General features: G+C 38.3%; 1 protein-coding gene across 3 annotated transcripts; it reads left to right on the forward strand.

Moving 5' to 3' along the window:
• The first annotated feature begins 14,312 nt into the window (after positions 1-14,312).
• Positions 14,313-82,316, forward strand: Mbnl3 (muscleblind like splicing regulator 3). 3 transcript variants are annotated; one of them, XM_070039717.1, is made up of 9 exons: positions 38,140-38,145; positions 46,529-46,693; positions 61,501-61,692; positions 63,211-63,447; positions 67,187-67,337; positions 69,181-69,216; positions 71,853-71,947; positions 72,867-72,940; positions 74,606-82,316. In XM_070039717.1, exons 2-8 carry the CDS (start codon positions 46,640-46,642, stop codon positions 72,921-72,923), a joined length of 822 nt encoding a protein of 273 aa, XP_069895818.1. In that variant the 5' UTR covers positions 38,140-38,145; positions 46,529-46,639; the 3' UTR covers positions 72,924-72,940; positions 74,606-82,316. The 3 variants fall into 3 exon arrangements, with proteins under 3 accessions (XP_069895816.1, XP_069895817.1, XP_069895818.1); XM_070039715.1 differs by lacking the exons at positions 38,140-38,145; positions 72,867-72,940 and adding an exon at positions 14,313-14,675; XM_070039716.1 differs by lacking the exons at positions 38,140-38,145; positions 69,181-69,216; positions 72,867-72,940 and adding an exon at positions 14,315-14,675.
• The last annotated feature ends 61,863 nt before the right edge of the window (positions 82,317-144,179 follow it).

Here is a 144,179-nt window from a genome sequence, read left to right on the forward strand (position 1 = left end):
CCAGTACCTGATGTTCTGAAAGCGGCCCCCTGTGTCTCTGCTGTGTCTCTGGGGCTCCCACAGCCCCCACCGGGCCGGCTGGCCGGCGGCTTGGCGCACTGCCGCGCGGCCAGTAAAGGTTGGGGGAGGGGTCTTCGCTTTTCTCTGTTCTGAAATTCTTCTCTTTCTCTCTTTCTTTTTTTGTTATTCTCTGCCTCTGGTTTTTCTCTGAGTGTTCGTCTTTTTGTTGTTGTCGGTCTCTTGGGGAGATTAAGCGTTGGAACTCGAACTCTCTTTTTGGTTGGAGAGAGCTGTGGCGTTTCCCTACTGCCCCGTCGCCATCTTGGTCGTAACTCATCTCTACTAGTTCTAAGGTGTTAGATTCTATCTCCCAACTCAATTATAAGCTCATTGAGAGGGGAGGCTGTCACACAAAGGCTAAAACCAATGGCATACACATCACATACAAGTGAGTGTTCACACACCTCCTGGTTCAGGAAGTTATTCCTTCTCTGATACTGTGATTAAAAAAATGACCGGGCTAGGGCTGTACCTCGGTGGTATAAGGACTTTCCTAGCATGCATGATGCCCTGGGTTCCTTCTCTAGCACTACAAAGACAAAGGAAATAAAAAGATTGACTCGGCATGTTAAGCATTCCCATCCAATGTGACAGAAACCCAGTGAAGGCGAAAGCACCACGAAGTGAAAAAATTCAACATGGTGTCAGAGTACCCAAGCTCCCAGAAGGCCCTTCACTGTGCTGAGCTAAAATGTATTGCTCTAGCTTTCATGTGTAGATCCTTCTGCAGAAAGTGAAAATGTTCCTCTTTAGTCTTTCTCATTTTGTACCTATAAAAGGAGTTGGATGGCTTCAGAGAAAATACATAGCAAATCATTTAAAAATATTAGTCATCCTACAAGAATGAGATGGGGGCTTATCAGATAGCTATTTCCATATTGAATAAGATGAGCTCTGGTGATTTATTTCAGAAGCTCTTAATGTTTACTTTTTATGAGACAGTGTTGTAAGTGCTTTATAAATATTAACTCATTTCAATCTTCAAAAGAGCCTCATGAAATAGAGACTTATTAATACCACTTTATATCAGAGGAAACTAAAGTGAAGATTGTTTCTGGAACTTACTCAAGGTCTTTTGATTAGTAGGTTAGAGATGGAATTATGAACAAGTCCTCCTGGCTCCAAAATCCGATTCTTAACCACTGAGCTCGGATATCTTTTATGGGTTTGAAAAGAAATTAAGGACATTTCATTGATTCTTAAGTTCTCATAAATAAGTACCCAGCTGTTTAAGGTGTCAGTTTTTTCAGACTCATCTAAAAGTGTATCTACCTTTGAACAGATCTGGAAAAGGTACTGCTGAAAGACTTAGAACGATACTATTTTATTTTATTCAGCATAGGCCACCTTGAAACACTATACCTTTATTTTAATGGTAGGAAATTTCTGCCTATTGAATTAACTGATACTGCTGATGTCTGCTTAAGTCTTGCTGTAGTCTCTAAGGATGCCATTACATCAGCTCTGTCTCTGTCCCTAGACTGGCTGTTTGCTTTTTTTTCCATCTAGGTCTTTTGCACTCACTTGTCCTCATTATTTAAATATTTACTTTGCCCAAAGTCAAGCCTAAACACTGAAAAAGAATACTACATTTTACAAGTTTTTAATTTTTTGGTTAATTCCTAACATTTCCATGTGTAATATTTATTCATGTTAGGATACCAACATACTGAAATTAAACATTAAGCAAGTTGCAAATCTAAGCCTTTCAGCTTTGAAAGCTTTTTTGTTGTGCTTGTCCTAGGACTTGAACTCAGGGCCTGGGTGCTGTCCCCTAGCTGTTTCACTCAAGGCTGGCATTCTGCCACTTGAGCCACAGGCCTGCTTTTGACATTTTGCTGGTTAACTGGAGTAAGGATCTCATGGACATTTCTGCCTGGGCTGGCTTTGAACTTGTATCTTCAGATCTCAGCCTCCTGAGTAGCTACGATTACAGGTGTGAGCCACCAGTGTCCCAGTTTGTTTTTAATTGAAAAATGAATAATATCAGCTTGGTGTCAGTGGATCACAGCTGTAATCCTAGGAACTCAGGAGGCTGAAATCTGCGGATCACTGTTTGAAGCCAGACCGGGCAGAAATGTCCATGACATTCTTGTTTTACAATTAACCAGCAAAATGCTAAAAGTAGACCTGTAGCTCAAGGGGTAAAGGATAGTGCCCAGGCCCTGAGTTCAAGCCTGGGAATCAGCACGTGTTCACATGTGTCATGTGAGCATGCTCTAGCTCTCTCCCTCTCCCTCTCCCTCCCTCCCACTCTCTCTCTCTCTCTCTCTCTCTCTCTCTCTCTCTCTCTCTCTCTCTCTCTCTCTCTCTCTCTCTCTCTCTCTCTCTCATATACACATAAAAGCAGTATATAACATCTGAATTCCTAAAATAATGTCATTTACCACTCAGATTTTCTTCTGGAAATGTGTTTGAAATATTAGAATGGAAGCCATGTTTGTACTTTAGCATCTTGTTATGTACTACCCTGAGTTGATCCTTAATAAACATTTATTGAAGCAATGTATGAAATTTTAATCATGTATACCTACTACTTATAGGCATTTAGTAATTACCTATGAGTTATCTACACTGAACAGTTTAGAGATTTTCAGTTACCTACCTGTTGGTTAGGAGCTAACTCTGACCTTTTAGAATGACTTCAACTTTAGAATTATTATCATCCTCATCCTTCACTAAATGCATCTTATTTGACTTCTGACAAAGCTGATAACCTGAGTTATGTTGTTGCCATGATCTTTCATATAAAAGCTTGCAGCTTGAATAACTTTAGGGGAGCAAGTGTTTAGTAGCGTACATCATTGATAATACCATCCATATGAGGACTTTAAGGGTTTAAGCTCAATTTTATGTCAGTGTGATTTGAAGTTTGTATTTACTGAGAACCTTTATGATCTTTTGTGGAGTTACATGATTACTTTAAATAGAATTTAGGCCTTTTGGTTCCCTTCATGAATATATTGAGTTATATGGCTGCCAACGTCAATCATTTAGATCACTCAGTACATGGTGATATAGATGATGCGGTGTTAATGTTAATTTCCATGGCCATATGTACAGATGATGATAAATGGATGAATGAAGCATGGTAGTTGAAGTATAAGATTTTATTTGCTTTGATAAACATTCCCATCACCTCAATATAAATGTAAGTTCTCTCTCTAACTTAGCAGCATTTGATTCTTTCTTCCTTCCATTAGGAGAGAGGTAGCCATTTGGCCATTTAAACTGAGATGATTTTTTGAAATGCTTCTTTACCTGAAAGTATCTTCTTGCTGGCCATATATGTTGCCTCTTTTGTGGTGCAAACACATTTTCTGATTGGTTCAACTTCAACATTTCCCTGGAGTTTAATTTTTAAGTCCTGGCTTTCTTTGAAGGCTCTTAATCAGTCTCAACCACAACCTTCTCGGGTCAACAATCTTTCTTAGTTTTCCTTTTCTATGATTTGCATACTCTTAAGTTTTGACATAATAAGCTTAAAATTAGAGAAAGTTTAGTTTTTGAAGGCACTGGCAACTTTGTTGGAGTATCATAGCTTTATAAATTTTTTTATAATATCTAAATCTTGGTTTGATGTTTTCACATTGATTGGATAGCGGGGTTTTTTTGTTTGTAAATTTTATTTTTTATGTTTCATTTTTTTTGTTTATAAGTTTTATTAGTGAGGGTAAGATTTACTGTCCCCAAAGACTTCTATGCTTGCCTTCTGGCAGCTGGATACCAGATTTCTGGACCACATGCTTTTTTCATTGGGTGATTTTAATCCCAATGTGTCAAGCATTTTCTAACTTCTTTCTCATGCATGAGAAGACATGCCTTCCAAACTTGAAGCAATTCACAATCCTTTTGGTTCTGTGGAAAGGGAGTATATTCTGCTTTCATACCTTTATCACAGGAAGCTGGGAAGAAAATTGAGAACTTAGTTTTTACTGGTGCTTATGACTCTGTGATGATTTCTGAGAATGTTACGTGTTTTAAAAAAACTCAGTAGAACTATTTTGTAACAAATCTCGTTTGTGAAAGACAGATTTTGTTTTTTTTTTTTTTTTTATTTGTAGTACTAGGGTTTGAATGTGAGGCTTTGCACTATGCTAGGAAGACACTATACCAGTTGAGTCACTCCACCAGCCCTTTTGGTTTGATGATTCTTTTAGATAGGATCTTGCTTTATACCCATGGTGACCTTGGCCATAATCCTCCTATTAGTGCTGGCCTTAAGTCACACTTTTGTCTACCTCCCAAGTAGCTAGAATTTATAGGCTGCAGCTACTATGTCCAGCAATTTTGCTGTTAAATTCAACTTCAGCATTGCTCCTTAATAATATGGACCTCACAAATGTTAGGAATGATTGAATAAAATGATGAATATAAGATGCTTACAATAGTGTCTGACACAGAGAAAGAGTGAGATAAAGTTAACTATTATTATTGCTATCATTTTAAAATCTTTTAAATTGTAAAGATGTTGTACAGAGGAGTTACAGTTACATAAGTAAGGAAATGAGTATAACTCTTGTTGAACATTGTTATCTCCTCCGCTCTCATTTCCTCCTGCTATCCCTACCCCCCATTATTATTATTATTTTTTTTTTTGCTGGTCCTGGGGCTTGAATTCAAGCCTAGGTCCTGTCCCGGCTCAAGGCTAGTGCTCTACTACTTGAGCCACAGTGCCACTTCTGGCTTTTTTTGAGTGGTTATTTGGAGATAAGAGTCTTCCAGGGACTTTTCTGCCAGGGCTGGCTGTAATCCTCAGATCTCAGCCTCCTGATTATAGATGTGAGCCACCATCACGTGGCTCAAGTTAACTATTATTAACAAATATTCAAATTAGTTAACCAAGATATTAGCTTTTAACTACTTCATAAGAACACATTAAAAAGTATTCTACAAGGAACACTCTTAGGGGAGGAACCCAAAGAAAGGCTTGTCTCCTCTGAATATTTAAAATACCATTTATTGAAATGATTTATGAGAAATGGAAATAGGTTTTTACTGTTGTTTTTGCCTTTTCATTTCTTTTTTTTGGGGGGGGGGTCCGGTCATGGGGCCTGAACTCTGGGCCTGGGCGCTGTCCCTCAGCTCTTCAGCTCAAGGCTAGCGCTCTACCACTTAAGCCACAGCACCACTTCCGGCTTTTTTCTTTTTGCTTATGTGATGCTGAGGAATCGAACCCAGGGCCTCATGCATGCAAGGCAAGCGCTTTACCACTGAGCCACCTTCCCAGCCCGACCTTTTCATTTCTTATCTTTTAAGTAGGGGCAAAAGGGGACACAGAAATGGAGAGAGGAAGGGTGAACAAACGCAGTCTATGGTATTCATGGTGGAAAATAAACTGCAACTTGTGGGAAGAGACAGGTGGGAGAAACTGGGGGAAAGTGAAGGAAGGGGTGATATTGCCCCCCCCATAAAATGCACATATGAAATGGTAACTCTTCTGTACATCACCTTAATAATAACAATAAAATATATTTTAAATATACTCTTCAGGCAAATCTATCATCTTCATAGTGTTTTAATGATTATTTTGGGAATCTTATAGTTACACTTGGAATCCTACTCAATAGAATTCTCAACATTTCAGTTGGTTAGAAATTAATATAGAAAATATTTTTCATGAGATCACGAGATTTAACTAGAACTGAGAAAAATGGGTTCTCAGAGTCTTTTTGGGGGGGGGGGTCTGGTCTTGGGGCCTGAACTCTGGGCCTGGGTGCTGTCCCTCAGTTCTTCAGCTCAAGGCTAGCGCTCTACCACTTGAGCCACAGTGCCACTTCTGGCTTTTTTTCTTTTTGCTTATGTGGTGCTGAGGAATCGAACCCAGGGCCTCAAGCATGCAAGGCAAACGCTCTACCACTGAGCCACCTTCCCAGCCCCCTCACAGTCTTAAAGTTAGTAAAAGGGGAAAGTGTATAAAAACACATTAATGAGAAATGTGCCAGATCTTGAAAATATTAATTGGCAAGAGTTAATAACCATGAGGGGTCAGATGATTCTAAGCAGGTCATTTAACCTGGAATCTAAGAGAAAATAGACAAGGGATTGAAGGAATGGCTCAGTTGATAGAACACTAGCCAATGAGTGAAAGCTTCAGGTGTGGAGTTTGAGTCCCAGTTTCAGATATGAAAAAAAAGAGAGAAAGTAAACAGAATTATGTAGATCACAATAAAAAAGCAGAGCTCAAGCTTGAACTGTAAGCAATTGGAACTGAAGTATGCGTACAAAGATGGCACTGTTCTATGAAATGAACAGGCAGTGTCAAGAAAGTAGCATTAAAATCAGTGGAAAACACAGACCTCCAGAGATCAATAAGTCTTTATAACATCAGAAGCAAGGGATTGCCTTTCCCCTAAGGATTCAGAGCTGCCCAAAGCACCCTTCTGGTTTTCAGGAGTGTGAAAATATCTCCATAGTTTGGAATTATGCACCAACACGGATGGGAATTGCTCATGAAAGGAACCAAATGAACCAAGACAATTAGGTTAAACATTTGGGAGTGTGCTTACCCATTCTGAACACAAATTGCCAAGATATCAGATGTGATGAAATTAGATCATGTGCTCTTCATGTGTACACTAACATTTTTCAGGCATGTTAACCAAGTAGATGAACCCTTTCCAGGGCTCTGCTCAAAGTTAAAGCAATCAATAGAGGTGACTTTGTCTCACAATGGCTTCCATAACTCTGCTGTGAGCTTCTTAAGAGTTTGTTGGAGTGTTTCAGTATTTGTTGAATACCTAATTTGTATACCCCCTTTTTAAAAACTTGAAGTCTGGATTTAATTTATAGGCCTTGAAAAAGTAGGTACAGAACTTAGTTTTCCATTTACTGAGGTAAACCACACTTAAAACGGCCAAATTTTTATCATATACTCTTTTTCATCTTTTCTTTACCTTTGTTTCTTTACTTGTGTGTGTTGGTGTGTGTTTTACACTCAAAAGATAGTTGAAAAGCAGCCTATTATAAACATTCTTCTAAACTTTTCTACAAAGGAAAGTCTGTGTTCTCGGTCTTGCATAAATCACTTGAATATGAACCAAAAGTAAAATTCTTACTTTAGGAGCCTTTAAAGGAAGATAACTTCAGCTGAGGGCATGGCTCAAGTGACACATCGCCTTCCTGCCAAGCACAAGTTCCTGAGTTCAGATTCCAGTACTGCTAAAAATGAGGTGGGGGATGGGAGAACACTGTTGAGGGGAAATAGGAAACAAGATTCGGTATTGTTTGGGATCCCATTATGTCACTGCTTTTCCGACAGCCACCAGCTTTCCAGGGAAATCAAGACAGTTGATTTAGATACACACTTCAGATGTGTGTGTATACGTGTGTGTGTGTGTGTGTGTGTGTGTGTGTGTGTGTGTGTGTGTATGTGTGATATGCATGTGAAATAGTGCTTCTAAAGGCAGTGATTTCAGACACAAAGTCTTGTATATATCCTCATTAGTTCCCTTTCCCAGGACCCTGCTTGTAGGCCTCCTGAAAGGTTTACCATGCATCTTTGAAATCAGGGTTCATTTGAAAGTCCCCAACATTTTCATTTTCAACCACAACACTTTTTTTCTTGGTCCTTTGACTACTCTTATAAGTGTCCCAAATGAAGAGTAGATGCTTTCTATTAAGACTGAGAACCCAATGTTATCGGCTTTCACACCATGATGAATTCAGGTAAGGATGCCCTCACCAGATGCTACTTACCCTGATGCTGAATCTCTCTAGTCATCCTTCCTGAGTCACATGTTTGATGAGAGAGGTACTGGGGGCATCATTCAATGGGAAACCACCTGAGTATTATTTATGACGCTATAAATTTGATCCTCAGTACTGCAAAAAATTATTTGGGTGAGTTAGCAGGGCCCTTGGGATATTTATCAGTATTTAAAGGATAAACATTTAGGTATGACTTTTGATTATTATTTGGTAACCTGTAAGGGCTTTAGGTGTTGGTATAAGAAGGGTGTAGACAGTGAATGTTCAAACAAATCTTACCAGTGAGCACATTGATTTAAAAAAAAATCAAGTAAAGTTAATACTTGTTTTGGGTGGAGATGCTGGTCCAAGCTCCAAAGTAGAAATTTACAGGATGCCCTTGTGTCCCCAAAGATCACTACATAAAGTTAATCCTTGGTGCCAGGTGATGTGGCTCATTGCCTGTAATCCTAGCTACTCAGGAGTCTGAGATCTGAGGATCACGGGTTCAAAGCCAGCCTGGGCAGGAAAGTCCATGAGATTCTTATCTCCAAAATAACCACCAGAAAACCAGAAGTGGCACTGTGGTTTGAGTGGTAGAGCACTCGCCTAGAACTGAAGAGCTCATTGACAGCTCCAGGCCCAGACTTCAAGCCCCACAATCGCCAAAAAAAAAAAAAAAGTTTGTCCCTGGTATAAAGTTGTTCTCTATCAAAAAGCTGACAGAAAAAAAAATCCTAGTGAAAACTTAAATTACATTTTAACAAGGATTTTTCATTATAGATATTAAGATTAAAAAACAGGACTACATATGGTACTACATGCTCGTAATCTAAGTTGCTTGGAAGGAGAGACAAGAGAATCCAGTTTCCACGATAGCTGGTCAAAAGTGAGTGAGACCCTCTCTCAAAAACAGGCCAAGTGTGATGACTCACACGTATAATTACAGTTCTATGGGAAATAAAGGTAGGGTTGCAGTTTAAGGCTGGCCTACACAAGAGCATCACTACAGTGATGATCAAAGGCACCTACTTTTCTTCCCTGGCCTTACGCATGAACTGACATATGTAGGTCATTTCATTGCTTGGACTTTGCTGTGTTTTGGAAAAAACATATAAACTTTCTTTTTAAAAATTTTGTTTCATTTATTTTTTCAGTAGATGTACAAAGGAGTTGCCAGTTAACAAAGCAACTTATGGCTACAATGCATCTTATCCCAGGAGTATTGTTTTAAAAAAAATGGCCACAAGGCTATAAAAATGATGAAAAATTTCTGCAATAGGCAAAATCTCCTTATTTTTGCAGCCCTGTTGTTTCTGGGCAGAAGTCTTTCGTTTACTATAGGATGCCTGTGTGGCTAGAGCTATCATCTGCAATGCCTCCCACCTTACCTATGCCTCTAAGTATATGCAGGGGTGGGTCATGAACTACAGCATGAGAAGAAACCAGGCCCAAATAAATTTGAAATCACACGGGCTTTTAAATCTTGTCATGGTGCCAGTTCAAGCAGTGTGACAGGTGTGGAAGACATTTGGAGAGCCAAACTCAATGGCCACAAGAAATTCAGAAGTCATGTAGATATTAAGCAAAGTATCAAATGGAAAGAAAGAAATCACTGTTTTCATGGTTTCTTTGGGAGTTTGACAAATGCATTTAAAGGAATGCCTGTTCAGTTGTGGGCTTGAATTTGGATGCTAAACAGTGTGTGTGTGTGTGTGTGTGTGTGTGTGTGTGTGTGTGTGTGTGTGTGTGTGTGTGTGTGTGTGTGTGTGTGTGTGTTGGTACTGAGGTTTGAACTATGGGAACTCTTTTTTTTTAATTGTGAAAATACTATACAGAGGGGTTACGATTACATGGGCAAGGTAATGAGTACATTTCTTTGAACTCTGGGACCTCGTGTTCCTTGCTGGCACTCTACCACGTGAGCCACACCACTGATTCTGGCTTTTTGCTGGTTATTTGCCATCCTCAGATCTCAGCCTCCTGAGTAGCTAGGGTTACAGGCATGAGCCACTGATGCAAAAATAATATATTTGTGATCTTTGGGACCAATCAAGCATGGCTGTGTTTCTATGTGATATACAGGCTTTTGGAGGGAAGGCAGAAGAAATAAGATCAAGAAAGTATGTGGGGAAGTGTGTGGGGAAATGGGGACAAAAATAGGTATTGATAGTGGCTTTTCAAACAGTTCTGGAACAAATTCATACTTACATTAGTTCAGTACAAAAATTCCTTCTCTGTTTTACCCTCAAACTTTTCTTTCTTGTAGTGTGGTAGTAGAGGTAGTGTGGTTGGAACTCCAAGCCTCACGCTTGCTAGACAGACATTGAGCCATGTTCCCTAGCCCTCTTTTTGCTTTAGTTATTTTTTAGATATGGCCTCATTCACACTTTTTGCCTGGACCCAGCCTCAGACTGTGATCTTCCTACTTATGCCTCCTGTGCAGCTGAAATTACAGGCATGTGCCTCCTTGCCTAGCTTGTTGGTTGATATAGACTCATTTAATGTAATCCTCCCAATCTCTGTCTCTGGAGTAAGGGGAACCACATCTAGCTGGCCCCTACTTTGACGATGAGAAAAAAATGTGAATTCTTTAAAATCTATAGTCTAATTTTTCAAAGGCTATACTAGGCAGTGAGTATAATATATATGTACATTTAAGAGTTTATAGTTTCTTTATGTCTTATCTCATAGTCTCAGACATGAGCAATATTTTGAAGGCTCAGATTGTGAACAAATACTCTACCTGTGCAGGGTATTCAAATCCAAGACAGGTGACTAAAACTCTTAACAGCTTAACGTTTAATTTGAACGATGTTTTTTTTGATCCTCTACCACCTACACAAAGCTATGCAAGTTAAAATTCCTTCAACGTTCTCTACCTCCATTTTTCTATGTGTAAGGTGAGACCAGTAGTGTCTCTCCAACAGAAATTCAAAGAGCAAGAAAACAATGTGAGTAATTTTGAGGTGTTTCTTTTGGTGACTCACTTCTGTAAAATCATGTCTGGGTTCAGACTATTAAGTGACAGTACCTGGGTTTCCACTCACAGTCAACTAGAAGCTTGTGTTTAAGCTGGATATTTAGTGTTCACTTCCTTCCCTTCATAAACACTAACCATCATATTCCACTTACTTGATGATGTCACTGATCTATTTCAATGAACATAAGAAGTTCCACAGAAGTAGAGGACTGATCAATCTTGGGCAATGTCTTCTTAGAATAATGTCTCACACCTGGTACATAGATGATCACTCTTAGCCCAACCCAACTGAGGAATGTTAACACAATAAAGAAGCAAAATGGGGAAGGAAACCTATGTACTCTATGGAAATCATTGGTTTCCTTGTTTATAACTCCTCTGGAAGATAAGAAATGCCGACTCCTACATTTTCTGTTGAGATTTATGCATGAGACTCAGTCAGAGGTTCTAGCCTAGTCATGACTTAACCATTCAGGGTTAATAAGGGGTCAAATTGTAATTTTACTTTGGTGGACTTCATTTCCTTCATCAGCATACTCAACTTATCACTAATGCTTTAGGGTGTGTGTGTGTGTGTGCGTGCGTGTGCGTGCGTGCGTGCGTGCGTGCGTGGGCGCGGGCGCGGGTGCACGTGCACACATGCTCACATGCGTGCGCCAGTACTGGTACTGGAGCTTGAAATCAGGGCCTGTCTCTCTTGGGTAGCTATTTTGCTAAAGGCTGGCAGTCTACCACTTGAGCCACACTTCCACTTCCAGTATTTTTGGTGGTTAATTGAAGAGAAGAGTCTCAAGGACTTTTCTGCTCAGGCTGGCTTTGAACTTTGATTCTCAGATCGTTACCTCCCATGTAGGTTGGATTACAGGCATGAACCACCAGTGCCCAGATTAGAGTATTTTTGAGACAGCATGTACAAGGCCTTGAGTTTGATACCCAGCACTGAAGAGACCAAAAAAAGGACTGGAGTATTTTTGAGAGCTCCAAAGATGAATGCAACTCAAGTATATGTAGACGGAGAATACAATAAAGTAAAAATACACAAAGGCATGGCAACTTTCCATGCTCTACATTGGGGAACTATAAATTATAAAAATTAAAATTTCATTCCTGTACTTAAATCCAAGGCTATGAAGATAAAGCTGTACTGTTCCCAAAATAACATTGATCTTAAGAATACAGGGAAATTGGGTACCTCCCCCTGATATTTTTCATTTTTAGTGTTTCTCAAGCATTATTTTGACCAAGTACCCAAGTTATAAACATTGATAGTGTCCATTTGTTTAACCACACTTGATGTTAATAAAGACTTAACAATTTTCTAATATAACCCTATTGCTTTTCCCATCCTTACACCAACTCCTTTTGTTGTTGCATCTAGTCTCTTTCAGATGCAGTGCCCCCAAATACTTTCAGTCAAAAGGAAGCTATGTACTGGCTGGAACTGCACTGAGGAATTGGCCAGGGTCCCATCTGAGGTTAAAGGCTCCCCCTGACCAAAAAAACCCCCTTCTTCCCCCATTCTTTATGTTACATAAAATGAATGGCCAGAGGCCAGTTCCTGCTTGCATTTTTCATTGGTAAAAGTTCAAAATTCAAGTCTATTATTTATTATCTGTTTCTATACTTGACAGGTCTTGGTAGAAAAGTCTCCTTCCAGATCCTCACTGTTTATGTGCTGAGCAAGACTTCCACCCTCATATATATATATTTCTTCTTTGCTTGTTTTTCTTTCCCATGTGTTTAGTTGTGGGATTAAACTTGAATGTAAACTTACAAGCTCCTAGAATGTGCTCTTGGCAGAGTCCTTTCCTTAACACACTAAGCCAGTTACAGTCCGTAAACTGCTTTACTCTTGAAACTTAACTAAAATTACTAAGAAGGTTTTATGTCTATGGAGAGTCTAAGAAAGCTTGGGGTAGCCAATCATATCGCACAGCAGACATTTTTATTGTCCTGTATCTTTAGATTAAAAAAATATATATAACCTTACTGAGGAACAATTCACAGACTATCCAATTTATTCATTTAGAGTGCATAGTTCAGAGAATGTGTTTTAGTATATTTAAAGACTATTATCATCGCCACTAGCTCATTGCAAAACTTTTTTTTTGTTTGGATGCCAGCACTGGGGCTTGACCTTGGCCTGAGCATTATTCCATAGCTTTTTCACTCGAGGCTAGTTCTCTAGCATTTGATCCATACCTCCACTTGTAGCTTTTTGCTGGATCATTGGAGATAAGAGTCTCATAGACTTTCTTGCCTAGGCTGGCTTCAAACTGTGATCCTCAGATATAATCCTCTTGAGTAGCTAGGATTACAGGCATGGACCACCAGTGCATGTATCTGTTGCTGGTTGACCCAGAGTTCAAGTGTGAACCTTCAAACTTTCCAATATTTAATGTATTATTGAGCTATGCTTTGTGCTTTATTTGTGCGAGCCAAATTCTTCTGAGTTGTTCCAACTTCCTTTCATATAGTAAGAAATATTCTCAGCAAAAACACTCTAGGATCTTCTCAAGTATTTTTTTAACTGATGAACATTTTCTATTTCCCTCTCCACCCTAACTCCTATGTAGTGAGCCTACAGCTAGTTATGACATGATGGTTAGATGTAATTAGCAACAATGACACTTCCAGTACAAGTACAAGTCACCTTTCACAAGTGGAGACACATTAAGTGGGATTATTAATACATAAGGGCCCATCATGTTAAGCTATGGTCTTTTTTGCACCAAAGCAAAATTTGACAGTAAAGTAAAAATGATAGTTTTTAAACAATCGTTTAAAAAACTGGGCCATTGTCCACTTTTGTACTCCAGCAGTAAATCTAAGGAGTGGTTTCCTTCTGTTCTGTAGTTTTACACTGGGAAATGCTCCTTTTACTGACAATCGCTTAACTATACTGTGTTGTACTGTCTGTCTGAAGATGCTTCCTGCTTTGTGAAAGATATGGTTGCTTTTCTATCCAAATCTAGAGTTGGTAATGGAAGCATTGTAGTGTTTTAGCTAATTTCATTTATCTTTTTCTTGCAGGTTCTGAAAAGTGCCTTTTCTGAAAACTCTGCTGCTTGGATTCTACTCTAGAGCTATCTCTTTTCAAACCCCTCTTCCATACACCCTCCCCTGTTCCCCTACCAAACTGGTGTGCTTGTACTTGACTCTTAGCAACTTGTCCATTTATTTTTTTTCCTGTGATTCTCAGTTGTCTTAGTCATTTCCCCTCCCCCTGACTTCGAAGCAAACTGTTGTTTTTAAAAAAAAAAATTTAGATAACATCCTGCCCACCTTTATTCTTTCAAGCTATGAAATAAAGAGAAAGACTTTTTCTTTCCCTGATCGGAGACCATTCTACAAATTGAAGGGCAGCCAGCAGCATATGTTTTTTTTTTTTTGTAAGAATAATTGAAAACATCAACTAGACAGCACAGAATTCTTTTGAAAGTCTGCCAGTTATTTGAAACAAATTCAGCAAAGGAACAAAATACAACATTCGATATCTTAACCTTTACAGTTTGCCTTCTTAAAGAGTTGGTCTCTAATTTGATTTTTAGTTCTTGTGATAAAAACCTTGATTTCATAAGTTACTTTTTTTGGTTTGACTTGTTCAGATTCGACTCAAATAAAAACCTAAGTGCTAACAAGTAGACTGCACCAAAGCAACCTGTTCTCGCTTTCACATTTAGCTCAAGTTCATTTTGACTCCTTTACCAATCCATAGTCATACTGTCCCAAAGAGGGTACACTGAATTGTAATTTTGCTTTCAATATGACGGCTGTCAATGTTGCCCTGATTCGTGATACCAAGTGGCTGACTTTAGAAGTCTGTAGAGAATTTCAGAGAGGAACTTGCTCTCGAGCTGAAACTGAGTGCAGGTTTGCCCATCCGTCAAGAGTTTGCCACGTGGAAAATGGCCGTGTGGTGGCTTGTTTTGATTCTCTAAAGGTGAGTGCCATCTAAATGCACATGATTATTTCAATGTGTTGATTTTTATGTTTTCTGAAATGTGATGTAATGAATACAGTTAATAACAGTATGAAATTGGTAAGCTTTTTTTTTATTGTCAAGGTGATGTACAGAGGGGTTACAGTTACATAAGTTACTCCTTCCCTCTATTACCCCCTTCCAAGTTGTACAGATCATTGCATAGGTTCCTCCTTTGTCCTTTGTCTCACCCTTTTTTTGTTCCCCTTCCCTTTCCTAGTTCAGATAAACATATATATAATACCTAGGATAGCAAAATCAAACACAGTGACAATAGGGTTTTTTAAAAAGGGGACATGTAGACTTCATATTTGTAGAACTAAGCTTATTAAAAGCCCCATCTACCAAAGCCTACTTAGGGAGATAGATATATTTAAAGGATAAAAAAAAATTTTAGATAACATCCTGCCTAGCTTTATTCTTTCAAGCTACGAAATAAAGAGAAAGACTTTTTCTTTCCCTGATCAGAGACCATTCTACAAATTGAAGGGCAGCCAGCAGCATATGTTTTTTTTTTTGTAAGAATAATTGAAAACATCAACTAGACAGCACAGAATTCTTTTGAAAGGATAAAAATTCAAGATTTTGGGCTGGCATGCAGCTCAATGGCAAGGTACTTGCCTAGCGAGTGCAGCATCCTGGATTTGATCACCAGTACCAAAAAAGAAAAGACAAGAAAAAAATACAGCTAAAAAATCAAGAATTTTTGTAGGAGGAAAGGATTGCAGCCTTGCTATCCTTTAGCTTTTTTTTGTATGGGATCTATACTTTTTTAATACAGTCATCAAAATCCTCTTATTACCCAGAGAAGAACGTTAGTGAATTACAATATATTTCTTTTTTTTTTTTTTTTTGGTCAGTCATGGGGCTTGAACTCTGGGCCTGGGCGCTGTCTCTCAGCTCTTCAGCTCAAGGCGAGCAATCTGCCACTTGAGCTACAGTGCCACTTCCGGTTTTCTGGTGGTTTATTGGAGATAGGAGTCTCACGGTCTCTCCTGCCCGGGCTGGCTTTGAACCGCGATCCTCAGATCTCAGCCTCCTGAGTAGCTAGGATTACAGGCGTGAGCCACCAGCGCCCGGCTACAATATATTTCTTATCCATATTGTGAAGACACATTTGATAAGGACCAGTCAGATTTTGGGGAGGTCTTTAACTTAATCCTGCTGCTACAAAACTCGGTTCCTTTAATTTTCTTCTTGAACTCCTGAGTGGTCACCTTCAGATTTGTGAGTATCTTTGTAAGGAAAGGCCTACTGCCAAGATCATCAAAGCTGAATATTCCATATTCAGTAGAGTATAAACAAAAAGATGAGGTCAGAGCAAGTGTTATGTAGAGTAGGATACATGATTTTCAAATAAGAGAACATACTGATTTTCATGCTTTTATCCATAATTACCCTCAAATTAAATATAAAGATGTACATATGCAAGCATAGAAGCAAAAACTGGATTCTTAGTTTAACTAATAAGATTTGCTATGATGTATTTGACATTTGTTTCAAAAGATGTCGACATCAATTAAGCTTAACAAGAACCTTTTCAATTCTTTTATATTGTTTTACCCTCATCGTGACCAGTTTTACCTCATTATCATTTTTATTCATGGCTACTTGCCTACTGGAGATGTATCCCCTCATGTAGGAGTTTCTCAAATGGTATACAACAGGTTGCGTATTCCTTATCTGATATGCTTGGGACCAGAAGTATTTCAGATGTCAGAGTTATTCTGATTTTGGAATATTTTTATGCACATGAACTATGTTGCGCCTATGACCTGGGTCTGAATCCGAAATTTTTATGTCCTACACAATGCAAACACTGAGGATAGTTTTATACAATATTTTTGGTGCAATATTTTTTACAGCAGCTATTACATGAGGTCAGTCATAGAATTGTCTACATGTGATGTCATGACGGTGCTACAAAAGTTGTGGATTTTGGAGCATTTAGGGTTTTCGGATTAGGGATGCTCAGGATATACTTGAGACATTACTTTTATTGCCTTATGGTTACTTGTTTTTATTGTAGACCATTCCAATTCAATAATGGAAATATGTTGTAGTAAAGATTAAGATAATTACTAACATAGAAACATCTCTGAATTGCTTTTTTTTTTTTTGTCAGTCGTGGGGTTTGAACTCTGGGCCTGGGCACTGTCCCTCAGCTCTTCAGCTCAAGGCTAGCGCTCTACCACTTGAGCCACAGTGCCACTTCCAGCGTTTTCTGCTTATGTGGTGCTGAGGAATCAAACCCAGGGCCTCAGACATGCGAGGCAAGAGTTCTACCACTTTCCCAGCCAGTTCTTTGCAGCAGATATTCTGTCTAAAAGGCTTATTTTGTTTTCTTCATTTATGAATCATTGGGAGTTCATCTGTATTTATTTTCTGTATTATTACTTCAATCTACTGCACTAAGCAGAGAGTTAAAGTAGAAAAAACACTGAGCTACTTAAAGGGAAAAAAGGTGACTTCTTTTATTCTGCCCATACACAGGGTCAGGCCATATACTGAGCTTTTTGCATGTGTTGCTTCAAGAGGTCTTGGATATAATTCCAGCACTACTGTGTCTGATCTTTGTCTCTTTAATCTCATATATTTTAAGTCATGTTATTTCTAACCAATAGAAATGCCTTTCTTCTCTGCCTAACTTCCTGGATTATTATGGAAAATCCAGAGATAAAATGTATCAATACAAAAGTGAAATAAATGAGAAATTATCTTCATGAAGTATTTAGAGATTCTGCAAAAAAAAAAAAGGGGGGGGTTCTATTTAGTTAGGGCTTATGATTTAAACCTACAACCTAATGTCCCAAATGAACATGCCAAATATAATTACTTTGTGTGTGTGTGTGTGTGTGTGTGTGTGTGTGTGTGTGTGTGTTGGTAATTCTTCAAGCCGTTTCGAAGTTCATGAATTGTTTCCCATTTTTCTCTGATGCCTGGAAAGACATTCTATATATAGAGACATTCTATATATAGAGAATTCCTTAACATTGAAGATTCTGTCTTTCCAGGCATCAGAGAAAAATGGGAAACAATTCATGAACTTCCTAATCATTGATATCTTTTAGGTCAGTGTTGTCATTTAAAAAGAAAAGAGTAGCCGGATGCTGGTGGCTCATGGCTGTAATCTTAGCTACTCAGGAGGTTGAGATCTGAGGATCACAGTTTGAAGCCATCCTAGGCAAAAATGTCTAGTAGACTCTTATTTCCAGTTAACCACCAAAAAGCAAGAAGTGGAGCTATAGTTCAAGCGGTGGAGTGCCATTCTTGAGCAAAAATTGCTAAGGGACAGTGTCTAGGCCTTGAGTTCAAGCCCTAGGAGAGGCACACACACAAAAATTCAAATACTTTGAAGAAAATAAAAGGGAAGACAATTGTTTACAAAATGTATGCTGTACTTGAAATCTTGGAAAATGTTTAATTCAGACACTAAATAGATAATGGCTAATGGATATAAATAAGCCACTTAAATTATTTAAATAAGCAGTCTACTACTCATTGTATGTAGTGTTTTTAAAAATAATTTTTGTATTGTGTTAATACATTGATGACGAGTCACACAGGATAAAAATGATTTGCATAATTTTTATGCTCTCTGATTTTACCTGAAAACCCTAATATTCAAATATATAAAGACTGTCAAACAGTTATTTAACTTGCCATTTAGATAACACACTCCTTAGAGTTCCATGTCTGCATAAAGCCTTTATATCTCTCCTTCATATCATTTGTTATCCATAATGTGCATGAAAGGTATACTAGATTGAGGGTACTTGACCTATGTAGATTGTACTAATGTCATATCTGCAATACACAAAGGAATGTACCTCAGTGGGTACTATAGCTTAAGCTGCTACTCTTGAGTTTGTATAATTGAAGCACCATTGAAATTCATCCATGTACTAGTTTTTGCTTCCATGAGTGGTTAAATAACTGAGGCAATCATTTGATGAGTTTCAGGCTGCAGCTTTTGTTTTCTCTTGTTTTGTTTTTGTAACGATTTATTAGCACTAGCTACTCTACCAGAGGATGGTTCTTTGCCTTCATAATAGATAAAATAAGTACAATGTCTCTCACTCATCTCATAGTGAGGGAATGTCACGAAAATAGGAAGGGTGAGCCAGATGGTTGATTGTGCATTGAGCTGAGCTGCTGTGCCTTATCAATGTTGAGTATTTAGTTATGAAGGTTGCACTCGTTTCAGATCGAAAATCTAAGCCATGAGCCAGATCTACATTCGTTTCCAGCTACACAGAAGTATCTCATGTCATTTTGGTATGCAGCTGCTTTTGACTTGATTGCCTTGTCTGCTTAGCATAATTTATTTCAAAAGTTTCTTTCAAAGTATCATTTAATCCATTCTGCGCTGATTTCTTGATAGTTACAGTTTGCCATTGATCTAGATTGGCATTTTTAGTGTATAGGTCTTAGCTTAAACAAAGGAATGTTGCTTTTAAAATAAAATCAATTTTTATGATTGCTTTCATAGTCAACTTACCCACCTTCAGCAATATTATGAAGTCTTGAACCTTCCATTCCATATTTAAGATAGTGTGTGATATCAGCCAGCTGTTATCCAGGAAGAATATAAATGCTGTCATTACTTTATAATGACAGATCAAAACTCATCATGTCTCCCACTTTGGGTGGTTTTGTAACAATTATTTCCTAGTTAAGTCAATGGCAGCTAGCATAATCAGAGAATAATCATATCAATTCATATACATTCCTAAAAAGATAAGAGACATGCATATAAAAAGCAATCCACATTTTTGTGGCTATCATCATTGTTGGTGGTGGTGGTGTTTGTTTTTGCTTTGGAGTTTTCTTTCTTATGGGGATGTGCATAAAGGGAGGAAGAGTAAACAAATGTAGTCATGCTATTTAGTAGACACTAGGTGGAAAATGACCTATGTAACTTATGAGCAAGGACGGGAGGGGGAAAGTGAAGGAAGGGATAACATTGTCCAAAAAAGAAATGTACTCATTACCTGACTTATGAAATAGTAACCTTGCTACACAACACCTTAATAATAAATAGAATTATTTTTTAAAAGCAATCCACAGGGGCTGAGAAGGTGGCTCAGTGGTTTAACGCTTGCCCTGCATGCATGAGGTCCTGGTTGGATTCCTTAGCACCACATAAGCAGAAAAAGCCAGAAGTGGCACTGTGGCTCAAGTGGTAGAACGCTAGCCTTGAGCTGAATAGCTGAGGGACAGCGCCCAGGCCCAGAGTTGAGGCTCCATGACCGACAAAAAAAAAAAAAAAAAAAAAAAAGCAATCCAGACTATGCCTTCAAGCATTATCTTTGATCAAGACATGAGAAAGCATTGAAGGGATATAAATCTATCCTTTTAGGTAATAATTGGCCCCAGTTGCATTATTTTCTGTGTTTGCACTACTAGTCACAACAGTTTTCACTAATGTAAAATTTTACTTGTTTTGACTGGGGATGCATCCTAGGAATAAAGCATTTGCCTAGTATGTGTAAGGCTCTGGGTTTGATTCCTAGCATTGCCCAATAAACAATCGACTATTTTTGACTGAATATTGACTCATCCCTTGAATATTGACTCATCTCTGTTTGCTAAGGTAAAGTTTAATAGAAGCTAGACTCCTAGCAACATAATCCCCAGGGTCACCAAATTACACAGACTTAGAACCATTTATAAGCTCCATCAGAGAGATGTTGTGCAGGTAGCTGCATGACAAAGACACAGAAGCAACCTCTGTCATCCTTAGAGTCCAGGAAAATAACATCTTACTTAAAGATTTTTATTGTGTGTGATACTGGAAATGGCCTTTACTGATTAAAAAAATGTCAGCACTCTTTGGGGCATTTCAAAATCTCTTTGGAAAGAAAATAGGATTCCTACAAATACTCAAATAAATATATATTAATAATTCAGCTTTACCTATTTAGCCTTTTTCTTTTTTTGAACTGGTTACACTTCTTGCAAAGCTACAAAATTTAGAGTAGACAATTCCTGTATACTCTTTGCCTAGATTTCTCTGATGTTAACAACTTACCTATCATAAATAGCACTGTTATCAAAGTTAGGAAATTAACGCTATACAACAATCTGAACTAAGAACTGTATTTGAATTTGTCCAGCCTTTTCTCTGAATGTCCCTTTTCTGTTCCACAATGCAGAATCTCCCATTACATCTTCCCATCATGGCACCTTAGTTCCCTCTAGTCTTTGACTATTGCTTAGCTTTTCCTTGCCTTTTATGATCATGAAGGAAGGGACATTCCACAGAAGAACTGGCCAGTCCTTAACTAAAATGTTGTGGTCACAGACATTAGAGAGAAAAATGGGTAAAATTCAAAATAAGTTCCCAGTTTAAGAGTCTTTCTTGTATGTGTGTTAATTTCCTGACTTTTGTCATTGTGCCATACTTATGAAGGTTTATAATAGTAAAGGAATATGGGTATACAGGGATTCAATGTATTATTTATACAACTTAAAAAAGTTTAAGCTGGGTGCCAGTGACTCACCCCTGTAATCCTAGCTACTCAGGAGGCTGAAATTTGAGATCACAATTCAAAGCCAGCCGGGAAGGAAAGTCGGTGAGACTCTTATCTCCAATCAAGCACCAGAAAACCGGAAGTGGCCCTGTGGCTCAAGTGGTAGAGCACTTGCCTTGAGCTGAATTGCTCAGGAACAGCGCCCAGGTCCAGAGTTCAAGCCCTATGACAGACAAAAAAAAAAAAAACCCATTAAGTCCAGAATTATTTCAAATGAGTTTTTGAGTGGAAGGGAAGGTAGTGAAATTCAGGGTCTTGGACATGCTGCACCCAAAAACTTCCTCTGAGCTACATTCCCCACCAAAATAAAATGCTTCTTTGAAATTACCATTTTTCATCTTATATATCCTGTCTTTTAAGGCTCAAAAATATTACTTTTCCTTTTCTATTTTCTTTTTTAAAAAGTTCAGGTACAGTGTTAAGAAAACTTTAGGCTAAGGATTTAGATTAAATCATAGAACAATCACCTAATATGTGCGGAATCCTAGGTTCCATCCCTCCAAAACATAAATAAAGCCTTGATAGCCTGGATTTTCATGTAATGACAGATTCTGGAATGGTCTCCAGCAGCTCAGTGGGTCAGATAATTCATTTTAAAAAGTGCCTTTAACAGCACCGCAAAATGAGCCAATCAGAAATTGTGGCTGTTGAAGGAAGACCATTCCATCCAAAACTTTTTTGTTCCATTTATAGATGCAGAAACTGAAGAGCTAGTGGGGGAAGGCCCCTTACCCAAGGTCATATATGCAGTTTTCAAAGGACCTTGGAGACTCCACTGTGCTCATCATTTGAGTCTGTTTTGGAGAAGGAAATTGAGAAAATATCAAAAGTAGCTATTATTTCACTAAACGAAAGTACCAAACTACTTTTGCTGATAATGGTCATGTTGTTTCACATGACGTTAGGAAGCATTACCTGTGGAGTTGTATTGTACTCATTTACTTTTTGTACTTAAAAAGAGGGGGATTTGGAGGAGGAGAAGCCAACGTTTCCTTTCTTTTTTCTTTTTCTTTCTTCCTCTCTTTTATTTTCTTTCTTCTTCTTCTCTCTTTTTTTTTTTTTTTTTTTTGGTTTCTTGTAGGGCTTGAACTCAAGGCCTAGGTACCATCCTTGAGCTCAAGGCTAGTGTACTACTACTTTGAGTCACAGCTTCACTTCCAGTTTTCTGGTAGTTAATTGGTTGATCAGAGTCTCACAGACTTTCCTGCCCTGGCTGGCTTTGAACCATGATCCTCAGATCTCAGTCCCCTGAGTAGTTAGGATTACAGGCACAAGACATGAGCAACATTTCCTTTCCTAATCACTTCCTTTTCTATTGTGTTATGATCATCTATTTATAATAATATTTTTTCTTATTACTTTTTATTTTTATTGATATTATAAAGGCGATGTACAGAGAAGTTATATAAGTCAGTTGATAAGTCCATTTCTTTTTGGACAATGTCTTTTAAGTTAGGGTTCATGGGCAATTAATTGATAAATATTTGCACAATTTATCCTGAAAAGGAAGTAAAAGAAGAGATGGTTTGTGGTTAATCACTAAATGGCAGAACCTGGAGTTATCTCTGCTCCCTTGTCCATCCTTCTTCTCAAACACTGTGTTATTGAGTTAGATGTCCAAAATTGGGAGTTATTATAACATAATTCTCTCTGATGTTTTACTCTGTTGTGTGCTCATTAGTTCAATGCCCTGGCCAGCTAGGGAGGTATCTGTCACAGATAAGCTGAAAATATTATAGCAGCAGGTCAGCCTCATAACAAGTCAAATATTTAAGAAAATAACTTGGCCTCTAACTCCACTTTTTACAAATGTTCTTTTATGGGATTGTAGCTCAAGGTCATTTTTCCTCCTTACAGCCAAGTTGCAATTGGGCATCTGGTGAGGAAATACTCAGGCTAAGGTTAGGAATGTATTCCCTAATCAGAATTTGATAATACCACCCCCCTTAAGGAGGAGAGATTCAAACATCTGAAGCCTAAATCTCTAAGTTTTATGTCAGTTCTTTTGTTTTGAAGAGACTCTTGCATGTTAGAGAAATACATACATAATTCTGTCCTTATTAGAATAACTATGGGAAGTTGTTTCAAATATTACTCTTGTCTGTATAAGACTTTTGTAAAATGTAAATACAAGGTACTTCTGAACATCTGCAAACAGCAATTCATTTTTCTAAGAATACAACTTCATTTCTTGTTCATTTTGCTCTAACAGAGTAGCATTTTTCTCTGATCATCCTTGAGTCCATCCTGTTTTTATCTTCTACCTCAGTATGCCATTTGACCTTTGACCTAAGAAGTTATATATTTCAGAGGAATCTTAGCCATCTGGTGTTTTCTCATGTGTAAATAATCTTGTCATTTTAATCTATACTTCTTTCATAAAAGATGTCTTCTGTTTCTTAAAAACTGGTGTTTTGTTTTCTCTATTTAGTCCAGATTTACCATCCAACTTTTATTTTGACACCTTTCATTCTTACCTTCAGGGTCACGTTTTATTGCTAGAAGTAATTAAGCTTGCAACTCATGCTTTCTTGGTGATGGTTTCTAACAAGACAGTAAATTATTTCATTTGTTTGTCCATCTTTTATTTTCTAAATGGTCACTCATATTGTGGATTACAGGCATGTGCCACCACACATAGCTTTAGAATCCCCTTTTTTCCCCTCTACAATGTTGTACTGTCTATCCATCTTTTATGTGCTTCATAATACAATGCACAGATAACATTGTAGCTGTACCAGCGATCTCTTACACACATTGTTTTAAGACTATATTCCATTTTCTTAAAACTTGGTGTTACTGTGTATGAGAAATAGTAACACTGAACTAAATAATTTGAGGAATTTAGTATCTCCATGTTCTTGTTTTAAAGATTGACCAAATACCTATCTCAGAATTGTTCTGCTGTTGATAAGGTACATGCTTAATCACAGGCTTAAGTAAACTCACATTTTCTTTAGCTTTCATAAAAATGTAAGATCTACAGTTTCTGCAAATTCCAGATTATTTCATTTTTACTGAGTAGGAAAGCATGCTATATGGAAACAAACTCAATTTTAAGTGGAACTGAAAACATCTGAAACCATGCCCATCTTCATTCTTCCAACATCGCACTGGTGGAGGAATGCTTTCATTTTGTAATATTGTCTTACCAAAGTAGCCTGAGAAGTATCCTTGATAATTACCTCTTTCTTGGGTACATTTCAAATGTAACCGCTAAAATATTTGCTGTGAAAAATGGTATTGGGGAGTGTCATAAAGACATGAAATGTGGCCTTGTAATAACAGATGTAACAAAGGCTCCTTGTGTGGCCTTTAAGTGATGGAAATCCTACAGCCTGTGTTTCTCCACAACACTTCATTTGTACACTGTTAGTTGTGGTTTGCTACACAGATTTTTAAAAATAAATATTAGGGATTATTTAATGCTAATGTTAAATCCACTATGCATTCCATATAACATTCAGTTTCCCAAAGTAACAATTTATTCAACACGCATTTCTTGAAACCTATTGCCACTTAAACACAAGGCTCCATAGAATATAAAGTTGTACACGCTGTACATAGAAGATAAAGTTGTGTAAGTCTGACTTCTTAGTATGAGCTTGCTTCTGTTTAGTGCCAGAATCCAAGTATATAAACTTGGAATGAATAAAGACCAAGGGAAAGGGCAGTGACTGGGGTTACATCTAACTGTGGGATTTAAAGATGGAGCCATGGGAAAAACACTATTTGAAGAAGGAAAAAAGTAGACATTCCAGAGCGATACAGTGTTTACCTAGCATGCATGAAGCCCTGAGTTCGGGTCCTCAGTACCACATAAACAGAAGAAGCCAGAAGTGGTGCTATGGCTCAAGTAGTAGCACACTAGCCTTGAGCAAAAGCAGTTCAGGACAGTGTCCAGGTCCTGAGTTCAAGCCCCAGGATTGACAAAAAAACAAGTAGACATTTCAGGCTGAGGGCATAAGCTAAGCAAAGACAGAGAGATAGCTGAGTGTTAAGTCCTCCAGAGCACTGCATGGAGCTTGAGTTGCAGGACAGTGGACTGTAAGCCAGTATAGAGTTTGGACTTGTATTCTGTAGTTCTGAGAAATCCAAACATTGTGAAGCACAGATGATGAGGTAGTTGATATTCTACCGGATTCCCCAGTTTCTGGGTTCAACTTAACATTAGGTTGCTTTCACTAAGTTGCAGTTACTAAAAATTTTTTGAATTGAAGTTTCAATTTCAAACATTTTAGAACAACAAAAGAACAAAACATCAACAACAATAATGCTGATCGCAGCCAGGCACCAGTTGTTCATGCCTGTAATCCGAGCTAGTTAGAAGGCTAAGATCTGAAAATTGTGGTTCAGAGTCAGCCCCAGCAGGAAAGTCCATGAGACTCCATCTGCTCTATGTTTCTACCATTTAAATATGGGTGAAAACTATAAATGTATCTGTGTGCCAACTTTCCTTATTCAACCACAATTTAACCTAGATTTGATTGCTGGATTTTGCAAATGTAATTCCATCCCGATAATCCTAGAAGTGTTCTTTGTCCAAATGTTATTGGATGTCCTCTAAATGTTGCATTTTGTGTGCTTTTACCTTAGGTAGAAATTTCAAATGTTTGCTGAGTGGCTTTATTAAATATAATTTTAAAAAATAGTGTGGTAATCTAAGTAATATTCAAGATTTTTTTTTGGCCTTAAAATGTTGGAGATTGAATTTGACAGAAGATGGGTAGCCAGTGAATCGAGGTATTCTTAGAAACATGATTAGTTCTAATAAGGCATTCTGAGTCAAGTACAAGGTCATATTCTGCAGAATAGGGCTTTATAAAATAAAAACATATTTAAAGTTCATTCAACAACATGCCCTAAATGTACAGTGATATTTGGTAATCCTAAAGTCTGAACACAGAAACCCCAAGAAATACTCGAACAGAGAAACCCATCCACTGACACTTAAAAAATGCTCTCAAACCCTGCAATTTAGTCCAAACAATTTCCTTTTACAAGAAATAGAAAAAAAATTAACTGATCTTAATTTTAAGGAATTTTAAGGAAGAGTTCCTAGGATTTTGTGCTATGTCTTCTGTTTGTAAAGTCAGTTCAGCAATTAACCTTAGTCTTAAATTTGAAGTTCTTAATAACATTATTCTCATCAATCCTCCTTCCCATGTGTCAGTCTTGCTCTTTAGGCTCACTGTAATGATCTTATTGGAATGTTATTTTTGTTATAAGTCATTCCCAAGCCTTTTGGAAAAATATAATTGTATAATTAGTAGCAGAGCCTGTTAGTCAAGAAAGGGACTAATTCTATTTCTGGATTTCTTATTCTAGTAAGCTATCTGAAAGGTTTCCACCTAGACATCTAAAGATGTCCAACTATTCCACTATTAAAAACTGGGGATCTCAGTTTAAAAGTAGGTTCCCAGTGCTATTTAGGCTTATCATTAGACAATGTATACATGAATCACGATATCACATATAATTGTAACCCATTAATTTTGTATGATTATGTATCAGACTAAAATAAAAATAAAGAAATCAACTAAGTGCAGAAGAGACAAATCTTAATGTAGATAGAAAAGAATAGGAGCTCCTTGGAGCTCCTTAAATGGACGTTTATTTTCTCCACAATGAAAAAGAGGAGAGTGGTAGAAGAAAGAAAGGTCTGGGTTCAATCGTTAGCATAGTGGAGAGAATAAAAATAAGCAAATCAATGCTGTATCAAATATAGTTTTGCTTGTTGTCTTGCTGCGGAGTGCAAATGGTGAACTTTGTATTCAGAACTTGCTTGGAGGGTTAGTAACCTATTGATATTTAGGTTCTGACTGTCCATGTGGCCAGTATTGAATTGTTTGTTCATTTGATGTGAAATAAATTTTCTCCCTTGTAGCTCATATTTTTCCAGATACCTGTTTGGGAGCAGATGTGAAGGGATAATACTTACAAATGATTGGGGTTTCTTCAGTGAGTAAAGAGCATTTATTTGATGGGAGATCTTCTGGGAATTGGGTTCACTTAAATCTGGGTCCATAGCAAACATGTAGAAAAGCACGGGAAAGGCAGACAGAGGAAATGAAAGCAGCGTGTAAACAGAGCTCTCCTACCTTTAGTTGCAGTTACAACTAATAACCCTATGTCTATAAGCAGAAAATGAATGTTTCCTAGGAGTAGTTGCAAAGATTGTGAGAATCCCAATCTTTTTTATTTTTATTTTGTAGTCAGCCATCTGGATTGGCCTTCTTTTACATGAATATGAACACCCTTACTGATATCAGAGACATGGAATAAAGACATCCGAGTCTCTTTACAATGGCCCTTAAGAAACTGAACTATTAGTAACGTAAGAAGATGCTCAGGAAATAGCTGAATAGATGAGTCATTTCTAGTGCAGAGATTCATATAGAAGTTCACAAAAATGTGGTGACAGACCAGCTTCATGTGGCTACCTGTTAGAAATATAAATTCTCAGATTTCAGCTCACACTTGCTAAAGCAATGGCCTTTTCTTTTTCAACAATGCCACCTGAGGATTCTGATGAACTTTAAACTTTACGAATTATATGCATAGACAAAGCCATAACAGTTCTGGAGGGTGTTGATGGAAGTTGATGTTGCAAAGGTACAAAATTCTTAGTACTTTCTTGTTCAACCAGTACCCCTTTCTTCTTTACACCTGTTCAAAATGGCCCCATTCTAATTTTTTGCTTCTTTCTTTTTTTTAAATGTTTTTATTGTGAAAATACTGTACAGAGGGGTTACAGTTACATGAGCAAGGTAATGAGTACATTTCTTATTAAGCATTGTTGCCTCCTCTTTTGTTTTTTCCCCTACCATCCCTTCCCTCCCACCTCCACAACTACACTCCCCCCATCCTAAATTGTAAAGTTCATTTTTCTTTTTTTTTTTTCTTTTTTTTTTAATTTTATTTTATTTTATTTGAGAACATACTGTACAGAGGTGCTACAATTACATGGGCAGGATAATGCATACATTTCTTACCAAGCATTGCAGCCTCCTCCTTTGTTTACCCTTCACCTCCCTTCCCCGCCTCCCCCCTCCCCCCACCCAATTATACCCCCCTCCCCCATCCAATTATACCCCCCCTCCCCCCCCTCACTGACATTGTAAAGCTGGTTTTGACATGACATTTTGTACTTCTCATTGTTGCAACAGGTCCACCTGAATCCTTAAACGACTTGTTTGTCCCCATCTCCTCCACATGTTATACTGACATCAAATATAGTGAAAGCGGGGGTTACACTGTGGGGGAGGGACATACAAAGCAACAAAGAAATAATCTTATAAATGCGTTAGAAACACATGCATGAAAGAAATGAAAACATTAAAATACATATTTAAGGGTTCATTTTCCTAACATCACATTATCTGACCTTTTCCGCTTGACTCAAACCTATACTAGATATTGCAAATAAGGGAAACCATGGGACCTATGCTTCTTTGGGCCTGGCTTACTTCACTTAATATAATTTTTTCCAAACCTTTCCATTTCCTAACAAATGGGGAAATGTCATTCTTTCTGATGGAGGCATAGAATTCCATTGTGTATATATACCACATTTTCTTGATCCATTCATCTACTGAGGGGCATCTGGGTTGGTTCCATATCTTAGCTATGGTAAATAATGCTGCAATAAACATAGTTGTGCTGGTAGCTTTAGTGTGGTCTTGTTTGTAAACATTTGGGTAGATGCCCAAAAGTGGGATTGCTGGATCATAGGGGAGATCTATGTGAAGTCTTTTGAGGAACTTCCATACTGCTTTCCAAAGTGGTTGAACAAGTTTACATTCCCACCAACAATGAAGTAAGGTTCCTTTCTGTCCACATCCCCTCCAGCATCTGTTGTTGTTAGAGTTCTTGATTTTTGCTGTTCTAACTGGAGTGAGGTGATATCTCAATGTTGTTTTGATTTGCATTTCTTTTATGGCTAGGGATGTTGAACATTTCTTCATGTGTCTATTGGCCATCCTTCTTTCTTCTTCAGAGAAGCTTCTCTTTAAGTCTTTCGCCCACTTATTTATTGGGCAGTTGTTTCTTTGAGGATTTGTTGTTGGGTGGTTTAATTTTTTGAGTTCCAAGTATATTTTAGATATGAGACCCTTGTCCGTTGTATGGCTAGTAAAGATTTTCTCCCAATCTATGGGCTTTTAAAGTTCATTTTTCAACATAGTGTCTTGTACATCTCATTGTTACAATGGGTCAACCTGTATCCCTATTTAAACATTTTTTCCTTCCCCTCCACAAATTATACTGGCATCAAATACAGTGAAAACAGGGGTTATACGTTGGGGGAGGGACATACAAAGCAACAAAAAAAATCACATGGTACCTTATAAATACATTAGAAATAGCAAGAAAGAAAGAAAGAAAGAAAACCACTTGTGTCCCTATCTTGGGGTTCATTTCACTTAACTTCATCTTATCTGGTCATATGTACATAGCTTTTAACCTTTTCTACTTGTCCCAGACATATACTAGTTATTGCAAATAAGGGAAACCATGGGACCTACGTTTCTTTGTGCCTGGCTTACTTCACTTAATATAATTTTTTTTCCAAGTCTTTTCATTTCCTAACAAATGGGGCAATGTCATTCTTTCTGATGGAGACATAGAATTCCAGTGTGTGTGTGTGTGTGTGTGTGTGTGTGTGTGTGTGTGTGTGTGTGTGTGTGTGTGTGTGTGTGTGTGTGTGTGTATACACATCACATTTTCTTGATCCATTCATCTACTGAGGGGCATCTGGGTTGGTTCCATATACTTTCTTTTTGTTTTTGTTTTTTGTGTATGGTAGTAAGATTAAAACTCAGCACCTCCACCTTGCTAAGTAGCTGGTCTACTACTTCAGCCATGCACCTGCCTTGTGTTTGTGTTCATTTTTTTCCTTTTTTCTTTTTCCCAGTCCTGGAGCTTGAACTCTGGGCCTAAGCACTGTCCCTGAGCTCAGTTAGCTCAAGGCTAGTGCTGTACCACATTGAGCCATAGTACTATTTACAGCTTTTTCTGTGATTAATTGCAGATAAGAGTCTCACAGACTTCCTGCCTGGGCTGCCTTCCAACAGTGATCCTCAGCTCAGGCTCCTGAGTAGCTACGATTATAGGCATGCCCCACCCATCTACACCCAGCTCTGTGTTGATTACTTTCAAGAGAGGGTCTCACTTTATGCCCAGGCTGGCCTGGATTGTGATCTTATTTGTGCTTCCCTTAGTTGCTGGAATGACCAGCATGTGCCCACTGTGCCAGCCACTGGTTGAAATGGAGTCTTGGGAATTTTTAGGGTGAGAGTGGCCTCAAATACCCAAATCTCTTCCTCTCAAGTAGCAACGATTGTAGAGTTGAACTACCACACTTGACTCAAATGGCCCATTGTGGGACTTGTTGTTTATAATGCAATTTCGTAGAAGAAAAAGGATAGAAGACTTAGATATCCTACAGAAGCCTGTTTTATTTCTCTGTACAAGGAACATCATAATACTTACTGCCTGAACAAAGGCTATGAGAGGTATTGCATGAAAGACAGCAGTTTAGTGCTATACAATTCAACATTTCTCAAAATCCGTTGACTTCACAACCTTTTTGATGTAGATCATGTGGAAATTTCTCCTGGAATATTATATGACAGATGTTTGGGCAAAATCTTGTTGGTGTCTAATTGTGTGAAACTGGAAAGAAATATTATTTTGGGTATTTATTTCCTTTGGAAAAAATAGTGACTTTTTGCACCATCAAGGCTCTATTGTAGATGTTGCTACAATGTGATTACAAATTAATACGCAGAAAATTTGAGGATAAATTGTATATATATATGTATGTATGTATATATGTACGTATATCTAATGCATTTTTATATTAGATGAGTCAATCTTGGCCTATGGAGAAGGAAAATAGAAAAAAGGAAAACAAAAATGAGTTAACCATTTATAAACAGTTTATTAAATTTTATTTTTGAGTTAGCATACATAATTGTATGAGTATTTCATTGTGATATAAACACATTTTATAATTAGGTTCAATTTTATTTTTATGTAAGTAGCATTTAATTATTAGTATTTTAAGCACCATTATCATCCTCTCTTACAGTCTGTAGTTTGCTTTATCTTTCTAATTTTTAATATATTTTAATATATTTTTATATTTATTTATATATATTATATTTATTTATATATTTATATTTATAATATATTTTACTATATTTTAATTTTATTTTTATTTTTTTATCTTTCTAATTTGCCGAGAACTGTAGACATGTCTGACTTTTGTCATTTTAACATATGTTGTAAATAAAATATAATACAAATCATGGGAAAGTTCCAACAAAATCGGCACAAGAGTGTGATGTTCTATGCTTTTTATATAATAAAAATGTTTTGAGTGTTTTAGTTCATTTTTATTCTAAAGTGAATTTTTATTCACTGAATTCTTCCTGAGGTGTCAAGGGTGGAACCTGGGGCTTTTCATTCCACTACTGAGCTACCTGGTACTAAATTTTGAAGAAAGAAGCTTGTAATGGTAAAAGAGCAACTCTTGATTAGATAAACCAGTCCTGGTTTGTTGTCAGTTGAAACAGGAGTGGAGTTAGAGATGTAGCTCAGAGTAGAGCACTTGTTTAGGATGCGAAATGCCTTGGGTTCCTTCTCTAGTATTAAAATAAGCCAGAAGTCTGGATTTGGGGGTCGGGACGTGGATCAAGTGGTAGAGCCCCTGCTATTTTTTGCTAAGTTATTTCAAGTGTAAACTGAAAGTGTTCAGAAAGAAATGTACTCAGTCAAGTGCTGATGGCTCACACCTGTAATCCTAGCTACTCAGGAGGTTGAGATCTGAAGATTGCAGTTCAAAACCAGCCCAAGCAGAAAAGTCCCCATGAGACTCTTAATTCCAATAAACTACTCATAAAAATCCAGAAGTGGTGCTGTGGCTCAATTGGTAGAGCACAAAGAAGCTCAGGGACATCATCCAGGCCCCTGAGTTTAAGCCCCAGGACTAGCGGAAAAAAAAAAGAAAAAGAAATACACTCCTTTCCTTACTTATATAACTGTAATCCTTCTGTACATCACCTTTACAATAAAATTTAAATTTTAAAAAAAGCTTAAAGCTTGGCTGTACTTTTGTATCCTCTGGCCTTTCACCTACCATCCCACTAAGCTGTGAGATATTGACTACTTAACAGTAATTTCAACTTCTAATAAGAGATGTGTCCTTGGTGTTTCTATATTTATATAAATGCATTCCCCTTATGATAATTAGTATTACTTACATAATCAAGATCTATGCACATCTTAATGCATTACATTCTTTACACGGGTAAAGTGCTACAAACTAGGAATAATTTGTCAGACTATATTTAATCATCAGTGTTTCAATTTATTACAAATAAGTAATGATTAAAATAAATATACTTTTTCATTTGGTACTATTTTATTTTTAAAGCACTAAATATTACTATGTTCCTATATTCTTCGGACCTACGTATGAAGTATGTAGATAGAGACAGAAATTATTCTTAGAGAAGTCAATGAACAAGATAGAAAAATAATTTACCCATGACTAAAATAATTAGAATTCAGAGCCCTTGGATTGTAGTTTATTTTTCATAAATATTAGAATGCATTTGGAAGTGGTGCTGTAGCTCAAGTGGTAGAGCACTAGCTGAAGAGCTAAGGGACAGCGCTCAGGCCCAGAGTTCAAGCCCCTGACTGACCAAAAAAATAAAAATAGAATGCATTTATGGAAAATGTAATACATTATATATTATAATTTAATATATAAATTTTATATATTTAGACATTTTAAATGAAATACATTTTATAGATTTTATAGTATCTATTATATAGCATATATCACATTTTATACAAAATGTATATATTTTTAATATATATTTATCTTGGAACAAATATATTAGAACTCAGAGTATAAATAGCCTCTGCATTAGCTTCCTGTTACTGAGACAAATCACTGAGAGAAATCAACTCAAAGAAAAGGTTGATTTTTGATTCCTGGTTTCAGAGGTTTCAGTCCATTGTTTCTGGGCTTTTATGCCTGTGAGGAGACAGTACATCATAGCCAAGTGGGGATTAGTGGAAGAAGTTACCTTATGGCAACCAAGTAGGTGGTATGTGTGTGTGTGTGTGTGAGAGAGGGGGGATGGGGGAGAGGGAGACAGAGGGACAGAACAAGAGAGAGCAAGTAAGCCTGAACCCAGAGCCCAATATCTCCATCAGGGCTACGTGACCAATGACCTATCTCCTCTAACTAGGTTCTGCCTCCCCTGAAGTCTCTACTACATCCCAATAGCGACACCATCTGGCTTCAACACTTGAGCCTTTGGGGGATTTTGTATTTCTACACCCTCGCAGTCTACAACTTTGTTCCAATTGATTCATGAAACAGTAATCAGTGAATTGAACAATCGATTTTTATTGTTATTCTTTTCCTGACTAGTGTCTTTAAAAATGTAAGTACATGATTGGATTTATGTTCAATTGCTCAGTCACTTATTATGGTAAGAGCCAGATTCCCAACTGTGTCTATATAACAATGTGAATGATAAATTATAGGTCTGAATCGATTATGTTACATTTTTGGACATGTTTACATAATGCAGCCACCTACCCATTTGTATTTGGAAAATCCAAATATATCTATTCTCTGAGTAGGGAAACTTAGCTTTGAGTGAGATAGTCTTTTCTGAGGTGGATTTTTTTTGTTTTTGTTTTTGTTTTGTATGTGTGTGTGTGTGTTTTATATGAGTTCTTATTTGCTGGTGTTCCTGGAGGAATGCATTGCTTCTGGAAATGTTTTGTACAATTTTGTAACAAAATGACACTTGTAGTTTCAGTAATCTTGTCTCCAGAAGGCACTGTTGTGTTTTGAAAAGGTTCTTCTCTTAGAGTGGTAATGATGGCCACAAAGTGCCCAGTCATGCTTATTGCTCAAGCCCCACTTCCTTCCTGTCCCCATAGGGTATTTCTGAGACTGTTCAGGTCATCGTGGCTTTTACTTACACTTCCATGACCCAACTCCTGGTAATTTGGCACTGCTTCTCCCAAACTAAGTAGCAAAATATTACTCAGCAAACATTTACTAAAATGCTATGCTAAGACAGAATATGTTTATGCTACCTGTCCCACTTCAGGAAAGATGGAATGCTATTTTACACATTTGGTTACCTTGCCTACTTGTTTTCAAATCACCTAGGATTCCTAGTCATATATTTATGTAATAAATAGTTTCTGGACACACCTAACAGTTAATTGGTAAATAGTCTTTGCTAGAGGAAAAAGTCGTTCAGACAGTAGAAAGAGTTTGATGAGTTCCTTAATATAGGTCTATTAAAGTGTTATAATGCATTAAAATGCCTTGATCTTCAGGATGTGAGCTCTGGCTCTCTAACATCAAAACTTAAGCCTAAGATCTGCTACCTCTTAGTGCTGTCAGCTTGGGTATAGTTCCTCCATTTCGTCAGCTGTGAAGAATAAACAAGTTAATGCACCTACACCACAAGTCACCATGAAGTTAGTCATTAGTATTCAGGTGAACATGGTGTGAAAAATGCATGGAATCTCAGCACTATGGAGGCTGAGGCAGGAGGATTGTGAATTTGAGGTAAACCTGGGTTGCATAAAGGGACCGTGTCTCCAATTTTAACAAAAGAGCCAGGCGCTGATGGCCCGTCCCTATAATCCTAGCTATTCAAGAGGCTAAAAATGCTACTGTATTTAAATCCACAATACACTTGGAGCTTGCATTTTCCTAGGGATTTGTGTGATGTTCCAAACTGCCTACAATTTTTTTTATTTTTTATTTTATTTTTTGCCGGTCCTGGGGCTTGAACTCTGGGCATAGGTTTTGTCCCTGAGCTTCTTTTGCTCAAGGGTAGCACTCTACCACTTAAGCCACAGCATCACTTCCAGCTATTTCTGAGTAGTTCATTGGAGATGAGTCTCTTGGATTTCCCTGTCCTGGTTGGCTTTTAAATCATGATCTTCAGATCTCAGCCTCCTGAGTAGCTAAGATTATAAGTGTGAGCCACTGGAGCCTGGCTGAAACTGTCCACAATATTAAGAAAAAAGTAAGGCTTTTGGTAATAAACTATATATCACCACAAACACAGTATAGACTTCATACATGCTTCAAAATACTTTAATGGCAGTCAAACTTTCTGCTTAGAAATTAACTTTCAGGTATTAATTTGGGAATAGGTTAGGTACTTGAGGAACCTGCTTACTTTAAAGTTAATACAGTTGACTCTATGTGGAGTTTGTAACATGATCTCAAACTTATGAATTTAGTCAGACCTTGTAAATAATCATTGTGGAATTGTGCTCATAAATCTCTTTATCTAAAATAAGTTTCATTTTTTTAGCTTAAGAGTGACTGATTTTCATCTGTGCCTTCCTCATTTGAAAATAGTGTTAAATCAATAATTTTGTATTATATAACCTTTGGTGTAAGCTATAGAGACATAAGTATGTATCTTTAGTCATACACAAACCCTTTCAGTGATAAATTGTTTCAATCTGAACAATAGTCAGCACCTTTCTCACCTTATATTTACATATTTGCAAGATATTTGTCTAAATGAAATTCTCATTTGAACCTTTCTTTTTATTTAGAGAGAGGAAATTCTGCTTTGCCAGATGGAAACCCTGAATTTCAGCTTAGTGCATAACTAACACTCTTAGGAGTCAAACAGATTGCTAAATCCTTTCCTACTTCCTCAGTTTTACTACAGTAAAACTCACTTGATACCCTTCAGTCATGGAAAACCTAAAGTAATTGGCTTAGTTTCAAGGGAATGAAGTCACAGTGTAGGAAAGCCTGCTCGGCAGACGTGGCTTGATGTTTTCATTGCAGAAATTGCCTGAGTGAAACTTTCCCACAAAAGAAAGCCTAGGAGCTGTGGGGAAAGAGCTGATGAAGATTTTAGTTTTGGAAGTGGGTATTGGGAAGATGATTGTGGGATGTTACTTTGTCCATCTTCTTAGCCACTGAGAGATAAACGCCTAGACAAAAGTATCATTTCTGTGGAAGATCTAGTTTATGGAGTTTGTTCTTTCTCACTTGGATAAAACTTAAAATGAAACTGTGAAGAATAACAATGCAGTAGATAAAATATAAAATTTTCATGAGAATTACCTTTTTTTTTTTGTCAGTTGTGAGGTCTGAACTCTGGGCCTGGGCGCTGTCCCTCAGCTCTTCAGCTCAAGGCTAGTACTCTATCACTTGAGCCACAATGCCACTTCTGGCTTTATTTGCTTATGTGGTGCTGAGGAATCAAACCCAGGGCCTCATGAATGCAAGGCAAGCACTCTACCACTGAGCCACCTTCCCAGCCCAGAGAATTACTTTTAAGCTTCAGGATTTTTTTAACTTGTACCATGAAAAAGATGAATTAGATTGTTATCTTTATAAAGTTACTCTATAAGAGATGTTAATTAGCATTGATGTGAAGTATGGGTGATTTCTTCTATTTAATGTTTTGTACATTTTTATTGTAAATACTGTACAGAGGGGTTACAATTACATGAGCAAGGTAACGAGTACATTTCCTATCGAGCATTTTTGCCTCCTCCTTTGTTTTTTCCCTACCATCCCTTCCCTCCCACCTCCACCTCTACCTCCACCCCCCCCTCCACCCCAGCCCCCAGCCAAAGTTGTAAAGTTAGTTTTCAACAGTTTCTTGTGCATTTCATTGTTACAATGCGTCCTTATTTAAGCATTTTGTCTATTCCCTTCCCCTCCTGATTTTTTCCTATTAAACAATGCTGAGATATTGAGTTAACAAGAGTAAGTAAGGTTCTTTATTGTAGACCCTCTAACTTTACTGTGTTCTATGCTATTTCTTCCAATCCTTTGGCTAGCAAACCTAATTTTTGAGAATCTTATTTTGTATCTAGTGTTCTTTTTACCAACAGTTTGGCAAAATGCTAAGCTAAAAGTCACCAAGAGTTCTTCCAGTTTTATCATTGAATGTTTCAACATGTTGATAGATATATAAACTTCCCCACCATGTATAATTTCTTTGTTTTGATCCTACCAGTTCTGTATCACTGAGAATTGTAATGAAATAGTCTGTATTCTTAATAAAAATAAACTCAGAACTGTGTTAGTACTTGACTCTTAAATGTTCATGGTTGCCACTAATGTATATATGTATGTATAGGTATATATGCCCCTTGAGAGTTCCTTTATTTTAATAGGAGTGGTCAAGGATGGACTGAATGATGTCCATGAAAATAATAGCTATTTATCTGCACGTTTTGAATATGTACCTGCATGGATCTTATGTGTACATATAGAAATATGATATGAAACACTCATTTTCCTGGACCTTAACAGATGACTTTTACTCAAATTTGAGTATTCCACAGATAGGGCTAAAGAAAAAGAGAAAGTTAACATGCTCTCTTAACCTTTTTTCCCCAGCAAATAAAAAGCTTTAAAAAACACACAAAAAGCTTCATCTTCAAGAAAAATTTCATATGCTATAAAAAAAAAAAACACCCTGTCATATAAATTTGGAGTCCGGCTGGGAAGATAGCTCAAGATAACAGCATCGGCATAGCACATACAAGGCTCTCGGTTCAGCACACAAGGCTCTCGGTTCCATTCCCAGCGACACAGAAAGAGGGAAAAAAAATAGAGGTCTCAGTCATACTTCATACTCCTCCTTATTCTAACCTAAAGGGGGAGCTCCAGCAGGCATCAAAATCATTTAAATAGACAGTTAAATAAACAAGTACACAGTTTTGCCACTGTGGGTGGGAAGGTGAAATGGTTGAGATGGTCAGTGATTGGTGTGAAGCTTTTGGTGGGAGGAGTTACGGAGTAAAAAAATGCCTTCCCCAACAGTCAACTTCTTTCAGTTCCTGGAGCTGATCAGGTAAGCAAGGACCAAAGTGCCTTCTGTTTTACTGTGGGCAGTTGATCTATCGATAGTTTCTGGATTGTTCCCATGGGAGGGGGCTGCTCAGGAAGTTATGGGTAAAAGGGATAAAATGGGTTTTACAGGCTATGACTTCATTAGCTCAAGTCACCAGTATAGAACACATAGGGAGAGCATTGCCAGATAAAATACTGTGTGTGGGGCATGCTAAAAAAATTATTTGTTGTTTATTTGAAAATCAGGTTTCATTTTATATTTTTATTTGATAAATCTGACATCCCGGGAAGGACATTGTAAACAGCTGGTGTCCTTTTTGTCCTGGCTTCCTAGCTGATGTGGTAGATGGCTGGATAGGTTGTCCAGACAAAGGAGGTGACTGAACTATGGGGCAGATTTCACTTATGGACTAGAGAGAGAGAGAGAGAGAGAGAGAGAGAGAGAGAGAGAGAGAGAGAGAGAGAGAGAGAGAGAGAGAGAGAGAGAGAGAGAGAGAGAGAGAGAGCATTATGTACTATTTTGTAGTGAAGCTTGTGTTATAAGGTTTTCTGTGCGTTGGTTGTTTCTTGGAGTCACAAACTGAATGTCGTTCCTTTTCTTATTTTTCCGTATTTAATGACATTGTATGTTAGCTGCCATCAGCTGCCGTGAAGACAGCTAGCTTCTGATGAGAAGAATTCTCATCAGAAATGCCTTCTGACATTTGGTAACTTCCAGCAGGTTTTGTTATCTCTGGGGGGTTTTGTTGGATGTCTGACTGTTTTGTAAACGGAGATGGTGCATTCTCAATGAGTTTATTATTGACCAACCACTCAGTTAATATTTCTCTAAAGTGATAGAAGGTATCTGGTCAGAGCAGAGGTAGAAAGTCTGCATGTGGAGTAGAGAGGGGTCCAGAAGCAGATTTGGGATGTTGTTTAGTCTGCTTTGCTCCCCGCTCCTACCCCATGAACAACAATTAGGATGTGTCGCGTGTTTCAAGCTCATGATTTTCTCCGGAAAATAAATGTTTAATATGAAAGCAGCAAAATGTAGGTAGAACACTTCTCAGTCAATGTGAGTAGGGATCCCCAAGAAGGCTCCACCTGCTGTGATTTTCCTAAAGCCTGTAGTCTAGCTTTGCCATCTACCTTTGTCTCAGAAACTTCAGGAAATTTGACATATAGTTTGTTCTGAGAAATTCTGTGTAGAGGTGGGGTAGTTAGAGAAGTAGTTTGTTGGAAACTGAAGCTGGAAATGCTGAGCTCCCCATGGGTGGATCCAGGTGCGATTAGATATGGATTGGCTGATGGTTTTTTTGTTCAAATAGTGGGGCTTTATATTTTCTGGACTTTTAAGAATAGAGTCCCCTCAGAATTGGCCTGGGGTTTGTGTCTGTATACTACATGGATTTATGACACTTGTGGTTCAGTTATACTAAACTATGAACATGTTTCAGCCACCATAATCACATAATCCTCAGAGTTTATGGGCATAACAGAAAAAGTTATCCATTAACTATGAGCTAGATCTGAATAGAATAACAGTTTGTTCAGAAGACACTGGAGAAGGGGTGACACTGATGAAGATATAAGTTGACATGTTGGATTGAAACCCTTTTGTATAACTACTGAAAGATTAGAATAAAATAATTGACATTCCCCCCTACCCCCAAACAGAAGAGCCTCAGTCATGTGTTGACTGTTGTTCTCTTTCTTGGAGGAAGAAGAACAATCTCCTGCAAGGAAATAGCAAAGAGAAACAATTAGGCTTTTAAGTGTTTGGTTCTGTAAAATTCTTTTCACATGGCCCAAGAACTTGTGTGCCAGGCTACTATTTACCAGACACAGACACATCCCTGGAGACTGAAAGATGAGGAAGATAGAATCCTACCTTGAGATGGACTCAAAGTCTAATAGGAGAGATAGATAGGCATGCAAAGAATTTATTGATGTGTGCAATGATAAGTGTTCTGGCGAACCTGAATGTACAGTTGAAGGCACAAAGGAGAGAGATAAGGGCTTGTGGGGGGTGGGGAGATGGCTTGAAGAAGATCTTTATAGAGGAAGAGTCATCTGAACTGAGAGTCCATATTGGGTATTGAGAGGCTGAAAAACCTGGCTTTTGTGCTGACTAAACTACTTGTGAATTTGGACACGTCGCCTTGCTCCTTTGGCCTTCACTTTCCTTCTCTACCAGATAGAGGTATACAAGCTGTGTCTTCAAATGGAGTTAACTCCCCCCCCCAAATGTTTCAATTTTTGGAATTGAATTGTGTTGGGGAGGCTATTTCAGAACAACACACTAGTTGTTGAACCTAATCTCCCCTTCCTTCTTTGGAGGTTACAAATTTTTAAAAAATGAACAAACAAAACTGTCTTGAAAGCGACCAGCAGGGGAATTCTTGTATTTGTTTCCCACCATCTTGCCTACTCAGACTTCTTTGCTGGGTTGTTCTGACTGAAATCATCAGTGCCCTGTCTTGTGTGTTTATGGGTTGTGTCAAGAAAACAGGATTCCATCTTCATGAGCCAGGAAGGATACAGTGTTGATTGCAGTGCTGGGAAGCTAAGTGCTGTCCCACTGCATGGCAGTTTATGCCAGGCCTTATTAATTTTGCAGTCAATGTATTAAGGATATGGTTAGTTAAAACTTTTCTCCCAGATTTCTTACCTGAATTTCAAAGTTAAAATAAAGATGGTATTTTATAAACACTCTATGCATAATATTGCTATTTACTGACAATATGATACTTGGAAGCAAAAATGATGAAGCTCATATCCAGTATTATAAATATGGAATTCCAAGAGGAAGTGGGAAGTTTGCTGCTGTTGACTTACTTCTAGTCTTAGATTTCAACAGGTCTGTGATGGTTGTAGGAATCAGAAAACCTGGTTGGTACCTAAGATTTGCAATTAGAAACCCAGTTAATTCTGCTGAGAAGCCATGTTTATGAGCATAACAATATTACAGTGGGCGACTTTCATCAATAGGATTTCTCATTGAACACATACATCATCATTAAAATGAGACCGTATTTTTCATCATAGAACAAATCATCTCTGTGTTATGTTTAGCATTTCACTCAACTCTCGATAGTCTCACAGATTTGTGAGATTCTGCCTTTGAAAACGTAATCTAGTTGTAATTACATGTGAGAGAGGGCATTCTTGCTTCCCTGTAACTCCAAATGTATTTGAAGAAGCAAGTCATTCTGCAAACAGCTGTTTTTGTGACAAGACTGACTGACAAAGAGCAGTTTGCAGCATCCTGAGGTTCTTTTCTTATTTTGATGGATGGTAGAGCTTTCTCCTGAAAGTAAAAGAAGTACTTTTCACAGGGTTTCCACCACCAAGTACATGAACAGTCTTGTTATCTGACAGATTCTGAGTCTTTATAACTGCCCAAGACTTCGGTAAGATTTGAATCATTACAGTACTATTTTTCTGTCTCTGTCACAGGCTTTGTATTCATTTTTTAAAAAGCTTGAAGGCAGGAAAAACCAACAGATTGAATTTGGGAGGTTTTTTTTTAAATATATAAATGCTCCACAAGTTTCTCCTTTGTTACCAAGTTTTTGATGCAGATGTGGTTGAGAAATGTCATGGACTCTTCCCTGTCCCTGCTTGCTGTTCTTTGGCTGCATTTTCAAAAGCAGTAGGTGGGAAAGGGGAGCCCAAAATCCATCTATGTAAGAGCACTTATTTCAGCAGGCAAATGCTTTCCTATTGAATCATGTTGCTAGTTTTCTTAACTCCGTAACACAGTGAAACATTAGATGAGAATGACCAGTTTTTAAGGTCAAAAGGAAGTGGAAAAGGAGGGATACTGAAGCCAAGTGTGAATGAGTTTTCTTTTTAATCTGTTTAATGTTTCTTTCATTGATATAATTATTTGGAAGATGGAGAACTTGACTGACACGTCGTGGCTACTCTTAGCTGCTGTTCTGAGGCTACAGCCTCCTTTGTCAAAGACATACATTGAAAGAGTTTTTATGACATTGGCTAATACTTCAAACTACTTACTAGATGGTGAATTTGACCCGTGAGTCTAGACTGGTAAAAGGAGGGCTTGGGACACTGACCTAGAGAAACCTGAGGAATGTTTGTGGGGGGGTTTTCAGACCCAAGATAGTTTCTGGGCCACTAAAGAGCCAGTTTGTTAGACCATTTTGGGAACTACTCTGTGTGCTTAGGACATCTCTGAAACCTTTCTAGTCCATAGCCATTGTTTTTCCAAAGAACAAGAATAATAACTAATTACATCCTCTATGAGAGCAACCTTTTCCCACCCACATCTTTATCCCCTTCAAGGATTAAAATGCAAGTGTTAAGAAATGTCAGAAATAACATTTTCAACCCACTCCAATGCCAGTTAAAGTATTTTGGCCTATAATGAAATTTGGGTCTCTTGAAGAATGAATGCTATGTGGAAAAGGTTTATTATCACCAAGTGCTCTGTACATTATCCTGACTTCTGAAGTCAGTTTGAAAAACAAACAAAAAAAATGTGAGGAGTTTGATTTTCTTTCGTAACATTGCATCCCACAGATCACATCAATATTAAATTACTTGGTCTTCTCATCTATCGTTTTGATAGAAAATGCAGATTTTTTTGTTTACCTTATAAGCTTTCTTTAACATAAACAGCAGTCTCTTGTAAGGTGGAATTGCTATGCATTTGCATTGTTATAGAATTAAATTATGGATTCTGTCATTCAAAAAGGAATGCTTTATAAATCAAGTAAAATCTCATAACTAAGATGTATAAGTTTCTTTAAATCTCATGCTGCCTCATATTCCATACTTTAGTTTTATAGCCTAACTTGATGTGATTTTTAAAGTGCAATTTTCTCTTTTCCTTATTTCTGTGTAGTGTTCAGCTTTGTAAAAATGCCATCTATTTACCAAGAAAAATCTTAAGAAAAGTTACTACATGTAACAGATAGTGATAAAATAAAAAACAAAAAAGCATATTCAGGTTTTATCTCTGGTTCAGGAAAAAAAACCAAATACACTGTACTTCCTCCCTTTCTCTTGCTTTCCCTGATAAACTTTAAATGATATTAACAAGCCATAAATTGAAACAAAATTGTGTGATCCCAGTTATTCTTTTGTTCCTTTGGAACTTCTAAGTATGAGAGACAGTGTTTATATCTATTTTTTTTCAGAAGGGCTTTGAATTGTGTTCCGGAGCTGTGTGTGTGAATTGTTTTAGCTAACTAGGCTTTGCAATCCTAAGGCAATCCTGCACAGCAACTGCTCAGGTTGTTTTTTTCTCATCACTGCTATGTAACTGCCCCAAAGCATAGGGATTGATGCAATGGCCCTGAATGTGACTATGCCTCAAGATGAAAGATAAGCAAAGGAGAAAGAAGGTCAGGAGTGAGGTATTTTCTTGGGTCAGGGGGCAGTATCTCCAAATGCAGCTGCTGGTAGAGATGAAAAAGACTGAAATCCAGAAGAGAGGTCAGAGATAGACATTTTAGATCTAGACAATTGTAGGGCTGCCTGAAATGTTGAAATGACTCCATTTCTCTGGGGGCAGGGGTATGGTGTAGGGCAGGATGAGAAAAGAGAGCCAAGGATTTAGGTCTGAGTTTTTAAGGAGGAGGAGGAGGAGGTGGAGGCCCAAACTTAGAAGCATAAACTAGTATGGCTGACCGTGGAAGTCAACAAGTACCATCTCTCCTTCCGGCTGTGGATTTTTAGGCAGATAGCCTCAGTTACTTGGGTGAAGGTTGAGGGTGGATCCAGGTATCAAGGTCCCTGTGACTGTTTTTATCATTATGAAAGGTCAACTAGATGGAAAACAATCCTTACCGTTTCCCTTTAGGCAAAAGATTCCCATTATTGTGACTGTTCATACATATAAAGATTTCTTTAGTCTTTCCTTATATGTATTGAAATTCTATTGCTATTTTTTATCTTACTTTTAGACATTCAGGAGAATTTGGTTCATATTATTTTTAGCTTTCGCTACCTACAAACTCTTCTTTTCACAGGATTCGCAAAGTAACATTTGAAATGATGTTATTAGGTCTTAGAAATTGCCTAAGTCTGATGAAGAAATTGAAATCGGAAAAACAAAAGGGCCAACTCGATAGAAAACAATAGTATATCCTTTAATTTTTCATACTAGGTTTTAAGTTATACTCAGCTTTTTTCCAGAGAAGGTAATACTCTAGAGGAAAAACTCTGGCTAATAGACACAGAGTGCATCTGGATAGCAGGAATAACTTTTAGTATTCTATAGCAGCACAGTAGAGTACTTCTAGTTGATAACAATTAATTGTTAATTTAAAAAAATAGGTGGCAGGGCTGGGAAGGTGGCTCAGTGGTAGAGCACTTGCCTTGCATGCCTGAGGCCCTGGGTTCCATTCCTCAGCACCACATAAGCAAAAAAAGAAAAAAGCTGGAAGTGGTGCTGTGGGTCAAGTGGTAGAGCGCTAGCCTTGAGCTGAAGAGCTGAGGGACAGCGCCCAGGCCCAGAGTTCAGGCCCCACAACCGGACCCCAAAAAAAAAAAACTTTAAAAAAAATAGGTGGCAAAGATGATTCTGAATGTACTCCACAAAGAAATGATAGTTGTCTGAAGTTACAGATCAATTATCCTGGTCTAATCAGTATACATTATATAATGTGTTGAAATTTCACACAAAAAAAGTAAAAAACAATCATGCCTGTACTCCAAGAATATATACAATTATGTCACTAAAACTTAAAACTATTTTAGCCATGCACCAGTTGTTCACACCTATAATCCTAGCTACCTAAGGCTTGAAGCCGGCCTGGGCAAGAAAATCCAATGAGACTCATCTTCAGTTAACCAAAAAAAAGCCAGAAGTGGAGCTATGGCTCAAGTGGTAGAGCTGTTGTGTTTGAGGCACAAAAAATCCTGGACCTGAGACAGCACCCAGGCCCAGAATTGAGGCCTCAGAACTGGCAATCAATCAATCAACGAATAATAAAACTTTTTAAAAAATACATTGAAATTAATGCAAAACCTAACCCTCAAGAATGTTCATTATATATAGCTGTATAAAAGTCTGAATGGTCATACCTTGACAGTAAAATCATAGGAATTCTTTCATAGAAAGATAACTAAATTTGGAGGAATGGTTCCATAAGCCATTTAACATCAAAAATAAGAAAATGTATCGCATGAGTTGAATGAAAACACTTGGTGAATGAATTTATTTTTCTACTGGGAATTCAGGTAGCCTAGCAATTTGAACTCGAGTCAAAAGAAAAAGGAGTTGCCTTTTTTCTTACTTTTCATTCCCCTTCCACCCCCTGCCTTAACCTCACACATACAGTAATGAATCTTAGCATCTGTGGGAAAATGGATCGCTTGCAGTTTGCTTGTCTTAAAGGTATTACGGTGGAACAAACAATCCAAATGAAATAATCATGAGCTGCTGCATGTGATGCTCAGGAGTTTAACACAATAATAGGTCACATGACGAAAGTGTGATAAACAACTTGTCCAGTAACATTTTTTGCTGCCACATAAGCAGCATAATCAGTGGTTATGTCAGTATTTACATGACAACAAAAGCATGTATGATTCCATGAAACTGACATTATCCTGTCTTGTAAGTATGTAAACCATCAGTAAAACGTTGAAAGAGCAGAGAATCCAAAATATACCTTGCTCTCAATTATTAAAGTAACATAAGGTTATTGTTCCCAGAATTTAAAGAACAACATGGCTGCCAAACATAGTAATTGATTCTTTGATTAACCAATTATCAGTGGATTTCAAAAAAATTCACATTATATGTTTCACAATAGGAGCCTTGGAGTTTGGACTGTCCTAAATAATGGGGTCTAAATTTTTTATTTTCATGCAGATGATTATTAATTATCTTTCTGGCTTTTTCTTTAATATGGAGATCTAAATCTTGAATCTTACTTAATTTAAAGTGGGTTGTATTAAATTGAAACATTTAATTTACATCTCATGTTGGAAGGCTTTTAAATTTAAATTTGTACTTTTATTTAAACCTCATGATGTGCAATGTGCAAACTATAATTTGATGCATATCAAATTAGAGCACAGTGGCTAAAAGAAAGACTTCTAGACTCAGACTAACTGGGTTTTGGTTGTGTTTCTAGTGTGTTTCCATAGGCAACTCATTTAGCGTTTCTTAGTGTGAGTTTCCTTACCTAGAAGATGAAAATTATAAGACTGTCAATTTTACAGGGCTGATATGAAGATTAAATGAGTCAATTCATAGAAAGTGCTTCACAGTTATTACCATATGATAAAAAGTTTCAAAAGTAAGCTCTTATTACTCTCTTAACCATATCAGATTTTAGATAATTATTATTATATTATTATATAATATATTACTAATACTGCTTCATTTAGGTGAAAATAATTTAATTCTTTTCTTATAGGGTCGTTGCACTCGAGAGAACTGCAAGTACCTTCACCCTCCTCCACACTTAAAAACACAGCTAGAAATTAATGGGAGAAACAATCTGATTCAACAGAAGACAGCCGCCGCCATGTTTGCCCAACAGATGCAGCTCATGCTCCAAAATGCTCAAATGTCATCCCTTGTAAGTCTCTAAAAATTGCCAGTGTGTACTGGGGCTTTTGATTTTGAGTTTGTTTTGGTGGTGCTTGAGAATCAGACTAAGGGGGCTGGGAAGGTGGCTCAGTGGTAGAGCACTTGCCTTGCATGCCTGAGGTCCTGGGTTTGATACCTCAGCACCACATAAGCTAAAAGAACAAAAGCCGGAAGTGGCACTGTGGCTCAAGTGGTAGAGCGCTAGCCTTGAGCTGAAGAGCTGAGGGACAGCACCCAGGCCCAGAGTTCAGGCCCTACAACCAGAACCCTCCTCCCTCCCCCCAAAAAAGAACCAGACTAAGGGCCTCACAGTAGGCAACTGTATTACTGCTTAGGTATACTCTCAATTCTATGTCTTTTTTTTTAATAACCTTCAGATTCTCTGGGTCATTATCACTACAGGAGTATGGATGCAGCTGTGTACTTAGAGTACATTGATATAGCCCATTGATACTTCAGGTGTGGAGGATTGAAAACCTGGTTGTATTTATGCATGAGTTCAATTTCTGGAAGAATAGTACTAAGAGAGCAAGAATATTTCAAGATGAAGAGTATATTTGATTATTATTACATGGAAACTTTTGAACTCTGGGCTACAGCTTCAGATTTCCTTGATTCCTTGGTGATTGTTGCTTTTTAATAAGATGTATTTTAAAATAATTTTAGACTTATTAGGAACATTTCAAATACAGTATAGAGTTTCAGTAGTACTGTCACTCAGGTTTCCCTACCTTTTCTGTGATCCTGGAGATTGAACTCAGTGCCTGACACAGTCTAGGCAAGGCTTTTACCACTGGGCCATAGCCCCAGCTCTGAACTGTTCTTCGCAAGATGGAACTCACGCCTTTGTGCATACTAAGCAAATATTCTACTTCTCAACTATGCCCCAGTCTTACCCTAATTTTAACATTTTATATTTCCATGGTAGATGTACCAGAACCAAGAAATTGGTCTTCCCACATTACTTTCATTTAAGCTCTTAGCTTGGTTCAGGTATCAACAGGTTTTTCATTAATAATGCCAAAGTCCAGTCTATGGTACCATGTTGCATTTATTTGAATTCTGTCTTGCCTCTCTCTTGTGATCTGTGACCATTTCTCAACATAGCTACAGAGTTTCCCTTGGCAAAAAAAAATCAATAAGACTATGGTATCATAGACAAGTATGTAGTGTTTTTGTGGATCAGTGAGTGTTCAGATGACTAGTTTATAAAGTAATTAAGCTGTATCTGTTCATGTTGTCCTATTGAAAATTAATCCCATCTGGATACCTTGAAATATACATTGATTTGGGTCTGGCACCTCTCAGAGAGAAATGAAATTTGTTCCATTTTTGTTGCAGTTCCGGTCTCAAATTTATCTCCATAGTGCCTCAGTCTAATTTTAACTAGCTTCCTTTCCTTTAGCTCATTCACAAGATAACCATGAAAGGTCTAGATTATCTTTATTTGTTACACATATAATCAATCACTATAATAAGCTATAATAAGCTCATAGACAGCTAAAAAATGTATATAATATTTAGGTGCATTAAAAATGTATAAGTCAGACCATCTGCTCCCAGTAAGCCTCACTCATTAGAAGGCTGCTTCTCAAAATCTCAAGAGCTCGGTATGGATCTAGCACCTTTTACCTTGCATTATCTGTGTACATAAATTCAGCAATCAGTGGTGTAGTAATTGAGGAGTCACTGAAGCTTTGCTCCATGGTCCGCCTTACTAAATGTCTAGACAAATTTAGGTGAAATAAATTGGCTTTATATCCTGTACTGTTAGTTTGACCAAAAGAAAAAAAAAACTTTCCTTGAAACTCAGCAGTGATTAATTACACTGATTAATTAGTGGTCAGGTCATCAGTAGGCCTCTTTTGAGATCCTTTGACCTTTAGAAATACTTATATGGCCAAATTCCATGTTGAAACTCATTCCTGGGGTTTTGTACACTAAGGGGTCATAGTTCCTCCCTACTTCCATGGGACTAAGGGAAAGGCATTCAGATACTGAGAATAATATGACCTAAACCACAGAACTATGAATAATATGACCTAAACCACAGAACTATGAATATGCTTCATGTACCCTGAAAATGTGAATACATAAGGAATAAACTGAGGGGAGGTTTTACATGTTTCCTCACTTTATGGAGGTATATTGACAAAAGTGTATATATTTAAAGTACACAGTAAAATGAATATATATATACTCTGTAAAATGATACAACATGGATTTATCTAAAAATCATCATTCTAAGTGAAATGTCCAAATAGAGAAATACAAATAGTACATATCACTTACTTGGGAAATCTTTAAAAAGTTGAATTGTGGGGCACTGGTGACTCACATTTGTAATCCTAACACTCAAGAGGCTGAGATCTGAAGATAACCTTTTGGAGTCAGCCCAGGCAGAAAAGTCAATGAGGTTTGTGTCTCCAATTAATCACCAAAAAGATGGAAATGGAGTTATGGCTTAAGTGGGAGAGTGCTTGCCTTTGTAGAACTTAGTTTAGGAACAGCTCTCAAGCCGTGAGTTCAAGCACCAGGATGGACACACACACACACACACACACACACACACACACACACACACACACACACACACACACACACACACACACAAAAGTTGAACTCATGCACAGTGTTGTTGCTGGGGCTGCGGATGGGATATAGAGGGATATTCGCCTAAAGTTGATGATTTTAAAAAAGCAATGAACTCACTGTTACTATGCCCAGCTCACCATGGGATGTCCCACTTGCAAAGTGAACAAGAATAGAGCCCTGCATATCCTTTAGCACCACAGAGCACATGTCTTTTCAAAGGTTAAGAGAAATTTTCAGGCCACCAATTAAGAGGGAATCAGATAGCAGGACGTAAAGGTGAAGTAGGGTGAAGAGGAAAGTCACCATGTGCCTTCTACTCAGCCTCTGCGAGTCTCTCCATCTCCAGTCTTAGTCCTTCAGGAATTATTAATCATGGTGGATCACAATGAAAAAGTGATTTTTAAAACTCCAGTAAGATAACTGTAACCCCTGTGTCCATCATCTTTGTAATAACAATAAAAAATAAAAATAAATAAAACCCCAAAGGAACCAGCAAAAAGAAAAAAAATGAATCCAGTGAGTATACTCTTAGGGGAGTATACTTCTGTGCCTCTGAAAATATATAAATATATATAATAAATAGGTAATATATAAAACAAATATATAAAATAATATTTATCAAAATGAATTCTAAGAAATGGAAATGAGGTTTTTCTTCCTTTAAGAAATAATCCAATAAGAAATTCTTTAAATCTTTTAACCTCTTGACTTGTGCTTTCTAGTGTGTGTGTGTGTGTGTGTGTGTGTGTGTGTGTGTGTGTGTGTGTGTCTGAACTGGGGCTTGAACTCAGGGCCTTTTGCTGTCCCTTTGCTTTTTTTTGCCCAAAGCTGGTGTTTTATCCCTTGAGGCACACTCCTACTTCTGGCTTTTTGGTGGGATAATTGGAGATTAGAGTCTCACAGAGTTAACTACCCCCCTGGCTTTGAACCTCAGTCTTTAAATCTCAGCCTCCTGAGTAGCTAGGATTGCATGCATGAGGCACTGGCACCTGGCTCATACTTTTGATAACAGAATACATTTCCATTTTTTTCCTCCTGAGTGTAATTTCAGATTATAGACTGCAAAAATCAATGACTGATACAATTCACAGGAGTACAATTTAGTCCCTAGGAACAATTAGAAATTTCTTTTAAGCTTTGCAGATTATTCAGTGATAGCTGTTGCTATGTGAGAAACTGATAAAAGATTAATTTCTGCAGCTATTATGTGTACAAAAAAATCTTAACACTGTGTGGTCGATATGATCCTCCTGCATGGCCTTACAAACTGCTTTGTAGGTCTGTCATAATTAAGCTAGTGTGAATACTTTTAAGTGGCTAGAAAAGAGCTCTTTATTACAAAATCCTGATATAATAACAGGAGTACTATATAATTTTATTTAATTTTCCTGGTACCTAGTCACCCCCTAACAACTCTTTATCTCTTTCACTCACCTCCCTTACAAATAATCTGCTCCTTGTCCCTAACAGTTATTTTTCTAATGCCAGCCCTTGCATTTGTGTGATTGCACATTAAGACCCAGTTGTATCAGTGGCTTGAACTTCAGGTCTTTCTACAAAGCATACTTTGATTTGTTTCTAGGATACCATAAGAGCACATCTGCCTTTGCAAAATTGAATGTAGTTTGCTTATTATAAGCCCCTAGATAAAGGGAATGTCAACCTAAATGGAATGGGAGCTAAAGAACAGATTGTGTTCAGTGTGGCTGAACAATGAATGAATGCCACACCTAGTCAATTTGGGACAAATGCTTGCTGTAGCAGGCAAGTTTGTTCACTAGGTTTAACAGCTCTTCATTGATATTCATTGCTATAAAATCTCACCACTGAAAGGCTTTCCTTGGCTTTATTAAGGAAGCATAACAAGTGGAACAAAGGAGTACCTCTAATATTTTCCAGTGCACTTTAAGAGATGGTTTCTGATGTTTACAACACATATGTGTGTGTGTGTGTGTGTGTGTGTGTGTGTGTGTGTGTGTGTGTGTGTGTGTGTGTGTGTGTGTATGTCTAGGAACTTCCCTTTGCATAGTCAGGTGACAAATAAGAGCACTGTAGAAAATTTCAGAAGGAGTCACACTGGCTTACTCTCCAGCAAAACTAAAACATTTTTATTTCAGTTTTATGACAAGGAAGTTTAGTGAAGTATATCACTACTGGATGTGAACTGTGTCTGTATAAACTGGATGTTAAAGTATGTTTCTTTAGGCATTCTTGTATATCTAGACTTGTTGATATCAGGGAAATCCCTTTAGTTTCTCTCTTCGAATTTGATGATTCACATGGAAGGAGACTTGACCCATGGGAGCATATTCATCTGATGACTTATACAGAGGAAGCGGTTCAGCACATTGCCCTCTAGTTTTGTTGTACACTTTTAAGCCTTCCATTATGAATAGGTTATAGAGTCCAAACCACAAAGATGATAAACAAGGACACACTCCATGAATTTCCTTTATCTCAGATTGAATCATCTGAAGACTGTCTGGATCCCTGCCTGCCATTTTACATCATCTATGTAATTCTGTTTACCAGTATATTTTGCAGGACCAGGATTATATGTTTATCAAACATTAATAGAGTAAGATATGAAGGTGACATAACACTTCAAAGGAAAAAAATAAGATCAAGTAGGTAGGAAGAAGGGAAATAATACTAACTTTTATACTGTTTTTAGATCTCAATTTTTGCACTATTGGGGTTTGAGGTCAGAACCTCATTCTTGCTAGGCTGGTGCAGTATCTCTGTAGCCACACTCTGCTCTTTGCTGCTTATTTTCAAGATAAGGTCTCAAGAACTTTCCTTCCTCTGCTAGCCTTGAACCTTGAACTTCCCACTCTTGGCCTCTCCAGTACCTAGGATTACAGGTGTAAGACCCTAATTTTTAACCTTATTCTCTACTTAAATAGAAGAGAAGTGATACATTAGTCTATGAAACTGCTTTTAGGGACTTTAGATAAAATTGGAAAATACTTTCTTTTTAATTTTTGAAAATAAGTAGTTAAATGATTGAAAACAAGAGAATAATCTCCTTGCTTCACCAAGATATAGTTATGGCCATTTTATAAAAATTACTGTGAGCTGGACACCAGTGGCTCATGCCTATAATCCTAGCTACTCAAGAGGCTAACATCTAAGGATCACAGTTTGAAGCTAGCCCAGACAGGAAAGCCCGTGAGACTCGTATCTCCAATAAACTGCTCAGAAAAAGATGGAAGTGGCACTGTTGCTCAAGTGGTAAAGCACTAGCCTTGAGCACAAAGAGGCTCAGAGACAGTACCTAGGCTCTGGGTTCAAGCCCTAGGACCAGCAAAAAAATAAAATTACTGTGAAAAAGTGAAGCAAACATTTTGTGGACTTACTGAGAAAGAAAAGTATGTCTGTTATTCCAGAAAAACTGGCTCCTGCAATCCTAGGGTATAGGGACCAGGTCCAAGGTACCATAAGGCTGAAGGCAGACTATAGTTTCATGGTCAGTTGAGACATTACAATATATTTTAATGACTGTTGTGAAGCAGGCTTGTCAGCTTATCTAGGCATGGAATGAGAAATGGTGTCCCTTAGCTTTCTTATCTTTGTATGTTTACTTTAGATATTTTTTAAATTTATTACTTATTTATTTATTTTTGAAAAACATTTTTTATTGTCAAGGTGATGTACAGAGGAGTTACAGTTACATAAGCAAGGTAATAAGTATATTTCTTGTCAAACTTGTTACCTCTTCCCTCATTTTTCTCCTACTTTCCTTCCCCTCCACTCCCCTCTCCAAATTGAACAGATCATGTCTAACATATTGTCTTGTATATATAGCTGCTGCATTCGTTTCCTCCCCTTGTCCTTGATGTCACCATTCTGTTGTTCCCTTTCTCTTCCCTAATTCAAATAAACATATATACAATACCAGGTTACTAAAATCAAATGCAGTGACAATGGGGGGTTATGCCATAGGGGGAAGAAGAACACACAAAAGAAACAAGAAATCACATATTACATTAAAAACAACAAAGAAAAGCCTCTTGTGTTCATGCCTTGGAGTTCGACTTTAGATGTTTTGTAATGTGACTTTTTTTAAAAAAATGTTCAAGTCAGTAGAAGGCAGGCATTATGTGATCTAATTGTCATTATCAAATGAAGTTCCACATTGACTGAGTTTGACTAAATCATACCCACGGAGTGCTACTATGGTATGAGCTCAAAATTTCTTCTTTACTATATTTTTAATTTTTGGAATTGGTGTTGTGGCTCAAGTGGTAGAGTGCTCGCCTTGAGCTGAAGAGCTGAAGGACAGCACCCAAGCCCAGAGTTCAGGCCCCACGACCGACAAAACAACAACAACAACAACAACTATAGTTTTAATTTTTAATTTTAATTTTAATAAAGTTCTGTTTAATGGAAATTTAAATTAGGGAGTTTTGACATGTTTAAAATATTGAAGCAATTAAACCAAGAAAATCAGAACTTTGCCCAGTAGACAAGATGCATTCTTAAAAGCTAAGGCTTCACTTTTAGATACAGCAACTGAAGCATATATTATTTATTTGTTCAACCAACATTGCTCCCAGAGGTAGAATGAAGGTTCAAGACCCCCTAATTTTCATGTTGTCTAAGTTTCTGAATAAGGTCCTAACAATGTCTATAAAAGGATGCTGGTGGCTCACACCTATAGTCCTTGCTACTGAGGAAGCTGAGATCTGAGGACCCTAGTTTGAAGCCAGTCCAGGCAAGAAAGTCCATAAGACCCTTATTGCCAAATAACCACCAAAAAACTGGAAGTGAACCTGTGACTAAAGTACTAGATCATTAACCTCAAGCGAAAAACTCAGCAACAGTTCATAGGCCCTGAGTACAAGCCATTAATGGGACAAAAAAAAGTGAAATGGAAGTACTGTATATTAGCAGCCAAACAGAGGTTATTTGTACATTGTATCTTTTACATTGTTCAGTGTTTTAGAGAGTAGTAATCTCAGCATTGTCTCATTTTTTCTCTCTTATATTTTCTCCTGGGATAAATTAAATAAAAATCTCTTCTTGGCCCATTTTATGTCTTCCTCCTCAGGGGCTGGTTATCTCAGTTAGTTAGAGTGTGATATTAAGAAGACCGTGTAGGCCTGTTAGCTTCCCTGTTCATAGTCAGTCACAGCTGTCAGCCAGCTACCTTAGAATTACTTGCTGATGATCACAAAATAGATGAAAGCTAGGATTAGGGAGGGCTCAGTGAAAAAACTTGGTCTCTGAGAGAAGACAAATGAAATAATAAAATCAAGAGATGACAAACATTGGTAATGAATAATTTTTTTGTTATTTAAAAATCCTCTTGTGTCCAGAAGTTTGTCACTCTTAGGGCTTCTTAGGAGCCCCATGTAAAAACCTGTACTTTCCAGGCTCACACCTTTAATCCTAGCTATTCAGGAGGGTGAGCTATGAGGATCGTGGCTTGAAGCCAGCCAAGCAGGAAAGTCTGTGAGACACTTATCTCAATTAACCATCAAAAAGATGGAAGTGGAGCTGTGGCTCAAGGGGTAGAGTGTTAGCTTTCAGCCAAAAAAGCTCAGGGACAGCATCCAGACCCTGAGTTCAAGTCCCAGGGCCAGTACCCAAACAAAAAACTGAGATATAGCTTGATTCTTTTTTTAAGCTGTCTTTAAAAAGCTGCATATAGTCAATGTGTATAAGTTGGTGAGTTTGGAAGAGGGTACACTTGTGAAATCGCCACAATCCATGCCTGGGTTTTTATAATAGTTTTCCTTTTCCTACTGGAATACTAAAATTAATTGAATTGTCATTGTGGTTACATGGCAATACCTAACAAATGATTTTAGATCAGTTCCTGTTAATGTTTCAGAACAGTCAAAATGATCTTGGTTATGACAAGCTGCTGCCTATGTAAGAAGTCATTGGTTCTTTCCTACACTGATCTGTGTTTAGGTACTCTGTTATTATTCCTAGCCTTCTGTGGTAGCTTCTCCTTCTATTCAATAAAGGAAAACCATGCTTTATACTCTCTTGCTACCGTTCTTCATACCACTTGTGCCCACAATAATCTATTGACCATGTGCCTAACTGCCTGTCTTTAATGCTTCTTTCTTGTAGACAGAAATATTAAGGTCAGAAAAGCCTAGTATAAGAGGAGGGCATTTATTCACTTTGACCCTTGATCTTTTTTTTTTTCTTAGTTCTCTCTAGGGCCACGGTGACTTATTATTCATTAACAAGTATGATTACTACATAAACATCACTATCAGTTTGTATCTATTTATAAAGTTAACTCTCGATTATTGAGGGGCCAGCTAACTAGTCTAGAGGTTATATGGGCCTTCTACAGCCTGACTTTGGCAGCTTCATTCAAAAAGTGTGGAAATGATCAAGTAAAATCAGTGAAATACTGATTATTCGCTAACTTCTATATAGTCAGTGAAGTATGATAGAAACTAAAATTAGGTATTAGTGCTTTGGAATCATCTAAGCACAGAAAGAAACACAACAAAAAGTAAAAGGGTCTTGTTTCTTTTATTATGGTTGGTGTAGGGCTTGAACTATGGGCCTGGGCGCTGTCCCTCAGCTCTTTAGCTCAAGGCAAGTGCTCTACTACTTGAGCCACAGTGCCACTTCTGGTTTTCTGAGTGGTTTATTGGAAATAAGAGTTTCAGCCTTGGGGCTGGGAAGGTGGCTCAGTGGTAGAGCGCTTGCCTTGCATGCATGAGGCCCTGGGTTTGATTCCCCAGCACCACATAAGCAAAAAGAAAAAAGCCAGAAGTGGTGCTGTGGCTCAAGTAGTAGAGCACTAGCCTTGAGCTGAAGAGCTGAGGGACAGCTCCCAGGCCCAGAGTCCCACGACTGGACCCAAAAAAAAAAAAAAAGGAGTTTCAGCCTTTCCTGCCCGGGCTGACTTTGAACGGTGATCCTCAGATCTCAGCCTCCTGAGTAGCTAGGATTACAGGTATGAGCCAAGGGTGTCTGGCAGGATCTTGTTTCTTTTTATATGATAGAAATACTTGCAAGTGAACAGTAAAAGAAAGGTATTATGAATGCTAGTATATTTTGAGAGCTTTTTTGATACTAAAATTGAGTCAACAAGTTGTTAATATTTATCCTTGTGTCAGAGAAAGTGTTAGTTGTCTACCTTCAGACAGGATTTCAGAGAAGGAAAATCCCCAATTATTTACTGGCCTTTAGGCCAACATAGCATTTCATTAACAATATATTTCATACTTATCCATCAGTACTTGAAACCAATGTTGAATATCAATGAGGTAAATACAAGTTCTGTCGGAGATAATGAAAGATTAACTGGTATAGAATATGAAGATTATATTTTATCATGTCTGGTTACCCAGTCTTTTTTCCCCTTTGTGTATGGTTCCAGCATGCACTGCGCAAAGGCTGAACTCTGAAGGTAACACATGCTCCTGTCTTGCACCTAGTTATCTATGAAAAAATATTAGTTAATTGCATAGATGATTAATATTTTTCATTTTTTTCCTCACTTCATGGAAGAGTTAAAAAATTAAACCAAAAGATAGAAGAGGTTAATGCTACACACACACACACACACACACACACACATTACTACGCCAGTTTTTTTTCCCCAATCTGGGTGCAAAGAAGTTTATTTTTCAAAAACTGTTTTTCCTTTTTAAAAAAGTCCCCCTGAAGTCAGTCTTTACAATCCATAATATTTTCTATTCCTTAAGCCTAAGCGAAAACTTTTAAGTATTAAAAGAATTAGTGAATGTAGAGAGAAAAATAGGTTTTTCAGAATATTCAGAAACAGCTACCAAATTGATGTATTATATATTGTGGAGTTTGTTTCTTGGATGATTTTTTTCATTATTTTTATATTTAACAAAAGGAAAAACAAAATTACAAGAGGATAATTCCTGGAGGATACTTTTAGCATGGAAAATATCCTTGGGGTTTCTTTGCTTGTTTTCTTCCTCTTTACCCTACCCCCTACACACACTCTCTCTCTCTCTCTCTCTCTCTCTCTCTCTCTCTCTCTCTCTCTCTCTCTCTCATACACACACACACACACACACACACACACACACACACACACACAAAACTTGAAAACAAAACAAAAGCCCTCAACTTTTATAGATAGTGGAATTGAGCTTGATTACTTATGAACTTTGGAACACTATATATAGACTATTAAGTTTGGTTTTTTTAAATTAACTACGGCTAAATAAACTGTGAGACAAAAAAGAATTTGAGATGTTACAGATATTATTCTTTTAATTTTTTCAACCACTTAAAATTGCAAAAAAAAAAAACCCTCCAGATTTCTAATTAGGCAAAAACAGGACTATTTCAAAATTGGCCTAGGGACCCTGGCTTTTGAATCTATACCCCAGAGCATTTAGCTTCTGAGCCCTGAACGAGGAGTGAATGTCTTGTGATCCTTGAACTTCTTAAGATCATGTATGATATTTTGTGCATTTAGGAGTTTTTCTATGGGTATGACTGTTCTGTCCTTTTCACCTGATTCTCAGAAAAGTCTCAGGCTCATAAAAAGAAGTTTGTAGCCACTGTTCTGAAGACATTTAAGGAATTTTCGGAGGCATATCCCAAGTGACTATAGTTCCTAGGCCTATGTAAGCCACCAAAAACTCGTAGGGATTCCTATCTTAAGAGGTAATATGACTAGAGAAATTGAATTTATTAAAGTCAGTGCTCTTCATCACTGTTACTGTTGTGTAAAACTCAGAAAGAGGAGGATCAACACCTCTGATTCTGGGAGGGTAATCTTTGTTAAATTTTAAATATTTAGTAAATAGTTTCCATTCAGATTTACATGTTTTAAAGACATTATTTAAATACTAAATATACTGACTACTTCAGGCTATAAGGAGATATGAAATTCAGTGTACTAAGAATATTGTTTTAAGGCTTGAGTGTATAGCTCAGCAGTACAGCTTGTACTTTGCATGCATGAAGCCCTGGGTTCTATTCCCAGCACCATAAAAACAACATTCTTGTTTAAAACAAGGATTAACACACACATAGGTTCATGTTAGCTCAATTGACATGAAGAGCCGTGATATAGATAGAAGTGGGATTAAGTTGCTTATTGAAGTTGAATGTATAAATTTGCAGGCTGCTTCACTTAACCCATAGCGGTTAGTCAAAGCTAAGCCTTTGAGTGTTCAAATTTGTGAAATGGAATAGTTACCCTGAGGCAGAGGTGACAGTAAGAAAACAGAAATGTCTATTGGAAAATAAGTCAGCACTCAGGAGCTCCTCCCTCTGCCCCTGGGCTGTGAGCGAAAGAACTTTCTTTTTAATAAATAATATCATAGAGTGAAATTTATACTCATGGAAGAAAAGGTTATAAAAGGTGCAGTAATAATTTTAAAATTGAAAGACCGCACTGTATAAAAAGATCTAAACATTTTCAACAAGTCACTCACATTTTTTATACAGTGATTATTTACAGCTTTTGTTGATACACTTGGAACACATAAAAGACTTAAATAGATGTATTTTCCAAAGAAAGCAAAGTTGTCCCGAACATTTTCCTTGCTGAGTCACTCATAAAATGAAAAGAAAAAAATAAACTACAGAAGTACAGTAGAGATATCATAAAAAGAGCTTTGGTTACAGGTTCCTTGGCCTTAAATATTAATCATTAATTAAATTAAAGTGAATTTTTAGTGATTAATGATTTTATTTCATTCTAGAAAATCCACCCATGTCCAGTCTTTGTTTCAGTTCAATAGTTAATAGATGTAATGATGATGCTTTTCCAGTTTTAGGAAGAAAAACAAAAGCATGTAGGAGAATGCAAATAGTGACTTCAATGAGAAAATTACCACAAAAGTGAGCAAACAAAAAGTAAAACAAAGACTACCACATATGGAGTTTTTACCATCAGAGATTCTTGACTTTGAAAATAACTGAATCACCAAATTAGTAAAGTCCTCCTTGTTGTTGAAGCATGCCTGGGTAACTGTCTCTAAGAGATTTCCTTCTTATTAAATCAAATAATGTCACATCAGCTAATTCCTAGGGTTTTGTATCTCATTCACTGTGAACTTTGACAAGTTCTTTTTATATCAGAAGTCTTATTTGGTTGGATAAGCCCTCAGCTATTTGTCCTCACACTTAATTCCCCTTCTTGGAGGACTCTATGGCACCATTGTTGTACTTCCCTCTTAAGCTCTTAGCTATGGTGTCTTTTCAGTTTGCCCTTGGTGAATCTTATGAATTCTTTGGGGCCAGGATCTTTCTGTCCTTCCTACCATATGAATGAAACAATTTGGTAAATCCTCTTAAGATGGAATGGTAAGGAAGGAGGCACTTCCATGTAAGTCAAATTTAACTTATAATAATGGCCTTTTGGGAAATGCTCTACTGGTGAAAATTTCAAGTCATTGTGGAGGGTGGGGAAGGGCATATGTGTTGCTCCTTCCAGGCTCCACAGGCTCCTGTTCTTTCTGTATTTAGAGCAATTGCTATTAATCAGATTTTCCATGTATGGGCTCTGTATGACAATGCAGTACCCTTATGGTGTTTCTAGTGAAAGACACAAAAAGAAAATGAAAGAACACACAAGATCAGTAATACACAGTGAAACACTAACCTTATTGAGTCACTACCAAAATATTCATTCATCATTTATTAACCTGTTAGCATTTATTTTTCAAACTTACCACACATATTTACAAAGTCATTCACTAAACCTTGGGTGCTCTGGGGGAGACAGAGAGCTATGAAAGAACTGATAATAACCACATGGAGAAGATAACAGGCTCCAATGGAATGAACTGGAAACCAGCAGGGTAAAGTTATGTGGTAACAGATAATAAAGGCCTTGCACCTATCAAATTCTTTGAATCTAGGATTTTAAAAGACAGATAAATCAGTAATAGCCCTTTGAATTTCTAAGGCTTTTATTTACAAGCTATTTTGTAGATTGTGCACCATACAATCCTGTTATCTTATCTTTTCTAGCCCTACAGTGATCGCTCTAAGCATTTTAAGGGCCTCCATTTGAACTGCATCTTCTGGTCCCTAGATAAAGACAAGTCTAGACAAGTCAGGTTCCCTTGTGAAATAGGACCTCTAGTTTTAAAAAAAAGAATATACAATGACCATGCCAATCTCATTTTAGGGTATATGGCAAAAAGTTGTTAAAGTACTCACTTTCTCCAATCTACTGTTTTCTTTCCCAACTCCTTGCTGCTGTCATAAATGTCGGTGGACCAAGAGAAGTTGGAAGATCAGAATTTAGCAGTATAAGCAACCTTAGAGCATAGCATTGTTGGTGGGGAAGAAGAGAAAGGCTGCAAAAGGAAGGGGACTCTCTTAAAGTCCACTTGCAAGACCATGCTTGTGTGAGGAAACGAGAGATGGTCTACTTATGTGCCATCATTGGCACATTGTTCCTCAAAAAGGGCAAGTACTAGAAAAAAGCACATCAGAAAGAGTGAGATTTCATTCGGCTAATTCAGGAAAGGTAAAACTCAAGTGGCCTGTTTTATCATCTTACCAAGAAATTTGTTACTGAAAAATAATGTTTTTAATACTGACTACAATAGTGTAACTCCTTAGAAAAGCAAAATCAAAGCTCAACAAAATAAGTGCCAAGTAGTGGGTACTTTCAAGGGGTATGATAAGTCGGAGGGGAAAGGGATAGATGACTGAAGAGCAGAAGGGAAGGGAGAATGCAGTCATGAATTCAGTGTATAGACTGAAAAATTAAGAAAGGAAAGGGTAAGTTGGAATGGATGGGTAAGAATGTTGAAAGGGGTGACATTAATATTCATTATCTGCTTTGTTAAATGGCAACACCTTTGTAGAAGAAGTACATAAAGATATTAAATAATAATAGTAATAATGACTCCAAATAAATCATGCAAAAAAATTAGTGGCATAACTGAGGCTTAAGAAATTCTAGTATTTGGGGCTGGGAAGGTGGCTCAGTGGTAGAGTGCTTGCCTTGCATGCATGAAACCCTGGGTTTGATTCCTCAGCAACACATAAGCAGAAAAAGCTTGAAGAGGCACTCAAGTGGTAGAGCGCTAGCCTTCAGCTGAAGAGCTGAGGGACATGCCCAGGCCCAGTGTTCAGGCCCCACGACCAACCCTCCCCCTCTCAAAAAAAATTCTAGTATTTCTACAGGAATATCTTCTTGTGTCAAAATATAAAAATATGTTCATCTCTAACTTTTTTTTTGTCTCTCACTCTTTTTTAAACATACAGACTTCTTTTCCTATGAATCCATCACTTGCAGCTAATCCATCGATGGCTATCAATCCTTACATACCTCATCCTGGAATGAGCCTGATTCCTGCTGAACTGTTACCAAATACACCTGTTCTGATTTCTGGAAATCCAGCTTTTGCATTGTCAGGAGTTACTGCCCACAAACCAATACGTTCAGATAAATTGGAGGTAACTGTGAAGAACTATGTAAATACCTGAAAGATGGATTTAAACTTATGGAAAAAGTACCATTTTTTTCAGAGCCTAATGTGTTGAATGTTTTAAATAAGTACACCTAATTTTTTTTCTTACTGCAGTTAGACCTTGCTAGGAAGTGCACAGATGCAGCTACACAGTAGGCCGGTGAATATTTTAAGTGCACTTCACCATAAACTTTGCAGTAGCACAGGGTGTGTGGGTAGAAATGCTCCTCTACTCAAGCACCAGGTGTAAAGAATAGGATTATTGTATTTTTTTTTACTGTGTCTCTACTCGGTAGAGTAGTAAACTGAAAAAAATCTCTGAATCTAACTCCATACGATTACAGAATTCAAAGCTACGTGAACATAGGATGTAAATGAATATCATGTCTAACATATGCTACATAGTAAATATCCCATGATACTTAAAGAACCTAAAAGAAATTTCATTTATTGAAGTCCTTCCATTTTTTTCCCCCTTAATTGTCATTCTTTGAAACAAGTTGATTTCTTAGTCTTCTCCATTGGCAGCCCATTAAATGCCTGGCCATTAATTGTAATGGAATCTGATTATACATGTAACTCATTCATGGTTCACAAGTTGGCAGTGTGAACCTCCTAGTTCCTTACTATGTGATAAAGACTCACCTTAGACCTTATAAAAACCTAATTACATCTGAGTCTGTGTATTACCTGGAGAGTTAAAATTGGTTTTAAACATCACTTTTAAGTACTTTTATGTCAATGGAAGGCAAACTAACACACTTTGCAAAGAATGAAAGTTTTTTTGTTTGTTGTTATTATTTTTTTGCCAGTCCTGAGATTTGAACTCAGGACCTAGGTCCGGTCCCTGAGCCTCTTTGTGCTTAAGGCTAGTGTTCTACCACTTGAGCCACAGCACCTCTTCTGGCTTTTTCTGCATAGTTTATTGGAGATAAGAGTGACATGGGCTTTTCTGCTCAAGCTGTCTTTGAACCACAATCCTCAGATCTCAGCCTGATTAGCTAGAATTATAAGTGTGAGACTGGTGCCTGGTTAAGAATGGAAGTTTGGACCTCGGAATAGACATTGTCACCAGGTGCCAGTAGCTCACACATATAAACCTAGCTACTGAGGAGGCTGAGGTTCAACATCAGCTGGAGCCCAGATAAAGTGCATGAGAATCTTATGTCCAATTAACCACCAAAAAATAAAGCCAGAAGTGGAGCTATGCCTGAAGTGGTAGAGCAGCAGCCTTACACAACAACAGCAACAAATAGCTAAAGGACAGCACCTAGTCCCTGAGTTCAAACCCCAGTACCGGCACCAAAACAACAGAAAAGAAAAAAAACAATGATCTTTGTTTCTATCTTACCGTGACTATGGCTTTGTGCATTATCCTTCCACCTTTATACAAGTTTCCTGAAAAAATATCTAAATGTATATATCAAGTAAAAGAAAGCAAAGTAAATAAAAGCCACCTTGTAGTAATCATTGTGATGTATGTGGGTGTCGCTTCCTCTTCAAGGTTTGCCGTGAGTTTCAGCGTGGAAATTGTACTCGTGGGGAGAGTGAGTGCCGCTATGCACACCCTACCGATGCTTCCATGATTGAAGTGACTGATAACACTGTGACGATCTGCATGGATTACATTAAAGGTCGATGCTCCCGTGAGAAGTGCAAGTACTTTCATCCTCCTCCACACTTGCAAGCCAGACTTAAGGCAGCTCACTACCAGATGAACCATTCTGCTGCCAATGCAATGGTAAGAGCAGGCTAGGCTTGCGGGCTCTTTCTTGTGTGTGTGTGTAGGGGATATATCATTAATATATTCTCCAATATGTCTAATCTTCTGTACCCATAATGTTGGATATCCTTGAGTGGGTCCTAACTATGAATAGTCCAGGTCCTAAGCTAGAAAAGAGAAAAATCTCTTTTTACTAAGATGTTTCTAAAGATAATTGTTTAAAAGCTTTATTTGAACCTACTGTACTTTTCTAACACTTTCAGAGCCAGGGTAAATTGCGTAATTTAAACAGTAAATTATTTTGAGTGCTTTTTGTAGTCTAACTACTCTTTAATAGTGGAGCAAGGCAGAAAGTTGTGTCTTGGCTCCGTGACCACAGTCATGAGCATTTAGCTGCTCACGTCCTCAATGCCTTAAAAACACAATGCTTTAAAGATGGGGATGAGGCACTTCCCAGTTCCCAAAGGTCAGGGTTATCTTTCCTTTCTGGAGGCATGGTGTCAACAAACAGGAGGACCAAGGCTGAAGCCTGGGTCATAGCTAGGGGGAGATTTTTGACGTGACTAGAGGAACATATTTGGCTTTTGAGTTGCTGTAGCAAGTCCGTTTCGGGGGAAAGGTAGTCCTACTTAATAACATTGGAAGGTAGGAAGCAGGAGAAAATATTTGTCTAGCGTTGTCATGTGATAGATTGAGAAATCAGAATTAGAGTTACTCAAGTGAGTCACAGTGATGAATTATTTTGCTGTGCTGTTTGCTGCCTGTGTCTTTTGCTATCTCGAACTTGTTTAATGTCGTAGAGTAGAACAAATCCAATCAAAGAAAAAAAAACTCTGAGGAAACTACATGGTCCCTAACTATGGAAATAAAAGCCCCTACATAACTCCAGAGCCCAGAAAATTGCCGTATGAGTCATCTCCCATCCTTATGGCATTGCTACTTCCATCAGGCAGCTCTTGCCTTTGCAAGAGAGAGAGGAATTTCTTTGAAAATGTCCCGACTGAGAGAATTTTTCTCATGCTGAGGTGAAATTCATCTTTTTTTCTTTTTTCTTTTATTGTGAAAATACTGTACAGAGGGGTTACAATTACACGGGCAAGGTAATAAGTACATTTCTTATCAAGCATTGTAGCCTCCTCCTTTGTTTCCCCTTCCCATCCCTTCCCAGCCTCCCCCCCACCCCCCTCTAGTCCTCCTCTCACCCCCCCCCACCAAAGTTGTAAAGTTCATTTTCGACATAACGTCTTGTACATCTCATTGTTGCAATGGGTCCCATCTGTATCCCTATTTAAACCATTTATTTTTTCCCTTCCCCTCCACAAATTATACCGACATCAAATACAGTGAAAATCTTGCTACCACTGGAACTTCACAGAATAAGTCAGCCCTATCTCACAAAAGAGGCACTTTTCATGTCTCTTCTCTAAGCCAAAAACTTCAAAATTTTCTAGTTTTTCGGCTTTCATTATTTTTTAAGGTAGACACTTGTTTTCTGGAGCTGACGTAGATTATGATTCTCCAACTTTCCACTTCCCATATAGCTGGGATGGCAGGTAACTTACCACTGTGCCAAGCTCTTTTGTTTGAGATGGTTTCTCATGGATATTTTTGCCATAGCTGGGCTTAAACTACAAACTTCCCAGTCTCTAGCTCCTGAGTAGCTAGGATTAGAGATGTTAGTCATCACAACCAGTATATTGGCCCATTTCTTAGGATGTGAGTGCATTTGGTGGAGTGAGGATGTTACATTTGGGCCTCCTATTTCTATTAAGAGAGCTCAATATTATACTAGCTCTTGATGGATACTTATGGATGTTGATATAAAATTTCTTCCTGAGTAATAGAGCGTAAGTGCTGTAAGGTCAAGTTGACCCATAGGAAAGAGGTTAAAGTAAGACTAAATGAAAGAGTGATTCATCAAGAAATTTAATATTTCTGTATTTCTGAGGAATCAGTGTACGTATGCTTTTTAAAAGACGTTTTTACTGTAGCTCCGATTGACATTGCAGAGAGCAGCTTGTAGGCAGTAAATAAAAGAAGACCTAAAGGGCTGACATTTATTTCATCCAACCTCTCATACCTTTTTTGTTTTTGCAAGTTAGAGAGTCTGTGAGGCTACCATGACCCTAATCAATGTTAATAAGAGAAATATTTAATAACAATATTTAATAACATCACCCATTCGGAACTGGCGACTAACCTATCCAGCAATGCAAGAAAATAAATAAAAATTTAAAAAGTACTACTTTATGCGGATCTACCAGACAAATGTGCACCTGGGTCTTTCCTGTATCTGTAGATTACTCAGTGATAGAAGTTGGGTTCAGACGATCACACCATTATCATAACTTTCTAGAGAAAGCGACATCTCTCATTACATCATAAGGAAAAATCTTTTAAATAACCAGAAATATAGTCTCCTAACTCACTCTGTTAAAAATCTTCAGCAAAGCTATTTTCTCTTAATAGTGAGAAAAGGCATTTGGAATAATAAATTATACTTTGCAGCTTACGATTTTAATCCTGACCTTTGTCTTATCTGGTTCTCTCACATACATTTGGAAATTATACATCTCTAAAGCTACTTGGTTTATTTTTGTCTGGATTTTTAAAGTTCATTTTTTGTTTATATGTTACTGAAGAATCAAACCCAGGGCCTCATGCATGCTAGGCAAGCACTCTACCATTAAGCCACATTCCCAGCTCTTGTCTGACTTTTTAAGAAAGAAAATAAACTAATAAACTAATTTTAAAAAAGCAAACATGTCCAACTATGTGCATCAACAGCAGAATCCCCAACAACATAGAGATATCTTTGGGCCTTCACTATCTCTGTGAATAAGGAGGTCATAACATGGCCCTTTTTGGCACATGGAAGGTTAGTTGCTCAATACAAGTGTTCCTGTCTCCTTAAGAATTTGGAGCATGTCTAATTGTATTGCTGGAACATGTTTTTAAAGTACTGCACAATTTGCTGAGAGAAAAAAAAGTAATGTTAAACTTCTTCAACAAATCTAGTCTAGGGGCAGATTTAAAAACTGGGATTTTGAAAGGACATCAGACATGAAAGAAGGGTTTAAAAATGCTGCTATATTTTAGGATTAAACATCACAGGAATTTAACAAAGCAAATAGTGTATACTGAAGTGTTGAGTAAGCCTCTATAAATAAGAACTACATACATTTTGCCTAATTGGGTGAGGTGGAGAATGGGAAAGGACTGATTTATTTGCTTTTTCCTTGCATGTGTTAGGAGATAAACAGCTGTAAGATTTGAACTTGAGGTCTTTATATAAATTAGATTTTGTTTTATGAGGCTATAGTACCAGACTACCAACATCTGTTTTCTCATCTATATACTGTTTTATCATCTATAATCTCCTAGAGCCATACTGGAATTTTAACTAGCAAAAAAAAATCTTTCCTGCTATTTGCTTCTACTAATCTCATTTCTGTAGATTAATAGATGAGCATTTTCTGAGATGTCCGTTGTAATGATAATTCATTTCCTGTCACGTCCTATCCAAAATGAGGTCTAAATTAGTGATGTTGAAATGCTTGTTTTGTTTTGTATTTCTATTTTCTGTTTTAAACTATTCATCCAGTGAAGCTAGCTCCTAGCTTCTGCAGCTGGTAAGCTCGCTGGCTGGCCATGGCTTATTGAATGTGGAGGATGACAGGGCTGTGCCTTCCATAGTTTGCACTTGCTTGGGTGTTTGTTCTTCTTTTTTGTCTTTTAATACATCCTTCCTTTCCAGGCCCTACAGAATGGTACACTTCAAATGATGCCAAAAAGATCGGGCCTTGAGAAGAACAATGGTGTCACTCCGGTGTTTAATCCCAATGTTTATCACTGCCAGCAGACTCTGACTAACATGCAGTTCCCTCAGCAGGCATTTATCCCCACAGGTGAGAACAATTCTCGTCACTGTAAGTTTAGTGATGTGCATGAATACACTGTGAAGCAGCTTCCACGGGTCTTTATGGGAGGACAGTCTGCATATATTTTGATTAGAAATAAAAGTAAGACAAGATCTGCTAGTCTCTGGAACATCTTATTGTTCTAAAATTCTGAAAATTAAGCTTATGCCCTCAAATGGGGAATGTATTAATGGGTTTTGTTTCTTTGCAGTGTTTCTTATTTTTTGCTTCTTTAAGATTGATTCATGTAGGTTGGTCTCAACTAATTCCTTGACTCTTAGGCTTTCATAGACACTGATCTGTCTAAAAAAAAGATCAGCTACCTAAAAAAAATCTGTGAGCTGGGCGCTGGTGGCTCACGCCTGTAATCCTAGCTACTCAGGAGGCTGAGATATGAGGATCGCGGTTCAAAGCCAGCCCGGGCAGGAGAGACTGTGAGACTCCTATCTCCAATAAACCACCAGAAAACCGGAAGTGGCGCTGTAGCTCAAGTGGTAGAGCGCTCACCTTGAGCTGAAGAGCTGAGGGACAGCGCCCAGGCCCAGAGTTCAAGCCCCACGACCGACAAAAAAAAAAAAAAAAAAAAAAATCTGTGGCTCCAGAGGCTCCATAACTATGATATACCCAAGGTAGTTATTATCAAACTACCTTAAACTTATAGTAAGGATAATATAAAAGAAATAGTTCCGGCCCTATTTCTGGAACCTGGTCATATAAAAATACAGCACTTATAAGAACCACACATATCTAATGATTTGGCCATTTTAGCCAGACCTGAGAGAAGCTATGTAATGTCCATGAAGTAAAAGAGAAAACCAGGACATGTTAGTTACTTTATTCCTAGCTTTTTTCCCCTTAAAATAACAATGATAATATACTTACACATTAGATGTATGTACTTTGGCTGCTTCTAGTTTGACTCATAGCTATAAAATGAATCTGGTGGCCTAGATATGTAGCCAAAGGGACTGAATGTGAAAATTTGCATTATTCATTCTAGTTTTTCTCGACCTGACTTGAAATTACAAATTAGTCCTGATTAGTAATTAGACTGAGACTTCTTTTTGCCAGATTTAGCCAATAAGAAATTGAGATTTACAAGCAAAAATGTTAGAAAAATCCCTTTCTCCTTATTAATAGATAAAAACCTGTTTGAGAGCTCTTTTTTATAAAATAGAAAGCCCACTGCAATATACTCATAGTCAACGAGATGTTAATAGATCAATTCAATAAATAGAAAGATAGGCACATAATATTTTGAAAAGAATATGTGACAAAAATTAAACTTTCGGCCAGGTGCCAGTGGCTCATACCTGTAATCCTATCTACTTAGGAGGCTGAGATCTGAGGATCGGGGTTCAAAGCCAGCCCTGGCAGGAAAGTCTGTGAGACTCTTATCTCCAATAAACCACCAGAAAACTGGAAGTAGATCTGTGGCTTGAGCTGAAGAGCTCAGAGACAGTACCCAGGCCCAGAGTTCAAGCCCCTCAACTGGCCAAAACAAAATCAAAAACATCTCTCCTAACTTTTATGATAAGAATTATTGATAATGTATTTGTCCAAAATAAATATGAGATCTAAGTAAAGCAGTTCTTTTAAAGAAAGTTTATCTTTTTTGCCTAAGAATCCAAGAATTACTTTGATTACCTGGGCCTATGATCTCAAAGCTTATCTGTAATTACAAGCGTGGGAGATTATTGGGATCGCATGTGCTAATTAATTGATATTGCAAAAAGAAATCTTTCTAGTTAAAATTCACTTCTGTCTATAAAGGCTTAATAATGAAATCTTTCTTTTCTTTATCTTCCACGCTTTTCTGCATGGTGTACAGGGCCAATACTGTGCATGGCACCCGCTTCAAGTTTTGGTAGGTTTTCTACAAAAATTCTCAACTTGTTCTAATCTGAAAAAAAATGTGTTTTTCTGCTGTGACTATGAAAGAGATGAGTGATTGAATGATATGACTGGGCATTTGCTGTGTATTTAAGGTTTAATATGGTGTCTTATGTTTTATGTTTTTGCCACTGTGACCAAATACTAACCCAGTCAGTTCTCTATGTTAACCCAAAATAACAATTAACATATTTAATTTTTTTACATTGTAAAACTGGGCAGTTTTGTCATACATACAATTTTTAAAGCAGAAAAATTTCAAATGTACAGTTGATACAGTACAGTGAAACAATCCCTCCCCCCCCAAAAAAAAATCTTTTTTTTTGTGCTGGTCCTGGGGCTTGAACTCAGGGCCTACGCACTATCCCAGAGCTTTTTTTGGTGACCAATAGTGCCCTACCACTTGAGCCTCAGCTCCACTTCCAGTTTTCGGGAGTTAACTGGAGGTAAGAGTCTTATAGACTTTAATGCACAGACTGGCTTCAAAGTGAAAAAAATACTCAGAGTTTAGCTTTCTGAGTAAGTAGGATTACAGGTATAACACACCAGCACTTGAACCAAAAATTATCATTATGATCCAAACCATTAAGTACATAGATGACTGCAGTAAAAACTACAGCATTCTGCAATGTTCTGGAATGAATTCTGTAGTGTTCTAGGATGAAGCACCATCTTAGGCAACAAGGTTATTTCAAAGTGACACTTTGTTATGTGGATTTTAACAACTAATTATATACAGATCCTTTAGTTGGCCACTAATACAATATGATAGCCATCCAAAAGCCATTTTGTACATCAATAATACCAAAGAGGATGAGATGGTAACTGGAGGTGTCCATACCTCTTGCAGTCCTCTTGGGCACCAGGGACAGATCAGGAGAAGATAGCTTTGTTTGTTTCAGGGAGAGGTAGTATTACTCTATACTACCCTATCATCTCATATCAACCCAGTTATTTCCATATCCTTTTTGAGGCTTTGCAACACCTTGACCCCCACTCCATTGGACTAGAGTCATTACAGAGCCCAAAAGACACTGACAGGGAAAAAACAAAAACAAAAGATCAAAATGATCACACACAAGCAGTGGTCATAAGCACAAGATCTGAACTCTGGCCTCTGTTATTGAGGATTAGCTGTCCCCTGTATTTCTATTGATACCAATAAGAACATTTTATGTATATGATTAGAAGAACAGACTTCTGCAAGCTTGAGAAACATGTCCCTATGTTCATATTTTGTGACTTGTTTTCTTGGCATTGCTTCCATGTCGTTTTCTTTTCAGAACTCTGCTTAGGAATGCAATTGCATGCTTTAGCATTGTTGCTTCTTGCACAGTTGCTGTGCTCCCAGTGGGGGAAACAAGTGTTTTGGGAATTGGCATGCAAGACAAATAAGGAATAACTACACATAATAGGTAACCAGAGGTGGCCAGAAAGGGTAACTGAAGAGTTTATCTTTATCCCCCTTTGGGATATATTTTTTTATTTCTATGAATTTGTATATTTTTATTTTCTTCTTTTGGCTGGCCATTCCCTTTCTCAGTAGACTTTTCAGACAAACTGAATTTACTTGATGTGGACTGGATAAACGATGATAGATAGATAGATAGATAGATAGATAGATAGATAGATAGATAGATAGATAGATAGATAGATAGATGATAGATATAGATTTATACCTATACATTACACACATATATGTGCATATATATGTATATGTATATATATATATATATATATATATATATATATATATGTTTGCCATTCCCACATGAATTCTCTAGTAGGCTTTCTAGAATAAGCTGGAAAGTATCCAAAGCCTTCAAAATGGGATTAGAAACTAGTAAAGTCAAATAAAAATCCTGAAAGAGATTTTACAAGTGCTAGTCAATGTAGCTCTAATGTTTGCTTTGAAGACAAGATTTATTATGAAGTACCTCATATATCGGTTTGGAAAAAGCCAGTTTCCAAGAAGCTTAGTAGAGGTATACTTCAATACCCATTCTCATAGTCCTATCCATAGTCTTTGTATCTGTTCCCCTGCCACAAATCCACCAACCAACCAACCATTCTTTTTGCATGCAGATGAGGTAAGTCTATATAAAACTTGCCCCTTTTGACCTGCACATCTACTGGCAGCACTCATGCCCATAAGTCAGAGACCCCAAACACCAACTCTCAATTCCCTAATGCCCATCCAAATGTGCACCCCCAGTTACTTGTCTGTTTATCACACTTTAGATAAATAGCTCTAGTAATAGGGAATTTTTTACATGCATTCATTATAACCCCTTGTAAAAAATCTGGCCTTTTGAGTCAATTGTGTGATTCTGCTCAAAAAATGTAGCAAAATGTTGACAATGGCGCCATTTTCCTTAATGATACCTATAATTCAATTTCCCCTTTTCTCTTTTTAAATTTCCCCTCATTCCATGCTGGGTTGCTTGATGCTGACTCTGATTGCATGTTGCGCTCGGATGTATCCATCATGATGATGTCTCGTGGCTTGTGGCTGTGATACCTACCACATCTCATTCCATCCTACATGTCATGGTTGTGTAACTGCACCACCACCCTCCCGTGTGTTGCTTCCATGGTTTCCTACTGAAGTGCCCATGATGCACGGTGCTACACCTACCACTGTGTCTGCAGCAACAACATCTGCCACCAGCGTGCCCTACGTTGCAACAACTACAGGCAATCAGGTTTGCTCATTTATTTCACCTGTTCAGACCTAGATACCTACAACACATTAGTCAGGCATGATATATACTTTGTGCATTGGTGAACCCAGGAGTCTATATACTTATATGTTTCTGGAGCAATCATTATATTGCAATTTTTCTTTGTGTGTGTGTACACATAGAGTACTCTGTGTGCTTTGTTCTTCAACATGAGACTATAATCAGTAGGACTGTAGTCATTTTTGACTTGGTTAAAAACGTTCACTCTTGTTATTCTCTATCCAATTATTGGCTACCACACCAATCCTCAAATGTATATATTATATGAACTATTTCTTCAATATTTTCTCATTGGCTAAGGCAATTTGATTTTTTTTCCTTGCCATCTTCAATTGTTATGTTTGAACTTTAACTTAGTGCAATCATCATGTTACTTTTAGATCCACTAGAATGAAAGCAAAGATATCAGATTTCTTTCAAAGGCACGGATATCCTTATCTTTATCCAGTGATTACATCAGAAGTTCCTTCTCATGCAGACATAAAATGTGTTTATATTGTTTTTCAGGCAGGGTGACTGGCAAGTTGTAAGTTAGGGTTGAGTCCTGAAATTGTAAGGCAATGCACACAATAGTTATTGGATAATGTTATAAGAGTTCTGCCTTATTACAGTGCTAACTATGCCCACAGAATGCAAGTTTCACTGCTATTTAAATTATAACCACGATAACTGTGAAACACATATAGCATTCATTCATTGGGGAACAAACCACATTCTAATCTGTGCCTTACAAAATTAACTATTAATGGCAATAGTTGAGAAGCCTAAAATTTTCTGTGAAATTCATGACGGTTATTGACTCCTATGTCCAAGCAGGGAACAGAATTGCAGAATTCTTTCAGGAAACTATTTTAATCTAAAATCTTTTTTACTACTATAGATGCCCCAATTATCACTAGATGAACTGAATAGCAGCATGTTTGTTTCACAGATGTAGAAGTTACCAGTAGAACAGTAAGTTTCTTTAAGTATTAATATAAGTAGTATTTGTAGGTTAAATCTTTTATTTAAATGCAGAATTGTATTTGCTAAAGCTTTCGATAAATGTTGTCATTGAAAGACCTCAGGACTAAACATTCTAACATTTTCAAATGAAAATGTGAGAATAAATATGAAAATTTCTTAATATGGAAATGACAGCTGGTACTATATTTTCCCAATGAGCTTACAAACCTGGAAATGTTTTCCTATTTTTCAAGGGATAGGTTTCGTTAGCCAAAGGCACAGGTCATTTTTGTTTGAATTCTCTAACATTTTTTCATAGCTTCATTTTGTTGCTATAGTTATTGTTGCAGGAAAACAAAGTAATTTTGTCAGCATTTGAGTGACATGATTATCTTAATGACAGTTTGTAGTGTGCTTCTCCTATAACATTATAGAAAACAGTGCTATCCAGTGCACTGTAGTGTTGCTTCCATGAAAGCCAAGCAGAATTGCTCCAGCTGTTTTGGATTTTGAGTGATATCATTTAGTAATTTAATCACTATTTTTCCTAAGAATTCTTTTTTTTTAATTTTTGTAGTGCTTGGATTCCCTCCTCACCCTCTTTTACCCTCAATCTCCTCTTGGCCCATAGTAACACACACTTTAAACTTGAGCAATTATTCTTTTGGAACATGATTTCTGAAAGCACTGAAGAGTCCTAGCTTTGGGACTTAACAAGCATACCAGCTCTACTAGTATGTTGCAGTCATTCATCATGGAAATATTGAAGTTCTCTCACCTGTGGTATCATTTGTTTGACCAAGGTAGCTGGCATGCTCTCTACTGGACAAGTTCCCCAGTTCCCAGCTCATCTTTTTATGCTGCCAGGATGCCCAGTCCTGGAACAGTAACTTTTTGAAAATGCCCAGAGTTGACTATACAGTAAATAGGCCCACTCTCTATCATAAGGAATGTATTTAAAAGACATAGAGTAACTGAAAGGAGCTATAAATTGTCATCATTTGGGCTAGTGGCAACTTGGGAAAAAGTACCTGTTGGCTTTGTCAACCTTTGCACCATTCTTATAGGCTGCCAAATAACAAGGCAAACAAAAGTCAAATATAATTAACCTTTCCACAAGACATATTTGGGCAATGTTTGGCAGAATATATATTGTTGATATATAACAGGCATTGGAAATGTCTCTGAAGGTCAAAAAATGTGATTTGGTGCAATTCTCTATACTTTATTTGGGCTATTTGAATGTAACTGTAAAGCATTCAGATAAAAAAAATGTAATGTTTATTCAACACTAGCATTTTTCAAAGGGTTGATATCAAACACATACTCTCAATATATGCCTGTTGAAGGAGATGAACACTGATGTTGGGTGTTCTGCAGAAAATTTAAGTATCACATAGATAATGCCATTAATTAAAAATGGAGGGCATCTGGGTCAACACAAAGTACTTCTCTATGTTAGCCCTCAATGGGCATTTCATACCAACCATCAGTAGACATTTGACTCTTGGGAGATCATTTGCAGCAGCCCAGTTTACACAGATGTAGAATCAGAAATTCAGAGGGGGAAATATCTTGGCATAGTTCACTCACAGAACTGGAATAAGAACCACCTCCTGCCTCCTAGTTTAAAAACCCTTAAACATGTTTCATTCTTTCTTTTTTCCCTTTCAGTTGAAGTTCTGAACAGCAGAGTTATGGAGTATCGGAATCTTTCCATGAGAACATCCATATGGCCTTTCTATATATATTCTCATGTGTCTTCTTCCACCAACACAACAATAAACATGGTGCAGTCAATATATTAAACAAAGCATATCAGCCAGCCAAAAAAAAACATATAAAAATAAAGCGTTAAGAATCAATGGAGATGTTAAAAGAAAATACCAATACAAAACCAGTAACTATGAATTCTCGTATATGAATTAGCTATCATATTTGAATTAGCAGATAGAATACAGCCCTAACATTTTGTGATTTTCCAATTACCATTATGCTAAGTGAATTTCCACAGTGGGCTTACTGTGCATTCATGATGGATGTCTGTTTTTGAAGTGTTATCTTACTATTTTGTTTACAGGATAGTTTATTGGGTTGATCTAGAAGTAACAAATATTCAGTATCATTTTCTTTATTATTACATTGTATTGTCTTGGAATGTGTTTAGTTGTTGCATACCATAGTGTTTTGCTGTATATTGTGGTATTTGAGTTCAACTAAAATGTTACTAGTAAAGAACAGAAGTGTGTGTACTTGTAAAACATGGCAGGTTCATGTTAATATGCTTTATTTAGAATATTTCTGTAGGTTTCTTGGGACATAGATTTAAAGGGCTTCATTTTGAGTGTGCATAAACATTTGTGTGCATAATTGTACTCTCTGATCTAACTTTGCTGATTTCCATAAATTGACTAAATTTTTGGCAAGGGAAAAATAATTACCTATAAAAAGTGGGAAGCTTATTAAAACATTAACCTCTAATCACTCCTTAAATAACTTGAAAATAGAATATACACTTTTTATGAATTTCTCCCCATTTGTACTAAAAATTATGTACTCATTACCTTTTTTTGTATCCCAAGAATCCTATTTCCTAAGTTGAGTGTCTAAAAGCAAGCCATTTGTCATCTTCAGCTGAGAAATTGGCAGTTGATGGCTTAAAGGTATGCTAATTGCAGGTTAAAAAATCAAACAAAGAGATGGGGGCATGGGGATAGTTTTTACATACTGGCAGAAGGTGTGTAAAACCATTGAAAGTAACCTTCTGAGCAAGTGACATTTTCCAAATGTGAATGGCTCATGCTCTTTAGAATACTCTTTGAATAATAAGTAAGATGCAATCTAGCAAAAGTCAGTCCAGGTGAAAGAGAATTGGTTCCAAATGAGGCCCTTCGTCTCCAAATGGCCAATCTTCTCTATTGATCACTGAGGGAGTCTGAGCACAGGTTTGAGAAATGGTAGGGTCAAGGGGCCAGGGAGGCATTTAAAATTGCTCTTTGAATGATGAAAAAGAACTAGAAGAAACTTCTGCAGTTGTCCTTAGCATTAGTTTTTCTGAGTTTCCAATTTTGTTAAACACATCAGTGAAAGAGCAAGTGCCTGTGATTCATGGCAAGCGTGCCCCTGCCCAGACTTGAACATCTGCAGACTTCTTTCTAAAAGCCTCCTAGTTTTTGCTTGGATTCATTATTCTTTATATGAGTTTCACCACCAAGGTGAGCTGAATTCTTATTACTAATTCTTATGACATAATCATACCTGTGTCAAACAGCAATCAACTTCTGTAGCATATAGCCTACCTCCTCCAGTCTACTCAGTTATTAAAATTATTATTATTATTACAGTGGTGGGATGATGCAGTTTGCACCAACTTGGATCAATGTAATATGTTCTTCTAAATGTATATTCTCCCACTGAAAAGTATACAATCATCAAAATTGAAATTAATAGATATATATGTATGCCTACATATGCACATATATGAAAAGAGTTGATTTTCTTATTCAAAAAATGACAAGAGAAAATCTTTAGGATACTGTCAGGTAGTAGGTTTAAATTTATGAACAGTGGTGTTGACAAAGATTTTTCACTGATAAAACTGAGACCTAGAAAGTTCCACAGCCATTGGGGGACCTTGTTGCGCTGTAGAACATAGAGCAGTCTGGTTTAGAATACAAAAGAGCAGAATCCCCCCTGGTGGTTGGAATCCTACTGATCTTAACGATCAATGCAAACCTTGCTCTATCAATGGTTTGTAAACAGTCTTGCTTGTATTGAGCCACACTGTCTGTCCTCTGTTGGTTAACAGTGTTTCCTGGAATTCAGGACTCTCCTTTTTCCCTGTAGACTCCTTGAACCACTTCCTTTCTGTTTGCTAGAATCTTAATATTTCTAGAGAAGTAGCGTATGCCTTTTAAAAATGCCTTGTGTATGGAACTGAGTTTTGCATAATCTGTGCCTGGGCCTCTCCCGAAGGGCAGATTTGAACACATGAGTCCAGGAGGGATTTACCTGAGCTAGTCTGGATCCATTTCTTACTGGAGATGGGGATGGTGTTTTGGTGCAAGATGAACTTTTGCATAGTTTGACATTTTGAAGCAACATACTATCTCATTTAACTTTGTAATCTTTATCAAAGATATAGATAGATGATAAACCTAGAGTATACCTTAGTGCTTTAAGCACTGGAAGACATTAATAATGACTTATTTTTTGGAAGAAATTCAGTGAGGGGCATTGGATTTTTGGTGCCATGATTTTATAGATTGTTGGCATATTGAAAGTTGCTGTGTAAATGAATATAAAGAAAGCAAGCTCAAAGCCCTAAAGTTTTGATCAAATTCAAGAGTTTTGAGGAAAATGTTATTCTAAGATAGCACTCTTTAAACTAGTTGTGCAATGACTTATTCAAATCACCTTTATTCAAGAAAAGACAAGACCAATAAGTAAGTCATTAGACTATAAAATTCCAGTTAAAAAAACAAGTCACAAAACTAATCAGTGACTCTAAATGAAAATATACCTAATGAACTGTAAATATTAAAATTCTAATCATTTGTGATTTTTACTTAATATTTTATAAGCTTTGTATTTTACAAGGTCCTCTATTTTTAGTTATCCCAAATTATTGTGTTTGTCCATTTATCTCAGCATTTTGCAAAAAAGAATATGCAAGTGTTGAACTATGGACAAAGCAGGTCATATATACAGGGAAAAAAACCTGAGAGATATCTTTTAAGAAGGTTTTAGTAGTTTCAATGTTTTACAAAAACACTATGTAACCACAACATGAGTATATTTTAAAGAGGGATTGAATTTGAAATAAATGGATTCATAAAATTTCTATTTAAATACAGTATTTACTTTTGCAATTGGAAAATGATTCCAAAACCAGCTATTGCATTTCATTTCACTTTGCTAGATTATTCTTGGCAGTTAATCATGAAATCTATCTTCTCTGTCCTCCATCCATCTTCATCTGTTTCTGAACATGCCATTAAGTGTTGCCCTGTATCACTAGGCTGTGTCCACTAATGGAAGACCTCAGTTTACCTATTCTCTGGTTTGAGAAAAAGTCAGCACCACGTCTCCTGCTATCAGCAGGAACCAAATGAAATTAATTTTTACAGCTAGAATCAATTTTTCACATCATGACCAGTAAGCAAAGTGATGTTTGAATAAGAAACAAAGTTTACATTACATTTGATGAATTAAGAGAGAAAGCGCAAGTACTATTTGGAATGCTGTTTGGATCTTTTCCTCCCTCTTGAGAGCGTGTCCATAATGATGCTTTTAGGTAAAGCTCAGATAAACTTTCTGAGAGCTTATGGGGTAGGCTGTGGTGTACACAATCATTACTACATTCTCCTTTTTCTCATACATTTCATATACGATGAAACAAAAAATAAAATTAGGAGGGAAATCTGATTTCCCATTTCTAATGAATAGATATCATAAGATAGTGGATCAGTGCCTATTGAAGGTCATAGAATATATAGTATATAGAAGAGTATAGCCACTTTTCCCCCTGAAAGTTAGTTGATAGCCTAATCAAACTATAAATATTATGACATGTAAACTCTGAGCACCAACTTATTATCTGATGTTGTGTGTTCCTTTTTCTTATTGTTAGTTTTTAAGATTTTGTTTTATTATTTTTATATTGCTAAGTAACCAATGGATTTAAGTTTGAAGAAGTGTTAGAGAAATCTTACATTTTAGTACATGTATTCAGATCATTTAGACACTAATGCATGCAAGATGTAGGTTATAGTTAATAACTACTATCAGAAACTCACAGTTTAAGAACACATTTAATGTTATACAAATAATACTTGTCAATGAATTATATTTAGCTGTTGCTTTGGCAACAAAACCACAACATGGCTACCTTTAGACATTTGTGTGTCTGTGTGAAACTTTTATCTGTAAACTATATGTATGGTTTGTGACAGTATGAACCTGTAGAAGATACAGCTCAAAACTCAGAAAACAGATATGGTGATTTAAAATAAAAAGAGTTTTAGGTCCCCTGTGAAAGCTAAATTTGTGTCCTCCTGTGACTTTTTGGTCAAAAATTTTATAGTGTACGGATTCTAGAGTCAGGCCTTATAGTTTATAGAATCTGTTGTATAAACAGGGTTATTCCACAGTATTTTGAACTCAAACATATCCATAGCATAGATAAAATATTACCTAACCCTTTTCTTATAACTTTGTTCAAAATTACCTATTCATATGGCATATGTGTAGTTGTAAAAAAAAAAGTATTTTGTAGAATTACATCCAAAAATATATGTAAGGATCAAAGGATGATAAAAACATTCTAAAATGATCTCATATTTGTGAAACCATAAATAAGGATACTGTGGATTAACCCCTTAACAGTGTTTATGAGACATATGCTGCAGTTACCTGATTGTCTCAGTTAGGGTGCGAATGTGTGAGACACACCTTTTTTGCACTTATGTACATAGTCCATGAAAGCAATCCTTGGAGCTTGTTTTTAAACATAAGAACTCTGTGATAATAGTGGAAAAGTAAGTGAGAGAGTGCTTTCTAAGGCTTAGAAAAGGAGGCAATTTTCCTCTAAGACTTTGCAAAAGCAAGGAGTTGCATTGCTATTGTGGAGGCCTTCCTCTAGGCTATAGCTAACCAAAAGGAAGTTTGGGAACAGCATCACGTTACAACATGGAACCAGAGAAGAAGTATGTCTTTTAGCAAAGATTGCTTGCTTTAGAAAATTAGTCCCCACTATAAGCATGCATCCAACACACACACACACACACACATACACACACACACACACACACACACACATACACACACACACACACACACACACACACGTAGGTTTTGGCAAAGGTTTTGTATCAATGATTCTAAGCTAGTGAAATACCATTTAAATTGTGAGATGTTCTCATTAAAGTCAATCACATTTCCCCCTTCAATAAAACATATTGCTCTATGTATCAACTTATCATGGCAATCAGTTAGCATGTATTTAAGTGACAAATGGTTTGTGCTGATCTCTGTTCCTCCTTTAAGATGCAGAAGCTCAAAGTGAAGTGGCAAATATTGAAAGATGTCACTTACAGTTAAGTATGGCCAGTCCAGGGTAGTTTATCCCCTTCAACAAAGGAAACCATGCTCCTGGAATGACATTAGAAATAGCATTATTTACATTCTACCTGTTCAGTGGTAGCTGTTTTCTGACCTACCTTTAGCAGATTACTAACTACTTCATTGTACCACTTCAGCCTCCCAATGTTTTGTCTGACTGAAGCAGAAGAGAACCAGACAAAATCTTGCATAACAGAAGAGCTGGAAGCAAATGCTTCAGTCTAACCATCTTTTCCAGTTTTAGCCGCACTCCACCTACAGATAGCCATAGAATTTTCTTTTCATTCCCAGGCAATGAGGCCTAGGAAAAGTCTAAGTTAGAAAGATTAACAATGGATCACCGTAGGTGCTTTGAGTCCTTCATATCTTGAGGCTGGTAGCTCTTGCCCTGTACAAGGAACCCATCCTGGGACTAGGGGACTTGGTAATGAGACATTGCTACACAGTTTTGCTAGCTTTCACTCCAGAGTCAGAAAATTAGGGCTGCAGCTCTCCCCTCACAAGAACCTGGGTTCCAGCCTTAGCACCAAAACAAGAAAAGAGAGAGAAAAACCAAAGCCAGAAAACAATCCAAGCCTTATAGTTATCCAATAGCTCAGGACCAATTGGCTAGAAATTTCGTTCCCCCTTCAGTTCATAATCATTTAGACTCAGTCTGACAATCTGATTAGCCTTTCCATTGATATAAAATAGAATATATATACACATACTATATATATATGTATACAATATATATAATATGTATATTGTATATATATATATGTATTTGTACATAGCAACTTCTAACTGCAGCCTTATCACTAGCATAATTTTATGTTGTCATTTCATTATAAAGCTGTAAGCCACATAAAAAATTTTCATAAGGTCAGTAGAGAGATGAAACATTTTTGCATGAGTGTATGTGCATGGGACCAGGGATGGAGCCCAGGACCTTGCATTTGGTAGACATGTGCTCTACCACTAAGATAAGATTTTTAAGTCAGAAAGAATCTTTTGTAAAACATTAGAAGGATCCCAAAGCATCACAAAAGAACTTTGGTGCCATTGATGTGCGTGCTGTGTCATACTCTTTAAAGCTAAAACACAGTGGCTGTTTAAATAAGCAAAAGAAGTTACAGAATGAAATGTAAACATTGTGTTTAACTGAGGCCACAAAAATGACCTCTATTAGGATATAGGCTGATTAATTCCATTCCCAGCCTATTTGTTCTGAACTGTAAGGAAATTAATACTCAAAAAGTGGATTCTCCCTGAGAACTTTTGTGCATACGTAGAAACCATCCTCAATTTTGTTATACCTGAAAGGAAAAAAATATATCACTCCAAACTTAGCATTCTTTGAAGATATTGAAAGAATTCTCACTAGTCACCTTCTACATCATACTATTTTTAAAAATACCTCTGTAATAAGACACATAAAGATAGAACTGTCATAGAACTGCATGGTTTTGAAACTTTATTCATTATGCAAATACTATTTGTGGATGATAGAAACCAAATTATTTTGCTGCTGTGTCTTTTTTGTCTTAGTAGTTGAGAGAATGATATACCACCATTGTGTCATTTCTGTTTTCTTTTTTATTATGGTTGCTGATTTAATTATTAGAAAATGAGCCAATTGTTACCATGTTTCAAATCATAGCCATTTAAAATAAGTAGGTTTTGGAGGAATTGGAGCATGTTTGTTTTGAGGAGGTCTCTCTTTGTATTGCCTGGGCTAGTCTTGAACTCATGAGCTCAAGCAATCTAATCCTCTCACCTGAAGTAAGTGGTAGATTGTGCCCATCTATAAATTAATTTTTTAATTAAAGTTACATTAAGTGTAAACATTTTAAGGGTGAACTTTATGCAATCATCTAACAACAATTTCGAATGTAAAAAATGGCAGTTTAAAAATACCTAAAATTGGTCTGGAAGAGTAGCTCAGTGGTAGAGTACCTACCTAGCAAGTGTGAGGTCCTGAATTCAAATTGTTCAATGGAAAAAAAAAGAACAAACAAAAATATCTAAAATTAGAAAATAATTACCGTTACAATATATATTTGAAGAATCAAAATACTTAAAAATAAAAACTATGCTCATAATATTTTGCCTTCAAAATGCAATAGCTCATTCCCTCAACTGCAGATCATTGCCTTTTTGTTTTTTGCTGTTGTAGTGTTATAGTGCTTGTTTATGTTTATGTTTAGAAATATGCATCATGTAACCCATTTTAGTATGCTACTTCTTTATTTTTTGTTCTTTTAATAAAGTGTGAAAATTCCTTGGTTATGTCTTTTATTTTTTATGAATCCATATTCACACAGAAGTTCATAGAGCATCTATTTATGTCTGAGAATATCTGTTCTAATAATAATGCTAATATAAAATTTAAATTTGTGATTTGGCTCAATGTCAGATTGTATAAACAGGAAATTTATTTCCAAATATCTTCAGTATTATGAATTCTATAGATAACATATCTTTTGTGTTAGCTGTGTTATTCCTGTAAGATTGGAGTGGCTAACACAAGAGAGACACATAGGAAAAGAAAAGTTAAGATCATGCTTACTGATTTCAACTGTGCCTCAGAAAACCTAAGGCCTAGTGAGAGATAAATTTTTAGAAGTTCGTTTATGCCAGTTACTCGTTTCTATTTTGCACCTTCAATGTAACACATGAAGCTGAAGCTATTTATTTCCTTCTTTAGATGGACAGAAATGGTTTCAGGACAATGAAGTGTATGGGTTTCCCCACTAGAATGGTTTCTGTTACTCAAACCTGCTTATCTCCAAAAACGGCATAGGAATGAAATGGGAATCCTTTTGTTTTGCTTTGTTTTTTATTTGGTTGTGTGGCTTGAACTCAGGGGCTAGAGGCTGTCCCTGAGCTCTTTTGCTCAAGGCTAGCACTCTACCACTTTGAGCCACAGTGCTACTTCCACTTCGTATGTGATTAATTGGAGATAAGAATCTCACCAACGTTCCTGAGTGGGTTGGCTTCGAACCACAATCCTCAGATCTCATCACCCTGAGTAGGATTACAGGTGTGAGCTACTGGTACTTGGCTGGGAATCTTTTTTTTTTTTTTTTGGCCAGTTCTGGGGCTTGACCTCAGGGCCTGGATACTATCCTTGAGCTTCTTTTTGCTCAAGGCTAGCACTCTACCACTTGAGCCACAGCGCCACTTCTGGCTTTTTCTTCTTATGTGGTACTGAGGAATCAAACCCAGGAATTCATGCATGCTAGGCAAGCACTCTATTACTAAGCCACATTCCTAGCCCCTGGGAATCCTTTTTGTTCACTAAGAAAACAAATGTAACATAACAAAACTTTATTCTGCCAGATATCTGAACACCACAAAAACAACAACCTGGAACTTGTTGACTTTGATCACCCTTCCATAGTTGAGCTGATAGAAAATTGAGATGAACCAAGTTTGTCTCAGAAGTTATGACAAAGTAAAGTATTATTCATGTGACTATAATGGGGGCAAGAGCCAGGAAGAAGGCTAGTCCTTTCTGGTATCATCTGTACCATGGAAATCTCCCTTGCTCTTTGTGCCCTATCTTAATATTTCTAAGGCGATTCCCACTTTGGCTTTTCTTGATAAGCCAACTTTAACAAGCCTTTGATGTGTTATATGTGTTCCTGTGGGTGTCATAATCCCAACACTAAAACCAATTCAGTATATCGACCAGAGGTCAGAATCCAGTTTATTCTTTCTCTTTGAAGCTGCTGCGTGCTAGGTAATAATTCAGGGTGCGTATCCCCAACTCTAATCAAAATGAAGAGTTGATGTTTCCATCAGTCAGGAGGAAGTTGACCCGCTGACAAAACTAGATGTCTATCAAGTTTTCCTTAGGTACTTTTCAGTTTATTTTGTCAGACCCTTTCTAAGGCCTTCTATATGTTCTTCATGGTGATTTCCAGGCTTCTTAGAGCCCCATGGCAACAAGTTATCAGACTTGCATCCTCACACAGATCTGGAATTTTCCCCTTCTGAACTTCCCTGTTGGACATCTCCACATATAGATACTTGTATCATAGCTGAGATCTAAAAGAAAAGTTACATGCTAATGTTGAAGCATGGTAGTGCTGAATATACTCTATTTTTCCTGGAAATGTTTGTATTCAAAAAGACTTGACTATCACTTCTTGGCCTTTTGGCTAAGATCAAGTGTAGTAAAAAGACTTAACTGTGCATTGGCCCAGGATCAGAGAGCCACATTCATAGACAAAGGAGATACGTTTTACTAAAACAAACTTCAGACATTGGATCTCAGCATTTAGGAGCAACAATCAAAGTCCTACAGAAGAGTGTTGTAGTCATTTATCACCTCAACAAGACCAAAATGCAAAAATTCATGTACTATTGTACTTGTTAAGATAGCTCTGACATAATGATGAAACTAATATACTACCCAGTATATATAATGCTAATATACAATTCCAAGGAGTAGCACCCATATCCTTGGTGAGCATCTCTAAAGATGTTGGCACACTGACAACCTTGAAGGGTAATTATATTTCTGGAGTAATCTAGTGTTTAATACTTGTAATATCCAAAAGATGAACACACATACTCTATTTGTTTTTACTTAGTTCTTTCCTGCACTAGAAATCCCTATTAAACTGAGACAGTCCAGATTTTCCTTTTAGTGCCCAACTTACACTTCTTCCATATGTAGGAGGACAGTGGATATATGGGATGGCGGGGGGGGGGGGGAGAAGGGGGTTAAAAGCAAAGAGTTCCATGTAGAGTTTTTAAGATAGAAGGGGAAGCCACAGGACATAGGACAAAGATTGTAAGAGATACTGAAAGGTGGATTCTTACCAAAGTAAACAGATGCCTAAAGCAAAAAGCATAAGAGGTGCACAGATTAGTTCAGAAAATACATTCTGCCAGGCACCATTGACTCATATTTGTAATCTAGCTACTCAGGAGGCAGAGATGTGAGGATTGAAGTTTAATGCCAGCTTGGGCAAGAAAGGCCATGAAGACTCAGTTCCAATTAAGCATGAAAAAGTAGCTGGAAGTGAAGCTATAGCTCAAGTGGTAGAGCACCAGCTGTGAGGAAAATAAGCTAAGGGACAGCACTCAGGCCCTGAGTTCAAGCCCTAGCACAGGTGCACAAGAGTGGGGGTGGGTGCAAAAAAGGGAGAAAAATTGCAGACTTTCCTGGTTAGAGCAAGGGAAGTATCTTACCACATAATATACCACATTCATGTACAAATTGCAAAAATGAGTTCAGCAAAAACTCATAGAGTAGGTGAGTGATAGGTCCTGCTAAAGCAGAGATGTGTTTGTGAATAACTGAACTGGAGGGAATGTAGAAGAAATGCGAGGAGTGTGTACAACTGGCATGCTTCAGAAGATGCTCAAACCATCAGGGATCAGTGAAGCTCTCATGATGAGGGTAAGGAAGAAGGTTGGGACCAAGACTTTGCCTTTTGCTTTCATGACCTGAAGACCTGAATGTTTGTTCTTGAAGAGTTGGCAGTTAAAAAAGACGTGGCTGTGTTACTTATATAAAGATATTGTATGTGATTATTGATGTGCCTTTGTTAACAATGTAATAAATGTGTGTAATTCAGTTAAAATGTTTTGGTCCTTCTTTGTTTCTATTAATCAAATCCCAAATTAACAAAATTCATTGATAGGTGGCTATGCTAGGAAAACCTGAACCCACACAAGTCCAGGCAATCACCAATCATAATTTGGGATTTGAGATTAGGGTTTCTAGTACATGAGATATTTGTGCTTACAGGTATTCCCCAGTTTTGCAAGACCTTACTGATAGTATCAAGCAAGTATTTACCACAACCAGAGCACCAGGTAATGCTAGAGACCACTGGCTAGGACTATAGGCTGAGTAGTAACATACTCATCCAGCATATGCAAGACTGAAGTACTAAAACTGCAAAACCAAAAAGAGGCTTCTGATGAATGCCACTAGGAATATTCTAGAACTTAAGGATGCTTAGCATCTTGAAACTCATTGGGATGAGATTTAGGGGCGGAAGGGCTACAGAGGAACATCAAAAACACTCAGGAAAAAGTAGTCCAAGAAGGTCATCAAGGGTCAGCCACACCCACTATTCTGTGGCCTTAGGCTTGCTCCCTACATTAATCTTTCCTCTCCATTGTCTGTAACTTACTAAAGAAAAATAGAACTTTTCAGCGGTTAAAGCATTAAAAAACAGGTTTTATTCAGGACAGTTGCAGGAGAGTAAAACGGGTATCAGTATTGAGCAGGGTTAAATTCTAACTGTATTTTTTTTTTTGGTACTGGGGATCGAACCCAGGACGTTGCACTTGCTAGGCAAGCGCTTTGCCACTGAGCTACATCCCAGCCCTTGAGCAGGGTTAAATTCTAATCACAATAAGGGAAAGTGGAGATTTATAGCCATGGTCCAGGAGGGGGATGGTGTCAGTGGATTGAATAGAGTAAGCATAAGGAGTCAGCACCTGACTAAACAGGCCCAGTAGGATTCTTGCTAAAGACAGGCAAAGGGTGAACACACATCACTTAGTGGAGATGGGGAGAAACCTGATCAGATATTGGGAATGGGGATTTTGGCTGAACCAACTAGTGGAGTTCTTTAGGGAAAAAATCAGCAAGGATTTATTTTAGTAAATAGAGACAAAAAACAGTAATAAGAGAAGAAGAAGCATCTCATGTTTTATATGCAGGAGATGGGTGTGAAGAAGAGTCAAACTGATGGTGCTTATCTGCTGTCATTACACTTTTTGAGTATGGGAACTACATTGGATGATGTCATCAGGGAACCCTAATCATACTGCTAAGTCCCCAAATATTGAGATCATGGATTCTACATGGGTCTATTACCAAAAGTATGGACGTTTCCATTTGTCAGACATACCCATTTATCTCCCATCTCTCTAACTCATCAAAGTGTTTGTAGATTTCTAATATCTAAAGGAAGATAGACTTGCCCTTTATTTTGCTTCCCTAATCAGGGAAATTGTAAGTTTACTTAAAGTCTAAAAGAAGAAGGTAGGATGATGGGAGGAAAGCTTGCTCTTTCAGCCATTGTTTCTTGGTTCTGAATTAACTTCTAAATCTAGCCTTTTAAATATTTTGAATTATTTCTAATTTCCTTGCTGCTCCACTTATCAATGCTGCCTCATTTTCCCCTTAAAAACTTTGGTCTGTTTTAATTTTAGAAAGGGGTTCAGAGAATCAGAGACCCATCTTGTCATGACTGAGTTAAGCTGCGAGTAGATGCTGACCTATTTCAGCAAGGAAACCAACATCTATTTCTTTCTCTCAGCTAAGAAGTAGTGTGGGAAATTTACTTGAGAGGAAATTCAGCTGCCATGATCAGAACCAAAAGATATTAGGGGTACTTAAGTAGTGGGATTCTTAATAAAATTGAACCATGCAAAAAGAGATGTAGAAGTACGAAAGTTGGAACCTATTGGAAAGATGACTCTGAAGAGTCTCACTAAAGTTTTGTCAGAGAGATTTCATCAGAGACATTCTGCTAAGAGATGATTGCAAAAACAAAGGAAACTCACCTCCCAATACAGCCAAGTATGCACAATTCATTAGTCCTCAAGTAAGAGGACAAGAGAGTGCCTTCTGTCGCACAAAATTCAGTCTTAATTGGAGAGGTCACCTGTGTTGGCTTTACCTGGAGGGGAAACAATGTTCTCATAACTTTATGATGGGAACTAGTTCTGTGGATTGAAACAAGTTCTCCCCGCCCCCACAAAGAGTTAGTTTCTTACCTTCCTAGATGAACTGGTAAATAATGGAACTGACTCCTTCAATGTTTCCATATCAAAAATATGTCTCCCAAGAGTTCAAAGACTAGAAGAAAGCCTTATTCAGCCATTGTAAGATGTACATATATTTGAAATGGATAGACAAGGAAATGTTGGAAGAAAGGGGGTATGGAAAGAAATCTCTTCCCTTATTTCAACAGGAAGAATTACACTTCCTGCTTTTCATTTGTATTTGCAGACAAGGTCTGCATCTTATCTATTACTATATTTTGAGCCTCTAGCATGGTGTTTAAAAAGCAGTATAATACAATGCAACCAAACAACAAGAAATAAACCTTTTGGAAAACTGGCAAAAGAGATGCTAAGATATTACCATATCTCCTCTAGAAAAGATATAGTTAATAAATACATGAGCTGTTTGACATCACTGGTCATTAGGGAAATTAGAACCACAATGAGCACAAATCCTAGGCACCACTAAAATGGTTTTAATTTTTTAAAAGAAAAATAATAGTGCTGGTGGGGTTGTAAAACTCCTAAGCCTGTGCTGTTAGTAAGGATTAAAATAGTAATTTCAATGTGGGAAGTAGTTTGTTGTTTCCTCAAAATCCTGAACAGAATTACCATATTAATCAATAATTCCATTCCAAGGTATATACTCAAAAGATTTGAAAGCAGGGTTCAAATAGACATTTATACACTATGCTTCCAGCTGTATTATTCACAGTTGATTAAATATAAAATCTATCCAAGGGTCCAATGATGGATGAATGGATAAACTGTCTTTCAAGCAATAGAATACATATAATCCTAAACAATGGGATACTTGTAAACAGTATGTACATGCATATTTATCCTTTAAAAAATCCTATCATACTGGATAATCGGTATGAATTTGAGGACATTAAGTGAAATAATACACTCATAGAAAGACAAGCACTGTACAGTTCCACATGCTTATGGCACCCAGAGTAGTTAAACTCACAGAGACAGAAAAGAAAATGGTGGACACCAGGGACTGACAGAGGGGAAGATGGGGGGAGGGTTGTACAGTACTTAATGGAGACAGAGTTTGTGATGCAAGACAAAAATAGTTGTGGAAGTGGATGATGGAGAGGATTGTATAATGTAATACTATTGCACAGCCTACTACCATTGTACTGCATGCCTAAAATGACTAAGGTATTATGCATATCTTCACATAATTCAAAAACAAAAGCATGTGGCACCACGATTTGTAGGCTAAGCTTAAATACAAGAATCCCACCTTGAAGACTTTAAGAGCCTCAGTTCATAAAATCAGCCTGAGTAACTTGTGTTACTGAGCCATTTTCTTTGGAGGTTCTGTTACATCTTCCAGAGACCAAGAAAGGTGCATGACACATAGCATAGTAGAACTAGGTTCCTAATTGGATTCACTTTTTTCTCTTTGGTTATCTAGGCCCATTGGGACATTTTCCAAACTCATCTCCCATTATGCCTTTTTCTTTTTTAATCTCCATGCCTTCACTTCTCTTCCCTCTCCCACTGACACTATTAAGATAAATTCCCCTTTTTAAGGTAATGCTTAAAAAACCAACCAATCAAATAAACAAATAGCAGCAAACATGATGGTAGTTTGGTTTCTCATGTCTGGCTCAAGACAAGGGAGAACCAAGTGTAAGCTATCTTTACAATGTGAGAGGGAAAAAATATCCCCAGCAGTGAGGAAAATGAAAGCTCCCATAAGTGATTCTTATTGGATGCAAAGCAGGGTCAAAGGTATGGTTCATTATAACTATATGGAAGAGGATTATTTTTCAGAGTTCTTCTTGTCTCATTCTAAGTTGCAGAATTTAAAATCAAGTTGGTGTGGAGGAAGGAGTGACATTGTCCAAAAAAGAAATGTGAAATGTATTCATTAACGACATAAAATGCTAACCCCTCTGTACAACACCTTAATAATAATGTTAGGTCTGCCTGGGGAGAATGCCCCCTTCCCTTTGTTTTGTCTCTGAGGCCCTCCCTGGAAGTCTCCCCCAGCACCTATAACCCAGGTAACCGATGCACCAGGAGGTGGGGGGGTGCTAATGGAAGGTCCTTTCAGGCTCTGAGGTCACTTCCCCCTTCTCTAAAATCACTTCCTCATCAGCCTAGGTCACGCCTCCTTCGGACAGTGAGAGGTTCCCCAGGCTGTGAGGTCACTTCCTCATCCTCTCCCGTTACACCTCCTTCTTGCCCTCCCCTATATAATCTCTCACCATTACTTCCCACTTTGCATACCTACATCTCATGCAGGCCTGCGGTTTGGCTCTCCTACAAAACTCTCTTCTGCCTGAACCACATAGGGGTCTATTTTACCAACCCTTACAAATAAAATTATTTTTTAAAATTGTTATTGTTATTATAAAGGCTATGTACAGAGGGGTTACAGTTACGTAAGTCAGGTAATGAGTACATTTCCCTTTGGACAATGTCACCTCTTCTCTTGCTCTCTCTCAGTCTTTCTCACCCATCCCCACCCACGAGTTGTATAATTCATTTTCAGCATAGTGTCCAATGAATACCATTGTTGCATTTGTTCACCCTTTGTCCTTCCATAAAAGCATATTATTAAAAAGAAACAACACTGAAAACTTTGCAACCAAAAAAAAAATCAATAAATGGACTAAGGAAAGAGAATGTGGCTGGGGATGTCTAGTATGTATGATGTTCTGTGTTTCATTCCCAGGACTGAAAAAAGGAAAGAAGGTAAGGTAAGGTAAGGTAAGGTAAAGGGGAAAGGAAGACACAGATTATATTTTAAAAGTTTGAACCTTCACAGGTGGCTTCACTTCAGGCAGTATGCTCAAACTGAAGTTAGAAACCTCTCTCCTTTTTTCTGTTAGTTCTATTACTGAGGAAGTAGTTGAGGCCTATCTTTGTATCTAACTATATAAACAATCCAGAAGAAGAGACTTCATTGGTCCTAATAGTTTCAGTTTCGAATTCTTTTTTAAAATTTACTTTATTGTTCTTATAGAGGAGATATGCAGAGGGATTACAATTACATGTGTCAGGTAATAAGTACATTTCCTTTAGCACACTGTCATCTGTTCTCTCATTCTCTTCCCTCCCATCTCCACCCACGAGTTGTATAGTTCACTTTCCTCAATAGTTTGTAATTCTTAAAGATTGATTTATTGGCCTAGTTTACCCCATATCAGCTTGGGTCCCATGCCTACTTCTTTTCTTTTTATTGTATATGTGAGTTACAGAAGGGTTACAATTACATTAGTCAGGTAATAAGTACATTTCTATTTGAACAGTGTCACTCCTCTCTCATTTTCTCTCTGTTTTTTTTTTTACATGATCATTTCTGAAGCTAGTGGATGGAACATTGCGATGAACCACATTTCAGGATTGGGCGCCTAATCTTTGAAACAGGAATAGAGCATTCTCAAACTTCCTGGATGGAGAGGGAGCAAGAATGGAGCAGGAAAGTGAAGGCAGGAGAGAGAGAATGAGAGAGAGGGAGGGAAAAAAAGCACTCAAAATCTATAGTGTTGTTCCTAGAAATTTTGGGAATGTATATTAGGTAGACAAAACAACAATGAATAATATATTTCATTACTTGAGAGTAACATTTACAAAATGTTTTCAGCTAATATGATACAATTATATCCAATACAGATGAAAATGTACCTGTAATTGTATACATGAGCAACCCAAATTCATGTACCCCAAGTGTATTTATCTTAAAGAGCAAGATGTTTCAGTGATTGACAGTCATCTCAGACAGGTCCTATGTAGCTTCTCATGGCCTTACATCTATCTATAGGCAAATGGCACATCTGACTCATGTCAAAGATCTAATCATACCCTGTTTAGAAAAGGAAGAAGTGGACACAACATACAAAGGTTACCAATGAATAGCATGGTAATTTATGTAACCTATGTGACAAGCAAGAAGCTCTCAGAGCTGGCAATAAAGTGAGGGCTTGGTCAGCCCCATAACTCTGCTGTCTGAAAGTGTCGCCCTAGATGCTATTCTACTTGGCTGTTCCCAAAAGAGGCATTGCAGAAGTTTTCCTTTCTGGGGACTCCACCATTTGAGCAACTCCCTTCCTGTATGTATGAGTTCACTGGCTTGAGGACTGCCCTAGGGGTTAGAGAAATCACATGGTTTGGGTTTTGTTTTTTGCTTTTATGAGGAGGTCAAGCTTAGAGTTTCTCAGGCAATACACTTTCCTTACCAATTGAGTAGGTACATTACTTAGGTTTAAATTTACTTCTCTAGAAGCTAAAAACAAACAATGAGAATGGCCTACCCATGACTGAAGTTTCTTCCTTTGTTTTATAGAAGTTTGTAAGTAGATGGTGTTGAACTGGTCTGAAATATGTAACTTCCTTCTAGCTCTTTGCTGTCACATCCTTAGGGCATAACCCTCAGCCTCCTGGCCCAAGATGGCTGATAAAGCTACAGCTATCACATCCACATTCCAGACAGTAGAATAGGGAAAGGTGAAAAAGGACACATCTCCTCCTTCCTAAGGAGATTTCACAGAAGATCCACAAAAAAACAGTATTGCCTGTGTCTCACACGGATCAGAGCTTAAGACAGGGCCAAGTCTAACAGTAAGAGTGATTAGGGAATATAGTATAGACTTTTCTTCCAAATAGCAATATGTGCCGACATAAAGTGAATATCTGCTACTTAAAAAAAATAGATATTAAGGTAGGTAAGTAGAATTCTACCACAAGAAATCTGATTTATATCCCATTTCCTAGGGTAATAGAAAGATTCTGTCAACACCTATCTCTAAACTTTTGCCATGGCCTGATAGGCAACAAGTCTTAACAATCTTCCTTGTCACCTTATTTATTCCCTGTTTTAAATGACTTGCTCTTGGTTTTCACACTGAAGTCATTAAAAATATTACTTTAAGTAGAGGGAACACAGATATATTTGGTATTTCATGAATCCTTTCTTTTTATCGTTGTTAAAGCTATCATTATATTGGGGCAAAACATTTAGACTTTTACTCCTGTAAATGTCACACTATGATTCTCATTCATTTTGAAGTGCTGATAACATTCTTAAAGGACCATTTAGCAAAATTATGCTTTCTTTTCAACTTTTTTGCTATTATAAGTGCTATCAAGTTTTATTTTCCTGGAACTTGGTAAATTGAGGGGATGGGAAGGGTTGGGGTAGGTGGAGGGTAGAATGATCAAGATGTGTGCTCTCACAAACTGAAATGTTGAATTGAAATCTGTTTGTACACCTACTGAAGGATAATAAAAAATAAAAATATTTTTGTTCTTGCTATATAGAAATATGAATGGATTTTCTATTTTTATTTGTGTGCATTGTACAAAGGGATTTAATTGTGATATTCTTATATATCCAGACAATGTACCCAGCTCATCCTTTATGTTACCCCTCCCCTTCTCTCCTTTCTTAAAACAATTTCAATCGGTTTCACAGTTCTATTTTCATATATTGGTAAGAAAAAAAACTCGCCTTTTTCTTTCCCACTTTCAGATGTGACCATTTCAGCCATAGACTTTTGACTTTGTGTAGGCTATTAGCAAAGGTGATCAGAAGTCCTCATACAGGGGAGGAACATGAGGGAAGAAGTGATATTGATCAAGATACATTGTGTTCATAAACCAACTTGTTAAATTGAAACCTCTTTGTACAACTACATAATGACAATTTAATAAAAAGTCCCTCATAACAGGCTGCGATCTCTCTACTAGTACCTGCAATTTGGCTAGTCTTAACATGTAGACCTTTGTCTTGAGACTTATGGCCATGACATGCCTTCTGTATCACTAAGCATTCTGAGCATGTTCCAAGGGGAACAGAATGAAGCAACAAAAGATTCAATGATATGTTGACTCAGAGTGCCCATTTAAGAAAAACTAGCTCACAGTCCAACAAAATGAATACCACAAAACTGCCACTTGAAAGGGAAGTCAAGAGGATGGGGGTAGATGAATGAAGACATGACCAAGATGGAATGTAGTCATAATATTCAATACATAGCCTATAAAATGAAAATTGAGGGAGGGGATTGGTTGAGAGAGATGGGGGAGAATGATGAAGAATTGATCAAGATGCATTGCGTTCATAAACTGATCTGTTAAATGGTAATTCCTTTGTACAATTATGTATAGATAATAAAATTATAATGCAAAAAAACTATTCTGCAAGCAATCCCAGTTTGGAGAATGTGTATGACTTAGATGCTTTTGTCTATTTATATTTTTGTAGAACCTACTAGCATTAATTATTGAGCCAAAGTACATTAATAAAATTTATTTGACTCTAAAAGAAAAAAAGAAAAGCTTCCTCAGAAGTTAATAGGGCTGTAGGGAGCCAATTTACAATGTCTGCTAAAATTGGGGAGCCAATATTTATGTACACCTTACTGTCCTTTAGTGGAAATGGTAAGAAGAGCTAAAGATCTCATTCAACTCTAATGTGAACCCTGAAGTTAGAATCTCTGGATATTGCATAATCCTTTTCAAGAAGCCTCATTTTTTGACCTGCCAATTAAAACACAACTGGTTGCTACCTTACACCATCCATATTAAATATGATTGAAACAAGAGAGCTGTAGTGAAAACTTCATTTGGAAAATGCCTATAAAGGAAACACACAACAGTCATTGGTGAAAAGTGTATAGCAAATCCTGTAAGGCTGGAGTAACTGACCTAGGAGTAAGTTCTTTGGTGAGCCAAGCTCCCAGTTCTGGGCTTTAATCTGTTCTAGAGTCCCTTGTCCATTTTTAAATTTTTTTAAACCCTCTGTTCTTTTTGTTGTTGTTGTTGGTTGTGGGGCCTGAACTCTGGGCCTGTGTGCTGTCCCTTAGTTCTTTAGCTCAAAGCTAGCGCTCTACCACTGGAGCCACAGTTCTACTTCCAGCTTTTTCTGCTTATATGGTGCTGAGGAATCAAACCCAGGGCCTCATGCATGCGAGGCAAGCACTCTACCACTGAGCCACCTTCCCAGCCCAAACCCTCTGTTCTTGAGGCGGTCCTTCTTATTCATTCATGGCCACCTTGAGGTAGACACTGGGGAGAATATCCTGGAGACTGTACAGTTTCACAGCATTTCCTATTAGATATATAGGTGTTGCTTAGGAGTGGGTTGTTTTTTTTTGAGGGGGGGGCTCCGGTCGTGGGGCCTGAACTCTGGGCCTGGGCGCTGTCCCTCTGCTCTTCAGCTCAAGGCTAGTGCTCTACTGCTTGAGCCACAGCGCCACTTCCAGCTTTTTTCTTTTTGCTTATGTGGTGCTGAGGAATCGAACCCAGGGCCTCATGCATGCAAGGCAAGCGCTCTACCACTGAGCCACCTTCCCAGCCTCAGGAGTGGATTGTTGACTTTCACAGTAGAGTTCCATCGAAAACGATAATATCTCTCCAATGAATTCCATTTATATGGACTCACAGCTGAATGTCCTGAGAATAATATTTCAGTAAGCAATGTCCCTTTTTAAGAAGTCTTTCTCAATGTCCCCAACCGATCTCCCCAGGCCTAAAATAATCTTGGTTAATGAGACCACACTTATTCAGATCACTGTCAGTGGGTTTTCCTTCGTCTAGAAGAGAATAGTAGAAAGAGGCAAAGATAATCATTTTCATCTTCTGCTAATCAGTAGCAAAGCTGACTATAACAGATTCGATTTCAATTTGCGATAGAGAAGCAGACTTTTTAATGTCATAAATCTCCAAATTATGGACCGATTGCTCAAGTTAGACTACAGAGCATAGGCCAAAAGCATGTATCTTAACAATGCTGTGTTTCTTCTGTTATAGAACTTGGACAAAAATGACTTGGTTTTTCTCTTGTAATTTATCCTAATACTACAGCTTCTTGTTTTTGTTTTTGTTTGTCTTGTAAATTCAGTTTCATTTTCCTTTGTTTGCAAGAGATTTCTGGTTTTTGGAGCTTTGTGGTGGTTCCACCAATGCATATATTAACATATCCTCAGGTCCAGGGATGTGACTCAGCGGTCCCTGCTTACCACCCTTAGCAACTCCCCCCCCCCCCCCCCCCCCCCGCCGCCCAATGATTAAAGTTTGGTTTGTCTGCACCAAAACTCTTATTGGGAGTATTGGTAGTGAGACCTTTAAGAGCTGATTAAATATTTAGGAGGGATTTATAATTTTCCCCATGAATTAGTTCTTGATCTTTGGGGAATGGACTGGTTCTTTGGAGAACAGACAGTCAAGGCCACACAATCTCTGCCATGTTGTCCTACAGCATGAGAACTTCACCAGAAGCCAGACGATATCTGTCTTATACTCTTGGACCTCCAGAACTAATAAACAATAAACTAATAAACATTAAACGAATTAACTTTTCTTTGTGAATACCTTTGTCTTGGATATTTTCTTATAGCATCAGAAAACTAATACACTTACTTTAATCCAAAGCATCAAAACTCACCTGAGTCACTGGACTCCAAATTCAAATTTCCTAGAGAGAGAATCTCACTGTTTCAACTCACTCAGTTGTACATCCATTATCAACTCAAAAGATAGGGATCATATACTATAACTACAATAGAGCTCTCTTCAGCAGTTTTGGGGAGTTTTCCCAACATAGAGATTTGGTTTGCAGGTGTCTACTATCAATGTAGCCATGATACACTGTAAGTACCTTGAGAAAGATCAGAAGTAGATATAGCACTATGAAGTGAGAACAGATATATTGCAGTGAAGGCCCTTCAGATAAACAGAAGTTGACTAGATGTCTGAGAGAGAGAGAGAGAGGGAGAGAGAGAGAGAGAGAGAGAGAGAGAGAGAGTGCACTGCAAGGTTGCCTTTTATCAACTCTTGCTATAGGTGCTAAAATGGTGGCTCTGGGATCAGACTCATCTTGTCCATATTTTAAAATTATTTACCAACATTCAAAAATCAAGATATTTCATATGATGATGTTGAATTGGAAGTTTGCTTGAGGAAATCAACTGGGCAATGTTTTGGCACTGGGAAGCAATTACCCTCTTCAATTGAGTGGTATGTTATCCATGTCATCAGTTCCTAATTGGCCAATCATAGCAATCAATATAGCTTCTATAACCTTATTAGTATCGATTCTCTAACCCTGTAGCTTTGCTCAGAGACAAAGGGAGAGAGACAGAGACAGAGACAGAGACAGAGACAGAAAAATGAAGAGAGACACACAGAGAGAAAGCAACAGCATGCTACTGGACTCAGGATGGCCTTATTGAAGCAACAGACTTTAAGAAATCCATGTACTCTTCTGCAACTCATTCCCATCCCACTATGTATGAAACACCTCTTCCTCTGCACGTATCCTTATCAGACAATTATGATGGTCATAGTGCCAAATAGGATCATACCTTATCTGTTCCCAGTGGCACTGCAATCCACTAGTGATGCCTTGCTCTTACATCCCAAGCAATGACTTGGAGGGCACCTCCAATGTTGTTGGCCATCATATTGTGCATATCAAATACAACTAATTTATACTCACCGATCATACCTCAGTAAAGCAGGAGGGAAAGAAAGTTGCTTGCCATGATGTTTAGAGATGGAAAAAAAATGTTTCCAGAAGATCTTTCTACAGTAAAAGAAAAAAACCACTCCAGGAATATATATACATATATATATATATATATATATATATATATATATATATATATATATATATATAATTTAAACATTGTATTTTCAGGGTAAACATTTCATACATACTTTCCAAGACAGCAATGTAAAATAGAAAGGATTATTTTTCCCATTAGAGATACTTTGACTTGAGAGACTTTGATTTGAGTGGTGTAGCCTCATCTTCCAATATGACAATCTATGGTTGTTTTTAAACATAGTTTGTAGTACTTTGTTCTGGCTGCTGTAGGAAAGTACTGCACACTGTCAAGTGACTGACCCCTAAACTTCACCTTGCCTCTAAAAGACATGTTAGTTCATACCTCACAACAGACATGTACAAGTCCCCACTCTTCCCACCATCCCCATCACAGTTTCTTATTCCCTCTAAAGACATTGGCTCCCAATTGTTTATAATTTGGTCTCCATAATGTTATAAGGAAGAAATGTTCCAAAGTAACTTGAGCTAATGTTCCTTATGAGTACTATGAAATTACAGGATTAATAATCTACAAACTTGGGAATGCAAGAATTGTCAAATATCTTTGCTCTTCAAATCTAATGTATTCCAATTGCATTCATAAGTGCTTCAGAAATGTTTTTTAAGCAAAGGCAATTTGCATTATGTCCATTCTTTCCAGAACACCCTCTCCTGATAATCACACAAATACGCAGGAAGTTGGTATGACAACTCTCTCATGAGGAAGCCATCTCTAACCCTCAAGCAATGGTGCTTTCTAATGCAAACCATCATGGTGCACAGAAAGGAAGCAGCCATACTTGTCACTTGCCTTGGTGAAAACTCAACCGTCTAGAATCTCTCTAGCCTTCTAAGGTTAATCACAGTTATATGATCCTTCGGGGATGGGCAAAGCAGTTCCAGTCATTTCCTAGTTCCAATATGACAGCCATGAGCCCTTCTCAAGGCTTGGAGAAGTCTCTCTTCTTCTGTCATTCATAAGGCAACTGCTTCTGTCCCTTTAAGCTTAGTCCCTACAGTGAATTCAGGATTCCAGTTTAGCAAAATTTAGGAAGGCATACTTTCGGCCCTACAAAACAACCTACTCTTCTCAGAAAGCAAGCATAGAGAGTCTGGATTCCTCTTTGAAATACAAGAAAGTAAAACTAGAAGGAGAATAAATCCAACAGCTTTTGGTGGCAGAATAAAATAATAATAAGAGCTTGTATTTTTTCAGCATGTACTATATGGTAGTCACTGTTCTTAACTTATCCTCACAGGTAGGTACTAGTATCACCCTTAGAAAAACTTAGGCCCAGTAGAAAAACTTAGGCCCAGAGATATTGTGTCATAGGCATGAGATCACATAGCTACTGACAGAACCAGTATTCAGACAATTTAGCTCCAGGGACTGAGTTCAAATTTGGTGCTCTACCGCCTCTTAGTGGAAAATATCAGTCTTCTTATCTATATGGCCATTGTTCATCCCATTGATTTCTAGATTTAAATGGTTGTCAGAGTTGTAAAGAAAATGGCAGTACTAAAGCTACCAGCACAACTATGATTATCGCAGCATTATTTCCCATAGCTAAGATATGGAACCAACCCAGATGCTCCTCAGTAGATGAATGGATCAAGAAAATGTGGTATATATATACACAATGGAATTCTATGCCTCCATCAGAAAGAATGACATTGTCCCATTTGTTAGGAAATGGAAAGGCTTGGAAAAAATTATATTAAATGAAGTAAGCCAGGCCCAAAGAAACATAGGTCCCATGGTTTCCCTTATTTGCAATAACTAGTATATGTCTGAGACAAGCAGAAAAGGTCAGATAAGTTGATGCTAGGAGAATGAACCCTAAATAAGTATTTAAATGTTTGTTCTTTTCTTTCATGCAATTGTTTCTAACATATTTACAAGATTATTTCTTTGTTGCTTTGTATGTCCCTCCCCCACGGTATAACCCCTGCTTTCACTGTATTTGATGTCGGTATAATTTGTGGAGGGGAAGGGCAAAAACAAATCGTTTAACTAGGGATACTGGTGGACTCATTGCAACAATGAGATGTACAAGTCGTTATATCGAAAAATGAACTTTACAACTTTGGTGGGGGCAGGGAGGATTGGGTGGCGGAAGGTTGGGGGAGGGGGGAAGGGATGGGAAGGGGAAACAAAGAGGAGGCAACAATGCTTGATAAGAAATGTACTCGTTATCTTGCCCATGTAATTGTAACTCCTCTGTACCTTAGTCTCACACACACAAAAAAGGAAAATGGCACTAGTTCAGCATCATTTACAAGCAAATATTCAAAACTTCAAACACAGCTAGCTTCTCTTGTACCTCCTACAGATTCTGTTTGTTTGGTTTTTTTTTTTTTTTTTGGTCCAGTCATGGGGCCTGAACTCTGGGTCTGGGCGCTGTCCCTCAGCTCTTCAGCTCAAGGCTAGCACTCTGCCGCTTGAGCCACAGCGCCACTTCTGGCTTTTTTTTCTGCTTATGTGGTGCTGAGGAATCGAACCCAGGGCCTCATGCATGCAAGGCAAGCACTCTACCACTGAGCTATCTTTCTAGCCCCCTCCTACAGATTCTTGACAAGCTGAGTTTCTTAACAAGCCCAATAACCTTAATAAGTAGCTTCCCTCATTTTGTCCCTGATCTTGTGGTCTTTTCTATCCATATTGGCTTGATGCTCCAATTGGCTCCAGATTGGATTGCCCCATTTTAGTTTGTATCATCCAGAAACTACCTCCCAAGCCACCTCTGTGCAGCTGGCTCTCCTCCCTAGTAGCTGTCCAGGAAAGAGAATGAGGTGCAATTCAGAGACCCAGCTGCAGGAGATACAGGAAGTGAAGCTAAGTAAGGAAATCTATCAGGCAGAGAAGGTGTAGCGGGTCCAATCCACCACCCTATAGAACTCCTCCCCACCAAAGGATCACTTGGTATAGTGGAAATGAATTAAAAGTGGGCAAGATTCCATCATCCACGTGCTTCTGCTAGAGTAAGGCTGTCGCATCCATCAGTTGCAAGTTGTAATTTAGGTCACTTGATCTTGGCAAGCTCATGTGTCCAAGGGGTGCTGGACTACAGTTTAGACAGGCAAGCCTACTTGCCCTTTCATATTCTCTCTGTCATCAGTCATCCTATCAAAGAACCCAGATTTCATTGGGATGAAACAAAAGACTCAGTTGATCCAAGAAGGGTTTTAGTGTGCTCACAGGCAATCTGTTATTGTATGTGATCACTGGCAGTGAATTTTAAGAATAGAAAAAAATTGCAACACTGTTGATGGCAGTAATTTTATTCACTTTCCTCCTTCTCTGACTTTAAAGCATGAGTGAAATGTAGCCTCTAGTGATAATATTGTTGAATGCAAATTTTACTGTTATGGTAACTGTAGAAATATACCGATTATAGATTTTTTAACGACTTTACAGGTATGCTGGGGATGAGTTTTAGTGTTATGATAAAAACCCAGGAAAAGAGGAATAAAACAGAGTTGTCTTCAGATTTTTATATCAAGATATGGCATCTACTGAATAGGACTGATCAAAGGTTTCTGACTTTGATGGAGGTAAAAATGATTAATCAGTGACACCTTCAGATGGCTAGGGGCTTGTGGGTGTCAAAGGGAAAATCTCTTACAGCTACACTCATCAAGAATTCTTACATCAGGGAACACTGTGAAGCCAGAAACAGTAGCTTGTGCCTATAATTCTAGCTACTAGGGAGGCTGAGATTGGGAGGATCACATTGTAAGGTCAGCTCAGGATGAGAACTTCAAGTTAGTAGTCGAAGCCAACCATAATGGCATGTGCCTGTCATCCTAGCTACTAGAGGAAGCCTAAAATGAGTAGATCATGGCTCAGATATGTGTCAATGCAAGAAGTAAGACCATATCTCAAAAATAACCAGTGCAAAAAAGGATCAGAATTATGGCTCACCACTAGAGTTGCCTGCCTGGCAAGCCAAATGTGCTGAGTTCAAACCCCAGTACTGAAAATAAAAAAGAAAGAAAAGGAACCACACAAAGCAGCAATAGAGAAACTAAGTCTCCAAAGGAAAAAAAAGATCATTTGCTTAAAAACAGAAAATACATTTCTACAGTCACAACCAGAGGCTGTTACTCTTGCCTGTAAATACCAAAATAAGCATATATATTATATATGTATATATACATATATATAATTGTTCTCCTGACATCTTGAAACACTGTATATCACTTAAAATGTTTTCATGTCAAATATAAATGCTGACCCATTCTAATGATATGTATTATCATCTCCCAGTGAGACAGGGAATTAATCTGACTTACAGAGCTGAAAGTGGAAGCCAGGTGTCCAGATCCATTTCTAAAACAATATACTAACCAGCATGCTAGTTGTCAGTCAGAAGTTGACAGGTATGAATGCTAAACATGCCAGGAAGGCATGTCAGAGCCCATTGAAAAGATTCTGGTGGTCACCTGAGTCATGGGGATAAGAACACAACATTCAAGTTGAATTAGCTGGACTATCCAACGGATTCATTTTGACCTAAAACAATATGCTTCTTTGAGAACTTTCCTCCAGATATTGTTTGCAGATGTCTGTGGGACATGTCTGAAACCACTGCAAAAGTCTACCATTCCTTAGCCATATATAGGAGAATGTTCTTATTATAAGGCTCAACGGGGGGCTATCTCTGTGTCTGAGGAAACCAGAGGCTTCTATCCTGAACCTTAGTGGCATAGCCTCTGTGAGACAATGTGGCAGTCCCACGTCATTTTCTGACTTGGGACTATATTCATTCATAGAAAGCTAATGTATTCCAATTTTACACCCCCAAATATTTATTAAAGATTTATTATGTGCTATATACATTGTGCTAATAATAGTTTGTGTATTCAAAAGAGGAAGGAAGGTGCAAAACAAAACATATTTGGTGGGCTCTCTGCGTTTATAAAGCAGTAAGGCCTACGAATGAAAGTATAACTTGGACTTACACACAGTTTAAAACAAAAAGAAAGCATTAAGAGCACATGTTATTCATTGCCCTGCCCCCCCCCATCTCCCAGCTGTCATCACTCCTACTGGGAAACCTTCTTTATCTTGATTCCCCCAGTGAGCTTGGGCCCCTTCACTATGCACACATGACACAGCTGGCATCCTTCTGCCACAATGTTATCACAGTATATGGTCTCCAGGCTCCATTGTAAATAAAAGACTCGTTTATAAAGACGAGGGACTTTTGATTCCTGCATCCTCAAAGCATATCACAGTGCCAAGAACATGAAAAGTACTCATTCTATGATTAATTTGTAAGTGAGTGAATAAGGAAACTACAAGTGTGCTTGGGAGAATGAAGGGGTATTTAAAAGTTTGTGTTAAGGAGATAGCATAAAATAGCTCTTGTCCTGGAATACCTGTAATCTCGGGACTGGGGAAGTTAAGGCAATAGGATGATAAGTTTAAGGCCAGCTTAGGTTACAGATTACACAGCAAGACACTTAAAATTACACTCTACACTATAAAAATTATACATTGAGTCTTGATTAATAACTGATACCATATACACATGAACAAAGGTACAGAATGTACTTTGAAAACAATAATTTGGAAGTTCAAGCCTATAATCATAGCAATTCAGGAGGCTGGGATCTGAGGATCATGGTTCAAAGCAAGCCCAGGCTAGAAAGTGTGTCAGACTCTTATTTCTATCTACAAAAAAGTCAGAAGTGCAGCTGTAGCTCAAGTGAAAAAGTTCTAGCCTTTAGCAAAAAACAAAAAAAAAATCATAGAGACAGTGCCTAGACCCTAAGCTCAAACCCCACAATGAGCACTGTAATAATAATAATAATAATAATAATAATAATAATAATAATAATACTTGGGGTGGGGAATGGAGTAGACTGTGGTAGAACATTTGTCTGGCATATGTGAGGCCTTCAGTTTAATTACCAGAACTACAAAAATTATTCTGAAAAAAATAATAATACTTTGAAGAAGTTTCTATTTCTATCATAATGAAGTGTTTAATACTAAACTTGCCCCACCATATGCATTTAAAAAATGAGGCAAAACATGTGAAACACGTGTTTTCAGGCATAGAACTATAATCCATATGAAAACAGGACAATTTAAGACAAGCCTAGCTCTTTGTCCAGGTACAAGGAAAAGGAACTTGAACAGAGCTCAAGACACATTGTCAACTCAGAAATCAGAGATTGTGGTTCAAGGAAGCTGAATGGACATTAGTAAAAGAATAGGGAAAATGTAGGAAAAGATATTCAAAAGCATACGTTTATATGTGTCAGTATACAGCAATAGACTCAGGAGAACCTCATGTGCATTTCCTATATTACACATATAAAATTTTATGTGGGGAGGGAAGGGATGGTAGGGAAAAAACAAAGGAAGGGATAACAATACTCAATAGGAAATGTACTCATTACCTTACTCATGCAATTATAACCCCTCTGTACACTATCTTTGCAATAAAAAAATATAGTGCAAATGTTTACATGACCAGATAAAGGAAACTAGAGAGCTCACACAGAATTAGACAATACATAAGTTCCAGGAAGATAGAAAAAAGAGGATTTGGGGGACATTCATGTAATCCAATAGCAGCCTTAAGCAGGAGTATATGTTGGTACTAGGGCTGATAAAATCTCTGCGTAAGGTCTACAGTAGATCTGCTTTTAAGAAAATCTTGACCTGCAAGTATCATAGCTGTTACCAGTTAAAACTCAACAGTCTTTGAAAGAAGACAAGAGTACATTCAACATGATACTATTTTTGTTTCAAAAATTATTAAACATGCAAAAGAACATGAGAATGTCTCCCACAAGTTTCAGGCAATAAATATAGAGAACAAAAATGACAGAGCTGGGTTGAGAAGGTGGCTCAGTGGTAGAGAGCTTGCCTTGCATGGCTGAGGCCCTGGGTTTTATTCCTCAGCACCACATAAGCAAAAAGAAAAAAGCCGGAAGTGGCGTTGTGGCTCAAGTGGTAGAGTGCTAGCCTTGAGCTGAAGAGCTCAGGGACAGTGCCCAGGCCCAGAGTTCAGGCCCACCACCGGACCAAAAAAAAAAAAAAAAAAGACAGAGCTGATAGCATTTGTACACAATAACTTTAAATCAGTCGTTTTAAACATGCTCACGTAAAAAAAAGGAAAAATCCTATGAATATAGTTAAAGAAATGAAAAAACTTTAAAAAGAAACACGTACAACTTCAATATCCGAAAAATACAACTTATATGAAAAGTAAAATATTTTAAGATATTTTATAGTTTGAAACCAAACTAGGCATTTCAGATAAAATTCTGTGATTTTGATGATCTGACACAAGAATCTACAATGAAAAAACTCCAAAAATATAATAAAGATATATATGTCAATTTATCAAGCAATGTAACATATGAATAATTAAAAATTGTAAAATGAAACAAGAGAAATTGAAAAATGTATTTGAGGAAATAATGTCCAAAATGTAACAAATTTGATGAAAATTATAAATCCATAAAAATCCCACAAACATCAAGCAAACACATAGAAACACCATAATAAAATTCCTGAAAAGCCACACATAAATAGGAAATTGTCGATACTAGACAGAGAAAAAAAAGAAATACACTATTCAGGAGACCAAAAGCAAGAATGACAGCAGACTTCTAAGCAAAAACAGTGCAAGACAAAAGAGAAGTTATCTTGAAATTTCCAAATATTCTTCATAAATATATTCTTGAAGTTACAAGTACCCTCAGACCAAAAAGGGTGAGAACCATTCTAAACAATCTTAATTCACCTCCTCTTAAGCCTAAACCATCTTAGCCTAAAGGTATTATTTCTTCCCACTGCTTTCAAACATTCTAGTTTTTATATAATACCTTGCACTGGAGTTATGTGTGTGCTTATTATATTCATCTTGGAGATTAGATGTCAAGTGTCTCAATGCTATAGGGGAAACTGAAACAGATTAACTTCCTCAGGTACTGTAAACTACTATGTCTATGTGGAAATAATTTTTTTCAAGAAGTAAAATGAAGACTATTTCCTAAGAAACAAAAGCTAAAAGATTTATTTCTTGCCAATGGCCTTGTAATATAAGAAACTCTAAGAATGTCCTTCAGTCTCAAGGAAGTTTGGACCAGGTAGAAGCAAACAAGGAACTGAAGTGATCCAGAATGACAAATACATAGGCAGATACTTTTTTGTTTCTCATTTTCAAATGTTTTAAGTGATAACTAACATCACAGCAAAATAATAGTGTTTTGTGATTTATAAATATGTAGATGCAAAATCTATGACAATTATAGTGCAAAGGAAAAGAGAGGGCAAATGGAAATCTTTTGCCCTTAGGCTTGTATGTTATATGTGAATTGAAATCACAGTTAGTAGAAAAGAAAATGAATTAAGATGTATATGGTAAGCCTTAGAGCAAGTGTAGAACAAAAACAAAGAAGCATATATAGAAAGCCCACAGGGAATTTGTGAATAGAATTCTAGGAAACAATTAATATAGGTCAAGGCTGAGGACTCATTTCTCTTGTAGAGTTATGGTGGTTCCTTCCATCGAAAGACTCTTTAGACACCTATTAGAGTCTTCAGCATGGATTCCTCTTAGCATTCTTTCTTCTGGCCAATATTGAATACTAAATAACAAAGTAATACATCTCTATACTAAAAATCTCCATTTTCACTAGATATGAGTTAAAGAAAAAAATTAGCCTTCACACAAACTTCCAAATTGATTTCCTAAGCTTGGACCTCCCCCTTTGAATTCTCCAGCTCATGTATACTTTGATTTGCCCAGTATTTATACCTGATCTTCAAACTTAAAATCTCCCAAATCCAACTCTTTGTTTTTGTTAAATAAAACCTACTATACACATGGTATGTAAAAATGCAAGCTGTCTATGACAATTGTAACAAAATAAATGTACTAAAAGCCATTGAAGTATATGTTGTGTTCCTTTTGTTTAATATAATGTTTTCAAGGTTAATTGAGAGCTTTATATTTACTAAGACTTCACCCTTTCTTAGAACAGCATAATATTCAATGGTGTGTGTGTGTGTATAGATAGATAGATAGATAGATAGATAGATAGATAGATAGATAGATAGATAGATAGATAGATAGATAGATAGATAGATGTCATATATATATATATCCCACATTTTCTTTATTCATTTCATAGTTGTTAGACATTTTGTTTATGCCTTTTGTTATCATGAATAATAATTAAAATAAAATCCAAACTTTTTACAAGGCTCCAGTCTCATTACTGCTTAATTTTCCCATTTTTTCTCCTTAGACTACTATTGCTCACTGCGATTCAGTCACACTGACTTACTTTTGGTTTCTCAAACAAGCCAAATCACATTCTTACCTCAAAGCCTTTACATTTATTATTTCCGCTGCCTAGAAAGCTCTTTCTCAAATCGACTGATAGCTGGTCCTTAGATCATTCAAAGCTGTGATCAAATGTTTCCTTATCAAAAAGGCTTTTATGAATCACCCTAGTTAAAAAACTGGGGACAAACTTTCTAGAGCCCCCATTAGTTTCTCTGTACATCTGCTCTAATGGAGAGCAAAATTACTAAAGAAAAAGATAAGAAAATATCAGTGACACAGGGTGAGCTGGGGCATGCACAAATGCAAGTGACGATGCCAATAGCATTCTATTTTGTTCTCAGTACACTTTCACAGTTGACAGTTTCTCTATTACTTTCAGCCTCATTTTCCCATGCCAGTTCTTTTTGGATGACCCTCTAGTGTAGCTGGGAGACACAGCTTTACTTGGAAAGTAGAACAAGCCTGAATGACATTTTCTTTTTTCCCCCTCTCTCTTTTTCTTTTTCTTTTCTTTTTTTTTTTTTTTTTTTTTTTTTGTCAGTCAGGGGGCTTAAACTCGAGGTCTGGACATTGTCCTTGAGCTTTTTTGCTCAAAGCTAGTGCTCTACTACTTTGAGACACAGCACCACTTCTGGTATTCTAGTGGTTCATTGAAGATGAGTCTCACAGACTTTCCTGCCTGTGTTGGCTTTGAACCATGATCCTCAGTTCTCAGCCTCCTGAGTAGCTAGGAATACAGGTGTGAGCCACCAGTACCCAGCATATTTTTTATCTTGTGTCAAGCCTCTTCAGGATGGCTTGGAAGGAACTTAGAGGCCAAAAGAAAAACAAGTTCAGCAGTTAAATAGTTGGTTAGGAATCTTTACTCTCATTTCCTTCATGGGAAGTAGGTGTCTTCATTTTCACCATTTCTCCCTACTTTAACCTGATGTACTAATATTGATTACTGCTAAAACTTTTTTAAGACTAGGATCAGGGCTGGGAATGTGGCCTAGTGGTAGGGTGCTTGCCTAGCATGCATGCGTGCATGAAGCCCTGGGTTCGATTCCTGAGTACCACATAAGCAGATAGAGCTGGAAGTGGCACGTGGCTCAAGTGGTAGACTGCTACCCTTGAGCACAGAGAGGCTCAGGGACAGAGCCCATGTTCTGAATTCAAGACCCAGGACTAGCAGGAAAAAGGACTAGGAACACTGGAACATTTTGTACATGACCAAAAAGAGCTCTCCTCATTCCAAGAAAATGTTTGTTTGTATCAAAAAGACACTTGTAGAAGCAACCATGTCTGACCTCTGGAAAATTCAATGGCAGTTCAAAAACAGTGGAGCATCAAACCATTTTTCCATGTTCTTCTTGGGGGTCCTTTTAAGGAAAAGTCTGGTAAAATGAAGTGTTTCTGTAGTGAGGGTCCATTGCCTGTTATTCTCTTCCCCAACAATCACTAGACTCAGAAGAACCTTGTAGAACCTCCCTGTGATCCACACTGGAGGACTCCACATTTAGATACCACTTTGTAGCACAAATTACAACCCTGTGGCACATACCTTTGCTCTTCCACTTGAGCAAATCACCTGCAATCTTTTTATTTCAGTCTCTCCATCTAGCTGGTAGGAGTCTGAACTGGTTGGCCCCAAGAACATTGCCAATCTTGACATTCTACACAACATTTCCTGTGCCTGGAGCAGGTCTTAACTAATTACCAATGATAAAGTGTTCATAGGGTGGAGTTTAATTTTCCCAACAGTTGCATTTTTGTTTATTTGGCTTCTCATGGAGACAAGTGTGTCATATATTCTGAGGATATAATGGAAGACATAGCAGAGGAGAACACCTTCTCTTGTCAAGAGCTAAGGATCTAGTTTTCTTCCAAAAGAAGGAAGACATGTATATTGAATGCCCCTCAGGAGCTAGTCATTGCCTGGTATACAGATCTGCCTTGCTTTGAGGTATATCCTGCGTGGTGTGCATTGAAGAGCAATGGGTGAACTGTTGTTGTACAATGCCCCCTCCTCCCCTCATCTTGACTCAAATACTTCCATTTCCAATACATTCATATCAGTAATTGGCAGATCTCAGTCACAGATGGCAAACGTAGTAACTACCTGCGGGCAGCATAGTATATTAAAGATTAGTTTTACTTTTTAATACCAAAACTTTTTGTTCTTTCTCCCTCTCTCCATCCCTCCCCATTTCTTTTCTCCATCCCTTCTTTCTTTCCATAGTATCTTGCAATGTATACCAGACTGGCTCCTAGCTCGTTACATAGTCTGGCCTGGTAATCATACTAGTCTTGCCACAACTTCTCAAATTCTGGGATTACAACAGTGAGCTACAACTTCCACTCTGAATGTTAGAACTTTTAAGGTCCTCAGAAATGAAACCTACACTTTTCAGTATTTTACAGAAGGGGAAATTGAGGATCAGGAAGTGGGAAAGATGTGTTCAAGGTCACACAACTAAATAATGGCCTGTAAAGAGAGCATTGTTGATACTTTTCACCAAGATGGCACTGAAAGCAAAGAAGGGAGCTCTTGATCCTCCTAAAGCCTAAGCCAAGGAAAAGGCTTTGAAGGCCAAGAAGGCAGTGCTGAAAGGTGTCCCACAGCCACAAAAAGAAGAAGATATGCGCTTCACTCACCTTCTGGAGGCCCAAGAGCTACAGCTCCGAAGACAGCCCAAATACCCTCGGAAGAGTGCTCTGAGGAGAAACAAGCTTGACCCCTGTGTTATCATTAAGTTCCCCTTGACCACTGAGCCAGCCATGAAGAAAATAGAAGACAAGCCGGCAGCTGGTGGCTCACACCTGTAGTCGTAGCTACTCAGGAGGCTGAGATCTGAGGATCATGGTTCAAAGCCAGCCCAGACAAGAAAGTCCGTGAAACTCTGATCTCCAATAAACCACCAGAAAACTGGAAGTTGTGGTATGGCTCAAGTGGTAGAGTGCTTACTTTGAGCTGAAGAGCTCAGGGACAGCGCCCAAGCCCAGAGTTCAAGCCCCATAACTGACAAAAAAAAATGTAGTATAGAAGGGCTCAAGAAGAACTGGTGCTAGTTTTTATAAAAGCACTAGGTAAAAGCTGAGCCAGGGTAGTGATGGGGTAATATATTTTGGAAAGCGGGTAGTTCAATGACCAAAATCAATTAGTAAGACAAAGTTCAAAAAATAGAGGTCTGTTCTTCTATAAGGATTCACAGTATAGATTCTAACAGTGAGAAAACCCCGGAGTATGAACTGAAAAGTAATGTGTAGTTAATGAACCTTAGTTTCGGGGCCCTTCATAAGGATATATTTTTTCCAATTTCCTGGGAGTGATCACAGCATAGGTTTTGTACTGAGTGATCCAAAGATCTGCTAGTTTTCAGTGGCACCCAGAATAAAAGAAAGTTCTGCAAAAGGACCAGGCTGCTGTGTGAGCCAATTGCTCTGCCAATTGGGCCAGATCGCTTCGAAAGGTAGTGTCAGAGAAGAATGTTATTTGGAGTACCTAGCCCCATAAGTGAGTTGCATTTTGAGCCAAGCCTCTTACCCTGTACAGGTAACTACTGATCTTTTGAAAAGCATCTGTTGGCCTAAGACATAACATTAGTAGGAACTAAACATTTGATATGGCTCACAAAGTTAATATGTGACCTGAGCTGGACTAAAATGACCTTGGTTTTACTTGACTCACCAAGCCAGAACATTGGGCATAAAGCAACTGCCCATCATCCAATGGAAGAAATATATTTGTAGTCAGGCTGGAGCTGAGCCTGAAGATACAATGAAGTCACATGCAGAAGTAGCTCAAGTGTCCATGGCCCCCAGTTCTGCTACACTGCTTTGTCCCATGAACTAATGGGGAGCTCCCTGTAACCAGGTGACAAAGGAAGGGGAAGCTCAGGCCTCGTTTACAGTTGGGTCCTCATCATATGTAGGCACCATGTGAATGTGGACAGCTGTATGACTTCACCCCCTGTCTGGATCATATCTTAAGGACACTGGTAAAGGGAAACCTACAGTGTGCAGAACTTTTTTGTTTGTTTCTTTTGGTTGGGGTCGTGGGGTTTGAACTCAGGGCCTAGGCATTGTCCTTGAGCTCTTTTTGCTCAAGGCTACCACTCTACCACTTTGAGCCTCAGCACCACTTCAGGTTTTCTGGTGGTTCATTGGAGATAAGAGTCTCATGGACAGGTTTTCCTGCCCAGGTTGGCTTTGAACCACAATCCTCAGATCTCAGCCTCCTGAGTAATTAGGATTAGAGGCATAAGCCACCGACACCTGACTTCAGTGTTCAGCACTCTAAGCAATGCACCTGAATGCTCAATTTGCTTCAAAGGAGAAATGACTACACATGTGATTATATTCTAATTCACAGGCTATCAACAATGATTTGGTTGGCTGAACAAGAACTTGGAAGAAATATGAGTGGGATAGTGTTAAGAAAAATACTAGGCTGAGAGGCATGTGGATAGACTTCTATGCATGGGCAAAATAATATTTTGTGTCCCATGTGAATGCTCATCAGTGGGTAACATTAGCAGAGGAAGCTTTTAGTAATTAACTGCATAGTGTAAACCATTTTTGGGGTACTAGTCACACTCAGATTTTCTGAGTCAGCCATGTCATCACTCCTTGGGCTCATAAATGAAGTAGTCCTGTTGGTTGGGATGGAGATTTCACATGGACTCAGAAATAGCCTCTATCAAGCACCCAATATAGCAGCAAACAAAGCTTCTGTCAAAACCATCACCATGGATGTATAGGATGCAATATCCACCATCATGATGTGCTATACAATATTCCTTCTAACCAAGCAAATCACTGCACAGCAAATGAATCACACCAGTGTGCCTGCAGTCATGGAATCTTGCGATCATACTATGTTCCTCTGTATTTTCTGAATCAGCAGCTACTCTATGATGCTCTTCCTCCCCATAGCCAAGATTCACTGGTCCAGGAACCCCAGGGGGCTGGGAGGAGCAGCATCACTCACAATTGCCCCCTGGTGACCTACCAGCAACATTTTCCCTCCTTGTTTCTATGATTTTATCCTTTGCCAGACTAGAAATCATAGACCTAAAAGGAAAGATGCTTCCACAAGGAGACACGGCTATTATTTTATTGAACTTAAAATTGAGAATACAGCCTGGTCACTTGGACTTCCTCATGCCTTTGAAGCCAAAGGCAAAGAAAAGAATTGTAGTACTGACTCTGGTGATTGGTTCTTAATGACCAATGTGGAAACTGGGCTCTTTTAGTCATAGGGTAAGAAAGGAAAAGACTGCATGTAGGTGGCATAGAGTACATCGTATTCTCTCCTGTCTTTTACTTGAGGTCCACGGAAAAGAACGGTAATCCATTCCAGGCAGGATTAACAATGGCCCAGATCCTTCAGGAGTGAAAGTTTAAGTCACTTACACCATAACGAAGATGCTTGCTGAAGATAACAGTTTATAGAATAAGCAGTAGAAGAAGGCCGTTATAAATAATGCCAACAATCATGGGATGAGTTATGGAGAAAACTATAATTGTTAGTAATATTTATTTCTTCATTTCCAAGTGAGCCCTATCCTTAATGATCTAATCATTTGCTCCATCATATCCAAGCCTTGATCATCTAAGGCTCTTGTGAAAGAAAAACAAAGCCATCACATTGAGTGCCTACTATGTTCTGGGCTCTGTACCAGGCAAAGATCAAGAAGAAAGGCATAGCATTGTAGGGGGGGGTAGGGGAGGAGATGCTCAGCCAGGAGTGTCCACTGTATCCTGGAAGAAAGACCAAACTCAAGTGATTTTAGAGTATAAAAAGAGATTTGAGAAGGAAACGGCATGGCCTTAATGGGTGTTGAAACATGGCTGGCCTGGCTGCTTGAGAACTGCTTTACTTCTCACAATCTGAAGGGCTCTTAGATAGCTTCCATGTTCTGGCTGCCTTTAAAGAGCTCTTTTGTTTGAAGACCTTTCATTTGTATGATGTCATGCTTACTTCCTATAGATGTTTCTTAACTGTCAAAAGCTCTCTAAACCCTCTGGAAGGTCCTTGAAACAAAGGTTACTGTAGGATGTAGACACCAGTGCTCAGACTCCTGTAAGTGGGTAGAAAAGAAAGAAAGAAAGAGCGAGCTTTACAGTGGAGAATGGCTAGGTCCCTCTTGGTTGAGTCACTAGGGAACATTTGTAATGGAAATAAGCCGTAGACTAAGTTTTTAGTTCAACTTCTAAGGGCTGAGACTAATGGAGCAAAGTAGGGCAAAGCAAGAGGTTATTGTAGGAGAATAGAATGTCGTGGAAAGTTACTTCTAAGAACAGAAAACGTGGAGATAGAAAGCATTTGGAAGTTCCTGCTGTACTCTAATAGGAAATTTGCATGGCATTTAAGAGTCTGTAGAGTATAGCCTTAGTTTACCATTAGCTTGTTTTGGACTTTTCTTTGACCTCAAGCCAAGGCTTTGATGCTTGAATTTCCCATCCTGAGCCCCATTCTGTCTTTACTCCTCCTCCCTCACCTAAGACCCTTTCCTTTTGGAGCTGGGATTCCCCACTGAACCCTTGTACTGTTTACCTATCCTAAGCATTTTTCTTATATTACTGTATCCCCCATTGATTATGTGCAGAAAACTTCACATTCATCCGTAGACTCTAAATGTCTGGTAGACAGGCACAAACAAGTTTTATTCTTCCAGTGACACTCTCCTTCACCAAGTGTGTTGTGATCACTTAAGAGATCAAATAGGATCATCTAGTTGCTGTAATTCAGGAACTAATCCAGAGGTCTCTCCACTTAATTTTCATATGACATTGAGCAGCTTTCTTTTTCTATCTTTGCCTCAGTTTCCCCACATGTAAATGATGAGCTTGGACTCAATGAAATCTAGGAATCCTCCAGGCTTTGGTTGCACATGATTGTGCAAATCAATGCTGAAAATAGAGATCAACCAACCTGGGTAAACAAGAAGAGAACAATGTACATTAAAAATAAAACTAAAATGCAAACAACATTTAAAGAAGGAATATAAGGGAATCTATGAGAGGTTTTGTGGTTAAGAACTTGTGTGAGAATGGAGGTGTGAGGGTACTAACTTGGAGAACAGGATTTTCCAGCCTTGAGTGCTTTATAAACATGGATTTTCTTCTATAATAGACAAAGAGGTCCATCTAGGTGTAATGCTTTTTGTTAACAACTGGTCGCAGAATAACCAACTGCAATTTCCCATCACTCAGCAGTCAAGCACTCATGAATGCCGGGGTTAGGTTAGGAACGCTCCCACACACTGCCATCTAGTGGCAGTTCAAAGACACATACTAGACCATCGGGTGGTCAACCTTTTGGAGAAACATAGGTCAACCTTAAGAACAAACACAGGTCAACCTTAAGAACAAAACCATCCACTCATAAAAAATGAATAAGTCCTCTGAAGGAAAACCTGGTAAAGAAACTAAGAGAGATGAAGTCAAAGACAAAGATAAGGCCAAAAGCAAGTGACACAGAGACATGCACAAATATTTATGAAGCCAGATGAAGCTTTCCCTGAAAATGGGAGAGTAGGAGGTAAGGGTAGGGGACACATTATAGCTCAGCACATCCATCATCACTTTAGGGGACCTGATGACAGATGCTTCAGGTATACCTTAGAAGCTATTTTCCCCTCAATATCTCCCCTACACCACACTCTTTCACCTAGTATATACCCCTCCAGCGGCAGAGAACTGTCTATACCCACCACTCTCTCTCTCTCTCTCTCTCTCTCTCTCTCTCTCTCTCTCTCTCTCTCTCTCTCTCTCTCTCACACACACACACACACACACACACACACACACACACACACACACACACACACAAAACCAGCAACAACAAAAGTCCTTCTTGTGGTCATACATAAAAATAAAAGACTATGGCTGGGTGCCTGTAACTCATGCCTGTTGTCCTAGCTAATCAGGAGGCTGAGATCTAAGGATCATGATCCTTCAAAACCAGCCTGGACAGGAAAGTCTGTGGGATTATCATCTTCAATTAACTACAAAAAGCCGGAAGTGGAGTTGTAGCTTAAGTGGTAGAGTGCTGGCAGCATTAACATTCAGGGTCAGCGTCCAGACCCTGAGTTCAAGCTCTAGGACCAAGGGGGGAAAAAGCATGGGGGAGGAGGGGACAATGGAAGACAAAATATTGTTTACAATAAAGAGTACCAGCATGACAAGAAATGTATTTATTACCTTACTGATGTAACTGTAACCTCTCTGTACAGCATCTTTACAAAAACATAAAATGTTTTTAAGTTAAAAGAGTACCAACAAAGATGTTTCCAGGGTTATGGATATGTCTATCTCCACATATTAATGTGAAGGATCCAAGGTGCTTCTCCCATTGCAAACTTTTCCTACTATTGAAGTTCAGACTTACATTTGCAGCTGTACTAGATATGTCTGTTTGAATGGCCTCATTAATTAAAAAAAATGCATTCTCTCCCATTTCCTGCATGGCAAGTGGGACATGTTTCTCTTTTTCTATCTCTTCCTATTTTAATCCTTCCTACTTTAACTAAAAGAAACTCCTTGCTAAAACTTTCAAAAATAAAAATAAAAACTTCCCAAATTGCCCTCTTTCTCCTTCCCTCTAAAATCTACATTTTTCCTTACTTCTGTGTCTCTTCCTTTAACCCTCCCTATAATCCAGACACACCAAGTCTCTCTTACACTCAGTGCATTCTATTTCCCCATGAAATGTCTTTGAAATTTCCTCCAAAGCAATCTCTTTTAATTATCATACATTGACAAATTAGAACTGTACATATTTATAGAGTACACAGTTGTGATTTTCAATACAATGTCAAAAATGACCCAATCAGATCAACAAATCTACTCCTTACTTCAAACATTTGCTTTCTTCTGTGATGAGAATATTTATGATCATCCTCCCTCACAATATGGTAACATATGGAATTCAACTACTAGCTGTATCTACCACACTGTGTGATAGAGCTGAAAAGAAGAACATAGTTGGATGCTGTTGGTTTATGACTGCAATTTTAGCTACTTGGGAGGCTGCGGTTGGGAGAACCATGGTTCAAGGCCAGTCCAGACCCATATGTAAGACTCCTCTTTCTCAACCCATAACTGGGCATGGCAGCTGTGTGGAAGACTGAAATTGGGCAGACTTCAGTTACATACCAGCTCGGGTTGAAAAGTCCATTAAGAATCCCTCTCAATGGAAGGAAGCTGGATGTGCTACATGTGCTTGCCATCCCACCTATAATGTGAAGCCTAAACTAGGCAGATCATGATCTTGGCATGCATGGGGAAGTGAGACTGTATCTCATAAATAACCAATGGGAAATAAAAGGCCCAGAAATAACTCAGTGGTAAGGTACCTGCCTAAGAAGTGCAAAGGTCTGAGTTGACACTCTAGTTCTTAAAAAAATAAACAGATCCTTCCTATATAACTGTGGCTGGGTACTCTGATTACCATCTCCTCATTGCCATCATCTCTAGCTGCTGGTAACCATCCTGCTAATCTCTGATTCTATAAATTCCATTGTTTTTTATTTCACATGTAAGTGATTTTACGTAGTATTTGAACATGTTTAATTTTACTTAGTATCATGTGGTCTAGTTCCAGCCATGTTGTTATGACAGGATTTCTTCATTTCTTTTGTACTAGTTTTAGGGCTTGAACTCAGGGGCTGGGCATTATCCCTCAGCTTTTATTTTCTTTAACAAATGTATTAAACATCAATAACACAGCAAAACAATATAGTACTGAACTCAAAATTTGGCTTCCAGTCTCAGTTGCTCTAGTTTCTGCATGAGCAGTGGTTGCTGGTGGCCCGGGAGGCAATGTAGGTTTGTTACCATTGTAGGAACATGACCTGCTCTGGGGTCTAACTGGGGCTGTAGCCCTGCTCAGTCCAAGCCAGGGTCCATGACTCAGAGGCCTAGAAGATAAAGAAGTCCAGTTAGAATCTCCACATCACCCAGCGTGGTCTGATTGTGGGAGCTGTGCCCATTGCCCTGCAGGGGAAGAGGCCTGAGGGAGATGGGGAAACAGGTATTGTCCATGGACCCTTGAACGTGACAGGCTCCTCTGTGTTCAGGGTGGGCTGAGAGTTCTAGAGGAGAACTACAACTTCCTGTGGCATCATGGCATAGGAGGTCCACCTCAATGGTCACTATGAAGCAGAGTGCCAGTGTGAGAAAGCATTGGGTAACCCCAAAGATAAATTAGTTCCCAGAAGGAAAAAAAGTACCCTTGGGTAATAGCAGTGAGAATTGTACTCCAATCTAGGGGTTAACGTCAGAGGACAGCCATATTGGCAATATAATCTCTATCTGTGCTCAGTTAGAAACATGTATAGATGGTAAGTATCTCAGAACACAGAGGTAAATCTGTCCTTTTTTTTGTCAGTGATAGGGCTTGAATTTGGGGCCTGGGCACTGTCCCTAAGCCTTTAGTAAAAACTCAAGGTTAGCACTCTACCACTTTGAGCCACAGCTCCACTTCCACTTTTCTGGTGCTTCACTGGAGATAAGAGTCTGGCTTTAAACTGAGATCCTCAAATATCAGCCTCCTGAGTAGCTAGGATTACAGGCATGAGTCAATAGTGCCTGGATTACTCTGCGACATCAGGAACAGCCAGCCTGGTTCAGGCATGGAGATCCAGCATGCTGCTTCCTGAGATAGCCACCCTAGCAGATGCAAAGTAAGGGTTGGTGCAAAGGTTTAAAGATGATGGCACAGGGTGCTGAGAAACCTCAGCATAATGCTGCCAACAGGGCTCAGAGGTTCAACATTCATAGCAAACCTTCTTCTGGAGGAAGGGGCTGGGCTGGGCTCCCAGGTGCCTCTTGGTAGGCATCTTGCAGAGAGAATTCCTATCGCTTATGATTTCCAAGAGCACTAGTGCCAGAAAGGGTACACAACCAAAGTGGGAGGAGGAGCATGGAAGGGCTCTTCTGAACTGCCACCAACAGCCATCCTGGGCTGTGGAACCATTCTGTTGGCCACAGACCAAGGTGACTGGTACACCAGAGTATCCCGGCCAGTGCTACTGCCCCCCACCCACCCAACATGTAGAGGACCTCAAGTTCTGTAGGTCTCTCATAAGCAGATACTTACCTGTTTTGGGTCAGCTCTGACATGGGTGTCAGCACCACTCTGGGCATCCGCTCCGGCCTGGCACGCCCCACAGGCTCCATGTGGTTCACTAGCACCCCAGTAAGGCAGGTGTTTCCACCGCTGATACCGCTCAGGCTGCAGGATGTGCGCTCAGGTTTCCATGGAGATAGCTGATGCTGGCCTCCCCACCACTGCACTGGGACGCTGCTTTGCCATAATCGAGGTGCTGCAGGGTGACAACGTTGATGGCCTCGATGCTGTTGTAGCCAAGCCAAGGTTGAAGCCAGCGTGCTACCCTTAGGGAAAGGTGACTGGGAACTCTCCAGCCTCCTGGGTCATGCAACCAAAGAGGATGCCGTTCTCCTGGAGCACGCGAGGAGAGATCAGGGCCAGCTTGTACCGGAGGAAGACCTCTCAGCTTCAGGCATGGCCAGGAAAGAGCTCCCGCATGAGGCGCTCCAGGTGCTAGCTATGATCAGGGTCACAGAGTATCAGGTTTGAGAAGGCCCCGAAGTGCACCTAGTTGATACTGTAAAAGTCCATGTCCTCCATGTGTCAAGGGAAGGTGGTCTTCCACATGCTGATTTATAGATATGGCGTGTCCACCCCTCGATCACGACCCTATACTTCTCTTGCTCAGGTCCTTGGAGGGGATACGGACAGAAGGGAACATTACTGCATTGTTGGTGGGACTGTAAACTTGTTCAACCGCTTCAGGAAGTAGTATGGAGGTTCCTCAAAAGACTCCACATAGAGCTCCCCTATGACCCAGTAATCCCACTTTTGGTCATTTACCCAAGTGATCACAAACAAGACCACACTAAAGTTACCAGCACAACTATGTTTATTGCAGCATTATTTACCATAGCTAAGATATGGAACCAACCCAGATGCCCCTCAGTAGATGAATGGATCAAGAAAATGTGGTATATACACACAATGGAATTCTCTGCCTCCAGAAAGAATGACATTGCCCCATTTGTTAGGAAATAGAAAGACTTGGAAAAAATTATATTAAGTAAAGAAAGCCAGGCCCAAAGAATCATAGGTCTCATGGTTTCCCTTATTTGCAATATCTAGTATATGTCTGAGACAAGCACAAAAGGTCAAATAAGAGGATGTTAGGCAAAATGAACCCCAAGATAAGGACACAAGTAAATTTCTTCAGTGGTTCCTATCTTTGAAATCAGTATGCAAGAGTAACTCCGGGAAGGAGCACTGGTGGCTCACGCATGTAATCCTAGCTACTCAGGAGGCTGAGATCTGAGGATCGATCACAATTCAAAGCCACATTGGGCAGAAAAATCTGTGAGACTCTTATCTCCAATAAGCCAACAGAAAACCAGAAGTGGTGCTGTGGCTCAAGTGGTAGAGTGTTAGCCTTGAGCTGAATAGGCACCCAGACCCAGAGTTCAAGCCCCAGGACTGACAAAAAAAAGAGAGTAGCTCCTGGAGAGCAAATCAAAACGGCAGAGTCAAGCCTTTCTCACCTGAATAGTCAATGAGAATGATCTTCCACCAGCAAAGTCCTGATCCCAATGAAGACTCTAGGCTCACAGAAACAAGGCTTCTTTCCTCTTAGGAGCTCCAATCCACAAGAAAGTCTGGTAGAAGATGCTGGTTTTTATACTGGAACGGCCTTACCATCCAGTCAGTACCACCAATCAGATATAATCTCAGAACTAACTCTCCCTCCCAAATCCCATTTAATCCTTACTGCTCTTTCCTAAATCAATCAATTTTTTGTGAGTACCAGTGCTGGGGATAGAACTCAGGGCTTGGGTGTTGTCCCTGAGCTTTTTTGTTCCAGGCTAGAGCTCAACCACTTAAGTCACAGTTCCACTTCCGTCTTTTTTGATAGTTGAAGATAAGAGTCTTCAGACTTCTTGCCCAGATTGGCCTTGAACTTCAATCCACAGATCTCAGCTTCCCGAGTAGCTGGGATTACAGGCCTGAGCCACCAGCACCCGACTAAGCCAATCAAATCTAAGAGTTGAAAATCAAAGGATGAGAAAAGGCAGCATTGGACCTAATATTAGCATTAAAAGTATCTGTATGACAAAAGAGAACGATTTTATAGTTTCTGAAATTAAAACTCACTAGGAGTACATACAGTGGTGAACTTTATGCACCTGACCACAGCACTAAGGCACAGAAAAATCAAAACTAAGAAATTTGTAGTCATGCTGGGAGCTTGCAATTTTAACACCATTCTTTAGAAAAGTAACCCAGAAGAAGAAGTAATAATTCTATGGGTAACAGAGGTTCATGTTTGTAATCCTAGCGTTTAGGAGGATGACCTCTGAGATCACTTAAAGTCAGTCTGGCCAGAAAAAGTCCACCACACTCTGATCTCCAATTAATCACCAAAAGCCAGACATGGAGCTCTAACTGAAATGGTAGAGCAACACACACACTCACACACACACACACACACACACACACACACACACACACACACACACACACAACCTTGTAATAACCACAAAGTGAAGCATAAAAAGGGAGAATGTTTTCTATATTTCTTCTTTGTTTCTTCTTCTTTTTTTCATTATTTCCCTTCCCTTCCCTTCTTTTCAAGCCAGCTGGAGGTATGGCTCAAATGGTAGAGTGCCAAGCTGGGAGCAAGAAAGCTAAGAGCCTGAAACATGGAGTTTAAGCCCTGGTACTCTCTCTCTCTCTCTCTCTCTCTCTCTCTCTCTCTCTCTCTCTCTCTCTCTCTCTCTCTCTCTCACACACACACACACACACACACACACACATACACTATGAAAATAAACTAACTATTGTGCAGATGAAGACAATGAATCATGAAAGTATAGAGTGATTTGCTCAAGATGAAAGAGCTAGCAAGTATTAGACTTAGTATGAGAGTCTCCCATAGAGCTGGACATAGTAGGTCATGGCTATAATCCTAACTACTCAGGAGGCTGAGATCTGAGGATTGCTGTTTGAAGTCAGCCCAGGCAAGAAAGCCCATACTCACAGTTTTTTGCCCAAGACTACTGTTTTACCACTTGAGCCACAGTTCAACTTCTGCCTTTTTGATGGTTAGAGATAAGAGTCTTATGGACTTTTCTGCCTGGACTGACTTCCAACCATGATCTTCAGATCTCAACCTTCTGAATAGCAAGGATGACAGGTGTGAGCTACCAGCACTATGTGAATTTCACCCTTTTTAGGCCCAAATAATACTCGATTGCATGTATTACATGACATGCATTTGTCCACCCATCAGTTGATGTACATCAGGTTATTTCTATTTTCTGCCTATTGCTAATAACACTACAGTAAACATGACAGTACAAGTAGCTCTTCAACATGTTTATTTCATTTGCTTTGGATACTGAACAAAATGAATTATTGAATCCCAGAGATTTCTGGAACATATGATAGTTCTATTTCTTTAATTCTGGAGGAAGCATTTTTTTTCATAATGGCTACATTCATTTACATTTTTTCTCAGCAGTGTACAGAAGTTCCCTTTTCTCCAAAATTTGTTATATTTTTATATGAACTATTTTAAGGGTTGGAAATGATATGATATAGTTTTAATTTGTATCACCTTAGTGATTACTGAAGTCAAACCTCTTTCCCAAATATCTATTATCTACTATATATTTTCTTTTGATAAATATCCATTTTATTCTAGTATATTTTCCTTTTTAAAGCATATTGTTTTTTATTTATAATGTTGTGGGGTTTTTATATATTTTGGATATTTTTCCATTTAAAAATACACGCCTTTGACTCTTCTGGTCGAATCATTACTAAATGACTCCATGCTGCTGGCCACATATATGGTATATATATGTAAATCAGAGGGAAACTAGGAGGAGGACACAGAAACACAGGGAAAAGGGAAAACATACAATAGCAGGACCCATTAGCTGCACTGGACATTGATCAAAACAAACTAAGCAACTCAATGGCAGTGATGGGAGGGGGGAATGAACAGGAAAGAGGGAACACCTGACACTAAGCAAAAGGAAAGAAATGTACATTTCACCCACTGTGGAAGAAATAACTGTATTGTCAAAGCTCATAGAACTCATAAACTTTATAGACCTCGATAAAGACAATTTGCCCCATGAAGGTTAGAATGTGAATGTGACTTTAACTAAGTATCACTATCCCACAATACTGTGAAATTTGTGAAATTTATGTAATCAATCACAATAAAAATTTGCCAAAAAAAAAATATGGCTTTGGGCTGGGAAGGTGGCTCAGTGGTAGAATGCTTGCCTTTCATGCATGAGGCCCTAGGTTCGATTCCTCAGCACCACATAAGCAGAAAAAGCCAGAAGTGGATCTGTGATTCAAGTGTTAGAGTGCTAGCCTTGAGCTGAAGAGCTGAGGGACAGTGCTTAGGCCCAGAGTTCAGGCCCCATGACCGCAACAACAACAACAACAACAACAAAACATGGCTTAACACTATATGGCTTGCAAATATCTTTCCCTAGTCCACAGTTTGTCTCTTCATTGTTCGCTTTGTTATATAAATTTTTAAAATTTATTGATGTATAGAGGGATTACAGTCACATAAGTCAGGTAAAGAGTACATTTCTTTTCAGACATTGACACCCCTTCTCTCCTTCTCTCCCAGTTTTTCCTTCCCATCTCCAACGACAAGTTGTATAGTTCATTTTCAACATAGTACCTAATATCATTGATGTATTTGTTCACCCTTTGTCCCACCATTTCTGCGCCCCCTCACCCTCCCAAAGACAGTTACATGAACAAACAAGACAAAAGGAAAAGAATGTAAAAAGAGCAACAAAGACAAAAAACCCTTGTTTCCATTTCCTGGAGTTCATTTTAATATTATTTTATATGATCACATGCATAAAGCTACTTGTCTTTGTGATCCTTTCCTAAGACTATCATCCTTTGGTCTCATTCAATGTGATTGTCTAGAGTCCTGTATAATTTATCATGTCCTATTCTTCTTTTTTTTTTTTTTACCATCCAGGGCATTTACTTGTAGATTTATAGGCACATTCTAGTTATCACAAATGAGGGATTCCATAGCAATCTATATTTCTTTAGATCTGGCTTACTTCACTTAATGTAATATTAAATGTCATCTCATTCACCTATTCTGTCCACTGCCAAATAATCCTTCAAAAAAGAACTGGAATAAAGATATGTAAAGAGGGCTGGGCAGGTGACTCAGTGGTAGAGCATTTGCCTTGCATATCTGAGGCCCTGGGTTCGATTCCTCAGCACCACATAAGCAGAAAAAAAAAAGCCGGAAGTGGCGCTGTGGCTCAAGTGGTAGATCGCTAGCCTTGAGCTGAAGAGGTGAGGGACAGCACCCAGGCCTAGAGTTCAGGCCCCAGGACTGACACACACACACACACACACACACACACACGCCCCAGGACTGACACACACACACACACACACACACACACACACACACACACACACACACACACACACGAACTGTTGGAGAGCTGGGAAGGTGGCTCAGTGGTAGAGTGCTTGCCTTGCATGCCTGAGGTCCTGGGTTCAATTCCTCAGCACCACATAAGCAAAAAGAAAAAAGCCAGAGGTGGCGCTGTGGCTCAATTGGTAGAGTGCTAGCCTTGAGCTGAAGAGCTGAGGGACAGCGCCCAGATGCACAGTTCAGGCCCCATGACTGGACCAAAAAAAAAAAAAAAGATCTGTTGGAGAAAGTATATTTACTATTATTGCTGGGAGTAGAGTATGATGAATTAAATATGATCATTTTGATTCTTAGAGAAACTATTTAAAATTAAAATATATTGTTAGAAAACAACAGGAATTTAAATGACACACTTAAAATGGTGTTTTTCAATGCAGAAGGATTTAGGGGACAACAGATATGAGAGACATCAAAAATTAAAAATAGAATAGCAAATGTAAATGCAATCATCTTAATAATTACATTAATGGAAATTATATATACACCTCTAGTAAAAAGGCACATACTATTAAACTGGGTGCAAAAGTGGGAACTCCCTATATATCTTCTAGGGGAAGTCAAAGAAATAAAAAATTTTAAAAAAGATACAGCAACCAAAGAACAAATAAAGGAGAGCTGAGGCAACTGTATTAATATCACACAAAATAGATTTTAAACTAAGAAATACCACTACAGAACAAAAAGAAATATAGTGATGGTCCAAGAAAAAGTGTCAGCAACTGTAAATGTATATACCACTAATAACAAAATATGAAAATATAGAAAGCAAAACAGTCAGGATTCAAATGAAACATGAACAATTTATTAATAATAGTTATAGATTTTAATGCCCTATCCTCGATGATTGATAGAACAATGATGCAAAAAATTAGCAAAGACAGTAAAGCTTAAGAAACATCATCAGTTATACCCAATTAACACATAGAACATGTACCCAACATCTGAGATGATAAGAGAAGCTTTAGGTACATTCAATAACAAAATGAGAACTGAGAAGAAAAAAAAACTGGTAAATCCATAAGTGATAGAACAATCTGTTTATTGATAACCTAGAGATCAAAGAATGAAGAATGAGAGTCAGCAAGTGAGTAAATAACTAAAAACAATGGTATCTGGATTGAAAATGAAAAAATGTACTCAATTGTAGGATTCTGTGTGTAGAGAATTCAAGAGAATAATAGAAGTGACAAATAGTTTAGAGAAGTCACAGGATATAAGACCAATGTAAAAAATTCAGTTGGATTTGTGTGTCTGTGTGTGTGTGTTTGTGTGTGTGTGTGTGTGTGTAAGCAACAGTCAGAACTTAAGGATTTTTTTCAATGCCATTTACAATAGCATCAAAAATTTAAATTACTTCAGAATAAATCTAGCCAGAGATGAAAATTCACTATGCATTGAAAACTACAAATCATTCCTGACAGAAAATAAAAAATAAAAGAATCTAGTCATAGACTGGAGGTCTCAATATTGTCAGGATGTCAATGGTTCTAAAATGGGTACATAATATCAATGCAAACAATACTACTGGAGGCTACTGTGTGGAAATTGACACTATAACAACAAGATTTATATAGAAATATAATGGTACAGAGTAGCCAAAACATTTTGAAGAGGAAAAACTAGAGTTCCAAAACATAAAAATGAAGACACTAGGAAGTGGCGCTGTGGCTCAAGTGGTAGAGCACTCACCTTGAGCTGAAGAGCTAAGGGACAGCACTCAGGCCCAGAGTTCAAGCCCCACGACTGACAAAAATTAGAAATAAAAATAAAATAAATAAAATGAAGACACTGTAATAATGACACAAGAGCAGATCTACAAGATAGAATCCATTAAGTCAATTGAGTTTTCACAACTGAATATTAAGATGCAAAGCAGAGAAATTTAAATTCAAAATATTTACCATATAGAGAGAAATTAATTCAAAGTACATTACAGGCCTAATGTATGTGGGCTAACACATGAGACTTGTAGGTTAAACTACAGGACAGGTTATGGTGGTCCACACCTGTATGTATAGTGCCAGCCCTTAGAAGGCTAAGGAAGGAAAGATGCTGAGTTCTTGATCAGCCTGAGCTACATAAGTTAGAGGCTAATGTGAGCTCCACAAAAGATCGTGTCTCAGTAAACATGCAAGCAAACAAAATATAAGAATAAATCATGCCAGGACCTAATAAATTGTACAGGTCTCTAGGCATTCACACACAGTGAGACCAAAGGACGATACTCTTAGGAAAGGAACAGAAAAGGCACAATGCCTATGTGCTTCTGGCCATACAAAATAATATTCATTGAAACAGACTCCGGGAAAATGAAAGCAAGAGGGTTTTCTCTCTCTTTTTTTGCTGTTTTCCTTTTCTTTCCTTTTTGTTCATTTATATGTCTTTAGGAGTACAGAGGGAAGAACAGAAATGGAGAGAAAAATGGTGAGCAAATGCAGCAATGGTACTCTCTAGACATTATGTTGAAAATGAACTGTACAACTGAAAGGTGGGGATGGGAGGGGGAAACTGGGATTGAGCAAGGGAAGGAGTAACATTGTCCAAAAAGAAATGTAATCCTTACCTGACTTATGAAATTGTAACCCCTCTGTATATTACCTTTATAATAACAATACAAATTTTTAAAAAGAATAAACATTGTCACTTTGCATTGGGCAGTACTCAGAGACACAATAACCAATGTGCTATTCATGACATTGAAAATTAATGACTGCTTCTTCATCCATATAAAAATATTTAGGCTTTAAAGAAGACCATTAGAAAAATAAAAGACAAAACTAGTAAAAGGGAAAGAATTTGAAAGTGATATATGAATGATTAAAAGTACTCAAAAGGTGCTCAGCATCAAACGCATTAGGAAAATACAAAACAAGGGCTGGGAATGTGGCTCAGTGGTAGAGCGCTTGCCTTGCATGCATGAGGCCCTGGGTTCCATTCCTCAGCACCACATAAGAAAAAAGAAAAAAGACGGAAGTGACGCTGTGGCTCAAGTGGTAGAGCGCTAGCCTTGAGCTGCAGAGCTGAGGGATAGCGCCCAGGCCCAGAGTTCAGGCCCCTCGACTGGACCCCCCCCCCAAAAAAAAAAAAAGAGTCTCACAGAAAATACAAAACAAAATGACATGCCATGTCACACCTAGTCAATTCCTGCAAACCTGGCCCCCAAGTCTCCCTTGCCTCCTACTTCATTCACCCTGTGGCTTCCCACCATGATGGCATTCACTGTGAGGCTGAACAAATGAAGCTGCCCAAGCTTGGAGCTTCCTGTGAGATAACTAAATAACTGTGAGATAACTAAAGGAATCTCTTTTATTTATAAGCTACTTGGTGTTGGGCATTGTGTTATAGTAAGACAAAATGGACTGACACAGGCTGCAGAGAGTTTCTGTGCATACTGGAGTCACCAGACAAATTCCATTATCTTCTCATCATTCCTGGCTTTCTAATTATACAGGTCATAATTGCCAGCCCCAATATACAGCCATGTGAGCTCCTTCTGTGGGTGTGTGGGTACTATTAGTTCTGTTTCTCAAAACAGCCCTTATTGATGCTGTTGGGAAACTAGTTCAAGGGAAAATGTGAAATGGGCCTGTTTCTCAGATGTGTCTTGAGAAAACTTTCTCAGGAGGGGTATTCCTTCTATCATTGGCCTGTTGATCATTTTTTCAGTCTCGGATTTAAAACAGTTGTTTCTCTGGCTGGGGAAGCCGAATTTGACAATCGATACTTTCTGATTCAATGTACGGTCAGGAGCCTGCAAACCCTAGATTTTCTGTCACCTCAGTGGAAGTAGGACTGCTTTATCTATCTTTCCCATTGTCAGACAGAAGCTGGTCTGAAACCACTCCCATCTCAGTCTGGGTGTGGTTCTGATTAGAAGCCAAGCTGTTCAAATAAGAGGCTGAAGTTTTTCTTTTTTTCTGGAGTCATAATTTATCTGCAAATACATGCCCAAGGCAAAAACGGCAGGTTTTGCCACTTCCCAGTTTGAGTGGCTTTGTCTGAACTTGAGGGCCTTTCCAATTACCAGGCTTCCCTGCCTAGAAGTGAGACAATGTGCTCCACAGGACCCACCAGTGTCTGCAGATGAGATGGCCACTGGGCACCACACTCGAGCTGTGTTGATAATTAAGGAAAGCATAGGAAAGAAGGGCAGGCTGTGTTTGTTCAGATGATTTGGAAGGAAGAGTAAGTAGAGGAAAGAAAGTCTTTTTCATGGGATCTTCTTTCCTGAAGCATTATGTACTTGGTTTCCTCTTCTGATGCAAATATAGGTACATTTTATATAAGACACTGAAAACTAGGATTACTTCAATTGCTCAATGGTTCCCTTCATCTATACTCACCGTCATGATCCTCTGACAGGCACCAGATGGCTCTAAGAGTGGGGAGCTCCAATAGCTCACTTGCCATCACTCTGTGCAATTCCTTTTGCCAATGCTTAACAGAGGACACTAGGCCTGACTCGGACCTGGGCCAGAGACCACATTGATTAAGGCAAGCTGTAAGGAAGCACAAACTTCCTCCCTAATTGGGGCCAGCTTTGTGCAGCTGCTGCACACCAACAGAAGAAAAGGCTCTCTTGTGTAAGATAGGGCTCCTTCTGTTTTCCAACACATGCAAGGACCCAAACTAAGAACACCAAAGAAACTGGACCTGTCATTCAGAAGCAGAATGTGGATCTTAATGTTGGCATTATGTCTAAGAACACTGAATTACAAGGGATGGTATATGTCTCTCCCTAAAGATGCTTGTTCTCTTGTGCACTAATACGGTATAATGCTGCCCAAGGGTTGTTTTTTTGTTTTGTTTTTGTTTTTGTCAGTAGTGGGGCTTGCACTCAGAGCCTGGACTCTGTACCTGAGCTTTTGTGCTCAAGGACCAGCGCTCTACCACTTTGAGCCACAGCACCACTTCCAGTTTTCTGGTGGTTCATTGCAGATGAGTCTCACAGACTTTCCTGCCTAGGCTGGCTTTGAACTGTCATCCTCAGATCTCAGACTCCTGAGTAGCTAGGATTACAGGTGTGAGCCACTGGCACCTGGCCTTCCTAAATTCTAATGTGCATGAGGATCACCTGGAGATCTTGCTAAAATGCAAATACTTATTTAGTAAATCTAGTGGACTGGAGATTTTGAACCACTAGCAAAGCCCTCAGGTGATGCCTAGGAAACTGGTCTTTGGAGTACACTTTTAAAGATATGCAAATAGGACTTGGACCTCTGGTTTGGACTGAGTCCTGACAGCCATGTAGACATGACTAGGCTCTTCCCTCCTGCATTTTGCAGTCTAATAGAGAATGTTTCTTGTACACACATAATGGTGTTAGTGACACCAGAGATGGAGAAAAGGCTGAGGACATTGAGAGGTAGGAGTGCTCACCTAGCTGCACACAAAATCTGCAAACACTTCCAAAAGAGCAAGAATTTTGAGCTGAATTAAGAGAGGTAGGACCTTCCCGGCAGAAATACAGTGCGGGCTTTGCTAGGAAGATGGACCACCAGAAGTAAATGCACAGAGAGTTCTATAGAAGCTGCAAGGTATTGAAAGGGGTCATAAAGCCACCATTTCTGTGTCAGTGCTCTGTGGAGAGTGGCTGGGTTCAGGGGACAAGATTTAATGCAAGGAAATCAGTTATGAGAACTGTTTGAGTTGAACCGACTAGAGGCGATGGAGGCTTTGTCTAGTAAAAGTGTGTGTAAGCCGTGTGCCTATAGCTCATGTCTGTCATTCTAGGAGGCTGAGATCTGAGGATTGCCGTTTGAAGCCAATCTGGGCAGGAAGTTCGAGACTCTTATCTCCAATAAACTACTCAAAAACTGTAAGTGGTGCTGTGGCTCAAGGGGTACAATACTTGCCTTGAGTAAAAGAAGCTCAGGGACAGTGCTCAGGCCCAGAGTTCAAGCCCCAGAACCAGCAAAAAAAAAAAAAAAAAAAAAAAAAAAAAGTGTGATTAGAGAGGTAGAAGGATAGAGGTGAAAATATGGGGGCTAAATCAGCCAGAAGTGTAGAATTCCTGAACTCATAACAGCCATGGATGAAATGAATATTAGGGAAAGTGAGATTTGGAAGGGTGAAGAGTTCAGTTGCAAGTGCTTTGTATCTCGGGGTGAGCAGAACAGGCAGATCTATAGTACTAGTGGGGTTTAGGAGACAGATTTGGGCCAGGGGTAGGAATTTGGGAGTAATCAAGATATGGATCCAGCATAGACCTCTCTGCCCATGTATCATGCCTCCCAACCCTGCTGTCTCCAACCTTCCTTCAAGACAGGCATTGCGATGGACAGGTTGGTACAGCAGCCCAGACTCCTCCACCACCAAGTAATAGGAAGGCAGATTTCGCAAGTAAATCACAAAGAGAGGGTTTTTTTTTTGAGACTTGGATTTATGCATTTCTGGATTTGGTATATAGTCTGTCAAGGTGAAGAACAACTCTCATTTAATGTGTGACATCTGATAGGTAGTTATAAAAAGACTTGGCAAACAAACTGTATATCAGTGTGAGTCTTGGATTGGCTCTCTCTGTTCAGTTATTCAACATGGTCTTGACATATATATGTTTATAATGTGTAGGCTAATTCCAGTATTAGCCTAAGCAAGGCCATAATTAGGAACATTTGCTGCTGCTGCTACAAAAACTATAATACATACCCCCAAACAAATCCAAATGAACTTTCCCCAAGGCTTTAGATTATTTACACCACTTTGCCCTTCCAATAACCTAGATAGTTGAGCTAGCTGTGTTTATAAAATAAACGTGTTACATTCTCAATCAAAGTGCAAGAAAGGTCACTTTATGTAAGTGTTCTTCTTGGATGATATGCCTCTCTACAGCCTGAACAATATACTTGGAAGTTACTTCATCTGCAAATTAATGTTTTCCCAGGACATGTTGAAATGGAACTCTTGTCCAGGAAACAAAAAAAAAATAATAAGTAGATCAAGCCAGCAGCAAATATCTCCTAAATTTGGAGCTCAGTGATGCCTGTGGAAAAATATGCCATCTGAACTCAATCTGATGCAAGCCTCAGGATGACATCATATATTCATATGTGAGTTTTTGAGTGAAACCAGAACTCGTAAGGGTATGTGAGGGAGGGTATGGTTCCCTAGGAAGGCAATATCATGGAGCAATTATCATCCTCTGGACAGGCAGGCATGTCGAGGGAGGAGGCCACCTATCAGAGTGATTGATTTTGAGTCATTCGAAGAGTTTTCCCACCTGCTTAACGCTGCCAGAAAAGCCAAGATCAGGGCCTGAAGCCGGATCTGTGAATAACTGAAGAGATGTTAAATAGAGTCATGCATTGGTATCCAGGAGTAATTAGTTTACTAAGGACCCCCAGCTGATAGCAAACCCCACAGATGTTGTATAATAAAAGTTGTATAATAAAAGTTTCTCTCTCTCTCATATATATATATATATATATATATATATATATATATATATATATGTCCTATATACATTCTCTTGAATGTTGAATCAGCTCAATATTACTTCTACATATCTTGAGAAGAAAAATAATTTTTTGTGTGCCCAGTCTGGCTTCAAACCATAACCCTCCTATCTGAGCATCCTGAATAGCTAAGATAACAGGCGTGAGCCATTGGCACCCGACTAAATGCAATTTTTACATTTTTTAAAATGCATGATCGATGGAGTCTGTGGATGTGGAACCCAGACATGCAGAGGGTCTCTGAGATGGCTGGGCCTCTCTTCCTATACATAGGCTCTCAAGATCTTTCTGCTCCATATGGTCATCCCAGGGTGGGGAGGTAGACTTCTCAAAGAGTGTTCCATTGTACAGTCATTTCTTGCTATATTGCAGTTCACTTAATGCAGCTTCACTGCATTGAGGGTTTTAAAAAAAATACATACATAGTGATCACTCACCTATCACGGTGGTTACGTTCCAAAGACTCCTGCAATAGGTGAAAATCTGTGAAGTAGCACTAAGTGAACCCACCAGATGGTAAGGGACGACCTATTGCCTGGGTCTCTGGCATGTAACCCCCCTGATCAGCAAGCAATCACTGTACATCTTCTAAAAGACAGAGAACGGAAAAGGTCAGTGCTCTTACAGAATAGGCCCAGAACTGGCATATCTCTTCTGCTTTGTTCTACTGCTTATTGCCAGGCACAGAGCACCATAGAGTTAGTGTAGAAAGAGTATGAATGTCAGGGAGAATGGCTCACTGAAGACCATCTCTGTAGTCTAAATATCAACGAAAACAAGCTGATTTTCTCCTTTGTCTAACATTGCAATCCTGTGAGATGAACCTCAGCTTTAGAGTACTGGTAAATATTAAAATTTTCCCTGAATTTGTATTGTACAATCACTCTTTAGGGAATCATGTCTCTGATGTATGTGTGACTTTTTAAAGTTGATCCCAACCAACCATCCACATTGAATGGTCATAATATTTAGGGGTTCCACACAAGTTTGTTCAACTGGAAGGGAGAGTAATGGGTGCATATGGTACAGGACATTGAATGATAATTAAACCAAAGTTTCCTTAATGATTTAGGATTAAAAAGTTTACATTTTAAATTATTTTGACATATAACCTGTAAGTACTGGAATGGGAATTTGTTCTATCTAATCACCCGAAGAAACTAGAGAAAATTCAGTGGTGACTTGTGACACAGGACAAGGTAATAGACATAAAATCACAAGCTACCCCAGGTATTTCCCATCTTGCTCTCATCCTGGGCATCACGGTTAAGCTACATTATATATGAAATGAACTTTAACAGACCTTTATAGAACATTTTGGCCAACAGCTACAGGCAACATATTGTTTTCATCTACACATGAAACTTTTGGTAGAATACACCCTACATTGGACCATGAAGCAAACCTTTAAAATTCAGAAAATTAAAATTATATCCCATATATCTTCTGATCATAACTGAATTGAAATAAGAATTCTCAACAGTAAGACAAATTATAGGAATAATACAAGTAGGCAATTATACCTGGAGATCAAACAACACATTGTTTTGAATAAACTGTAGACACTGAAGAAGGGGGAATTTACAATTCCTTGAAACAAAGAAAAATGGAAATATAATATGCTAAACTCTGCAAGACTCAGGCACATTTTGAGGCACCATGAGACCTGATTATAAGACATACCACAGAGCCATAATAATCAAAAGAGCATAGCTCTGTTATCAAAATAGACACAGATGAATAGGGCGTCAGTGGCTCATGCCTGTAATCCTAGCTACTCAGGAGGCTGAGATCTGAGGATCACGGTTCAAAGCCACCTGGGGCAGAAAAGTCCTTGAGACTCTTATCTCTAATAAACCACCAGAAAACCGGAAGTGGCACTGTGGCTTAAGTGGTAGAGAGCTCACCTTGAGCTGAAGAGCGCAGGGACAGAGCCCAAGACCAGAGTTCAAGCCCCATAACCAACAGAAAAAAAAACACACACACACACAAAAAAACAAAAAAACAGACACAGATGAATGCACAGGACATGGAAAAGTGAAATTAATCCATACATCCAACTAATTCTTAACCCAGGTGCAAAAAACATACATTGTATGATATCCTCATGTAGAAGATTGAAACTTGATGTCTCTTACTCTGTAAAAACACAACTCAAAGTAAATCATAGACTTTAAGACCTCAAGATATTGATACAGGAAAATATTTTTATGGACAGAAAACTGAAAGCACAGGAAAAAAAAGTAAAAACAGAGAAATGGGATTACATCAAACTAAAAAATTGGGATTTTATTACTATTTACATTAATTGTGTAAAGTAGTTTTATTCTCATTTTCATACATATTTGATCATATTTATCCCTTCTATTACTTTTCTTTTTGTCCTCTCTCCTCCTCCTCCTCCACCTCTTCCTCTTTCTCTTCTTCCTCCTCCACTTGCTCCTCCTCCTTCTTTTCTTATTCCTCTTCTTCTTCTCCTTCTTGTGATGGTATTGGTGTTTGAACTCAGGGCCTCACACATTCTTGATTCTTCACTCATGGCTCTCCACCAATTGAACCAGGCCTCTAGCCTTGCTTTTTGCTGGGTTTTGGAGATGGTATTTTACAGACTTTTCTGCTCAGGTTGGCTGAGCAACTAGGATTACAGGCATGAGCCACAGGTGACAAGTTTATTATTTTATTTTCATAATGTTCACCTCCCATTTTTTGTTGTTGTTGGTCATGGGACTTGAACTCTGGGCCTGGACGCTGTCCCTGAGCTCTTCAGCTCAAGGCTAGTGCTCTACCACTTGAGTCAAAGTGCCACTTCTGGTTTTCTGAACGTTAATTGGAGATAAGAGTCTCAGGGACTTTCCTGCCCGGGCTGGCTTTGAACCACAATCCTCAGATCTCAGCCTCCTGAGTGTCTAGGATTACAGGCATGAGCCACCAGTTCCCAGCCATGTTCTCCTTTTGCCTTCCCTTTCCCACTGACTCTTTCCCCAAACAGTTCCTCTTATACATTCATGTCATTTCTTATTTATATGTCTACATTCCACATACAAGAGAAAATACGTGATATTTGTCTTTCTGACTTAAAATGATCTTCAGTTCCCTCTATTTTCCTGCAAACAACATGACATTCTTGTTCTTTATAGCTGAATAGAACTCTATTGTGTGTATATAACACATTTTTTTATCCACTCACCCTCTCATGAGCACCTAGACTGATTTTTGTAGCTTGACTATTGTGAGAAGTGTTGCTACAAACATGGACATGCTGGTATTTATGCTGTATGTTGACTTACAATTCTTCAGTTACATGCTCAGGATTGGTACACCAGGATCATATGTAGTTCTATTTTCAGATTTTTGAGGAATGTACATAGTGATTTCCATAGTAGCTACACTAATTTTCATTTCTACCAACACCATATGAGTGTTCCTCATTTTTTGTCGGTTGTGGGGCTTGAACTCTGGGCCTGGGCGCTGTCCCTCAGCTCTTCAGCTCAAGGCTAGTGCTGTACCACTTGAGCCACAGTGCTACTTCCAGTTATTTGGTGGTTGATAAGAGATAAGAGTCTCACGGACTGTCATGCCCAGGGTGGCTTTGAACTGTGATCCTCAGATCTCAGCCTCCTGAGTAGCTGGGATTATAGGCATTAGCCACCAGCACCCAATTGAGGGTTCCTTTTATTCCCCTGTACCATCATCAACATTTGTTGCTTATTTTCTTGATGATATATGATTGGAGTGAGATGAAATCCAAGTGTCATTTTCATTTGGATTTTCCTTTATGGCTATGGACAGTAAACATTTCTTCATGTATTTATTATCCATTTATACTTCTTCCTTTGAGAACTGCCCAGTTCATTGGCTCATTTATTAATTGAATTGCTTGTTCTAGTGTTTAATTTTTTTTTGTCAGTTGTGGGGCCTGAACTCTGGGCCTGGGTGCTGTCCCTGAGCTCTTCAGCTCAAGGCTAGAGCTCTACCACTTGAGCCACAGTGCCACTTCCAGTTTTTTCTGCTTATGTGGGGCTGAGGAATTGAACCCAGGGCCTCATGCATGCAAGGCAAGCGCTCTACCACTGAGCCACCTTCCCAGCCCCGTAGTGATTAATTTTTGCAAATATACTCTGTATATTTTCTCCCATTCTATAAGCTGTCTCTTCATTGGGATAATTGATACTTTGATCTGAAGAGGGCTTGGATTTAGTGCAACCCCTTTTGTGAATTGGTGCACCTATTTTCTGAGCTATGGGAATCCTATTCAAAAATCCATTGCCTATGTGTGTATCTTCAAGTGTTTTCCTTATGTTTTTCTGTAGTAGTTTTTTCATGTTTCACATTAAGGCCTTGGGTTCAGTTTGAATTGAGTTTTTACAAGGTTAGATATACGTATCTACTCATAGTTTTTCACAAGTAGAAATCTAGTTTTCCCAATACCATGTGTTGAAGAGGCTGTCATTTTTCCTACATATGTTTTTTATTACTTCTACTGAACATCAGATGTCTATAGCTATTTGGGCTTATTTCTGCATCCTCTATTCTAACCCACTGGTCTAGATGTCTGGTTTTTTACTCCCCAGCATCACAATGTTTTTGTCAACATGTTTCTGTAGTAAAATTTGAAGTCATATATTGTGAAACTTACAGCATGTTCTTTTGGCTCAGGATTGCATTGGCTGTTTGGGTCTTTTGTGATAGAATATAAATCTTAGGATTCGTTTTTATATTTCTTTGAAGAATGACATTATATTGAATCTGTAGTTTTGGTTTTTTTTGTTTTGTTTTTTGTCAGTCATGAGGCTTGAACTCTGGTCCTGGGCACTATCCCTCAGCTCTTCAGTTCAAGGTGAGCACTCTATCATGTGAGCCACAGAGCCACTTCTGGTTTTCTGGTGGTTAATTGGTGATAAGAGTCTCACAGACTTTCCTTGTCAGGCTGGCTTTGAACCACGATCCTCAGATCTCAGCCTCCTGAGTAGCTACGATTAAAGGCATGAGCCACTGGAACCTGGCTTTGTAGATTATTTTTAATAGTATAGCCATTTTCACAAATTTAATTTTGTTAATCCATGAATCCATATGTAACATCTTTTCATCCTCTTTTTTCTTCAGTTGCATTCCTTAATGTTTATAGTTTTCATTATAAAGGTCTTTCTGTTCATTAAGTTAGTTCCTAGGCACTTTAGAGGCTATTGTGAATGATACTGTTTTTCTTGATTCTATTCTCAGCCTGCTTAATATTAAGGAAAGTTACTGATTTTTGTTTCTTGATTTTGTGTCCTGCTAACTTACTGAAAGGGCCTACCAGATCTAAGTTTGTGTATGTTTGTCCTGATCTGCTAAAAATTTAGAAGCCAATTTAGGGAGCCAATCCTGAATGCTTGAAAATGTCGACTTACTCATTACCCAAACAAGCAAATTTGAAATAGATGGGAAAGCATATTAGCAAGTGTTAGAGATTTCTACATTACCTCCATTGTCCATTCTTTCATTTCTTTTATAACATAAATCCCTATGATTTATCAAAGCAACTGGCTGTCCAGAATAGAACCTATATTTCCCCACCTCTTGCTGATTGTAGTTATGTGTGGTCATTTGAATAAGTGTGAGTATATAAATGATGCCTATAACATCCTTAAAAGACACTGGCTTACTGCACTTCCTTTTGCTTCCCTCCTCTCTGATGGGTTAAAATGTTGACACAGTGGTGATGAATTAGTCTTAACTATTCAGAGAAGCTGAGTATTTTTAAGGATGATGAAATCACAGGATACAAGAGCTAAAAAGTTTATCTGTTCTCCCTTTGACTTGCAGCATGAGAGAAAGAGACATTTCTGTATTGTTGGACTCTTTACAAGTGTAGCCTGTATCCTAACACACACTGTATTGTCCTTCACTCATCACCTAAGGGCAATATCTTGTGTAGGCCGGGCACTGGTGGCTCATGCCTATAATCGTAGCTACTGGGGAGACTGAGATCTGAGGATTGTGGTTCAAAGCCAGCCGAGGCAGGAAAGTCTGTGAGACTCATCTCCAATTAACCACTCAGAAAACTGGAAGTTGTGCTGTGGCTCCAGTGGTAGAGTGTTAGCCTTGAGCTGAAGAGCTGAGGGACAGCGCCCAGACCCAGAGTTCAAGTCCCCACGACCAGAATGGAAAAAGAAAAATACCTTGTGTAATCTGTGATTATTTGCTTTACATGAGTTCTATTTTAAAGAGTTTTCATGGGTGAACTGAAGGATAACAACTGCATTTTCTTAAAGGATTGTCTCCTACCCTTTGTCACTGTATTCTAAGACAAACAAAAGGAAAGGATGCAGGAAAGCCAAAACCCAAGGAGAATCTAAAAATTGACATCCCTTTTTGTTCAGGTGAATTGCAGGCTTTTATAAAAGAAATGAAAGAAAGCTGATAATTTACTCCATGCATGGAGGTATGAGCTATCATCAATGGCATGGGCAGCTTCATCCAGAAAATAAACAAACTTTTAATGCTTAAAAAGAAAAGTTTTCTCTACTCCTAAAATAAACCCGGGTTCACTTTTCTCTTGGCACTTAGTACAGAGAGTTTTGATTTCGTGTGAACTTATCAAGTTTTATCACTAGATAATAAATTCCTTGAAAATTAGATTCTACCAAACTGTTCATTGCTGTCCCTCCGCTTTCAGAATGTCAATTTATACATCAGCTACTCTTTTTTTTTTTTTTTCGGTTGGTCGTGGGGCTTGAACTCTGGGCTTGGGCGCTGTCCCTCAGCTCTTCAGTTCAAGTCTAGTGCTCTACCACTGGAGCCAGAGCGCCACTTCCAGCTTCTTCTGCTTATATGGTACTAAGGAATTGAACCCAGGGCCTCATGCATGCGAAGCAAGCACTCTACCACTGAGCCACCTTCTCAGCCCAGACATTAACCATTCTTGACGCTTTCTCTGACCTTGTCTCCTTCTAGATGGAATGGGGTGCTTTATCCTTCATGCAAATTCAGAATCTCTACAGCTCTGGCTTATCACCTACACAACAATGATCACACTGCATTTTAATTGTCCTTTCTAGTATTTTTCCTCCATTGAACCAATGAGTAGCTCAAAAGTCTCTGAATGCCCAGTAGCTAAGACTGCACTTGCATTTTTAATTTTATGAATGAGCTTCCTAATAGTTTCCCTAGGTGACAGAAAAAGTGAACAATTCTGCCAAACCTTGTCCTATGAATGGGCAGGGGTCCACGGATTTCTTTCTAAGGCATTTGGTGTGAGTAAGTGCAAACAATCTTGGTCTGCCCATAAGGGACTTGGATTCTCTGCCACTAATTCCTTAAAGATGGAGAGCAGCTCCCTTCTGCTATCTGGGCTTCCGTTTATCCCTTCTGTAAAGTGGAGATAGGGTTGAGTGATTTCCAGTGGTTCTGCCAGTTCTAAATTGCTAGGTTCTTCAAGATAGCCCCAGGCTATTGGTCAATGGCCTAAGTGCTGTGTAAAGCTTTGCTTGGTCCTATCTCTTAAAATGAAAAGCATCTGGGGAATGTTCCATTAAAGCTTAAATACCCTAAAGTCATTGTTTCTCTTGATCTCCTTGTTTTTTCTGGGATTGAGTGGGGGAATGCTGGAGTAATCTGTGATCTATTTGCCTCCGAGTTTGTCTGACTAGGACACAGGTCAGGAGCCAGCTATGACTGGGGCAGGGGTGGGGGTGGGGGATACTGAAGAGATATCCCTATTGTTCAGGCCCAGTCAGGGTCTTCCTTAGCTTCACTGTGATGCATATTTGAGAAAATGCCACCACTAGGATAGGATTCCCAACACTGTCCAGAATGATGAATACTTCAGCACGGCAGCAGGCACCCTCTGAAGAACTTTGGAGCAAAGTCCTTATTGCTCATTGTTCTTGCTTCTCAAGCTCAGCCCCGTCCCCACAAAGGGAAATTTCCCAGGTTCCAAGCTTGATAATACAAGCTTTCTTACAGTGCTGCTTGGGATCTTGTTTCAGATAGCATCCAACTTTCCACCTATCCATCTGGTTAGAGACACACAAGTCCTGATGGGGCTGACTGTGGGTTTAGGTTTTGGTTCCTTCCTGGGAAGGCTGATAAACTCTGAGAAGACAGTAGTATTGGCATTTTGGGTGGTTTGCCAGTTAAAGAACGACACGTAGCCGGGTGCCAGTGGCTCACACCTGTAATCACGGCTCAAAGCCAATCTGGGCAGGAAAGTCCGTGAGACTCTTATTTCCAATGAACCACCAGAAAACCAGAAGTGGGACTGTGGCTCAAGTGGTAGAGCATTTGCCTTGAGCTGAAGAGTGTAGGGACAGCACCCAGTCCCAGAGTTCAAGACCCACAACTGACAACAACAAAGTGACATTTAGGCCCATCTTCCTCTTTTTAAGTGTTAGCACTGGGAGGGCTCAGTTCTGGAATCTAAAGAGATGTGTAGTGGAGCCCATAGGTGCTTGTTTGAAATTCCAGTTACATAGGAGCTAGATGTATTTTTCCCTCAATGGCCTGTCTTCTCTACCTGACATTCTCTTTTTCTGATGCCTCTAATTGTCCTTTACTCACCTTTTTGTGGTGCTTAGAGAGAAAACAGGCAGAGGGCAGGGCAGGTTGGTAGAAGACTTCTACAAGAATAGAGACCAAGCAAGGCATGGTGATGCACACCTGTAATCCCCAGTACTCAAATAGCTGAGACTCAAGTATCTGGGTTTGAAGCCAGCTGGGCTAAATAGTATGATCCAGTCTCAAATGATTCCAAATAAAGTAGAGGCTTGGGCAGCACGAATGTGATGGTCAAGTGAGTCTTTTAAGTCCAGGGGGAAGTGAGCCACAAACATGTCCTGTGAAAATCCTTTGGTTGAGTGGCACAGAGCCAGGACCTCTGGAATTCACTTCATAATTCCAGTGCAGCTCTGTCCTTGGGCTTTTTTGCTTAAGACTAGTGCTCTACCACTTGAGTCCCAGCTCCGCCGCTTCCAGCTTTTTAAATTTGTTTGTTAGTTAACTGGAGATAACAGTCTCCCGGGCTTTTCTAACCGGGCTGGCTTTGAACTATGATCCTTAGATCTCAGACTCTTGAGTAGCTAAGATTACAGGCATGATCCACCAGTGTCTGGCACTGCTCTGTTATTATTCCTGTATTAGCTACATAATCTTGCCCTTAGGAGACTCAGATGTAATCTAAATAATAATATGTTATGAAATACAGATTTGGTTTGATGTAGTGACAGGACTCCATTCAAGCAAGAAGTGAAAGCTTCTCTGCTAGAAATTATCTCACCAACTGGCCGTGCATCCAAACCCTATGGTGGGCAGGATTGTGCTAATGTCTTGGGTAGTCATGTTTAGAAAATATTCCTTGCTTACAATTCATTTGCCTCAAGCTCGTATTTTAAAAATGTAGATTTCATGTACCCCAGGGCCTTTATTCCACGGGACAGCCCTGTAAGAGCCTGGGATCCCTTTATGAAAGACGTGCACATTCTTTCCACTCCAATTACGGTCAAGAGGAAACCACAGGATGTCTGGGAACAGACGATTCCAAAATTGGAGGTGAATCAACCTAGATCATATGTTTAGCTGCCACTATTTTTTAAAATAATCATTATTTACTGTAAGCAATACATGCAGATTTACAATCTTACATTACTCTAGTCGATAAAACAACCCTGACCTCCTGCTGTCCTCACACCTTCTCCATCTGACTTTTGATTTTTTTAAACTATTTCTGCTGACTTTTATTTCCATATTGTCAAATAACACACCTGCATTTTTGTTGTTTGAGTCACAATCATTGATCTTTAGCCATTATTTAAGAGATGAAAATTCAATTCTCCTTGCCTCCTCTGTCCTACCCACAAAATCACTCCAAAATGTGAAAGCTTGCATCATGAAGAGAAGGCAAAATATTGTTCCTATTGGGTGAAGTATGCTGTGCTTACACTCTCTTTCTTGTACAATGTGATTTTTTTCCCAGTTCATCATTTCCTAATCCACTTTTCTTTGACATAGTTTATTGGAACCCGTGACCAAGTCTTCCAATATCTTATAATAATCTTGTCAAATGCCTCGGTGCATTTGTTCACATGGTTATAAAAGCAAAGCTTACAAATCATCTCTCCTTTTTGTTATCATTGTTTTGTTTTATTTGGGTTTTGATGTTATTTGCCACTACTAGTGTCTCTCCTGGGGGTCCTAGTGTGTTCCATTCTGAGCTTGCTGCATAGCTGTCAGCTTGTAAATTCCTGTCATCTCTCTATTGGGTAGGACTATATGTCATGAATCTCCTTGATTTATATCCCTGTTTGTGTCTAGAATCATCTCCTGAGTAAGGGGGAGAAGGAGGCAACATTTTTTAGACTTTGCACATTTGAAAATGTTTTTATTCTACACTCTGATTGATAATTTAGCTAAGGATAAAGTTCTTGGCTGAAAATAATCATTTCCTAAGAATTTTGAAGAAATTCTCCCACTGTCTTGTATTATTTAGTCTTATTATTGAGAACTTTCTTTCTGTGTAATTTATTTTCTTCTTTTCTCACAAAGCTTCCAAGTTCTCTAATGTTCTGAATTCTCACAGTGCTGTGGTTCTATTTTTTTTTTTTTGTCGGTCATGGGGCTTGAATTCTGGACCTGGACACTGTCCCTCAGCCCTTCAGCTCAAGGCTAGTACTCTACCACTTGAGCCACAGTGCCACTTCCGGCTTTTTCTGCTTATGTGGTGCTGAGGAATTGAACCTAGGGCCTCATGCATGCAAGGCAAGCATTCTACCACTGAGCCACCTTCCCAGCCCCTGTAGTTCTGTTTTATAAGGGAAGTCCCTGTATCTGAAAATTTTTGTTATTTGTTCCCATCATCAGGTATTTTTTCTAGAAATTCTTACTAATTTGATGTCAGATTGCTTGGATTGTTCTTTTATTTTCTTATATATTTTCTATAGAGGGACAGAGGATTTTTGTTGGTTTGTTATTGTTGGTGAAGAAATGATATAGAGAACCTAGAAGAGTATAGCAAACACAAGCAATTTTGATGAGTGTGCTTTCTCTAAATTTTTCTTGTACTTTCTGAGGAATCTTCTCAACTTTATATTCAACCCTAATGACTGAAGTGTTATTAATGAAGGTCATACTTTTAATTTTCAGATACCCTTTGTTGTTCTTTGATTGTTCTTCTCTTAAACATAATTTATTTTCTTGTTTTAGTAGTACAATAGCTTCTCTTATTTATTTGAGAGGCTAACCATTGGTTCAGAGATATTTTCTTCTGTTCTCAATATTGTTATTTTCCTTTTGAACTCTGCCTTGGTTTCTCTATTTCAAAATGCAGTTGTCTTTCAAATGACTGATGATCTTTGACTATTCATGCACTAAAACATGTATCACCAGGTATACTGCCAAAGAAGGACTTATTAACTGGCAGGCAGAGCTCTGCGTGTGTGTGTGTGTATGTGTGTGTGTGTGTGTTAGCACTTGAACCCAGGGTCTGGGAACAGTTCCTGAGCTTTTTCACTCTAAGTGTTGTAAGGTAACTTATCAGAGAAGCCACATTTTGAAGGATGGAATCTTGGAATCTTTATTACACTGTTAGCAGGCCACAAACAGCCAGCTGTTACAAAGGCCTGCAGCCCACAAATACACTTAACACAGCTAGGAGACAGGCCAGAAAAGAAAGAACCAAAACAATACCAACTAACCAATTCAGCTCCAGTGGAGAGCTGAACTGAGATGTCATGCTGACCAGACACAAGCCAGGACACAGGACACAGGACACGATCACAGAGACACATGTGGCATGGCATAATGGCGCCTATGCTCCTCCCAACCCTAAATAGGGTCAGGTCAGGGAGCAGGTTCACAGGACACTTCCAGTCCCAGGCACTGGACTGACAAGTTCAGCAACTTATCAGCCAAGTGCCTGCCCTGTCTGCAGGGATCCAGGTATGCCTCTCATCTGAGGGAGGGTCACCCTCCCCCACCATGAAGACAAGATGACATCTGCATTTCTCTGAAACAGAGCCCTCCTAGCTCATCCCATTCAGCCAGGCATCTGCACTTCAAACCATGGCTTGTCTCACCTCTAGGCCTTGGAGTTGAGTGGACAGCCCCCCATCTCCTGCCTAGGCACCAGGATGGCTGCAAGTAAGGTGGCTCAGCCTCCTTAGTTCAAAGGCTGATGTTCTACCACTTGAGCCATACCTCTAATTCCAGCGTTTTGCTGTTAATTGGAAATAAATCTCATAGAGTTTTCTACCAGAGCTGGCTTCGAACCTTGATCTAAATCTCAATCTCCTGAGTAGCTAGGATTACAGGCATGAGCTACAAGTGTCTGGCAAGACAAGGAGAACTTAATGCGTACAATTTCCGATCTATTCCAGTATACTTACAATGAATCAGCGTGTTTATTGTTGGTATTACCTTCTGGGCCATAAATTTTTTGCCTGTGTTTCCAGCAAGACATTACAGCATTGTTCCTAACACTTATTGATCCTGTGACAATTGGCTACCATAATTAGAAATCTTTCTCAGAAGCAAGATGTCAGAGGGGATAGTAAAGGATGCTGTATTAAGTTTCTATAGCTGCCAAAGTGATTACTGCACTCAAATTTAGTATCTTAAATCAATTATCATTTATTTTTTTAATTGCAACATAGGTTGAGTCTGTGTACATTGTGACTTTGTTTTGGTTCCTATGTTTTGAGTGTTACAAGGTCAAATTCAAGATGTTAGCAGTTGTATTCCTTTCTGGGCTCTGGAATAAGTTGACTTCCTTGTCTATTCATGTTGCTCACCAATTCAGCTCCTTACCTTTGTAAGACTGAAGTCCACATTTCCTTCCTGGCTGTCAGCCAGAGGTCAGTGTTTTTTCCAAGAGGCCACCTTCATTTCTTCTCATAACCTCCAGTCACCTCCTGCCTCCAGCAACAATAGATAGAATATCTCTGAGTTCCTCTCATACTTTAACTCTCTCTGACTTCAGCTAGAAAAAGTTGTTTGTTTAGATTTGGCTTATTCAGCTAATCCAGGATAATCTCTCCCACCTTAGGTTCCATAAACCTAGTTACGTTTTTAGAGGTCTCTTTTGCTACATAATGTAGCATATTCACAGATTCCTAAGATTATGGTGTAGATCTCTTTGGTAGCCATTCTGCCTATAACAAATAACAAATGGGAGAAAGTGCATTCTGACCAAAGGCCTGGAAAGATGAGAAAATAGGTTTTGGAGAAACATAAGCAATTTGAAATGATTGGAGTGTATATGAAAATTTGGTTGAAGTAGGAGGCAGATAATAATAAATCTTCATGATATCCAATTCTCATCTCTTTACTTGCCCTTAGTATGCATTTATAGTACATACTATCAGACAGTTTCATCACAACTCTCTGATGCTAGCTGTCCTCCTCCTTGTCTGAATTCATTGTGGTTGATCTGAGCCTCCATCCTAGCCTGATTTGATGCCAGCCTGCAGCCTCTTCTCCTGTACAGTCATCTCCCTGCTCATTGCACTGGCAAAGAAG

The sequence above is a fragment of the Dipodomys merriami genome, unplaced genomic scaffold (assembly GCF_024711535.1).
Source record: "Dipodomys merriami isolate MVZ:Mamm:240054 unplaced genomic scaffold, mDipMer1.0.p SCAF_3, whole genome shotgun sequence".
NCBI lineage: Eukaryota > Metazoa > Chordata > Mammalia > Rodentia > Heteromyidae > Dipodomys > Dipodomys merriami.

Bases quoted from the DNA above. Each gene is read 5' to 3' on its own strand.
- Mbnl3 (XM_070039715.1), top strand. From the start codon at position 14,499: ATGACGGCTGTCAATGTTGCCCTGATTCGTGATACCAAGTGGCTGACT. The intron at 46,694-61,500 runs GTAAGTCTCTAA...TTAAACATACAG, and splicing joins ATGCTCAAATGTCATCCCTT to ACTTCTTTTCCTATGAATCC. The intron at 67,338-69,180 runs GTGAGAACAATT...CATGGTGTACAG, and splicing joins GCAGGCATTTATCCCCACAG to GGCCAATACTGTGCATGGCA.